General features: G+C 47.2%; 1 protein-coding gene across 1 annotated transcript; it reads left to right on the top strand.

Moving 5' to 3' along the window:
• Window positions 1-26866: 26866 nt before the first annotated feature.
• DOC2B (double C2 domain beta) lies at window positions 26867-87717 on the top strand. The gene is given in 11 exon segments (XM_036769260.1): window positions 26867-27124; window positions 27127-27167; window positions 27208-27257; window positions 51193-51272; window positions 67553-67627; window positions 73818-73927; window positions 75931-76057; window positions 79460-79617; window positions 84363-84444; window positions 86311-86407; window positions 87581-87717. Coding segments are annotated over 11 exon segments (1215 nt in total).
• Window positions 87718-104450: the final 16733 nt, after the last annotated feature.

Below are 104450 nucleotides of genomic sequence, written 5' to 3'. Positions count from 1 at the left end.
CACACACACACACATGAATGTAAGTCAGGGACCAGACCTTATTCATCTTTTGTATTTCCCCCAAGGCCCAGTACAGTATAATGTATACCATAGATGCTTTATAAATGTTGGCCATGGAAAACAGATCATAGAATTTCAGAGCTGAAAAGGAAACATAGAACACAGAACCTTAAATGTCAGAGTTGGGAGGGTCTTCAGAAGAAAGAATGTCAAAGTTGGGACAGAACATTGAACATAGAATGTCAGGGCTAGAAAGGACCTTAGAACATAGAATGTCAGAGCTGGAAGGAATTTTGGAACACGATGTCAGGACTAAGAGAGATCTTAAAATGCAGGTGAAACCTAGGAGAGGTCTTAGAACATAGACTGCCAGGACTTGGAGAGAATTTAGAATGTGGAATGGCAGAGCTGGGTAAGGACTGTGAACATAGAATATCAAGGCTGGAAAGGACTGAGAACATGGAATGCCAGGGCTGGAAAGGCCTTCTTTGGAGCACAGAGTGTCAGATAGAAATTCAGAGTTAGGAGGGACCTTAGAACTCAGAATGTCAGAGCTGGATAAGACCTTAGAACCCAGAATGAAAGCTGGGCAAGTCCTAAGAATGTCAGAGCTCAGAAGGACCTTAGACATCACCTAGTCCAATGACCGCATTTTACAGTCGAGGAAACTGAGACCAGGAGAAGAGAAGGGCCTTGCTCTGCTCAAGGCCACAGCAATAGCTAAGCAGAGCCTTAAACCCAGGTTTCTTTCCCTGACCTTCCACACCTTCTGCATGTGGGATGATTAGAATCCAAAGAGCTTATTTGTTGCCTTAGTTACTTAGAAACTGACCTTGACACCTGTGCAGTAGCTTACTTTTTATGTTAAGTTGTCAAAACACAAAACAAAAATAAACCCTCCCTCCCCACTTTTGCATGGTGGAGAAGATGGTGTGAGAAGCTGGGCCAACCCCAAGGGAACCTCCAGGCCCCCAGGGTGCTGAGCACCTTCTCCAGGAGGCCCCACCCAACCCCTCAAGGGTTGACTCTGACGTCAATTCCATCCTGGCAGAGGTGACCTTCCCCACACAGGGAAATCCTGTTTCTAGAGCCCACATCCAGGGTTGAAAGGACAGCCTGGTGGGATGGAATCCAGAAGCTTTGCCCTCTTCCGCCTTTGGTCATGCTTAGAAAGGACCTATTGTATTCTTGGACCCTGGCACAGAGCAGGTTGCTTTTGAAAAGTAACAGGCCCAGTCAGGACAAGCTCCCTCCCCTCCAACCCCACCCCTTATCCACCTCGCTAGATCCAGTCACTCCTAGGATTCTTATTTCCTGACTGACCCCACCCCCCACCCCACCAATAGTATAGCCAATGGCAAGGGAAGACTGAGATGAGAGGTCAAAGGTATATCTTGAAAAGTTGTTTGCCTCCCTGGGCCTCAGTTTCCCCATTTGTAAAATGAGGAAGTTAAACTTGGCAGACTCTGAGGTCCTTTCCAGCTCTAAATCTATCATCGTATGAGCCCCATGCTCCTTCACTTGGTCATTCTGTCCTTCAGTAAGTTTGTTTTATGTTGCCTTAATTACTGGTGAAGGTCTGGAAAAAACCCAGGCTCTATCTTGGCGGAGCTAAGGGACAAATGGGGGAGCAGCCACCCCAAGGCTAAAAGAACATGAAGGAGATGGGGATGCCCAAAGGCTGAGACCAGATTGCGGTCAATAAGAGAAAGAGAAAGGGCACACCAGGCATCAGGGTCCGCCTGTAGCAAATAGTTGGCTAGACCATCCAGTGCATGAAGGAGAGAGAGGACCATGTAATCAGTTGGGAAAGAGCCTGGAGCCTGGTTATGATGGGCTGTAAATGTCAAATGGCAGAGTTTGTTTGATCCTAGAGGTAAAGGGGAACATGAAAGCTTCTGGAGTTAGGGAGTTATATGGTCATGCCTGTAGGAAATCTCATCGGCTAGCAGCTATATGAGAATGGATTGGAGGAGAGAGAGAGAGACTTAGCATCATAGATCTAGCCCTTGAAGCAACTCCAGAGGCCATCTAGAACAACCCCTTACTTTACAAATGAGGAAACTGAGGCCCAGGGAAATTAAATGACCTGTCCAAGGCCACAGAGGCAGGAAATGTTGAAGGCAAGATTTGTACCCACATCTTCTGACTCCTGTGGAACATTTTATACCATTTTATATGATTTTTAATTTCAACCAGACCCAGAGCCTGAATTAATGAGTAACTGGAAGAAGATCCAGGACCTGGGCTTCTTTGTTCTCTAAAATTTGCTCAGGAAATACCCTTACCTCTGTCAACAAGGCCAAATCAGACTGACCTAGGGATATTCTTTCCCCTGTTAGCCATTAAAGGATGAGACCCTAACTCCAAGAGAGACTACCTTGCTTAATATTCTACGGGTATATACTATGTTATGGAATGTTAATGAGACACAGAGATGCTGGGCTGTACTTTTAACTGACCTTTGTCAACATTCTTTACAACCCTATTCCATTAAGGGAAATCCTTGTCTTGTGGTTAAACATACATGGGGATCATAAATTTGAGTAACACGCCGAATTGTGATTGTTCTAAAAAAATATAAAACCTGTTCATGTTTCTGTACAAGTCAGTCAGACTCTGTCTGGCTCAATCCATGATCATGTCTGTCTGCTATGTTTAACGGGAATGAATGGATAAATAAATAAATAATACGAATTTTTCTATCACCTAGCTCTGCTGTTTCCTCAACCAAATTTCCAGGTTTAACACTCCAAATCCAGAGAGCAGCGAGGAGACCGTTGCTATATTCCAGGTGAGGGTGGATGAATCTCGAATCCAGGGGAATCAGTGGCAGAGCAGGTATCTTCCCAGAATCCAAATCAGCTTCTCTTTCCACTGCCCCATGTTCCCTCACTGACCTCTGAGAGTTTGGGAAGCAGCTGGCCTGGAGGAGAGGCGGCCACGGAATAGGGGCTGGTTCTGGAGACAGAAGACCCAGATGGAATCTGGCTCTGCCATTACTAACTACAAGGAGAAGGTTTCTGAGCTCCCTTCCATCTCCAAATCCATGATCTGCATCATATAACTTCTCTGTAAAATGAATGAGTGGGGCTAGATGGCCTCTCAGGTCCATCCCTGTCTCTAAATCTACCATCAGTCCTATGCAATGTGGCTTCAGAGAGGTGGGCATAGATGGCCCAGCTGTGAGTATAACCCAAAGGATACACTGACCTTGAATTCCAGGGCCATTTTCCCCCTTCCCCCTAGAAAGGCTGAGTTCTAAGCAGTAGCTCAATGCCGTCTGGCTGGCCTCACACTTCACCCTGTCTCTTGTCCCAAAAGCTAAGCATGTGACAGGCAGAGGGGATCATCCTTCTGCCACTGCTAATTAGGAGGGGACCCACAATGATGCACCGTCTAAGCAATGGGCAATTGCCCAGCCTGTGACTTGGGGACCCCAGCCAGACAGGACCAGCGCTGAACCAAACTGCTGGGAGGTGGGAAGGGCCCCTGGGAGAGGTGGGCCCTGCTGACCCCTGCCCCAGAGGGACTCCAAGGGCCCAGAGGAGCTTGGTGGAGACGGCCCTTTCCCTCTGCCTGATCTCTTCAATACTGGGAGCAAGTAATGGCCAGAGGTAGTCTTAGAGTCTGGCAGCTCTCCTAAGACTACAGTGTGTAGAGTAGGTGCCAATCTCCATTGGTGGGAAGTTCCCTATATACCTATAAGAGAATAACCATACCTCTGGATTCTTTGAGCCTTGGTTTCTTCTTCCATAAAATGAAGGCACTAGACTATTTTAGTGCACAGTAGCAGATAGAGTGCTAGACTTGGGTCAGGACCTGGGTGCAAATCCTACGTAGTAGCTGTGTGACCTTGGGTAAGTCACCTTACCTCCCTGGGCCTCAGTGTTCCCATCAAGCAAGTTGAACCACATGGCCTCTGTCACTCTTCTAGCTCAAGATCTGTGCTATGACCCAAATCTAGGATGAAGCCCGCTGCATGATCGGCCCTGAAACTATCTGACCACAGAATGAAATGGCAATCTCTCATATTCACATCTGCTAGCTCATCCCACCCTCTGCCTGTGAGACGCACAGAGCAGGTATTATTTTCCCATTTTCTAGAGGGGGAAACTGAGATCCCAGAGACAGGATGTCGCCTGCCAAAAGTCCGAGCAGGGATTAGAAGTCTGTTGCCATGGGATTTAGAGCAGGAAGGGGCTTTTAGAGCTCAATCCTCTCATTTTACAGGTGAGGAAACTAAGACCCAGAGAGGGTAAGTACTTACCCAAGGTCCAAAATGAAGAGCTAAGATGTGAATCAGGGCCCCCCCCAGGCTGCTATCAGTTCCAGCGCACTTGCATCCTCCTAACTGCCAGCCTGGAGTTCCTTCCCAATCTTCTCCAGAATCAGGGGCTCGGTCCAGAGGGCTGGGTCAGAGGGCAGAGGACAGAGGAAGGTGTATTTGTTGTTAATGCCAACAAAAGCCTTCACATTTAGTGCTGTTTGCTGTCCTATTGGGCATCTTCTGAACAAACCACGAAGAGAGACCTCGGCCTGGGCCTCTATCCATGCGGCTTGGGTAGAGGTCTCTGGGCAGAGGCTCTGGGAACCAGCCAGGCCTGGATTAAGGGTTGAGCCAATGTGGACTTCACTAGAGTGCAAAACAGTGTTGGTCCCTACCCCCCCCACCCAGAGTTGTGGTGAAGCTCAGAGGAGACAGACACTTTGCAAACCTTTAGACTTGTTAAGACTTAAAGTGCCCTAAGACTTTGGGGACACCTTGTGTAACTATCAGTGGTGATGACGATGGGTTTTGTCCTGGACATGTGATCTCACTGGTGTGGGTAATTCCCAGTGTAGAACTCATTCCACAAATACCAATAGGTGATTCACAGCTTTAAAGCTTCCTAGAGGACCAAGAGGTTAAGGACTATGAGGCCTGCCGGCTGTAGGGCTGGCCCTCTGTCTACTACCCAAGGAGACCTTTCTCTATTAGGAGCTGCTGTGGACAAAATCGTCCATGACCCACTAGCCACCCTTGGGAGATCAATAGTGAAAAGGAACAATCCCTTACAATCCCTTGGCACATCACATACTCGTAGCAGGGTCAGCTAATAGGACTAACAAGGAGATAAATGATTCCAGGGAAAGAGGGATTTTCCTGATTTGTGTAAGGAAATTAAACCGAGTGATGGATGTATCCAAAGACAATAGGATGGTAGTGCTCAAAGGGACTTTAGAGGTCATAAGAGCATAGGGACCTTGGAAGACATCTAGTCCAACCCCAACATCTTGCAGATAAAGAACCTAAGACTCAGAGCATTGAAATGACTCAGCCAGGGTCATACAAGAAGCCAAGAGCAGATGTTATATTGGAATCCAGGTCCTCTGCCTCCAAACCCATCCATCTTTCCCTTTTCACTGCACCATGCTGCATAGTCGAAGTAACCCCCTCATCTTATAGAGGAGGACACTGAAATCCAGAAAGGAGCAGATCATCTGAGATCACAAAGCTCTTGGGAAGAGAATAGAAGCTGTGTTTCCAAAGTTCCACCTCCTTGCTTTTTCCAAGTTCGGCCTCAGGCAAAGAAGTGCTCTCTAGAAAAGAGAGGAACACTGTCCGCTGCCCTCCTGATCAGGGGCACCAACATTGGCATGGAGGAAGGAGAAGGACTGGGGAGAGACCCACCTTGTGGGAGGGCCCATCTTTCCCCCCGTCCCACCAGCAAACGGATTTCTGATCAGAATCCTCACAAGGGAGAGCAGCATTTGCTATTCAGCTCTGGCACTGTACTGACAAACTGAGAACTACACCAGTTTGGCGTGTCACATACTCGTAGCAGGGTCAGCTAATGGGACTAACAAGGAGATAAATGATTCCAGGGAAAGAGGGATTTTCCTGATTTGTGTAAGGAAATGTAGCAATCCTAGGAGACGTTCTCCATGTCTGAGTGGGTGTCATATGAGAAGAATGGGTCCATTATGTACGCTGTGCTTCCAAGATGGCACTTGGAGCCAAAGGAACCTGGGGCTCTGGCAGAGATGCAAGATTTGATTTCCTCATCTACACGGCCTCATGCACAGCAGGGCCTGCTGTTCTTCTTAGATGAAGGTCATGCTCCTGACCCACCATCAAAAGGAGGCTTCCTCTTTGAATTGCTTTGCCTTTCTAGCCATGGGAATGGACTATACTGAGCCAGTCTCTCTCTTGCTCTCTCTCTCTCTGTCTCTCTCTGTTTCTCTGTCTCTGTCTGCCTCTGTCTCTTTCTCTGTCTCATCTCATGTTCTTAATGACCGGCAATGTGAAATTTTGAGCAGACACGCTGAGAGAGAGGGTGTCAACGGTGGCTATGACTAATTGGCCCACAGGGTGATCCAGTTCATGACTTTGGCCTCACTGGCAACATATTCTACCCAAATGAGCTAACCTTAGACCTCTTAGAACAGTTCAGAGATAGACTCAGAATAGCATAGCATAATATAACCTAGTATGGAGAGGAGAGGGAATGGAGGAGATGAGAAGAGAGAGCAGAGGCCTGGGGAGAAGAGCAGAGGAGGGCAGCAGAAGGGAGGGAAGGGAAAGGGGGAGGCCAGGAGTACAGGAGAAGATAGGACAGGACTGGGGAGGACTAAAATTCAAGACCCTCTTTTTGTTTGTACTGCTAAATGAGTTTTATTGATGCCTTTGGTTTTTTCACCACACGCATGACTGTATACAGCCTTCCCCCCTGCTGCCACAAGCACACACACATACATACACACACACACACACACACACACACACACACACATACCCTCTTCTGTTTTTGTTTTTTGGAGGGGAGAAGGCAGGGCAATTGGGGTTAAGTGACTTGTCCAAGGTCACACAGCTAGTAAGTGTGTCACGTGTCTGAGGCCAGATTTGAACTCAGGTCCTCCTGACTCCTGGGCCAGTGCTCTACTCACTGTGCCACCTAGCCACCTAGCTGCCCCACATACCCTCTTCTATCTCTCTGCTAGAGCTGAACCTTTTCTTGTAACAAAAAAAAAGACTTAATCGAAGGCTAACTGCTAGAGTAGCCAGAGCTGATAAGGTGTACCACATTCTGTCTCTTCAGTCCCCCGTCTCTCTGCTTAAAAGACCATGATGCATTTCAGTATCCCTTCTCTGGGAGCAATAATGGTGATTACAGCTACTCAGAGTTTGGCTTGCTTTTGATGTTTGTGGACTGGACTGGGCTGGGTTGAACAGGGTAGGACTAGCTGGGCTGGGCTGGGCTGGGCTGGGCTGGGTTGGGCAGGGTAGGACTAGCTGGGCTGGGCTGGGCTGGGCTGGGCTGGGTTGGGCAGGGTAGGACTAGCTGGGCTGGGCTGGGCTGGGCTGGGTTGGGCAGGGTAGGACTAGCTGGGCTGGGCTGGGCTGGGCTGGGCTGGGTTGGGCAGGGTAGGACTAGCTGGGCTGGGCTGGGCTGGGCTGGGTTGGGCAGGGTAGGACTAGCTGGGCTGGGCTGGGCTGGACTGGGCTGGGTTGGGCAGGGTAGGACTAGCTGGGCTGGGCTGGGCTGGACTGGGCTGGGTTGGGCAGGGTAGGACTAGCTGGGCTGGGCTGGGCTGGGCTGGGTTGGGCAGGGTAGGACAGGGTAGGACTAGCTGGGCTGGGCTGGGTTGGGCTAGACTGGACTGGAATGGACTAGCTGGGCTGGGCTGGGCTGGGCTGGGTTGGGCAGGGTAGGACTAGCTGGGCTGGGCTGGGCTGGGCTGGGCTGGGTTGGGGCAGGGTAGGACTAGCTGGGCTGGGCTGGGCTGGGCTGGGCTGGGCTGGGCTGGGCTGGGTTGGACAGGGTAGGACTAGCTGGGCTGGGCTGGGTTGGGCTAGACTGGACTGGAATGGACTAGCTGGGCTGGGCTGGGCTGGGCTGGGCTGGACTGCTCCACAGCCTGAAATAGTTTTGTTTCATTCAAACCTCTAGAGATTGCAGTTAATCATATTTCCCATTTTATGTGACTTAATTTAGCACAGGCTATGAGGATGTTGAGTAGGGGAAGGGTTTGTGGGGCAGATAATACCCATGGCTCCAACCTCCCCCTCTTTCCTCAGTCTCCCCAGACGGTCTCATCCCATCTCCACCCCCTCCACACACAATCCTCCGCCCATGGGAGATTCCCCAACACCCAGCAGAAGGAGCCCAGGGCCACGAAGGAGCCAAGACTGGCTTGGCTTGCTCAAAGCCAGTCATCTCATGAATGCTCCAGGATGCCATTTGCTTCTCTTTGTGTAAGTATAAATGGAGCTCATCTTCTCCCACTTCTCTCCCCCTCCACATTAGACTGGTTAACTCCTTGAGGGCAGAGATCCAGGCTTCATCCATGCTGTGTCTCCTTCAGCTCCTGATATGGGGGTTCTCTAAATGCAATACAGTTTGTTCAGTGAATGGATGAGATCAGAATGTTTTTCCTTTCTCTATTATACTCATTTATTTTTTCCATTAATCAACAAATATTTCTTTACACACACATGATCAAGACCCTAAGTTAAGCCTTCTCTCCCCTCCCTCTCTCCTTTTCCCATCTCCTTCCTTTCTTTTCTCCTCTCCCTCTTGCCCTCTTTGGTGCCTTCCCCTTCTTGCGCTCCCAGAGAAGGAGTGGAGCTCAACTCCCCCACCCCTGCACCCCAGGAGGGCTCTTCAGATTTAAGGCTGGTAGGTAGCAAAGTGGATAAAGCAATTAGGCCAGGAGGCAGGAAAATCTGAATACAAATTTGGCCTTAGACATTTACTAATTGTGTGACCTTGGGCAAGTCACTTAAATGCTCCCTGCCTCAGTTTCTTCAACTGTAAAATGAAGATGACAATAATAGCACCTACCTGGAAGGGCTGTTGTGAGGATCAAATGAGATAATATTTGTAAAGCACTTAGCACAACCTGGCACATAGTAGGTGCTTATTAAATGCTTGATCCCCTAGAGGGGGATGTTTTTCAGAAAACCCTGTGAATCCATCCTTCCCCTCACTCCCATTATCATCACTTGGGAATATGTCTAGTTTGACAAACAGGAAATAGTAACTTTTAATTATTGGATCATTTGCCAGCTCCTCCCCACAATTCCCTTCCCTACACACACACACACACACACACACACACACACACACACACACACACGTCTCCTAGAACCATAGAATGTCGGAGATGGGAGCAATCTTAAAGCCCTTCTAGTCCAGTCTCTTCCTTTTTCGAAGAACTAGAGAGCCCTGGAGACAAAGTCTGACATCTCTCCTCCCTATCACAGGCAAACTCCTAAAAAAACTCTGGCCAGACTTGTTGCCCACACTTTCTCATCTGCCACTCCCTTCTCAACTCCTTGAAAGTTGGCTTCTGATCTCATTAGTCAACTGAAACTGCACTCTCCATTGTTGGCCATGATCTATCTCACTGTTGCCAATTTCAATGGCCTGACTAGTCCCTACTTCTACACTCTCTCCTTGCCTGGTTTTCATGACCATCTCCTGCTTCTCCTCCTCCTGTCTGCCTCCTTCTCAGTCTCCTTGGCTATATCATCTTCCAGGCTGCCTCTCATGTTGTTATCGAATCATTTCAGTCATGTCTGAGTCTCCATGACCCCATTTGGGGTTTTCTTGGCAAAGGCACTGGAATGGTTTGCCATTTCCTTCTCCAGCTCATTTTACAGATGTGGAACTAAAGTCAACAGGGCTAAGTGACTTGCCTAGTTCACACAGGTAGTATGTGTCTGAAGCTGGATTGGAACTCAGGTCCTCCTGACTCCAGGACCAATACTCTATCCACTGTGCAACTTAGCTGCCTTCCTCCTCCTTATATGCGGATGTAACTCAGAGCTCCTCCTGGAGTGTTCAGGGAGAACTAGCACCTCTGGGGTGAGGGTTTGCTGCTTATCCATCTTTGGGGTCCCCCTTTGGTCTTCCCTTCCTGTGACTCCAAGAAGCTGTAGCATGAGCAGTGGCCACCCCCTGTAAAACCATCTTGGCAGATAGACTATACCAGGTTAAGGGAAACCAATAGACTTCAAACCCATCAATGAGTCAGGAGACTGTCTACCCCAAGCCTGTGAAGACTTCCCCCAGCAGAACGGATGGATGGGAACAGTTTGTTCCAACATCCATGAAGGAGGCTGAAGCAGGAACCCCTAGAGCTTGGTCCCACATCAAAGACACCAAGGTCATCTGCTGCACCCTGAGCCATTGCTCCACATCTGGACTTTTGTTCTACCACTGGACTTTGATGATTCTGGAAGAGAGTGAGGTTGGTGACTTTGTGCAACTCTGCCCCACCTAAATCCAATCCAAAGCAAGTTAAGACATCGCCCATGATGTCACTGGTCCTCTTCAAAAATGAAGGACCAACTGTAACAGTGTTTTCTCCCTTCAGCTCCTCAGCTCTCTTGGGTTCAATTAGCATTGCTACGTAGATGACTCTCAGATCTGTCCATCCCAAACCTTGTTCCTGAAGACGAATGCCATGTCACCAATAGCCTACCAGACAATTGTCCTCTCCATGTCCCTTAGGCATCTTAAACTCAAATTATTCAAAACAGAACTAATTGGTTTTCCCCAACCCCAAACCCAACTTCCTTATCTCTGTCCAAGGTAGCACTAACCTCCCAGTCACCCACATTGGCAATCATCCCTGACTCTTCCTTCTCCTTCACTCCTCTCTCCTTTAATCATTTGCCAGGTTTCATCTTTTCTCACATTCACCTCCTTCTCTCTCCTCTCACTATCACCCTAGTTCAAGCCTTCAGTCTTTTGCCTGAATAAAATCCTTCTAGTTGGACTCCCCTTCACGCAGCCTCTCTCCCCTTCAATCCATTTTCCAAAGAACTATCAGAGGGATTTTCCTCATGTGCAAATGTCACTCCTCTCCTCAAGAAGTTCTAATGGCTCCCTATTGCCTCTAGGAAAAATTACAAATTCCTCTATTTGATTTTCAAAGCCCTTTACAATCTGGCTCCAGCCCATCCTTCCAGACTTTTCACATTACCCTCTTCCATGTTCTCTGCATTCCAGCTGAACTGATGTACTTGATTTTTCCTATACACAACACATTCCATCCCTCATCCCCATGTTTGGAATATACATTCTCCTCACCTTTGCTTCTTAGAATCCCTCATTTTCTTCAAAGCTCAACTGAAACTCAAGTGGCATCTTTCAGGAAGTCTTTCCTGGATAGTGACCTCCCTACCCTACCAGAAATTAGTTTGTATCTACTTTGTATATAGTCTGTTTTTAATTGTATGTGAATGTTATCTTGCCCCAATGGAACGTGAGCTTTTTGAGGATAAGGGCTGTTTTGTTTTTGTCTCTGTATACCCAGAGCCTAGCTCAATGCCAGGCACATGGTAGGTGTTTAATAAATGCTTGTTGAATGAGTAAATGAATGAATGAATAATAGGGCATGACCACCCCCCATAATGTCTGTGGATAACTGATGCATCTCTTACCCTAGAGTGTTTGTTGTGATGAGAATCTATCGAACTTGGATAGAGTTCTGATTTACAGGGGGCCAGCCCAGCAAGGGCTCATTACAGTTATTAGGGTAAAATATTGTGTCCCTCAGTAAAATAGAAGGCCCTTACATAATCAAAGTCCTGTCCGAAGCCCCTCATTATTAGATCTACTTTCATTATAATATTCATTCTTTCACTAATTGTTAACTAATCAGAGTTGATTGCTGCCCGTTGGGAACACCCACTCTTCCAAGGGCATATAAATATCAAGAAGCATTTTGAGAGCTGCTAGCAATAATTAATAAAACAATGAATTACCCATTAAAAATATAAGACCCTTGAAGGCAGGGATTGTTTCAAGCACAAAAGACAACAACCAAAACCAAACCAAAACTATGTCATTCTTGATCTTGCACCCCAGCATCGAGCACAGTGCTTGGCACATGGTTAGAGGGAACATTTCTACAGCACCTTTATGTGCCAAGCCCATAGCCTTTGAGCACTTTACAAGGATTATCTCATCTGATCCTCACAACAGCCCTGAGAGGTAGGTGCTGTTACTATCCCCCTTTTATAGATATGGAAACTGAGGCAGGCAGAGATTAAATGACAAGATCCCACAGCTAGCAAGTGTCTGAGGCTGGAGTTGAACTCAGGGCTTCCTAACTACAGGTCTTGTATTCTATGGACTGCACCACCTAGCTTCCTCATAGTAAGCGAGTCACGTATTCTTGTTGAGTTGAATGAGAACAGCAGCCAGTTTTTTCTTCTTTTCTGTTTCCCTCAGTTCTAAGAGACAGCATTACATTAGGAATAGAGAGTCAGCCTTAGAATCAGAAAGACCTGGGTTTGAGTTGCGCCTCTGAGACTACTTAACCACTCAATGAACTGGATGACTCTCTAAGACTAGAAAGTATAGGAGACTATTCATCTGTATTAGAAAAAGATGTTTTCCCATCTGGGAATTCCCTAAATCAATGAAATCATGGGTCTGATCCAAAAAGAAATCCCTCATATATGTCTAGCATGCTGCCTGGTACTTTGTAGGTGCTTAATAATTGTTGAATTCAATTGGATTTGAACAGCTACTGAAGGCTCAGCTTCTCTCTGAGGAAGCCCCAGGGCCGAAGCTTTCCCGGATGTCAGGTCCAATGTTCTCCTAAACCGCTTCCCTGGGTGAGGGGCCCCCAGCAAATCAGGCAGCTCACTGATGCTCTGCCACCATCATCTCGATCTCCCAGATTCCCTGACGAGGTTCTGTGTGGGTTTGATTGATCACCAGCTTCTCTGCCTCTTAAATGTCAAAACTTGGAGAATGCAGCTGCTGCTAGTGCTGCTGCTGCTGCTGCTGCTGATAAAGAAGACAATCATGGGGAGGGGTTCCAAAGCATCCCCAGCCTCCACTTTCCTCACTAAGCTCTTCACCTCCTCCATTTTCCATCATCATTCTGAAGCCTGCTTATCATTTGCTCCTTTCTTTAAAGTCCAATTTTTTCCCCAAAAATAGTCCTTGCTGGGCTGGCTCACATGTCATGCAGTCCCCTGCCTCTCCCTGGCTCACATATTCATTCAAATTTGTCGCTGATTTTTTTTAAAAAATAAAACTTTAAAATTAAATGCAGAGCTGTAACGAGGAATCAGTCCCACAGTTAGGGTAAATTCCATTGGTGGTGGGGGTGGTATTGACAGCAGATTCTAGTACAGACATTCAATCCAAGGGTACACATATGATGGCTTGCCCCCTTCTTGTCCCAACGATGCCTGCTGATCCCTCGGCCCCCTTCTTTGCCCTCTCACCCAGAGCCTATATCCCCCTCATCTTCCTTCATGGAGGCATTATAAGCTATGGAGACATTCTCTGAACCACTGCAGAGAGGAAGCTTCCCACTGCATCCCACCCCACCCCCAGATGCCAGTGCCTGGTGAAAATCCCCAGTTGCCCTGTCCTAATTATCTTTCCTAGCTCTGATTAAGTACCTACTTTGACCCAGCCCTATCAAGAGACAATCACAAGAACATAGTCCTTGATCTCAGGGAGCATAGAATGTAGCCAACATTTATTAAGCACTTACTGTGTACAGAGCTAGGCCCTGGGAAGATACAAAGATGAAATAAGACAGTTCCTGCCCTCAGAGATGTTATAATCTAAATACTGGCAGTCCAAAAGAATAAATATTGAACACGAAGAGTATAGGATTCCTAACCCAAAGGTGACTGGACTATTTGCCACAGTGGAAACTGATAATAGTCCATGCTTATGTTGTGTTTTGTGAAGAAGGAAGAAGCATTAATTATGTCCTTACTGTTTGCCAAACGCTGCCATAAGTGCTAGGGATAGATATAGAGAGAGAAAACAAGCTCTCAGTTCTTTTACTCTGCTGGGGAAGGGGAAACTTATATTCGAGGCTTCAGCTACAGGGAGAATGGCAAAACCTAGGGGTTTTGCATTAATGTTTGCCCTACAGAGTAAGGGGGTGGGGCTAGAGGGTACCCTCCCATCATCATTGGAAAGAGGAAAAAAGAGGAAAAAGGTCCATGGGTGAAGAGGAGAAAGGATTCTGTCTTTCCTCTAGCAGGAATAGAGATGAGGGGGAAGGGGAAAGGAGATCAGCATCTGGCCAGGAGAGGGAAAGGGGAAGGGGGCATTGGCAGGAAAGCAGGGGTAGGGTGGGGATCCTGTTTGTAGTTTGCTTGGGCAGGGAGGATGGCCCTTCCGAGTGTGGTGGTGTGGTGTGGTGGGTTTGGTGAGTAGAGTCGTGGGACTTAGTCTCTATGCTTCAATATCTCCCTACCCTGTCCATACCCCTGAATTTGACTATTATAACTTCACTCCTTTGGATCTTCAGGAGTACTCAGTTATAATGCAAAACACCCCCCCACTCCAACCCCCAAAATGAGTAAAGCATTATGTCGGTAAAAGTGTGTTGGTAAAAATTGACACCTCAGCAGGATTCTGGCCCAGGTTAGCTGAAGGAAAGGGCCACAGGATAGAGGAGGAATCTAGGGGGTGAAGAAACAGTGTTAGTGGGAGGAATGGGAGCCAGTCAAAGAACCCCTTCCCCAATCTCGAAAGTTTCATTCTGGGGAAAGGAACAGCTTTTGTCAGCTTAACTAAGGTCCTATGCCTTCCTGAGGACTGCCATTGTGGGAAGGTATTGCTGAATGAGGCTGGGCTGCTATTTGGATGTGGAGGGAGGCGAGGTATGGACAGAAGTGATACCCACACTCACTCTCCCTCACTTATCATGGAATCATTATGAGGCCAGAAGGGCCCTCAGAGGCAGGCCCTGCCACAGTCAGCTAAGGACACCCGGCTTTAAACAAGGTGATGCTTTTAGCAGCCAGACAGATGAATAAACTTGACCCTGAGTAATGAATAATGCCAATAGCTTTGCTCTCTTCATAGCCTGTGGCTGCCTGTGGCCTGGTTTGAATGTCCGGGGTAGTACATTTTCTTTCTAGGGATTATATGGAGATCATCGGGTTGGGAAGGGCAAGGGTATTTAGAGACCCTGTGGTCCAATTCTCTCATTTTACAGGGGGAAACAAGCTCAGAGAGGTTAAGATACTTTTCCAAGGTCACACCACTACTTAGTAGCAGCAACTGAATTCAAACCCAATACCTCTGACTCCAAATCCAGTCCCCTTTCCCACTACATGATTTTTCTTCAACACGAGGGATCAAGAAACACCAAGTGAGGGAAAGCAGGAGCCTCTTTTTTGGTTAGTATTAGAAAGCCTCCCAGAAAAGGGGGAGATTCACGAGTTATTTAAATGATGGTAGATAGAACACATAGTGATTTGGGTGAATATGTGACTCAGAAAGAGAGACCTAGGGAGGATTTGATGATGGGGAGGCAGGAAAGGTTTTACAAAAAATAAGGTTCATACATGGTTTCTTTCCAGAGATCTTGAGATTAATGGGGTCATAGCTCCAAAGTCAGAAGAGCCCTTTGAGATTGAGTTTCACTCTTTCAATTTACAGGGAATGAAACCAGGCCTCAGACTGGGAAGTGACTTGCCCAAGGTCACACAGCTAGTTAGTGACAGAGCAGGGTCTAGAGCTCATCTCTCTCAGTACAGAGTTCTTTCTCTTTTTCAAAATGTTTTATTGATGCTTCAAAAAATATTGCTGTCTGTATCTACCTGTCTCTGTCTCTGTTTCGGTCTGTGTGTGTATGTCTTTCTCCGTCTCCATCTCTCTGTCTGTCTCTGTCTCTCTCTGTCTCTCTGTATGTGTCTGTCTCTATCTCTGTGTCTCTGTCTGTTTCTGTCTGTGTGTGTGTGTCTGTCTCCATCTCTCTGTCTGTCTGTCTCTCTCTTTCTCTCTGTGTCAAATAAACCAGAACTTTGTCCTTGCCAGATAACATATGCCCCATTCCACACCAACAGTCCACCACCTCTCTACCACATAGCAGCCACAAGCTTTACCATCTGGGAGGCAACATCAGATAGTAAGTAGATCGCTAGACTTTGGAGTCAAGAAAGTCTGGCTTCATGTCTTGCTTCACACACTTACTACTTATAAATGGGCAAACCACTTAATTTTCCATCTGTAAAATGGGGCCTCTGAGGTCCCTTCCAGCTCTAATCAAGGCCTCTGGGCCTCTCCAAAGTCTCCGCTGGTGGCTGCGTCGGTCAGAGTCCTGAGGCTTTTCCAGGCTACCTTCCTTTCTGTTAATGTGCTCATAGTGTCAATGATTCTCCTGCTTTGACTCACTGTGCTCAGCGTCAGTTCCTGCCGGTCTTCTCTAGGGCTCAGTCCAAAGTGCTGGGAGGAGGGAGGTGCTGCAGGGCCTGGGGGGAGCCTCTTGAGGGCACTTTGCACATGCTCAAAAGACGAGAAATAAATCTCTGCCATGCCATGGGATCGACAGATCTGGAGGTTTGTCCCGTGCTCACCCACACCAGTGAGTCACACTGCGTTAGCAGAAGGGGGCAAGGTTGCCTTTGTCTGATCCCCACTGAGGAAAGGGGCTGTGCCTCAGGCTTCACTTGGTCCCTTTTGCCCATACACCTCCACCTCTGTTATCATTGAGGGTCCTCATCTTCCCGCCTCCAGGTTATTTCTGGCTGCTTCCTTCCCTTGGGCTCAGCATCATCTGTTCCTAGCATCTGATCCACAGCGAGAGACAGGCTAATCCAGGGCTACATCGCTCCCTGGCAGGTAAAGATCTAACCTCAGCCTCTAAGCTGAGCACACAGCGGGGCTGATGGTGGTGGAGAGAACAAGAGGGGTTACACTCAGCTCCCAGTTATCCATAAAGATAAAGCAGGGGACCAGAGAACCAATAACCCCCAAACGGTGGGCTTTGTGGAGGGGGAGGGAAAAAAGCGCTTGCAATCAGCTCCCAGTTAGGATTCAGACAAAGCCCAAGGACCATGGAAGAGATCATCCAAAAGCCATTATGGTGGGTTTTATAAATGAGGGTGAGGGGAGAGTGGGGAGGGGACAACAAATTTGATTACCAGCCTCTGTGAACCCTAAAATGAAGCTCATCAATTTAGAGGTGGAAGGAATCTCAGAGATTATCTACTCCAACCCCTTCACTGGCCAGTATGAGACACAGAGGTTACGTGACTTACCCAGACTTACCCAGCATAAAAGGCGGGATTTGAACCCAGTTCTTTCTGACTCCAGCTTCAGTTTCCTCTCTACTATACTGCCTCTTGAGGTTCCCCTCATTCTAGTCCCCCTGTGGAAAGGGCCCTATCTACCTAACTCATCCCCTGATCTTTTGTCTCCGAAACAACTCCCCCAAACAAATATCCCTTTGGGTTCCTCAGGACTTGACTGCTAAGTAGGGTTTTTAAAAGGGAGAAAAACACAAAGTGACTCTTGCCTTCAGTGATACATATGAAGGACCACCCTGGGCTTCCTTAGCTCTTTTATTTCACTGACCCTGCTAGGGGAACCTTAGTCTTGGGAGTCAACCCCAACCTAGCAAGAGATTTAGCATCATTTGGCTAAGTCAAATCCTCTAGTCCTAAAAGAATCCTTAAAGATTTGGAACTGTAAGAGACCTCAGTGGCATCTAAGCAAATGCTCCTGTTTTACAGAGGGGGAACCTTACCCAAGATCACACCATCAGAAATAGCAACGGTAGAATTTGAATTCAGATCCTATGACTCCAAGTTGCCTCTTTCCTCTGAAGCAAGATGCCTTTCCTCTGGGTCTGCACTGGCACCTGGCTCCCAAATGGAGGGAAGATGAGTTGCCCAAAGTTCGAGAAAAATAGAACTTGAACTCAGGTCTTCTGAATCCAAGGTCAGCACTCTTTCTTTAAATTTTTTTAAAGTTTTATTAGTGATTCACATTGAATTTTTTACATCGTGGTCAACATTCCGATAATCTACTCACAAAACTTATCTTTCTTTTTTTAACAGATTTATTAGTTTATTTTTAGTTTCCAACATTGACTCCATAAGTTTTACATTTTCTCTGCCTCCCTCCCCAAGATGGCATGCAATCTGATATAGGCTTTACATATACATTCCTATTAAACATATTTTCACATTAGTCATGATGTAAAGAAGAATTAGAACATATGGGAGGAACCATGGGAAAGAAAAAATAAAACAAAACAAAATGAAAAAAGAGAGCAAATAGTCTGCTTTGCTCTGCATTCAGACTCCATGGTTCTTTGTCTGGATGTGGATGGCATTTTCCATCAGGAGTCTTTTGGAGTTGTTTTAGGTCTTTGCATTGCTGAGAAGAGCTAAGTTTATCAAAGTCAGTCATCACATAATGTGGCTGTTACTGTATGCAATGTTTTCCTGGTTCTGCTCACTTCACTCAGCATCAGTTCATGTAAGTCTTTCCAGGTTTTTCTGAAGTCCACCTGCTCATCATTTCTTACAGCACAATAATATTCCATTGCATACATATACCACAACTTGTTCAGTCACTCCCCAATTGATGGGCATTCCCTAAATTTCCAGTTCTTGGCCACTACAAAAAAAAGCTGCTATAAGTAGTTTTGTATATATGGGTCCTTTTGCCATTTTTATGATATCTTTGGGATACAGCCCTAGAAGTGGTATTTCTGGGTAAAAGGGTATGCACATTTTTATAGCCCTTTGGGCATAGTTCCAAATTGCTCTCTAGAATGGCTGGATCAGTTCACAACTCCACAAAACTTATCTTTCTAACAAACAGAAGCAGTTAAGCTAAGTAAAGCCAAAGATACATCAACCATGTCTGACAGTGTGTACAGCATTCCACCCCCATGGCCCATCACCTCTCTATTGAGAGGAAGGAAATCTCTTTCCTTCTCAGTTGTGGTGTTCTTTCCATACTGCACCCAGTCCCATTTTCCTTTCTTCCTGAGCCGATACTTCTTGATTCCCTTCAGCTAAGGAAGGAGGAGGGCCTCTGCTGGCTCTGTCCACCACCTCCCCCTTCAACTTTCATCTACATATAATCAATGACTGGAAATAGTCCATTGAGAATACAAAGGCCCAAGTGAATTTATTGAAAGTGCCAAGAATATTCCAGATGATGTCTGGTCTCAGTACCACTTCTATATCAATCCACCTCGGTGCTTTATTGATCACCTATGTCAATGCCATCTCTGTATCAGATCCACACAGCAACATCCAAGGTCTTCTGCACGCATCCGGAAAGGCCCACTTGCCTCAAATACTCTTCTCTCTACCTGACCTAGTAGATGAAATCCATTCTCATGATTGGTCACTTTCTCCTTTAGGTGATGACCCTGTGTCTCCAGAAGGCTCTTTTTGAGACATCCATATGTTACTGGCAAGATCATAGATTTAGGGTTGGAAGGAGTCTTTAACCCTTCACTTTACAGGGGAAGAAACTGAGGCCCATGAAGGTTATATGACTTGCAAAGAGGTAGTAACTGCCTGAGGTGGGATTTGAACATGGGTCCTCCGGCTCCAGAGCCAGGACACATTCCACTATGGCACATTGGTCCTAACAAAGACCAATAACATTTTAGCATGGATAAGGTTGTCAGATGAGGTCCTCTGTCACTTGGGAAAATGGAGAACAAAATGCTGGGAGAATGTAATACAGAATACAGCCAGGTATTGAAAGAATCCCCTGAAATGGTCCCATTATTAGAATTCACATTGCATATTTCCTTTGGGCCAGAACCAATTACCATCTTGTACATAATTATAACTTTGAATAGTGTGGATCTCAATATGCTAATTGGGACCTAACTGTAGATAAGCTAAAAGAGTAGGTCAGGAGCATGGGACATTGCCCAGGAAGGCACATGTCTGCGTGAGTCACCACAATGAAGGACCTTAGGTAGTTGGGATAAGGGTGAATGGGAAATGAGAAGATCTGATGACAGAAGGTCACTGTCAAATGGAGATTGTCACTGAAGATAAATCCTCAGCTTCAGCTTGAGGAAGACTGACCCAGCCACTGAACTCTTCTCCCATTTATTTTGAGCTTACTGTATTCCAGGCACTAGGAGGTATAAAGACCAAAACAGAGATGTTCTTGTCCTCTTGAGAAGTTCCCATTCCACTAGTTGGGCTACAACACTTATAAAATTCAGCGACTTTGAGGTCATCTGTGGATGTTAGAAAGGATACCGAAATTGTCTCATCAAAGGCAAAGAAAGACAGAGAGACAATAAACACTAATCATTGGCAAGTCCAGCCTTGTCTGGTCACTTGCAACAACATTCTCTCAATGATTGATGAGTCTAAGGATGCACTAGAAAGATCACTGATTTGTAGATAAGGGCCGTCCTTTGAACATTGACTCAGCCACTTGCTATCTGTGTGACCATGGACAGCTCTCTGAGCCTCAAAGGCTAGATGATCCAAGTAGAGATGAATGATGATGATGTCTTCTGACTTGTTCAGTGGGCTGGCCCTTCTCCTGCCACTGACTCTTGGCCATCTCTGAGCATGTTCCTTTGTTGAAAGTTGGGCTTCAAAGTAGCTCCTCAAGGTATTTCTTGGGCCAGTTCCACTGGAGAGTCCACTAGACCTTGCTCTGTCACTAATTAGCTAAGTGACCTTGGGCAGGTCACTTCCCAGTCTGAGGCATGGTTTCATCTTCTGAAAATCGAAGGGATGGAACTCAATCTCTAAGATTTCACTCCCTACATCCAGTTGTTGCTGCCCACCTATCTTTAGCTGCTCTCCACCCCAAAAAAAGCTAATTCAAAAGACTCATTTAGTCATAACAGAAACGTAAGTGCTTACGAATATTATTGATCAAGCTCCCAACACTCATGATCACAGAGAAACAAATGGGGCTGGGGGACAGTCACCCTTGTCTGCTCTGCCCTCCCACTTTCAGTGAGGATTTGGGGTGAAAAGCCAGGGTGATGATGGGGTAGGAAAGAGCAGCCAATCAGAAATCAGGAGGTGCAGGTTCTATTATGGTACAGTAGGTTCTATCCTATCTCTTATGCTTACTACCTATATGACCTTGGGCAAATCACTACATTTCCCTGGGCCCTATTTCCTCATCTGTAACTTAATGAGGCAATATGTGGTTGGTAGATTAAATGCTGGACCTGAGGTCAGGAAAACCCAAATTTAAATCCTGCCTCACACGTTTACTAGTTCTGTGACCCTGGACAAGTAACTTGACCTGTCTGGGCCTCTATTTTCTTATCTGTAAAATGAGAGGGTTATTCTCTTCCAGCTCTAAATCTATGGGCTTAAAGGTCATGCCTTCAAGGGGTTTACATTCTAGTCTGAGAAATGTGTGTAAATAAAATGAAGGAGAGGGAGGAGGAGAATTGGGAGAACCTGGGAAGGAGCAGGGAGGGAGGGTAGTCAGTTGCTGCTGAGAGGCCAAGAAGAATGAGGACTGAGAACCAGCCACGGGATCTGGTGACTGAGGATCATCGGTGACCTTGGAGAAATCCTTCTCAGAGGGACAGATGAGACAAGACTTGGTAAACAGCAAAGCACTTTACAAATGCTAGCTACTTTATAATTTATTATATTTATACATTTTCATTATGCTGAGCTGACATTACATAATAGATTTAGTGATACAGCCTCCTCTGTCATAGAAAAGTCATTTTTGTGACTATTTGAGAACTAATCTCCTTAAACATTCCTGGAAATGAGAAATCCAATTTTGTGAGTCTGGCCTGACCTGTGGGAGACTGCACTGCCCCTCCTTATCCCTCCCCACCCAAACCTCAGATCGTCCTTAGAAGGAGCTCAGTATCTCCCCCTTTCCCAACTCAATTCTCCTTAAATCTCTGGAACATGGAACATGGAAGCCACAATGCCCCCTTTGTCTGAAGAAGGCAAGTCTCCCTATTCTGCCCATCTTCCAACTCATCACAGCCCCAAGCCCTGAGGAGCTACTCCCCAAAGAAGATCGATAACCTGCTACCCACCCTCCAAAAAGAGGAAAGAACAGCTCAAGCCTTGGAGTTGGGAAGACCTCAGTTCAGGTCTTCCCCTCTGACATTTATTAGTTGTCAGTCTGAGTCAATCACTGCATCTTTGTACCTCAGTCTCCCCCTCTGTAAAATGGGGGTGGGGAGATAGTAGCATCTGCCTTCCAAGAGCTATTGGAGGACTCCAATGAGAAGCACTTGAAAACCATAAAGCATGACACAAAGATCAGTTATAACTGTAACAGTAAGTGCAATGCATACCCCACCTCCATCCTTTGCAGACTGGTGGGGGCTATGAGTTTGGAATACTGCATACATACACTGTTGGGTGTAAGGAAAGTTACTTAGTTATGGCAAACTGCTTTGATTTCATTTCCTTTTTATAGAGGACAGAGATGGGCCTGTTGGGAGATGAAGATGATTTTAAAGATAACAGTAAAAAGAAGCTGTTTTTAAGTGGTATGCAGAGGTAAGGGTAAGGAATGATAACGCGGGGATTGCCTGCTTTGGGGAAGTCAGTGGTGGACAGATAATATCACATATTAAAAATGTCTCCATGTGATGACTCTGGTCAATGATGACCCTTCCCTCCTCTGAGAGACAAAGGGATTTAGAGGAAGCGTCATGTCAGAGCAGAAGCACATAGTAGGAAGATCCAGGAGGCTTGAGCTCCAATCCTATTTCTGACATTAGCTAGAGATCCCCAGATTACATGTATGTGTGTGCATGTGTATATGTATGTATATATTATGTGTGTGGTCATATGTGTGTTACATACATGTATATATGTACTTATATCTCTATATAATGTAGTTAGATTGTTAAATGTGTAATATATTACATGTTATTGTTTATGTTATAGGCAGCTAGGTGGCACAATAGAAGATCTGAGTTCAAATCCAAGCTCAGACACTTACTAGCTGTGTGACCCTGGGTAAGTCACTTAACCTTATTTGCCTCAGTTTCCTCATCTGTCAAATGAACTAGAGAAGGAAATGGCAAATCACCCCAGGATCTTTGCCAAGAAAACCCCAAATAGGTTCATGAAGAGTCATACATGTCTGAAACAGTTGAACAACAAAAATGTGTTACATATCGCATGTGTGTATGTATGTATGTATGTATGTGTACATAGATAGCTATTTCTAGCTCTATTCTCTTTCCTGAGCTCCAGTCCCACACTGGATAAGTCCCTGTAGGGATTGTTTCATTCATTGTGTTGGTACCCCCAGCACCCAGCACAGTGCTTGGCACACAGTAGGTGCTTAATAAATGCTGATTGATGAATCACCAACTGCCTGCTGGATATTCCAAACTGGATATCCCATGTATAGGTGTCTAAGACATATCCAAAATGGAACTCATTATTTCCCCCCCCCAAAAAAAATCCACCCTTCTTCTTAACTTCCCTATTCCTGTCAAGGGCACTGAGCATCCTGCCAGTCCTTCAGAGCCACAATTTCAGTGTTAATCCTTAACTCCTCACTCTCACGCTGCACATCCAATCAGCTGGCAAATCTTGTCATTTCTACGTCCACAACATCTCACTGGTACATTCGCTCCTCTCTTCCTCGACAGCCTCCTCCTTGGCGGCTTAGAGGTCCTGATCACTTCTTGCTTGGTCTATTGCACTAGCTTGCTAACTGGACTCCCTGCCTTCATTCCTTCAATTCATCCTCCATGCAGTAACCAAAGAGATTCTCCTAGAGCATTGGTGTGACCATGTCACCCTCCCTAGTCAATAAACTCCGGTGGCTTCCCATTATCTGTACAATCAAATATATCAGCTCTGTTTTTCATTTAAAGTTCTATATAATCTGGCCCTTTCAAGTCTTCTCTCATGCATTATTCCCTTCCATGCACTCTATGCTCCAACCAGGCTGGCCTGTGCCTCTCACACGTGCCATTCCATCTCCCATCTGCCTTTGCACTGGCTGTCTAATGTACCTGAAATGCTCTCTGTTCTCACCTTGGTCTCGGAACTTCTGACTTCTTCAAGACTCAGCTCAAGAAACAGCTTCTGAAGGAGGCCTTCTCCCATCCCAACTCTGCTCAGTCCCATTCCTTCCCCATCCCAGTGTCCTCCCCCCAAGGTTACCTTGCATCTATTTTGTATGAATCACATATATGTGTCTATGTATCTATGGATGTGTGCGATTCATACAAAGTAGATGTACACATATGTGTGCATAATATATTTATACATGTATATATGTGTCGATAGATAGGCACACACATACATACCTTGTCCCTCCCACTAGAATGTACACATATATGTGTGTATATTTATACATGTATGTGAGTATGGATAGATACACACATACACACTTTGACCCTCTCACTAGGATGTACACATATATGTGTGTATATTTATACATGAATGTGTGTATGGATAGATAGACACACACATACACACCTTGCCCCTCCCACTAGAATGTCAGCTCTATTAGGGCAGGTATTGGTTTTGCTTTTTCTTTGAATCTTTAATAATTTGCACAATCCCTGGCACACAGCAAGTGCTTAATAAATACTTGTGATTGACAGCTGATAGACTTGATAGACTCTGCACCTCTCTGGGAATATCTCTCCATCCATAATATGAGAGCCATGGTACATGTACTACCCACCTGCAGGCCTGGTGGGGGCAGTAATCTAATTGTTTTATGGGTAGATGGAAAAGATCATTGCTTCTTCCAACCTCTGAGAGCAGATGATGACCCAGCTGTTAGCTTTCACTGACTACAGAATCCTTTTCCAGTATCCTCATGTCTCTTAGAGCAAGCCTGGACCCACAGCAGACATTGTACAACAAACACTTGTTGAGCTTAAGTGAAGGTTTCAGGTTGTATATCTCTCCCACCTTACCCCCAGTTGAATGAAAGCTCCATTGGGCTGCTAATTGGGGGAGGAGGGGAGAGAATTTAGGATGGGATGTGCTCCTCATGATCTGGTGCCAGGAGACAATCACCTTCACAAATCTGATGTGTGGAGGCTCTATAAGGATGACAAACTGATGACCAACTGTAAGACTCTGAACAAATGTAACTTCACAAGTCCAATAGCCAGGCCCCAGACTCCCAGCTACTGTGGAGCTGAGCCAACAATGCATTTGAAACACTGCATACTGAGTCTTTCTCTGGCTCTCCAGAGCAGCCAGATGTCATGAAGCCTGTAGAAGTGGCACCAACGAGCAAGCTATGAAGGAAGGGGCCAAGCCCCACTCCCGTAGTCACCTTCTAACAATACAAAATGTTGGTGTCAGACTGTTAGGAAAGAAAAGAAAGAAAGGGAGATATAGAAAGAGAGAGGAAGGAAGGAAGGAAGGAAGGAAGGATGGGAGAAAGGAAAGAAGGAGGAAAGGAAGGAAGGAAAAGGAAGGAAGGAGGGAGGGAGGAAGGAAGGAAGGAAGGAAGGAAGGAAGGGAGGGGGGAGGAAAGAAGGGAGGAAGGAAGGAAGGAAAGAAGGAAGGAAGGAAGGGAGGGAGGGAGGAAGGGAGAGAAAGAGGGAGGGGGGGAGGGAGAGAAGGACCAGTTTTTACTCCAGAGCTCTGACACACTCTCAGCAGAGAGGTAGGGAACTGTTAAGAACAAAATGACACATACTTTGTCAGACACGGCCACTACTTTGACTTGCGTTCCCATATTGTACTTTTCTGTTAGGAAGCAAGACCCATCATTATAGCTCTGCATATGCCTCGCCCAGAGGCCAGCCATGCCAACACACTCCGGGGAAGGATTCCCATTGGCCCTTGTCCTAGCCCACACTGGGTACAGCTGTGGGCTGGGTACCTATCCATCAGAGACTAGACAGTCGGGGCTGACTTTCTGCTTGTATGTACTTTTGGCCACCTGTGGTATTTGAAAGAAGAAAAGCCTGTGGGTCTCAGAAGAGTTTGAATCCACTTCCTGACCCAGGAAAAATCATCTCTCTAAACCTGTTTCCTTTCTTGTAAAATGGGGGTGGTTACTGTAATGATCAGATGAGACAATACATGTAAAGTGCTCTGCAAATCTTAAAGGGCCCCATAAATGCCAGCTATTAGTATTCTAACTTGGAGCTGAAGGGACACTTGAGAAACCATCTCACCGTGCCTCTCATTTGATGGGTAAGTAAACTGAGGCCCAGAGCAGGGAGATCTGTCTCCCAAGGTCACACAGGTAGTCGAGTCAGGATTGGAACCTGGGTCCTCCGACTCCAAGCCCAGAACCTTACACTCCGCTAGACTGCCTCAGAAGCACATATGCACAGGGGACCTTTAAGCAAGGATGTCTCCACTCAGGCCACCTCTATTCATGTTTCCTAGCAGCTGAAAAACAATCTCCTTTACCTTCGCTGAGGAGCTGGTGGCTCTGATCCTCAGTCCAAGTCCCCCAGACCCTTCCAGCTGCCATACAGTGAGTTTCTGGAGTGTGTGTTGGGGGGCAGTACATCTCTGCTGGGAGAACGCCAGCGTCTAAGTGTGTGCTTGCGTTCGGGCGGCTGCGATGGTGTGTGCAGGTTAGCCAGGGGGCCCGGGCCCGCTCCTTGGGTCCCTGTGCACCTGGCTCCTACGGCCTGGGCTGTGAGTGTGTGAGTGCCAGTGTTCATCTTCTGCAGCCCTCATTCCTTCGCTCCCTCCATCCTGCTTGGTTGCTACCCAGTGACGCCGGCAGGGCCCACCCCCTGCCTGTCAGTCCCTGTCGGCCTCGCACTTCTCCACCGGCTGAGTCCAGTGCGGCGCGCTCACTGCCCGCTCCTAGCAGGCTCCGGACCGTCTGGGGGCGCGGAACGCGGCGGTGGCGGCGGCGGGAAGGGGCACGGCGGCGGCGGCAGAGCCAGCGGCGGCGGCGGCGGCGGGCGCGATGCGCACGGTGGCCACGGAGGCGGAGGCAGCAGCGGCGGCGGCGGCGGCGGGAGCAGCAGCAGCAGGGGCTTTGGAGGAGGGCACCGGCGCGGCACCCGGCTCTTGGTGAAGCGCGCCCAGCTTCCCCGGCTCACTGCACCTCGCTGCCCGCGCCCTTTCGGGAGCTTCGTGCCCTGGCCCGGCTCGTTCTCCGAGGGGCTCGGGGGGGCCAGAGCTGCCTGCATGACACTCCGGCGGGGAGAAAAGACCACCATCAGCATTCAGGAGCATATGGCCATTGACGTGTGCCCGGGTCCCATCAAGCCCATCAAACAAATCTCCGACTACTTCCCCCGCTTCCCCCGGGGGCTCCCGACGGCAGTCAGCCGGAGCGGCTCCCAGCAGGCCGGAGCCAGCCAAGCCTCGGTCAGCCCCTCCGATCCCCCCAGGGACGACGAAGAGGATGTGGACCAGCTGTTTGGTGCCTATGGCCCCAGCCCTACCCGCCAGCGGCAGCCCCCGCCCCAGCCCCAGCCCCAGCCCGGTGGTAGCGGCGGCGGCGGCGGCGGCAGCGGCAGCAGCAGCAAGCCGGAGGAAGACATAGACGGGGAGGGCTACGAGTCGGACGACTGCAGTAAGTTCCCAAGTATTTGACTTTTCTTCTCCGCTTTCTCCTATCCACCGCCGCCGCCAAGACACACACACACACACACACACACACACACACACACACCACTCTCCCCCGTCCTCCCACCCTTACATACAACAAACCCACTTCCCTACCAGACAACACACACGACGCTCTTTGCTTGCTCCCAACACACCTCAAATGCTCTCCTCTTTCCCCCCATAACTTACACAACACACTCTCCTCTGCTCCCCACCCTCCCACCCCCAATGAACGCTCTGCTCCTGCTATCCACAACACAGGGAACGGACACTACCCCCCCCACCCCGTCCCTTACAACATACACACAACATTCAACGCAGAACCCTTTGCCCGGCCCCTCCCCACATACAACACACTCTCCCTTTCTCTTCACACACACATATTCCTCCTTTTCGCGCACACACACACACACACACACACACACACCACTCTTCCTTCACCCCCCCCCCCACATACACACTTCCCCTTTGCTCCTCACCACAAACAACCAGACACTCTCCCTTTTCCTCCCCAATACACATACCTCCTAAGCCCCCCTTCCCTTTGTTCCCCTCCCTCCCCTCCTAGTAACTGGGGGTGATCCAGCAGGCCCCCTTCCCTATCTATGTCTTCCTCCTTCTTGCCCCTGTGCTTAGGGACTCGGGGGCTGGAACTTCAGGAGGTATCCCCAAGGATTGGTTCCAGCTTCTAGATTATCCAGGACCCTTCCCCAAGCCGCTGGCCCGCGGCAGCAGAGCCTCTCCCTACACCTGGGCCCCAGCCTCCAGTTGCACGATGTCGGGCACGGACCAGACTGGCGATTTCTCCCCCTGGCAGGGCGGTGCTGCTATCCAGGGAGACACCAGTTGCTGAACACACCCGGCCCGGCTGCCCTGGGCAAGCTGAGCATTGTCCCTCCCAGACCTAGGGACTCAGTGGAGGGGGAAGGGGAGAGAAAAGCAGAGGGAGCTGCAGGGGGAAGGGAGGGGAACAGAGGAAGGGGGAAGAGGACCCTCGGCGATTTGGATCATTTTTCACTCGTGTAGCTAGCGGAGCAGGTCAGCTTGCCGATGCAGGCAGCAAGAAACGTGGGCGTATATGCCCTTTCAAAAACCCTTGGCTGTCCCCTCTCCCCCTTCTCTGGGGCCTCCCTTTCCCGGGAAAATGTCTGTGGGTTTGTCAGCCTCTTGTCCCTGCTGGCCCCTCCTCCTTCCTCTCCACCCCACCCCCCGTTCACCTGTTACGCCTTTGCTTCCAAAGGATGGAGAGCAGCTCTTCTTTTCCCCTTTTGCATCTCTCATGGAGACCCCCGCCCGGCACCCCCTGTTGGAAAAGGCAGAGATGGAGGCAGGGCTAGGCTGAAGGATTCACTCAGTGACCAGTACACAAGGTTGGGAATTAAGCCTTCTCGCAGCCTCAGAGGTTAGCAGAGAAGAGTGGGGGAGGGGGCAGGGGACCTCCTCCACCCTCACCCCAAGGGCTGATGGGTTCAATGGAGGCTAGGAGAAGACCTGGGCAAACTTGGTACAGATCCCAAGAAGCCCCTTCTGGCTTTACTTAGTTTGGGGAGCACTGGGGAAGTCACCCCCATGCTAGAAAAGTCTGTTTTTGTTATACTTGGAAGTCAGTGAGATTACTGACACCTGACCCTCAGTCCTGTGTGGAAGCGGATGGAGGAGGGAGGAAATAAATACCCTTTTCTCAGAATTTTACAAGAACAGGACAGCCCAGGCCTGGAGGCTGAGGCCTACTCTGGTACTGGGTAGTCCCTGGGGCCCCCAACCTCTGGAGGGGTGGCTGCTGTTCTGAATGGGAAGCAGTGCTTTTGCCTGGGGTGGGGGGGTGGGGAGGGGGCGCAGGTTGAAGTCCTAGATTTGGACTTCAAGGCCTTTGGTTCACATCCTGGATCTTGGCTGTGACTTTGGCAAATTGCTTAACCCTTCCGAGCCTTCATACTGACTGTGTGATGTTGGGTAGGCTCTCTAAGCCTTGGCACAAACTCTGTAAGAGGAGGCCATTGGACCGGATGGTTTCTCGGGTCCCTTCCAGACCTCCATCATTCCCATCCAGAGCCTTTACTAAAGAGAGCAATATGAATCTGGATCCTGAAGGAAGCCTGGGCCAGAACAGACCGAGCAGCTGTGATGCCATAGGAAGCATACCCCAGCAATTGCCAGTATCTTCCATTTTAAGGGGTGAAGCAGGAGGAAGGGGTATCATAGCATTGAAAGCTAGAAGGGACCATAGGGCTTATGTAGCCCAATCCCATCTTTCATAGATTTCCCTTAGAAGGCAGTAAATTTGCCTCAGGGAATTTAAAGGAATTCTTTCTATCTGCACTTCCTAGGCTCTCTCTAGGGCAAAAGAGGTCCTGGAATGATGAACTTTCTCTGGGTAGTCCAGAGCAAAGAACTGGGGGGTAATTATCCCAGTTCCTCAGATTCAGAATTTAGAGTTCAAAAGCACCCAAGGGGCCACCTAGTCAAGTCCTCTCATTTGACAGAGAAAAAAACTGAGGCACAGAGAGTGACATCACAAAGTCAGTAAGTATCAGAACTGGTATTCAGACCCCCATCCTTGGACTCCACAATCCAGAGTTTTCTTGGCTACTCCAGGATGCCTTTGTTACAGACCTGAAAAAGTCCAACCTGGTTAGTAGTTTTAGAGTCAGAGGGGCATGCATACTGGGCATGATGAGAACAGAATTGGCTTCCTTGCCCTGGCTGCCATTTTAACCAGTTTGGTCAATCCACTCGGGGACCCAGTCTGGGACAAGTCTACACTCACCACACATCCCTTCTCCAGCCAGAATTTGCAGTGGAATTGTCACCTCAGCCCCTGGGAGTCAATGGCACTGGTTCATAAGAAGTACCAGGTTCAGATCAATTGCCACCTCCTACATGAAACCTCTTCTGTGCCACCCCACCCACCAAGTTGTTAGTGCCCTGCCCCCCCCAACCCTGGAAGTTGTGTTTACTTTGGATATATTTTCCACTTACTTATCTAGATTCATGGAGTTTCCTTCCAAGAGAAAGTAAGCTTCTTGAGGGCAAGAATTATTTCTTTTTTCTTTGTCTTCCCAGCACTTTGGACAGTGCCTGGCACATAACAGCACTTCCTAAATACTTTTTGATTGATTGGTCAATCCTGGGAAAACTCAGAGCTCTCGGCGATGCCTAAAGGGGATGAGGGAGTATCGCGTTTCCCATTTCCAGCTCCATTCCTGCTCTGAGTCATGGAAGGACAGGGTGGGAACCAAAATACAAGAATAATAAGATTTCTTGCTTAGACCTGGACCTCCTTCCCAGTACCAGAAGCCAACCTTCTGAATACTGAGTCAAATGGCTAAAAGAATAGCTCTTTCCTGGAGAATTCAGGAAACCTCGGACTTGTTAACTTCTAAGTCCAGTACTATTTCCCTCAAACCCGATTCTCTTCTCAACTATATTCATTCATTCCTTCAGCAACACTTTCTCAGGAGCCTTACCATGTATCTTACACTGTGATAGGCATGAAGGGAGATGGTGTCAGAGAGGAAAAGCATGACTTCTAGCCTTGGTTCTGCAGCTATAAACTGTGCATCCCAACAGCAGTTTCCTGACAGTTCATAACTAGTCCAGTAGCAATGAGACTTTGCCCCAGGGCATCATGTGCCATAATTCTCCCTCCCCCCAGGGTCTATTCTCCCAGACTCTACTGCTCAAGCCTTCCTTTCCACCACTCCCCAAAGCCAGAAGACTCACTTCTCCCTGGTTCCCCCATCCAAACCTTCCTTTCCACCACTCCCCAGACCCAGAAGATTCTCTTCCCCCTGCTAGACAAGCTGCTGACCCAAGTCAAGTTGACTTCTCTGGTCCTGCAGCTCCTGGAGAGCTCCTCCCAGCTATTTTTGTCCTAGGTAAAATAATTCCCACTTACAACTCAGTTTCCTTATCTGTAAAAGGAGAGGATTAGGACAGATGATCTCTAAAGCCTGTTCCACCTCTAATGTTCTAAGACACAGTCTGTCAAGGACTAAGGAGCTGGAAGGGACCTCTGGAGGCCTCTGTCTATTCCATTTTGCAGAAGAGGAAGCTGTGACCCAGAGTGGTTGGGTGATTTGCCCAGAGTCACAGAGCTGGTAAGCACAATGCCCAGTACATAGTAAGGGTTTAATAAATGCTTGTTGATCGAGTAGCATCACTGAGATTTGGATGCTAGTCTTTTCCTTCCAGAGAGCTCACTATACCACAGACACAGGAAGCTTTCCTCAGCTGCACAATGGTGAGGGGATTTGGGTCCAGTGGCTTCTATACTGCAACAATACCAAAGATGTCCCAAGGCAGAATGTGCTGAAGCACAAGGGCTGCACACAGTCAGTGCTCAATCAATGTTTGTTGATTAGATTGAGAGATCAAATGAGTGACAATTAGAAATTTACCAAACCCAAACTGTGGGGTAACCATGGACCTCATGTCCCCCATCTATCCCCAGGCCAACTTGTCACAGGGACAGCTAAAATTCCACAACTCAGCAAACATTTATGGAGCACCTACTGTGTGCCAGGCACTGTGCCAGATGCTAATGATATAAAGACGGGAAAGAAACATTTCCAGCCCTCAAGAAAAGGCAACATTGTGCTGGCCAGACCTAAAGTCAGAAAGATTTGAGTCTGAATTCCAGCCCAGAGCCTTGTTAACTATGTGCCCCTGGGCAGGTCATGGAACCCTTTTATACATCAATTCCCTAGAAAAGACTAGCATCCCCAAAACAGGGATGATGACAATACCTTGAAGTTTTAAGGTTTAATTGTGAAGAAGTGGGAAGACCTAGATTTGAATCCCATCTCTGTCATTTCCTGTTTGTGTGACCTGGGACCAGTTCCTTAACTTTTTTGGGCCTCAGTTTCCTCAGCCATAAAAAGAGGAGTTTGGTCTAGCTGTCCTCTGTGGTTTCTACCAGCTCTAAATCTTTCATCCTCTGGGTGAAAATTGTTTTGTAATCCTTCCATAAAATGTCAGTTATCCTTATTTTTAATAAGTAGCTTAGCTTCTGTTTGGGTACAGGAGTGTTATGATGTGTAAACAGTTTTGGAAATACAAGATCATCTGAAGGGAGAAAGAGAATGCCCCAGTAACTGGAATCAGGAAGGGCTTCCTGTAGGAGGTGATACCTTGAGTTGAATCTTAAAGATAAAAAGATTTGTGATGGCAGGGCAGAGATGGGTCTGAGGATGCCTCCTGAGCCATCCCACAGGACCACTCACCCTCAGGGTGTACTTGTGCTCCAGGTGACCAGGGGAATGGCAAATTCTCCACATTGGTCTCCAGGAAACCTCAGCTTCTGCCCTGGCAAGCCAGGCTGAGTGAAATGCCTATTCCCATTGGATGTCCCACACTCAGGCCTGGCCTTACCTCATCTCTCCAACAACCAGTTTCTGGAGTCTAAGCTGGGATGATTCAGGCCAGATGGCTCATGGCAGCTTTAGCCAGATTTATGCTATTTGCTGCCCTAATTATTGGATTATCTTTGTTCTGATAAAAGAGAATTAGGGCGTCTGCTCTCTCTGAGACACAGGGTGAAGAAGTGAGGTCTATTTACATTCTTGTGTTTCTTATTTGATTTTTCTTTTCTAATTCCTGTTCTCGGGAATGGTCATCTCAAGTCACAAGTACAAGACACAAGAACTTATTGGAAATGAAAGAAAGCTAGAGTGATGGAAAGGAGAAAAAACTACTGTTAAAATCAGCCCCTACATAATTACCCCCAGTGATGGGCCTTAGCTGCCCTTCAGCCTCTGAATTACCAGGCATCTATAGTCCTCTCTGGTTGGAATTCTGGTTAGTCCGAGCATTCTTTCCCTGATGACATCACCATTTCACCCAAATCTCTCACTTATTTAGATCTCTTATTTCAATGAGATTGCTCTCTCCTCACAGAAACAGGTGAGCTAAAGAGCTTGGCAGTTTCCTCCTTGGCTCAATTCACACCCTGGCCTTAAGCCCAGGGATAACAAAGGTTTCTGTAAAGACCAGACATTATCCAGTTCTGGTTCAGGAGCAAAGGCTGGATGATGTTGACATCAGTCAGTGTCACCAGTGAACCATATAGTTGGGTACATGGAATTCGCTTAGAATTTAAGTGAAAAATAACCTCACGAATGGCTGGAAACCAAAGAATCAACACAAACACAACATCCCTGACCCACAACCCTCCCCACACCCCAAAAAAAGAGGATTTGATGCCAGGCATCCTCCTAGTACAGGAGAAGGAGATTTAGACCGAGATACAGATTTTAATTCCAGCTCTGAAGCTGACTTGCTATGTGACCCTGAGCAAGTGACATTCCCTCTTAGAGTTCACTTTGCTCCCCTCCAAGATGAGTAGTCAGGACTAGCTGAGCTCCAAGTGGCCTCCACACCCTTTGAATTTCAATTATTTGTGAAGCTAAAATTTTTCATGAAAATTCCAAACCAATCCCAAATGCAGGATGCTAAAATCCAAATCCTGGCTGACATCAACATTAGCCATTGTTTTTCTCTCTTAACCAGTCCAGGAGAACAATGAATCTTGCCTTTGGTACCTTTGTTCTCACTGGATGAACACCAGACTTCCATGATGGTCCTAGGCTCCATTTTTCACCAAACCCCTTTCACTCATCCTTTGAAAGACTGAAACATTAGTCAGACCTTGGTGTCGAACAGGACCATATGGGTTGAGTTATTTTGAGTCTAAGGGCACCATTTCTGTTGCTAAGACCAGGGTAATGCCATTCCCTTTCTAAATTCAATTCTAGTCTCGTTATTGAGGAGAGGGAGAATTATTTCTACTCTGCCTCAACGCAAGAGAGCAAATTACTAATGATCATTAATGTCATCATCTCCAACTGAGGCCAAAGGCAAACCCACAAACCGGCAAATAAACCAACTCAATAAAGGGTTTATTAAATACCTACTATATGCTGGGAATTGAAAAACAAAAAGAAATCAGGAAACATTCCCTGCCCTCAAGGAGATTACAATCTACTAGGGAAATCCATTATGCAGATAAACAAATACAATACAGTTTGAAGAAGAAGAAAGCATTAACAATTAGGGTTTCCCATAGAGGGTAACCCCTTAGTTGAACCTTGAAAAATGCTAAAGATTCTAAAAGACAGCAATGATGAGCGAGTACATTCCATGGATGGAGTTGGAAGATGAGATGTTATGCTGAATTTGAGGAATAGAAAGAAAGATAATAGGAAGGGGAATGATGTGATATGTCTGGAAAAATAGGTGGATGCAGGCTGTAAAGGGCTTTAAATGCCAAGCAGAGGAGTTTGCCTTTTATCCTAGAGACACTGCTAGTGAGCCATTGAGAATTCTTGAGCAGGGCTGTGATGTGGACAGACTTATGCCTGAGGAAGATTATTTTGGCAGCTGTGTGGAAAATGGATTGGAGAGGCTTTGACTTCTTTATCTGTAAAATGAGGGAATTGGACTAGATAATCTCTGAGGTTCCTTCCATCTCTAATATAGATCCTTTACCTCGGAAGGGGCCTCTGAGCAGCCAAAATAAACATTGCAAAGGTCAGGTACTAAAGCTCATGCACTTTATGATATAAGCAGCTGTTGTTCCTTTTGCTATGGCTTTATTCATAGGCGAGCTCCTCAGGTCCTGTTAACTCTTAGTTTAGACATATTTTTAATAATCATGGAAATCTGGTCTTCCTCAGTCTCTAGCAGATTAGAAGCAGCAAATTGGAAGTGGGGAAGAGTAGCTGCAGGAGTCAGTTACACTAAGAATAGCAAGAAATAACTGCAGACACCAAGGAAGGGAGATGGAAAAGCTACTTTAAAAAACAGACTTAAGAACTCAAAAAGCACAGTAACCTGGGGCCATTTTGTGGATGGTCAATCAGCCTGGTGTTCCTCAATAGACACTGAGGGCATCACTCTATTACAAACTAGGACAGTAATGTTCAAGATTCTGGCCCTTTGTATCCAGTAGCCCCAGTTCAAGAAAGAAGGGGTACCTGCAATACAGTTTAGAAGGATTTCTATCTGAAAACATTAAGATTTGAGGGTAACATTTGGGGCAAACCTCAGCTGTTTGGAAAGTTTGCTTGTGTCCCCAGCAATAAAGGGAACATGTTATTGGGAGGTACCAATTGGTCTCTTTGATGTTATTGTAGATGTTGAGTAAATCCACCCCTTCATGACCCCGTTTGGAGTTTTCTTGGCAAAGATGCTGGAGTGGTTCACCATTTCCTTTTCCAGCCCATTTTACAGATGACCAGTCAAGGTAAACAGGATAAGTGACTTGGCCAGGGTCACACAACTAGTAAGTGCCTGAGGTCAGAGAGGATGAGTTTTCCTGACTTCAGACCTGGTGCTCTATCTACCTCGCCACTTAGCTGCCTCCAAGGCATCAGTTAGAGAGAAATAAAAGGATTGCCTTGCTGTAATGGAGAGGCAGATTGAAACTCATGATCAGTAGGATTCCAACCTACCCAGGGAAACCCCAATGGATTTCTAGTCCATCACCTTAACTACTCAGACACAAGGAAGGCTGAATAACAATAACAGGCTGAAACTGGCTAACATGAATTTATAATGTGCCAAGTTAGGACAGTTGTAAGGACTTCCTCCAGCTGTGTGCAGTGGCTTTTGAACAGAAGGAGAGGAGGCTAATGTTGGGAATTATTCAGGGCTGAGATTTGGTAAGAGACGAGTGGAGATCGAACAGAGGGGCAAAGGTCCAAGCATGGAGGACAGCATAAGGCTGAAATGGCTGGGTTGAGGCTGGAGAGACAGGAAAGAGATGTGAGAACAGAGGTAATGATCCTAACAAACAGGTGATGGACAGAACTCGTGTTTGGACAGGGCTAATGTGGTCATTTGTTTTGGTTTACTCTGCATGTTTCTTATAAGGGTTGTTTTTCTTTTTTCCCCCAGTGGTGGGAAGAGAAAAATGCTTGTTTATTTACAAAAAAGTAATTAAAAAAAGAAAGTATTTAGGGATGTAGGAATTGGAGATCTCAGTGAGGATATCACCCCTCCTTACCATTAAGACTCTCCTTTCTAATGTGGGGTAGCTTCTTACCTAAGTGCAGAGTCAACTGAACTTAGATTCATTTTAAAATGATTGGTTTTTCCCTCTTAAAGTCCTGTTTTGACAGAGGCCTTTTAGGTCCATTTTGGCTCAAATTGTGGGTGTGCAAATGGGTGTTTATAGGCCTGCGTCAGGGATCCCCCATAATGCAATGGGAATGAATAAGAGCACAATGAGAAGATTCTGCAATCTAATGTCACACAGAACTTTTAAAAGACCCTACCCTACACCCCTATTTTCTTCACAAGCCCAGATCAGCGGAGTGGCCATTCACAAGTTTTAAACATGTCATTCTCACATATGAAAAGGGACCCCCTGACCACAGGGCTTTGAGTTCTTCTTCAGAAGGGGAGATGGTCCATGACAAGCCATCCACATTCTCCCAGCTGTCCCCTGGCAACCAATAGTCCAGAGATGCAGAGAGGCTGGTAAGGATAAAGGATGAAGTCTGTGGCCACAGGATAGACTCGAGTCAGTAGGGACCTCATGGTTCTCTGAACGTGCTATTACATTCCCATTCCTGAATCATTCATTCATCCATTCATTCAGTCAGGAAGCAAGAGAGCGTTTATTAAGGGCTTACTCTGGCCCTGCTTAGGACAGCTAGTGGCTCATCTTCTTGAGTTCCAGTCTGGCCTCTGACACTTACTAACTGTGTCACCCTGGGCAAGTCACTTAACCCTGCTTGCCTCAGCTTCCTCATCTGTCAAATGAGCCGACAAAGGAAATGGCAAACTACTCCAGTATCTTCGCCAAGAAAACCCCAAATGGGGTCACAGAGAGTCGGACATGATGGAAAACAACTGAATGACAACTCTCTGGGCCATGCATGGCACTACATGATAGGGATGCAAAGACAAAAGGTAAAGAGGCCTTGTCCTCGAGGAGTTTACATTATATTCAAATGGATAAATAATGACAAAAAAGAATAAATGAAAAAGCATCTTTAAGTGCCTTTTATGTACAAAAAACTGTTAGGAAACCTCATGGTCACAGATAAGTACATTGAAATATGCCTATACATTATATATTTATATATATTCATATCTATTTATCAACACAGATAAGCAAATAAAATATATATGATCATATATAATCCTATTCATGTATATGCCTATTATGTTTCAGGGGTATGTGTGTGTGTGTGTGTGCGTGCGTGCACATGTGTGTGCAGCTAGCTGGGGCAGTAGATAGAGCATTGGGAGCTTGGAATCAAGAAGACTCATCTTCATGAGTTCAAATCCAGCCTCAGACACTTACCACCTATGTGACCCTGGGCAAGTCACTTAGCCCTGTTTGCCTCGATTTCCTCAATTGTAAAATGAACTGGAGAAAGAAACAGAAAAGCACTCAGGTATCTCTGCCAAGGAAACCCCAAATGGAATCACAGAGAGTCACACATAACTGAAAAGAGACTTAGCAACAGCATCAACAACATATATACATACACACATGTATGTATGTATGTATGTATGTATGTATATGTATATGCATCAAGATATATCTCATTAGATATATAATGTCTTAAAATAGATATATATATAATGTATAATACCAGTTCTTTCCCTCTGTTAATTATTTCCTATTTATCCTGTATAGAGCTTGAATATATTTGCTTGTATGTTGTCTCCCTTATTCGACTGCAAACTCCCTGCAGGCAGGGACTGTCTTTTGCTTCTTTTTGTATCCCTAACACTTAGCCTAATGCCTGGCACGTGGTAGGCACTTAATGAATGTGGATTGATTATGGATTGATAATGATTTCCAGAGTGCAGAGGACATTAGCAGCAGGAAGGAATAGAAGAGGCCCCATAGATGAGATGGGACTTGGATGGAGCTTTGAAGGATGCTCAAATTTCTAAGAAAAAGAGTGACTAGCATTACTGGGGGCCTTCTGAGTTATAAAGCATTTTATGCATGGTTTTTTGTTCGATCCTCACAGTGACCCTGAGAAGTAGCAGAAGTGGAAACTGAGGCTGGGAGAGCTAAGTGACTTGTCCAGGATCCCACGACTAGTGTCTGAGGGAGGATTGAGCTCCAAGTCCAGCACCCTCTCCAAGGCAAAGTGAAGAGGCGGGGCGTTCCAGGCATGGGGGGCAGCACGGTGACCGAAGGTGGAATGCAGGGTACAGCAGACAGCAAACAGTTAGACTAGTCCAGCCAGAATGTAAACTGTATGAAGGGAAGTGATGTACAACAACAAGCCCGGAAAGGTAGATCGGAGCCAGACTGTGGACGGCAAACAGCAATCTATATTTTATCCTAGATATAATTAAGAACATATGAAACTTCTGAAACAAGCATGACCCGACAATTCCTGTGCTTTAGGAACATTCATTGAGCAGCTGTTAAACCCTGAGCAAGTCACTTCACCTGCCTGCCTCAGTGTCCCCATCTGTAAAATGGGCATAATAACAGCACCTATCTCCCAGGGTTGTCATGAGGACAAAAATAAGATGATATTTGGAAAGTGTTTGGCAAACCCTACAGTGCTGTCCACATGCTGGTTACTATTAGGGAAAAGACTGTGAGGAGAGAGTCAATAGTCTAGGGCAAGAGGTGATGAGGGCTTGAACTAGGGCAGTGGCTCTTTGAGTAAAGAGAAGGGAATGGACACAAGACACATGAGGGGTAGAATCAGCAAGATCAATGGGAGGCCAAGGGGGAAAGAAGAGCCTGGAAGGACTACACATTTTTGAACCTTACTAGAAAGTGCCGGTGTCCTGAACAGCATGGGGAAACGTGGAAGAAGGGAGAATTGGGGCATAGTGAATCCTGTTCTGGACTCATTGAGTTTTGGGTGCCTGGGGAGCATCCAGTTGGGAAAATCCACTAGACAACTGGCGATCCATGACTAGTGCTCAAGAGAAATACTAGAGCCGGGAAAATCGATCTGGGAGTCATCAGCATAGAGATGAGAGTAGAATCCATGGGAGCTGACGAGTGATCTCATCGCAAAAGTGAGAAGAAACCCAAGAACAGAGCCATGGACCCTGGGCTAAACCCACCCAGAGCAAATGGGACATGGATGATGATGCAGCAAGAGAGACCAAGAAGGAACCACCTGACAAGGAGTAGCAAACCCAGGAGAGCAGGGTCACAAAAAGCCAGAAAGACAATCGTGTCCAGGAGGAGAAGGTAGCCACCAGTGCCAGATGCTGCAGAGAGGTCAAGAAGGATGAGGTCTGAGAAGAGGCCACTAGATTTAGCAATATGCAGTGAAGTAACTCTAGGTGGGCACAATGCCCGAAACAGAACACAACAAGGGCAATTTTATCAACACACTTTACTATATACTTCTTTGAATGGACTTTGGACATGGTAAGCCCTCAACAAATGTCCATTGGATTCAAATGAATGGATGCCATCTTTGGTGCTATTAACTCATCTAATTTCCATCAAGACATGACTGTGATTCCTGTGCTCAAGAAGCTTCAATGGCTCCCTATCACCTCTAGGTTCAAATACCAATTGCCCTGTTTGGCATTTAAAGCCCTTTACAAGCTTAGTCTATCTAACATTTCCAGGCTTGTCACATATTATTCCCCCTCATTCACTTTTCTTTCCAGCCACTGACCTATTGCTGTTTCCTGCATACAACATTCTATGTCTTTCCTCAGCACTTTTACATAGACTGTCCCCACACCCCTAATGCCTGGAATTCCTCTTTTTCACTTCCATACCTTGGTACCCTTAACTCCCATCAAGATAAAGTCAAGTGCCTCCTCCTTAAAGACACAGTAGCCTAGCCCTAATTCCCTGAGTTGCTGGTGCCCCCCCCAAATGAATGTGCATTCATTTTGCATATATTTGTATCTATGGGCATGGCATACCACCCACAATAGAATGTAAGCTCCTTGATGGCAAGGACTATTTTTTTGTATCTGTATCTCTCGCACCTAAAACATAGTAGATGGTTAATATATGTTTGTTGAAATGAATTGAATCTTTAGTGAACTTTGTTCTCTTTCTTACTCAAAACCCACTTAATCTTCACCCAACCTTTCTCCAGGATTCCAATTTCCAGAGTATGAGTTGGCCCTTTTCCTCATGAAAGCCAACCCCTACACTTATGCCATCAATTTCATCTTCTTTAGGAATTAGTCCTAACAATCAGTCCCATTGTTTCATCTTCAATCTCTCCCTTTCTACTGATTGCTTCCCTACTGCCTACAAATGTATCCAGGTGCTCCCCATCTCCCCCCAAAATTTTTTAAAAACATATAAACATGAAGCCTGTCATTCGACCCTGTCATCCCTCTGTCTATCATCCTATTGCTCTCTTTCCTTTCTAAGTCAAACACCAAGAAAAACTGTCTACATTTGCTGCCTTCACTCCCTTGCCTCCCATTCATTTCTCAACCAATCCTCAATCTGGCCTCCAAACCAACAGAACTGCCTTTTTAAATGAGGTATCACTTGCTAAATCAGTTGCCCTTTTCTCAAGGCTCATTTTCTCATCCTCTACCTTACAATATCATTAACCAATTTCTCTTCATAGGCATTCTTCCTTCCCACATTTTCCATGACACTTTAACCCTGGTGTTCCTCCCTTTGTGACCGACCGCTCCTCATTGTCCTCTCCTCAGAGTCTGTAAGTCCATCCTGTGCACTCTTCTTGTCTTTTCTCTCTCTATCCTCTCCCCCAGTGATCTCATCTGCTTCCAGAGGCTCAAGTGTCATGTCTCAGCTGATGTCTCAAATGCTTCCAGATTCAGCCTGAACTTCTCCCTGAGCTCCAGCCTCACATCTCCACCTGGATGTCTCCTGGCACTACAAAATCACATGTTACACACTGAACTCATTCTCTTTCTCCCTCTTCCAAACTTCCCTATTTCTGTTGAGGGCATTGCCATCCTTCCAGGGATTCAGACTTGAAGAAAGAACTTTGGATTTGAAGTCAAGAGATCTGGGTTCCAATCCTGTACTGCCATGTCTGCCCATGTGACCTCCAGCAAGTCACTCTGCTCCCTGGGAATCAGTTCCTTCCTCCATAAAATGAAGGCTGACCAATCAAGTCCCTTTCATTTCTAAGGTTATTTGACTCTTCTTCCCTTTCCTGTCCTTCCTATGTCAAATCCTTTGCCAAGTTCTGTCCATCCCAGATCTATAATCTCTTGGTAGCATTCCATCCCCTCCATTCAACTTACTACCACCTTAATTCAAGCTCTTAACACAGATTTAAATCTAAAAGGGGCCTTAGATGTCATAAAGTTTAACCTTCTTCATTTTACAGATGGGAAACTGAGGCTGAGAGAGGTTAAGTGACTTGCCCAGGATCACACAATTCACAAGCATCTGAAGCAGGATTTGAATCCAAGGCTTCTTGACTGACTAGGTTTAGCACTCTACCCATTATACCTTGCTGCCTCTCACTTCTTATCTGTATTGGAATAATGTCCTAAATCAGAGATGAGGAACTTGTGGCCTTGAAGCCACATGTAGCCTTCTAGGTCCTCAAGTGAGGCCCTTTGACTGCATTCAAACTTTTTGTGAAGTTTGGATTCAGTCAAAGGGCTGCACTCGAGGACCTAGAAGACCACATGTGACCTCTAGGCCACAGGTTCCCTACCCCTGTTAAATGAACCTCTTAAATGCAGTTTCTCCCCTCTCTAATCCATCAATCTTCTTGAGATACAACTCATCCCCTGATCAAAAACCTTCAAGGGCTCCCTATTGTTCATAGGATAAAATACAAAATCCTCAGCCTAGCCTTTAAGGGCCATCACAGTCCACCTGCAGTCTGCCTTTCCAGCCTTATGTCATGCTCCTCTTCTTCCTTCACCAGAGAATCTGCCAAATTGGAATACTACGGGTCTCCCTATTCCATCCTGAATTCCCAGGTCTCTGTGCATTCATACATATCAGCCCCCATGCCTGCAATTACTCAGTCACAATCATGTTCCACCCCCTATGTGTGGGTTGACCCCAGGGTTCTATCCTGGGCCCTCTTCATTTTTCTCTCCACACTCTCTCCTTTGGTTGTCTTCACAGCATTCAATGACTCAACTCTCATCTCTATTCAGATGACTCCCAGATCCCTATATCCTGCCCTAACCTCTCTCCTAAGCTGTAATCCCAAATGCCTATTGGACATTTTGAAATGGTTAATCCCATAGACATCTCATACTCACCATACTCACCATATTCATTCTCTTCCCACACACACAACCTTCCCCTCTTCTGAGTCTCTGTCTCTGTCCAAGGTACCACGATCCTCCCCAAACCTTCACAGCCACACCTTTCCTTCCAGCGGAGTTCAGCCCAATCACTGCCTTCTCTATTGCCTTTCCTATTCCTCGGCTTTGTGCCTCTCACATAGTAGGTGCTTCATAAACCCTTGTTGATTTGAATGGAATTGAAGAAACCATTCCCACCCCACCAGCTCCAAGTATTCTCTTCTTCCTCAACCTTAGCACTGTGTATTATACTCTCTCCCCACCCCCAATAGAATGTAAGCTCCTGAAGGGAAAAAAAATTATGTCATCTTAAAAATCTTTGTATTCCTAGTGCCTATCACAGTGTCTGGCACATAGTAGGTGCTTAATAGATGTTTGTTTATTGAATTGAATCGAACCTCCCCAATTAGGCCATAGTAAAGCACAAATACCAACCCAGCTTGAGAAGAGAGGAGACTGGAGCAGAAATTTAGAGTTAGGGATAGGGAGATTTAGAAGTCATCAAATCAAATCTTGTTTTACAAATAAGGAAACTGAAGCACAGAGAGGTTAAGTGACTTGTCTAAGATCATCCACCCCTGAATTAGGATTTGGACTCAAAGGTCTCTGACTCTAACAAACTCTCTATCCACCATCCTACATTGCCCAGGTTCAAATCCCAGCTCTGCTCCTTACTGTGTGACCTTGAGCAAACTGCTTAACTACCCTGGGCCTATAAAATAGGAGGGTAGGCTATGACCTCTAAGGTCCCTTCCAGTCCTAAAGCTATGATCATAAGTCATTTAGCCTCTCAGGCCTCATTTTTCCTCATCTACAAAGTAAAGGGTTAAATTAGAGGCAGCTGGGTGGTACAGTGGATAGAGCGCTGGGCCTGTGGTCAGGAAGACCTGAATTCAAATCCAGCCTCAGACACTTGCTAGCTCTGTGACCCTGGGCAAGTCACTTAACCTCTATCTGCCTCAGTTTCCTGAACTGTAAATGAAGATGATCATGGAATCTACATCGCAGGATTGTTGAGCGGATCAAATGAGATAATAATTGTAAAGCACTTTGTAAATCTTAGTGCCTAATAAATATGTGTTTGTAAATCTTAGTGCCTAATAAATGCATCTCCTTCCTTTCTACCTCTTACTCTATGATCTGAAAGGTGGTGTGGTACAAGGGATAGAGTGATGGACTTGGAGAGAGGAAGACCTGGGTTCGGATCCTGCCTTCAACACTCACTAGCTGGGTGACTCTAAGCAAGTCACCTCTTAGCCTCAGTTTCTTTATCTGTAAAATGGAGATGATGATGGCTCCCACCTCAAAGGGCTCTTGTGGGGATCAAATGATCTAAAAGATCTCATGTATAATGGCTCTGGAATCAGAGAAGCCAGGTCCACATCCTACTTCCGACACCACATTTGTGTTCTTGGATGAGTAATTTCACTTCCCTGGGCCTCAGTTTCCTTATCTGTAAAATAAGGGGATTGGACCAGATGACCTTTGAGGTCCCTTGCAGCTCTAGATCTATTTCCAGTTCTGCAAACCTTACAAAGCATCATGTAGATGTTAGCTAGTATCATCTATTAACCTATGATTCAAATTCCTTTGGGAAGCAAAGCCCCAGGGAACAGGGAGTAGGGATCAGAATAGATTCCATTATCTCTCTGAAGTTTCTTTGGGCTGTTGTTACCTAGGCCCCCTACCTTCTTTCTTCTCTCCACTTCCCCACCCTGGCTCTGTGGGCCTGGGTTCTAGGCAACCCAGTTCCACTGAGTCCACCCCTCCCCCAACCAGCAGTAGGGACCCAATGGAAGGCTCAACCTCGTGCCTTCCCTTCCTACAGAGAGTCATGCAGACCCTTTTGTGGATCAGCTGCCTTCTTGTGAGAGAGAAAGAAGCCTACTATAGCAATCTCCCCGAGGCTGAGCCAAGAGCCATGAAGAGCCTCAGAAGCCAGCCACCCAATGGGGCAATTTTCTCCCACTAATTAGGAGAGAGGACAGAAGCAGCCAGTGTTTTTTCCTGGTGGTGTGGGCGGGCAGGTGGGTAAATGGGCCAGGCCTAAAGCTTAATAACCGTCCTTCACCATTTGCAAGAAGGTTTTTTTTTCATCCTCTCTCCAAGCACTGCCTTCTCTGTCTTCATATTCCAATCTCATAACTCCCATTGAAGCAGAGAAGAGGGCAGGGCTCATTGCCTATGTTTGGATGGAGCCATTATGGAAAAGCATCTTACAAAAGTCTGTACTGTTATGTGGTGGCACAATCTGGACTCAAAGCCTGCCATCTTACCCTTCTTCCCAAGCTATAAGCAACATGCCCTCCCTAACGCTTTCTGGGCATGAGGGTGGGGGATCACTGAAGTACCACAGAACTCCAAGGGGTCCTGGGGAGTCTCCTCATGGCCTTAAGGCAGAGCTGTCTCTAGTCTATGATAAATCAGAGCAATAACCCTGTGCCCCATGCTTTAAAACAGATATATAACCTCCCTCCCTTCTTTGCATAAAGAGAGAGACCTATGGATGTGAAGAGTTTTATATGCTGCAGAATATAATTGGTGCATTGATTTCACAAAACATTTTTTCTTTTTCTTTTTAAAATTCTTTGTTAAAAGACATGGATTTCTGGTTGGGGAGAGGGGAAGGAGATATTAAGAAATGAAGATGATGCAAATACAAAAGAGATGATACAATTAAAAAAGACCAAAAGAGGCATAACTAAGGCAAGGTGAACAGACCTTTGTTCCTGGGTGCTGATATCTTGGGAAATGGGATACCTACATGGTTCCCCATCATGGTTCCTCCCTGCCTACTGTCTTCATACCTTGAGGTATAACCACCTCCACTCTTCCAATCCTGAACCACTAGCCTTAGCACCCCCAAAGTCCCATCACTATGGTGCCTCTAACCTAGATCTTTCCTAACTACCACACCCTCATTCTTGCACTGAAGAAAAATTCATCAGAAGGTGGGGGGAAGGGGGAGTTGTACAGAGGAGAGCCGACCTCTATAAGATAGATAGATGACAGATAATAGATAGATAGATAGATAGATAGATAGATAGATAATAGATGATAGACAGACAGATAGACGACAGATGATAGGTAGATAGATGACAGATAGATAGATAGATAGATAGATAGATAGATAGATAGATAGATGATAGATGATAGACAGACAGACAGACAGATAGATGACAGATGATAGATAGATAGATAGATGACAGATGATAGATAGATAGATAGATAGATAGATAGATAGATAGATAGATAGATAGATGATGGATGATAGATATATGACAGATAATAGATAGATAGATGGATAGATAGATAGATGATAGACAGACAGATAGATGACAGATAGATAGATAGATGATAGATGATAGACAGACAGACAGACAGATAGAAGGATGGATCTTGATCGTGTGATAAGTTGGCACCTAGACTTTTTCACTGACTGGAGATGTTTTCAGCAGCTGGATTATGAGTGCCTTTTTTTTCCCTGTTTTCCATTGTTGGAATGGGTAATCGAAATCCGGCTGTTTGGATTCATGGCATGACTCCCTCTGCTGGAGAACAGGCTCAGCTGGTGTTTGGTTTATTAATCCTCCTGCAACTGAATCTGCCCTGGGCACAAGAATTCGTAGTCAAGACCCTGCTTCAGAATGAAAGAAAATTAGGGCTGGAAAGGCCCTACCTTCTCCTCATCCATCATGTGTGTAATAAGCATCTAATGAATGTTTGCTGAGTGAAAGAATTGATTTGACAGATGAAGGGACAGGGTCTCAGAGAGGGAAAGCAACTTGTCCAGGTGTGCACAGCTCAATAGTGACAGGATTGGGACTAGGTTCAAGGTCTCTCAGGCCATTGAACCATCCAATGCACCAGGTAGCGCCTCCTTTGGGGGAGGAAGCCACTCCTGTGGCTGCTGCTACAGTAGGTTGGGCAGTGACTTTGGTAATAAACAGGATTGGAGGGGGTGCCTCCTACTCCAGGTGCTAAACACACACATACACACCCCTGAGGCTTCTGTGGATAAAATAAGCTAGTAAACTTCCCAACTGGCACCAACTCAAATAATAACTGTAATGCTAATAATGATACTTGGCATGAATATAGCACTTTATGCTTGCGTATGTTATCTTGAGCCTCATAGTAATCCTGTAAAGTAGGTGCTATTATCATCCCAATTTTACAGTTAGGAAACTGAGGCAAACAGAGGTTAAGTGACTTGCCCAGGGTAATGCAGCTAATGTGTCTGAGGTAGAATTCAAACTGAGGTTTTCCTGACTCTAAATTCAGTTTTATTGACTGCACTACCTAGATCAAGATAGAGGAAGGGGGATTTAGGAGGGGGAGTATAATGAATCTATTTTGAACATGTTGAGTTTGAGATGCCAATGAGGCACCTATCCACATGTCGCTTACCAGCTATGTGGTCTTAGGCAAATCACTTGATTTCTTTGGGACTCGATTTTCTTATCTGTAAAATGAGGGGGTTAGACTGGGTGGCCTCTAAGTGTCCTTTCCCCTCTAAATCTACAACCCTAAGGATCTGGGCAGCAGCTGCTGAGGAGATGGAACTCAGGAGAGACATATCAATTTGTGAGCATCTGGGTAGAAAAGAAAATTGAAGCCTTGGGATCTGCTGAGATCCTTCAGAGTGTAGAGAAAGGAGAGGATGGGGAGATGGGCCAGTGTCCCAGCCAAGGAGATGGAGGAGAGGTTGAACAAGCAGAACAAGGAAGGAGGGCTCCCAGAGCCAAGGGAAGCCAGAACAGAAGGGAGTTTCTGGGAGGAGGAGGTGGTAGTCACTAGAGTCAAAATCAACAGGTTGTGGGGTTTAAGAGCTAAGGGATCACTGGTAAACTTGGAAAGGACAGTTTCAGGCAAGCAGTAGGAGTCAGGAGCCAGACTGCAAAGGAGAGAAGGAGGGAGTAGAGACTGTAAATGTAGATAACTTTTACTGAGAATTTGTCCATGAAAGGACGAAGAAATATAGGACAATAACGCAATGGACTGGCAGACCAAATGGAGGCATTTTAAGGGTTGTTGTAAGGATCCAGTAAGATGCCATGTATAAAAAACTTCGCAACCTTTAAAGTAACGTATAAATGTGTACCATTAGCATTAACCTGTCTAAGCCTCAGTTCCCGCATCTATAAAATGGGAATGAAAATAACTATGCTACCTATGATATTTTTATGGGAAAAAAATAAAGGCAAACTAGAAGGGCTGGTGGTTATGATCAGAGAAAGGAATTTTAGAATTCAAAGTCATCGAGATGATAGTTACAGGTAATGGTGAGAAAGATGGGCTGACCATCCCTGTGTGTGGCAGAAGTAGAGTGAGGATTGGGAAGGGAAAGGAATAATCATTTGTAAAGTGCCTACCATGTGCCAGGTACTGTGCTAATATCTCACTGCAAATACAAACAATAAATATAAATACATATTGCAAATATCTCATTTGTTGCTCACAACAACCCTATGAGGCAAATACTTTTATCATCTCTATTTTAAATTGAGGAAACTGTAGCAGAGGTTAAGTGACTCTCCCAGGATCATACAGCTAGTAAATGTGTGAGGCTGGATTTGAACCCAGGTCTTCCTGACTCTAAAGCTGGGTCTCTCTCCACTATGCCATGCTGTGTCTCCTCAAATAATTAGATAATAAAAGTTAGCATTTCCATATTGGTTTAAAGTTCCTGGCGCATAGTAGGTGCTTAGTAAATACTTGTTGATTGATTGATTAATAAGATTTGTCAAGAACTTATGTATACTCTGTCCTCACAGCAACTCTGTGAGGTGCTGTGATTAATCTCATGTTACAGATGAGGCAATTGAGGCTCATAGAAATTAAGTGACTTGCTCAGAGTCATACAACTAGTCAGTGCCTGAGATAGGATTTGAACCGAGGTCTTCTTGACTCCTGGTCCACTACTCTGTCCACCTTGCCTCATCCAAGGGTTTTGAGGAGAGGTTTGTGACATGCTCAAATCTGTGCCCCAGGAGGATTCACCAGCCTGGCTGGAGAGAGGAGAGGGCAAGGATGAGGGTAAGAGGGAAGATGGAGTGGGAGACTGTTGTGGTTGTCCTGGCAGCCCATGACAAGGGCCAGAATTCATTATCTACCCTACAGCCCCACATAATGACCGATATTCACAATGATGAACCCAAATCATCAAGAAAAAGTGAAACTCTGCTTCAGTTTTCTCTATTTAAGGAAGCTAGAAAGCTTATTCTATATTTATATTAGTAAGATTTCTGCCCCAAATGGAAATAAAAACCATTGTAGCACTCAAGAGAGCTAAGGTGCAGCTCTCTGGGATACTTGGCTACTCAAAATGATTCATTCTCCAAGGATTCTGTCTAGTTAGACTTGGAATCAAGGAAGACCACTTTCTAGCTGCATGAATAGAGGAAGTCATTGAAACTCTCTGAGCCTTGGTTTCCTCATCTATAACATAAGGGGGTTGGACCTCTGAGGTACCCTCCACCTCTAAAGCTAGGGTCTGTGAACTCAGGATTATATCAGAGATTCATGGAGAGAAGTGGAGGTATAGGGTCAACCACCCTCAGGCCAGGCTGAGTTATGGTTGATGCAGTTGGTGATGAGGAGGCATGGGAGAGAAGTGATGTGACAGAAATGACCAAAAGAGGTGACCATGGAGGCAGCTTTAAGGATGAAGTGAAGCAGAGGGTCAAAGGGCAGAGTCGGAAGGGAAGGACGGACCAATGAGGAGATTGTGGCAGTCATCCAGGTGGGAGGCGATGAGGTAGGGCCTGGTTGCCATGGGAATACTGGAGGGTTGCCTCTGAGAGTGACTCTACTATTAACACCTGAGGGGGAAGAGAGAAGGCTATGCTAGGCTTTAGGAGAGATACCAAGCTGCTGGAGGGACTGAGAGATCTCCAATGCAAAAGGAAACAGACCAACTATACCGAAAGCAATAGGGCTTTATTCAGCTGATCTTGATTCCCTAAAGGAAGGTGCTTCACTTGGAGACACCCATTAGGAGGGGGCCAAAGGAAGAGCAGGGAGCAAAGGACCTCCAAGCCCCAACTGACCCCCCAATTTCTCTACCCCGAGTGAGCATTTAATCATGCCTTTAGTCTGATGCAGGCGCACCTGGGTTGTTCCACTTTACCTGCAGAAAAGGACCAGGTATTTCATAGGGAGTGATGGAATCTCTCTCCTTTGTGCCAGATTGGTTTCCAGCCTCCCATGTCATAGGCACGTAGGCATGTCCAGTGAGCTAGGAAGCAGGAAGTTTGTTCCAGAGAAGGGGCAAGCCCAAGAGAAGGGGACGTGTCTAGAATTGAGACAGCCAATACCTTCCATTCTAAGCTGACCTTCCATCTACTCTATGGGGTACCTAGTTATTTACTTATCTTTTTCCCTATTAGAATGGAATCTCCTTGAGGGCAGGGCCTGGTTTTGCCTTTATTTATATCCCTAACACGTAGCATAGTGCCAGAATGTGCTAAGGGCTTAATAAATGTCTGTTAATTGGTTAATTGCCAGGATTGCTAGGCCATTCTTGGGTTTTCAAGATTATGCCAGATGTAGTCCCTGCCTTCAGTCTAGTAGGGAGAGAAAATACAAACACAGAGGCCAGAATACACAGTCTTGTTGGATGAGGTTCTAGATCTTTCATGGCACTCTCTGAATATTAGAAAAACCACCTCTCCTCGTCTGAGTCCAGGGACCACATTACTTGGAATTATGACAGCCTTGTAATAGAATAGAAGCTCCCTAAAGATAGGGGCTGTTTTTGTTCCCAGTGCTTGGCACATTTTTTAATAGACCTGTGACTTCATTGGTGTGCCATGTCCATCGGCCCCTGCTCTGAAATTTATAATGTTAGGGACTTTGCTAAGGTGCTAAGAGATTTGATGATTTGCCAAGGATCATACAACCAGTATGTGTTGAATGAGGAACTTGAACCCGGCTCTTCCTGACCCTGAGACTGGCTCTCAAAACACTCTACGGAGCTACCTCTCACCTTGACTATGAGAACTTCATAGATACTTGATGAATGGCCTGGAAGGGAATACAGTTATCCCTTCCACATTGAGACTTTTCCATCTCGGTTTTGATATATCTCGGGGCATAAGAAATTAAAAGGGAATTTGGGGGGAGTTTTGAGGAAGCTACAGATAGTAGGCAAAGGCCAGCAGACAGCACACAAAAAGTTCAGAAACTCATAAATGCATGAAATATATGTATAGATTATATAATATCAACCCAAATTTTATAATAAGGTACTGTAAACACCCCAGAAAAGAAAAAAAAATCGGACTTCTTCTCTGGTACGAAGGGAGAGCCAAAAAGTTTTAGGCAGATTTTTCAGATCCAAATCCAGATTTATTTGCAGGGGCACCACACCCTGTCCCCCCTCCCCCACCAGGATGTGGCAGGGATAACTGTATCTTGTTTGAAGCTCTTGTCCTCTTGGCAATCCTGTCTACATGGCAGTGATCGTGTTATCGGGTCTGTCTCAGGCTATGTGCTCACCCAGAACAGTGCCCTTCTCTGTGTGGGTCTCCCAGTACAGGGCCCACCCCAGATAAATTAGGAAGACTTCGGGCTGCAATGCTGATGTTTATTCCTGCTCAGAAGAGCAGTATTGTCCCCTGTGTGCCCTGCCTGGAGTTAATAATGCTCTTGTCTATTTGCAGCTGCCTTGGGGACCTTAGACTTCAGTTTGCTCTACGACCAGGAAAACAACGCCCTTCACTGCACCATCAGTAAAGCCAAGGTATGTGTGCGTGTGCGTGTGTGTGTGTGTGTGTGTGTGTGTGTGTGTGTGTGCCCTCCCGGGGCACCAGCTGCTTCCTGCTCAATGAACCTGCTCATAAACTGAGATGGGAAAGGTTGGGGAGAGGAGAAGAGGGAGCCCCCTAAGGAGCAGAACCCCACAACACCTGTGCCAGATGTAGAACTACCAGGGCCATGTCTTGTTCAGTTCTGGACAAGACAGCCAGGCTTCTGCGGGGAGTGGGAGGCTTGTTAGACTCTTCCTTCAATCCAGGGGTGATGGAGGAACTCAGGGAGACTTTCCAGTATCGCTTATACTCCCTCCCTTTCACTATTCCTGCCAGCCCAATGGATAAAGTGACAGACTTGGAATCCAAAAATCCTGGGTTCAAATCCCATCTCAGACATTCACCAGCTGTGTGATCCTGGGCAAGTTACTTTAACCTCCGTCTGCCTCAGTTTCCTCATCTGTAAAATGAGGATAATAATAATAACCGCTACCTCCCAGAGTTGTTGGGAGGATCAAATGTTTCAAGTGCTTCACAAACATTAAGGCACTAAAAACAAACAAACATTAAGGCACAATTACACACCATTGTTAATACTATTATTAACCAGCCCCTGGCTAAATGTGGAAAGGAAGAGTTGAGGACTTAAGCTGGAGTTACCATCAGTATGCTTTTTAGGGCCCCAAGGGATAGGGTCATAAGCTCCTAAATAGAGAGCTGGAAGGACCTTAGAATCAACGAATAAGTAAATATTTAGTAAGCATCTACAATGTGCCAGGGACTACCCGAAGCAGTGGGGATACAAAAAGGAGGCAGCCCCTGCCCTCCGGGAGTTTACAATCTAATGGCGAGGCAATTTACAAACAAATATATACAAAGCAAGCTAAGTAGAGGATAAATAGGAAATAATTAACTGAGGGAAGGTACTGGAATTAAGTGAGGTTGGGGAAGGCTTCCTATGGAAGGCGGGGTTTTAGTTAAGACTTAAAGAAAACCAGGGAGGTCAATAGTCAAAGCAGAGGAGAGAAGGCATTCCAGGGTGATAGCCAGAGAAAATGCCCAGAGCCAAGATGTGGCATGTCTTGTTCATGGAACAGCCAGGAGGTCAGTGTCACTAGATCAAAAAGTACCAGTTGGAGAGTAAGGTGTAAGAAGACTGGAAAGGCAGGAAGGGATTAGGCAATGAAGGGCTTTGAATGCCAAATCAAGCATTTTGCATTTGCTCCTGGAGGCAATAGGGAACCACTGGTATCTATTGAGTAGGGGAGAGGGGTGACGTGATCAGACCCATGCTTTAGGAAACTCACTAATAGATTGAAATGGGGATAGACTTGAGGCAGGCCAGCCCACCACCAGGCTATAGCAATAGTCTAGGTGTGAAGTGATGAGCCTTACAGCAAGGCAGTGGCCATGACAGAGGAGAGAAGACGGAATATTCAGGAGATGTTGCAAAGATGAAATCAACAGACTTTGACAATAGCCTGTAAAGGGAGGTGAGGGAGTGGGGCGAGGTAGTGAGAGATAGTGTGGAATCCAAGATGATTGCTAGACTTTGAGCCTGAGGGACTAGGAGGATGATATTGCTGTCTACAGTAATTCAGGAGGGGAGAGGGGAAGGGTGTAAGGGGAAAGAGAGTGAGTTCCATTTCGGCCATGTTGAGTTCTAAGATGTCTACTGAACATCCAGCTCAATATGTCTGAAAGGTAGTTGGAGATGCAATATTGGAGGTCAGAGAGAGATTGAGGCAAGAAAACGAAATTTGAGAATTCTCCATATAGCTTACTTTGCATATATTTGTTTCTTTGTTTCCTCTGCCATTAGATGGTAAGCCGCTGGAGGGCAGAGACTGTCTTTTGCCTCTTTTTGTAGCCCCACTGCTTAGCACAGTGCCTGGCACATCGTAGGTGCTTCATAAATGTTTACTGCATAGAGATGGTGATTGAATCCATGGGAGCTGACCTTAAAATCCATCTAGTCCACCCCCACATTTTACAGATGAGAGAAATGAGGTCCAGGGTGTCAACCTGAAAGTTTGGTTAAAGGAGGCAAACAAGCTAGGTGATATGTAAATTCATATTGTTTATTCCCTTAAAGCTAGCCAACTTGTACATACATAGAGAAGGCTTAAATACTCTTTAGAACAGTCCCAACTCAACATGTTTGTGTAACTCAAAGTTATGATCTCTATGTATGTTTAACCATGATGCAAGAAAAGGATTTTTCTTAATTAAATTGACAAAGTATCAATTGAAATTATAACCCAGGATAGAATCTCTGTGTTTAATTTACCATTAACATGCCATAACATAGTATATGTCCATAAAATATTAAGATAAGAAAAAGTCACATTATTCAAGAAAGTGTCTCCAGTTAAGGGTCTCATCCTTAATGCCATAGACAGAGGAAAGAATGCTCTTAAGGCAGCCCCATCTGGGCTTGTTGACATAGGAAGAGGTATCCTCTGAGTAAACTCCAAGAACAAAGAAGCTGTTAGATCCAGGCTCTCCTTCTGGTTGATTAGTTCAGGCTCTGGCCCTCATTGAGGTTATTAAATTGATATTAAATGATTATCAAGGGGAATTAAGTGACTTGCCCAAAGTCACACAGGGTGTAAACGGCAGAGGTGGGATTCCAACCCAGGTCCTGGGATTCCAAACCCAACACTCTTTGCATTGAACCATAGGAAGGAGGGTGAGAATCTCAACGGTAGTGATCAGGGTCCCAGGCAGTAGAATCTTGGGCCAGGTTGTAGATGGAGAGGAAGCAAAGGCAACTAGCTCCCACCAAAGCCATCCCAAATCCTTTCCCCCACCTCCCACCCCCACAAGCACTAAAGATTGGGATATAAAATAAATTGAGCAGGAAGGGGGAGAAAGAGGAATGGAAAAAAGAAATTAAGGTATGTCCCCTAGCCTAAGGGGATCAGGGGAGGGGGGAAAGGGGACCTCAGAGTCAGGCTTGAATTGGACAGAGAGGACAGAGTAGGTTCAGTCTAACTTGGTGAAAATGTGATGAGATTTACTACCCACCTGTGATTCTCCCTGGTATCTCCCAGAGCACTTCCCAGGGATGAAGGGCAGAGCATAGAAAAGGCACATATGGGACGCAGAGCTGGGACAGGACTGGGGCAAGCAGCATAACAGACATTCTCCATTGTGGTGGTCAATGTCCACTCTTTACAGACTTGGGCAAAGTTGAGCCCCCAGCCATAACTAGGCAGAACAATCTGGGCTTCCCTCAGGGGTCTAGATTTCATTCGTGTAGAACAACAAATCTTAGTACCTAGTTAGAAAGAACATTTAGTTAAAATAGGAAGCTACCAGATGGCATGATAAAGAGGGGTAGTTCTCTATGATCCCACCTGATGTCCACAGGGCAACATTCTGTTCCTCCCCTCTCCCCACCTCAACTGAAGGCACATTTTATATTGCCAACCCTGGGTGCTCTCTGTGGTAGCTGTCCTGGGTGCAAAAATACCTAGTTATACCAGGCTATGCCTGAGGAAAGATTTTGTTTTCCTGAATTTAATCTCCTGGCCCAGCTCTAAATCTCAACTCACCCCATCCCCCCAAACACAACCTTCAAAGACTTGGAACTGACCTTCCATATCCCAGCATTCACTCTCCATCCCCCAGGGTTTGGAGCATTTTAAAAGCTTTTAGTGGAGACTGATTTGCACAATGACTTTCCCACTGGGTATGACAACAACCCAGCTCTGGGGCTGGCCCACACCCTGCTGCCCCCTGGGTTCCTATGGCTGCCCAGAATGTGTGATGGTCAATTTCCAGTATTGTTTTTCAATCTGTTCTCATTTCCTCTTGCTCTCCTGTCCCAATCCTCTGCCACCCATTCATTCCCATCCCCCTCCTCTGGCACTCACTTTTGGAAAGGAAGATGCCAAAGTTTGTCTATAGAAAGGTAAGTGCTGCAAGTAGATCCCGTGCAGTAGATCCCATGGTAGCACAGTCCAATTTCTGCTGGCCCTCTCAGTAGTTTCTCCCAAATAAAGGCCACGTTTGGATGGCTGAAGTAGGACAGGAAAGCTAGCCAGCTTTCCTGAAGTTCCACATTCCTTTTCTTGTTCTCTAGCGAGCATGGAACACCTGAGTTTCCATGACTGAAAGGGGCCAAGCAAGGGTCCTCCCCTTGCAAGGTGATTATTCAGAACTTCACCCATCAGCAAGGGAGCCCTTAGAAATATTTCCCCAATAGGGGGTTTGAGGTCTATGGAGTCATCCACACCGTCTCTACACCGCTCAGATTCTCTGGTAACCAAATGCCTGAGAATGGGGTGAATTAGGGGGCCCGGATGGGAGTTCCTATATGCAAAAGCGCAACCCTCAGCCTTAGGTTTATATCAGGCCCACGTTCCAGCCAACTACCAGGGTATACAAAATAGATAATGTCACCCAATCAAACCTGTGGATGGCGGGAGCAGAACAGAGCAGGCTAGAGACAAGAGTTAGGAATTGAACAGAAGTTTAATTTCAAAGCTAGGGAAATGGCTTGCAAGAAAGGAGAAATCTAGACACATGTGCCGGTACAGGGACCCACCCCTGGTGGGGGGGACCCGAGACAGTATGGGGACATCTCAGTACTTACACCCATGGCCCTGACAATAAGGGGTAACAGCAACAGCATGACAAGTTTGATTCATAGCCAGGCTTCATGACCAAAACATGGCTACTTGTCCGATCTCAGAGAGCACCTGGTGCTGCTCAAAGCAGTATGATAATTGCGTGATTTTGCCGGAGGGTGAGATCATCCAGAGGGTGAGTGCAAAAGATTGTTGTTATGCCAAGCTCAGGGCAACGCCTGCTTGGTGGGCCTTAGCTCTGGAAAACAGAGTGTCTCCTAACATCTTAACAACAGATACATCTGCACAGCTGCCTGGGGCTACATCATAACCAATATCCTAGCCAATAAAAGAGACTCCTGGGTACAAAAGGAAGACACGGACAGGCCAACCAGAGTGCTGGATTTAACTCTCCAACTCAGCTGCAGGTGCCTTCCAAGGCACAGAGGGGCAATGTGGCACAATGGAAAGACCCCCGGATTTGGAGTCAGAGGCGCAAATCCTGCCTCAGGTGTTTACTACCTTTACAACTTCTGGCAAGTCCCTAAAGCTGGGAGGGAGCTGGACTAAGTCTCTGATCCTTCTAGAGGACCAGGGAATGTCCCCCTGGGCCAAAGGATCAAGTCTTTGGACTAAAAGCTGAACTTGGCCTTGGTTATGACCCTTTCAGAGCTCATAGATCTAGCACCAGAAGGTGTCTGGTTAGAGTTCCTGCCCTCACAGAGGTTACAATCTGGGGGAAGAGGGGTGGGTCCAAGGCCCAGGAAGTTCGAATGACTTGCCCATGGTCACATAAGGAGTAAGCATCAGAGGAAAGATTTGAACTTGAACCTCAAATCCACTCTTTCCACTTAGCCTTCTCACGCTTTCACATGCCTCATGCTTAACTGTTGTCTTTGACAAGTTAGGAATCCCTGCAGCACCCAGGAGGGTTCTTTGTGGCCAGATTGGGGTTGGGGTGGGAGATAAAATGAAATGGCCATTGGTCTTTGCTTAGACTTAGCACCTCTCCTTCTCCGTTAGCATAGTTATTGGAGAGTTGGTGAAATGACCAAACGTACTTATGCCACTATAGATGGGAAATTACCACAGGGGGATAGGTGCAGGAGCAAGTTTTGGATGACTCAGATCCTGCCCCAATAGACTCTTAGCCTGTTCTTCCTTCCCTTTACCTTTACTTTCCCTTTACTAGATCTCTAGTTTCTGGTTCCTTCTTCCACTAATTGTCTGTCCCTCTCAGCTTTGGTAAATGTTTTCCCCCCGGGAAATGTGGGTGGGAGGGAAAGAATTGCAGAGAAGAGTGGGGGGGTGGTATTGTTGTTCAGTTGTTTCAACCATGTTTGACTCTTTGTGACCCCATTTGGAGTTTTCTTAGCAAAGATACTGGAGTGGTTTTGCCATTTTCTTGTCTAGCTCATTTAACATATGAGGAAGCTGAGGCAAACAGGGTTAAGGGACTTACTTGCCCAGGGTCACACAGCTAGCAAGTTTCTAAGGTCAAATGTGAACTGACATCTTCAAGACTCCAGGCCTTATGCTCTATCCACTGGACTGCCCAAACCCTAGCTGCCCCCAGGGAGTGGGACATGATGAGGAATGAGGGAACTTGATTCCTTAAGGGAAGAGCTAAGAGGCTGGTTGGCAGTACTCAGCCCTCTCTTCCACTATTCCCTCATCTCTTTGCTGGTGGTGCCCTAGAGTCCTAAGGGCTAAAACCAAGGACCAAATGGTTTCATCCTCTCCTGACCAGAGGGTGAGCCTCTTTTCTCTTTCCTCTCTTGGCCTCCTTCTCCCTTTCTTTTCCATGGTTATATCCTAATAAAAGAGAGACTCCCTAGTGGGAGCTGCATTTGTGGGTCTGGAGTGAGGGAAGGGACACATCCCCCTTTTGACCTTTTTTTGGTGAAAGGGAGGAGGTGGCAGTGGCCTGGGCCCTGTGGGAGACCCCACATAGGCAGCTTGGGGGTGCAGTGGAGAGAATGCTGAACTTGAGATTGGGAAGACCTGAGTCTGACACTTAATAACTGTGTGACCCTGGTTATTTCACTTCAACTCATTCAACCTCAATTTGTCTGTGAAATGGAGATAACCATAGTACCCACCACATGGGGTTAAGAGGATCAGATGAAATAATACATGTAAAGTACCTTGTAGCCCTTAAAGGGCTGTATACATGTTAGCTATTATTACTCTGGCCTCTGGCCTAATTTCCCTGGAATTGTGATCTAGAACATGGGCCTCACACTTCAAACAGCACATCAGATGATTGGGAGGGGGAGATACATGAAAGAAATAAAAGACTGGAACCTTCTTCAACACATCCACTTTCTTATGGAAGCTGTTCTATGGGAGGGGGGTGTGGCTTCAGGGCAGGTGCTAGGGCTGGGAGACATAGGATTGGGGTGGGGGACAGCCTGAGTCTGATCAAGGACCAGGCCAGAAGGGTCAGGGAAGTCTTAGGGCTGGGGGGGGGGGTGACAGTAGCTGTGAGAGGTGAAGGAAGGAGGAAGTAGAACTGTTTGTGGGGGCCATGGGACAGCCCTCTGGTTCTTTCTGTCTATCTCTGTATCTGTGTGTGTGTCTCCATCTCTCTCTCTGTCTCTCTGTCTCTCTCCCTCTCTGTCTCTGTCTCTCTCCCTCTCTATCTCTGTCTCTGTCTCTCTCTGTCTCTCTCCATCTCTCTCTCTGTCTCTCTGTCTGTCTCTCTGTCTCTGTCTCTCTCTGTCTCTGTCTCTCTCTGTCTCTCTGTCTCTGTGTCCCTCTGTCTCTCTCTGTCTGTGTCTCTCTCTGTGTCTCTCTGTGTCTCTCTCTCTGTGTCTCTCTGTCTCTCCCTCCCTCCCTCCTCCACTCTCTATCCCTTAGGGCTGGGTAGGTATCAGTGGCTATTGAAATATATGAAGGCTCGGCAAAAGCCTAGGGAGCCTTGAGAGGCTGATGTTGAAAGCCACCATAGCTCAGGCAGGCTGGTGGATAGAAAATCAATCATCGAACATTTGCTAAGGACCAGCTCTGTACCAGGCACTGTTCTCAGTGCTGGGGATATCAATATAAAGGTAAAACAGCCCCTCCCCCTCAGGGAGCTTTCAGTCTAGCTGGGGGCAGTGGTGTCAGTTTCCTCCTGTCAAGTGGGGATAATAATCCTCACCCAGCATCCTTTGAGAGATGGTTTTGAGGAGAGAATGGTTCAGACCTCTAAGGGCACTCCAAGAAATGGGAGCCGTTGTGATCATGGCATGACCAAGCCTCATAAGTGTTTGGTTCTTAAACAATAGGGCAATGGACATAGAGGCCTTGGCTCGGGACTATGGGATGGAAAGAAAGAAGTGGGTATCTCGAAGAGAGCTGTTTCATTACCAAGATTCTCAGGTTTCTCAGTGGGCAGGAGGTCAGGCTCTTCTGTCCATTCTCCCTCCCTCTTAAAGGTAAAAACACACACATGAACAAACAAACAAACACACACACAGCCAATTTGGACAAAGGCAGACAAAACCCAGGCTGCCAAGTGATGGCCCTTTCCTGCCCCCTGGGTCACTGCCTTTCCTCTGCCTTTGAATTAGCTAGAGCCCTCCTTCTCCTCCTCCCAAGGCACCCAGCAGCTCTGTGAGGGCAGTGAGAAACCTATGAAAAAGGAAGGGAAAGGGGCCAGCCTAATTATCAAGCCCTCTTTGTGTAAGAAAGCAAAGCAGAACAATTCAGTCCTGGGCCTTTTGCCCCCTTCCCTGCCCTCTGGTGCCCACAGCTAAGCTGTCCAAACCAGGCTAGCTTCACAAGATTCAGAAGACAATCGGATTCCACTCCATGAGCAAGACAGCTTTGAGTCTGGGCCTTAGCAGGTGTTAGAGAAGGAGCTGTCCAAATGAGGGGTAACTGCAACAGACATTGATTGGGTTGGTTTATTTGTTTTTGCAGGAGGGAGAGCCTTGGGCTAGGGAAAGGGTGGTGGCCAAAATCAGGCTGATATATAGGACCGAAGTCTAGCATCTTCAGGACCTCGGGACTCAGAACTGGGACTGAATTAAGAAATGACTGCAAGCGTTTATCAAGAGTCTATTCTGTGCCCTTAATGGGCACAGGAGATACAGGTGCAAAGGCGAGGTAGATATCCCCTGACTTCAAAGAGTTTCCGTTCTAATGACGGGAAACAATACCTGTAGGTGACTGGCAGGTCAGGGGAGTCTCAGGAATGGTGAGTGGAACCACAGGACAATTGGCTGTCATGTCCTTTCCAGAAGCAATAGGAGAATTGATTTGTTCCCGGAGTGATAGATGGGATGTGTTAAGGGCAAATGTAGGGTTTGAGCACTCAGTAGCAAGGCAGATGGCAAGCTGTCTAGATATGAAGCATGCTCTGAAGACTATGGGCTAGGTAAGTTTACAGTCACTCCTTCACCAGCCAGAACTGTTCAGCCCTAGGAAGGAAGTTCCAAAATTGAATGCATTCATTTAGAGGTCTGGAAGGTGAGGAGCAGCTCCAAGATATGAGGAAAGGCTTGGCTTCAGAGGTCCAATCTGGAGGGAACTTCCCAGGTGGGGAAGAAGGGATGAGTCCACACATGTGCATTATAACATATATGTTCAACTCAATTCAATGAAACATTAATTAGGCACCTACTAGGTACCAGAATGATGCTAGGTGCTGGGGACACAATTACAAAAAGTGAAAGAATCCTTGCCTTCAAAGAGCTTCCTGGGCGGGGTGGGGAGGATGTAATAGCAAGCAAAGTGGGACTTTTTGCTCTTTTTTCTTTTGGAGTGCTTCTCAGCCCTGAGCAATCAAGTGCCTTTGATTGAATCAAGAGTCTTTGATGACCTGTTTAAGTCACAAGAAAGCCTAAGTCACATGAGTTTGAGTCACATGGTTGTGATGCCCTCTGACCCTGAAGAAGTGTGTGTATATATACTTGGAGGTTAGCATTTTGCTTTTGGGGCTCACTCACTGGGAGAACATTCCTGTGATTTGGCCAGACAAGACTCTGGGTAGCCATTAAGGAGCACCCCATGTTTGAAAACCCAGATGTTAGTGCTCCTCTCTCTGGAAACTATGTATATATGTATTGCTATGGACAGATAGAAGCTCTGTCTGCTATTGTGTTATTTGCTCTGTTTATGTAATTTCTGTTTGTGTCTTCTCTGAAGTTCAGGGTGCTGACATTTTCCCCTGAACTAAGTGAATGATGTATATATGTTTAATTAAAATGAGATTGTTAACCCCTTAAAGTTACTTTTCTTAGAAAAGCCGATCAAAGAACCTGTGCTAGCAGCCCTCTTGTGTGCTGGTGTTGTTGGCCTTCTACAGCCACGGTAGCTGCAAGTAATATTCTTGTTACAGAGGGATACAACATGTACATAGATAAGTATCATACAATGTTGGCCAAAGTGGTTTCAAGGGACAGAGAATACAGTGGGGGGAGGGGGAAATAAAGAAGGGCCTCACCTAGGCACCTGAGCTGGGCACTGAAGGAGACACGAATGAGATTTCTTGGCTCTGTCTGTAGACAATGTCAGGAGGGTCACACTGCACACACCAAAAGATATGATTAGGATCATGAGATAACATGAGATAACATACTAACGAGCTTTGCAAACCTTTAAAAACTACATGTGTGTTAGCTGTTACTATTTTTACTTGGGCTCTAATTAAGATTGGGATTCCAGAGGCCTGGGTGCAAGCACCAGGTCTGCCATTCACTGTGTGGTGTTAGGCAAGCACTCCAACCTTTCTTGCCTCAGTTTCCTCCCCTGTAAAATGAAGAAGTTGGACTAGATAAACTCTAAGGTTCCTTTCATCGCTGTCATTCAACAGGCCTGTAATTTACCTGATTATCCACCAATGACAATCTCTAGAACCCTTTCTCCTTCTCTTTGGAAAACAGAAGATGGCATTGCCTGAGACCTTGCCCGGTCATGGGGCAAGAGGGCACATACTTTGGGCTGTGTTGGGCACATTATGCATTCCTCTGTAAGAGACCTGGATCCCAGGCCTCGATTTGTCATTGCTTAATGCCCTTTGGTGGGGAGAGATCCTAGATAGGAGCCAAGCCAGGACTCTGAGCTAGGGGTGTAAAGATTAGGGACTTTGGGCTCCCTCTGGTTCTCAGTTTTCTTCTCTATAAAATGAAAGTACTGGGTTAAATAACTTCTTACTCAGCCAATCAACAAATATTTATTAAGTACCCACTGTGCCCCTGGTACTATGCTCCATGTTGATGTTACAGAGACCAAAAAAAGAAAGAGTTCCTGCTTTCAAGAAGTCTACATTCTATCAATGAAAACAAAATGACACATAGCAGATACAAAATACATGCAATGTACCAACTGGCCTGGGTCTAGGTGAGTCTGGGGTGGTGCTCGTCTTCTACCCCTCAGGGTTACCTTCAGCTCTGGGCTTGAGCTTAAGGATCAGATTCAGTCCCGGCCTCTACAGAGGGCTCAGGCTCTTTACACCCCTGGTGTGACTCCTCTCTAGGGTCTTCCTAGAGTAATAGGTATAGGACAGCTATTTATTCACACACACACACACACATACACACAAAATGCTAAACACAAAAAAACTCACAACTACACACTGATAGAAACAAGCAGGGTAACTTATAACTAGGACCCCCACCATACATACACACACACACACACACACACACACATATAATGCTAAACACAAAAGATTCACAAATATACACTGATAGAAACAAGCAGGGTAACTTATAACTAGGACCCCCACCATACACACACACACACACACACACACACACACACACATACAATGCTAAACACAAAAGACTCACAAGTACACGCTGATAGAAACAAGCAGGGTAACTTATAACCAGGACCTCCACCATACACACACACACACACACACACACACACACACACACACAATGCTAAACACAAAAGATTCACAAATACACACTGATAGAAACAAGCAGGGTAACTTATAACTAGGACCCCCACCATACACACACACACACACACACACACACACACACATACAATGCTAAACACAAAAGACTCACAAGTACACGCTGATAGAAACAAGCAGGGTAACTTATAACTAGGACCCCCACCATATACATACATACACACACACACACACACACACACACACAATGCTAAACACAAAAGATTCACAAATACACACTGATAGAAACAAGCAGGGTAACTTATAACTAGGACCCCCACCATATACATACATACACACACACACACACACACACACACACACACACACACACACTTGCAAATGCACACACATGCACGCACCCACTTAATTTGGCCCAGGAAAGCTCCTACAGAAGATAGCAATTGAGCTGGGATTTAATGGAAATGAGGAATTCTAAAAGGCAGAGGAGGGAGGGAAAGGCATTCCCGGCATGGGGGCAGCCTGGGCAAAGTGGTGGAAGATGAGATGTCATGTACAGGGAACAGCAATTAGGGTGGTTTGGCTGGACTGTGTTGTTCATGACTGAGTAATATCTAATAAGATTAGAAAGGTAGGTTGGGGCCAGATTGGGAAGAGCTTTAAACGCTTTGTAAATTGTAAAGTAATGTATAAATGCACATTTCAATATTCATCTTACTAACCTTACTGACAGAAAGGAATACTTACCAAGTTTTTGAAATACCAACAGCATCTAGCAGGAATCATCACAAACTACTCACAACAATGATCCAAATCTCCCGGAAATACCCAGCTCACCATGGAGGATCATAGATTTGCTTTTGTGTCCCCCTGGCACATAGTAACAGCTTAATAAATACTCTGTATCCATTTATCGATCATCTATCAACTCAGATAAGTCACTTTCCTCTCTCTTTCTGGGCCTCAATTTACCCTTCTGTAAAAGGTCGGCACAAGACAAAATGAAGGATCCAATTTTGGAGGAGTTTTTTTTTATTTTTTTCCTCCCACAATACGAGGCTACATAATCAGAAATCCATATGAGTGTGGGCCATGGGGACTTTTAAAATTGATTACAGTGGTGAGCAATCTTGAATATGCCTGTAAGCTATTCTGAAATATGGATTCGTAAGCAGTAATACCAAAGTCATAAAAAACCCCAACAGTTTAATCAACTTCCCTCATATAAAAAATGGGATTTCGGATCTAGTGCTAGTCTTCGAACCATTTCAACACAGTCAATGAGAAAATCCTCGTACTTGCAGATGGGACCCTCCTCAAGCATAAATTCCATTTCCCTTTCTGCAGTTTCATGAAAGAGATTTTTTCTCAGAGTCAGGGGGACCCAAATGTGAGGATCCTAGGATCCTAAGTCTAGAACTGGTAGGAACCTCAGAGGCCATCTAGGCTAATCCCTTCACTTGACAGACAAGGAAACTGAGGTTATATGACTTGTCCAAGGTCACACAGGTAATAAATGTCTCAGGTGGGATCTGAACTCAACTCTTCTGACTCTAATATCAATGAAGCAGGCTTCGAACCCAGGTCCTCAGACCCCATAGCCGGTGCACTTTCCACTCTAACATGCTGCCTCTGATGGCCTCTTCTAGAACTAGCATCCTTCGGATCATAGGATCTGTCAGTCAGTTAACAAGCATTTATTAAGTGCTTCCTGTATTCTCGGCGTAGATTTAGAGCTTGAAAGGGCCTCCAAGGTCATCAAGTGTACTCTCTTCATTTTCAGATGAGGAAACTGAGGCCCAGAGAGGGGATGTAGATGACTTGACCAGCATCAGTATCCAGGGAGGGAAGGGAGTCCACACACTTCACAACCACTGGAAGAAGGAGCCTCTGAATGGCAGAGCATTTAAACAAATTACTAAGCTCCCAAACATTGCCCATGGAAAACATTACAGGGTGGTTCCATTTTCTTTGCATACAAGGAAGGCCGCCAATGCATCTTATTGGACTTGGTGAATCCTCAGCAAAGATGTGAAATCGACAAGTAGTCAGGGACAAAATCAGAATCTGAATTCAGGCTCCTGGACTCCAAGTCCATTGGAAGATAGGCAGACATAGAAAGAAAAGAGGGAAAGGAGGAGGGAGGAAGGAGGGAAGGAAAGAAGGGAGGGAGGGAGGGAGGGAGGAAGGAAGGAAGGAAGGAAGGAAGGAAGGAAGGAAGGAAGGAAGGAAGGAAGGAAGGAAGGGAGGGAAAGAGGGAAGGAAGGGAGGGAGGGAGAAGAGGGAAGGAAAGAAAGGAAAAGGAGGGAAGGAAGGATAAAGGAAGGAAGGGAAGGAGAGAAGGAGAATGGGTGGAAAGAAGGAAGGAAGGAAAGAAGGAAGGAAGGAAGGAAAGGAGGGAGGAAGGAAGGAAGGAAGGGAGGGAGGGAGAAGAGGGAAGGAAAGAAAGGAAAAGGAGGGAAGGAAGGATAAAGGAAGGAAGGGAAGGAGAGAAGGAGAATGGGTGGAAAGAAGGAAGGAAGGAAAGAAGGAAGGAAGGAGGAGGGAGGAAGGAAGGAAGGGAGGGAGGGAGGGAGAAGAGGGAAGGAAAGAAAGGAAAAGGAGGGAAGGAAGGATAAAGGAAAGAAGGGAAGGAGAGAGGGAGAATGGGTGGAAAGAAGGAAGGAAGGGAGGGATTTATTTAAGACTTACTATGTGCCAAGTATTTTGCTAAACTCTGATATGAATACAAAAGCGAAGACAGCTCCTGCCCTCAAAAGATGGTGAGTGGGATAGATTGACACAGCCCATCCAGGACCAATGAAAAGCAAAGTTGATTTGATCATGGCTCCATAACTGAAGGAAAGAGAAGGGAGAGGCAGTTCCCATCCAAGAGTGGGACGCTGAGCCCAGGCTTGTTCTCTGGTGTGGTGGGGGAGCTGGTTGTGAAGGAAGCTGTAGAGGTGGTGGCCATAGAGAAGGGTGGGGCGGGGAGGTAATGCATCCCAGGCTGGGGGAATGCCAGCTCAAATTCATGGTGGCACAGAAAGGCAAAACAAGATAAGGAAAGCTAGTAGTTAGGTTTGGCTGTAGTGGAGTATGTGAGAAGGAATAATGCTTGCTGACTAATAGAGGTAACATGCAGCCAGGCTGGAGCCAGATTCTGGAGGGTCTTAAATGTCAGGCTGTCACTTCTGTACTTTCTCCCATAGGCAAGAGGGCTTTGAGCAAAGCAAATGATATGGTCAGACCTGTCCCTCAAGAAGATTATTTTGGCTGCTTGGTGGAATCTAGATTGTCCTGCACTGACTATCTCCAGTGTATCTTGTCTCTCTCTTGTTTGTACATAATTGTTCGCATGTCTGTCTCCCCAGTTAGACCACGAGCTTCTTGAGAGCAGGGGCTGTCTTTTGACTCTTTGTATCCTCAGTGCTTGGCACATAGTAGGTACTTAATAAATGCATATTGACCAACAGCTCATTGATCGACTGAATGAACATCTGTTGGAGATTACTGAAGAGTTAAGGCATCTCCTTAACTTAACATCTCTTTTCACTGGCTATCCTCCTGTGCCTGGAACACTCTCCCTCCTTCCCTCTGCCTCCTGGCTTCCTTTGAGACCCAGCTGAAATCCCACCTTCTGCAGGAGGTCTTTTCTGCCTTCCCCATCCCCCCAGTTCAAATTATACTATATATCGAGTATGTACACAGTTTTTTGCACATTGCTCCCACCTCCCCCCACCATTCTCAAGCATAAAAGCAGGGTTCTTGTTTTTGCCTTCCTTTTTATGCCCTGCACTTAGCACAGTACCTGGCATACAGTAAGAGCTTAATAAATGCCTATTTGACTGGCTAACTAGATTGGAGAGGAGAGAGGCTGGAGGGAAGGAGACCAATTAGGAAGCTTTTAGAATAGTTCAAGTGAAAGTAGATGAGAACCCGAACCCAGCAATCAAGCAATCAATAGCATTTATTAAACATCTACTGTGTGCCAGGCACTGTACTAAGTGCTGGATGAGGGTGGTGACCATACTAGTCATCAGAAGAGGGTGGAAGTGGAGACCAAGGAGGGAAGATCAATAGGCTTGGCAGCGGCCCAAACATGGGGAGTGAGCAAGATGGAACAGGAAGGGTGGAGAGCAGACAGGAAGCTTCCTCCAGGGGAGGAAGGGCATAGTGGATTGATCTACTCTCACTCTAATTTAATTCAACAAACATCTATTATGCGCCAACTATGCCCTTTGTTACGTGGTGTTCGTCCTTCATTCTAGAAGAGGATGATGCCTGGACTCACTCGTGAATTGGATTTAAGGGAGTCAGAGCCACACCAAGTCCTTTGTACACCATGCTCAATCAATGAATAAACATTTACTAAGCCTCTCCTGTGTGCCTAGAGCTGTGCTAAGTGCTGGGAACACAAAGGAAGGCACTTCTGACCCAGTGGTGGTAGGACGGGCTTTGAGTCTTTTTCCACAAGGGGGATCACCATGCACCAATCCATCCACTCCCATGCTGTCTTTGTTGGGAGATGGCCCAGGTAAGGGCGTGGCTGGTGGTCACACAGAGAACAGAGCAAGACTGAGTGGCCCTGTTGGGGCCTCCTGACCATCTGGACAGCTTTCCCTGACTGCCTCAGGGAACCAGCAACAGAGGACACTGTCCAGACCTCCTGGGTCCAGGTAGTTTGATGAGCCATCATGGAAACCAGAGGGGTGGGGCAGAAACATATGTCCTGAGTGTGGAAATGGATTTCAGTGGGAGTCGGTTTTCATGATGTCTGCTTAGCCAGATGCCCAGGTGGCCATGGGCTGTTCTTTGTCAGAATCAATTCAACGGCCTTTGTTTTTCTCTTTTTATTAAGGGACTGAAGCCAATGGACCATAATGGGCTGGCAGATCCATACGTCAAGCTGCATTTGCTCCCGGGAGCAAGTAAGGTGAGAGCCGCCTCTTCTCTCTCCTGCCACAGGCAGCCAATCCTTGAGCAGCCTCCAGGCACTTGAGTATCCCCTGATTCCAGAACCCCAGCCTGAAGTGTGGCAAGGTAGACAGATCAGCCCGGTGGGCTAGATAGAGCTTAAGAGCCAGGAAGACTTGAGTTCAAATCTCACCGAACACACCAGCTACATGACTGGGTTAATCACTCTGAGCATCACGATATTTCTTCATCCATTGAGAGAGCATGATCATCACAATACTATTATAATCACAGGGTTGTGAAGATCGACTGAGATAATTTTTGTAAAACCTTCTGAAACGCAAGCCTTTAGAGCACAGTATAGGGAATCCTGGCGAGGAAAGCCCCTCTACCAACATAGATCGACACCTCCTCTGTAATACCCAGCCTCGGAGAGTTTCCTGAGGTATTGAAAGCATAGGTGACTCGGCCAGGATCACACCACCAGGAGGTGTCCAGGCAGGACTTGAACCCAGGCCTTCCTGATGATGAGGCCTGCTCTCTACCCATGACTATAGGCCACTTGCCATTGCTATTCTCATTCTGAGACTCTCGGTACATGCCAGAGAGCACCAACTTCCCAATGTGACCCAGGATCCTCCCTCAGAAGCTGGAAGGGCCCTCAGAGCCCCCTCGTTAACAGGGGAGGAAACTGGGACCTGGCACAGTTGACAGACTTGATCACGGGCACACAATGAGTAAATGTCACAGGTGGGATTCGAACCCAGGTCTTGAGTGTCTAGAGTCATGCTTTGTCTACCATACCAGACCTCTAGAGTTCCAGCAGAAGCCACAACAGGCCAAGTAACGAGACAGAATGGGGCATAATGGAAAGAGCTTGGGGATCACTCAGCCAAACCTCTTGAGTTTACGGAGGAGAAGACAGAAGCCCAGAGACAGGGAGTGGCTTGGCCAGTGTCACACAGTGGGTGTCATAGTAAGTTAGGACCAAGTCAGACTTTGGGGCCACCCTGGAGAAGAAGCCTGCCTTCAAACAAGAGACAACAAACTTAAGGAACTCATTACTTTGGTAGGTGGTATGGGCAAGAAAAGAAAATGGCCACATAAAAGGTTTGCCCAGACTGATGAAGGGCAAAGCCCCCAGTGGTCCTTGAGAACAGCCCCTACCCTTTCTTCTCTCTCCTCTGCTGGCTGTTCTCATGGTCCAGTAGGGAAAGCCCTGGCTCTGGAGTTCAGCACCTACTACTCGGGAACTCGGGTTCGAATCTCCTCTGGATTGCTTGCGATCTGGGGCTTGGGCCTCAATTTCCCTAGCTGTCAAATGAGGAGAAGGGTGAATTCGATAGCCTTTATGGTCGCTTTCAGCTCTAAATCTATGATTTATGTGTCTACTCGTTCTCTTTCCTAAAATGCTAATAATCCCTAAGGCTCTGACTTCATCCCTCTCCTCTCCCTATGCAGAGAAAAAAGGACTGAATTTGGAACTTAGGACCTTGGTGCAAATCCCACCACTGATGTTTAATATTTATGTAACCCTGAGCAAATTACTTCCCCCCCCGAACCCCAGTTTCCTCTTTGATCCCCCCTCCCCCTACCTCCACAATCTCATCCTCTTTTAGTCAACTCTGCTCTTCATACTAACTTCTGTCCTTGAGAGATTGGTAAGTGAATCAAATATCATTCCTTTTCTGTCTTAGCGTTCTTGAAGCGTTTCCATGGCTGGAGTAGTCACCGAGGCTGGTCCTCACAAAAGAGACATTCATCCCCACAACCCTTCCCACTTTACTTTTCAAGCGAATCACTGTGGGTCCCCATCTCTAGCCCCAACCCACATTCCCAGCAGCTTTCTGGCCACATAAGACATGTCCACAAAGAAGTGGGAATCATAGGAGAGCTAGGAAAAGCCGAGGAGGTCATCTCGCCCAATCCCCTTGTTTTACAAATGAGGAGAATGAGAAGTTAAGCAATTTGCTCAAGGGTGACATAATTTGTAAATGCAAGAGGTAGGTTGGGAGGTAAGATGGGGCAGGAGAACCAGGAGGGCATCCCACCAGCATCCCTCACTCAACACGTTCAGAACTGAGCCATTCTCTTCCCCCTGAAACTTGTTCATCTTCCTAGCTTCCCTCTCTGTCAATGATACGCTCACTCTCCGAACTACAGAAGCTTTGGCTTCACCCTCTCCTTCTCCCTTCTCCACCCCACCCCATCTAATCTGTTGTCCAAAAGAGCTCCTGCTACGTCTACCTTGGAATATCTCTCCAGGCTGTCTCAACGTTTCAATTCCCACACAACCCTTCTAGCTCAGGGCCTCGTCATCTATTGTCAAAGCTATTGAAATGGCCTCTTCACTGGATCCCCCACCTCCAGCCTCTGCCAACTGCCAAAAAAAAAGATACCACTTCGTCTTCCTGGTGCACAGCTCTGAGGTCTTTGTTCTTCTGCTTAGAAATACTCAGCATCTCCCACTGCCAACAGAATCAGAGAATCACAGCTCTAGAGCTGAAGGGTTTCTCAGAGGAAACCTCTCAGGGGAACCTGAGGTACAGGGAGAGAAACTGAAGTATTGGATCATAGATCTAGAGTTGGATGGGACCTCAGACGCCAGAGGGTCCAAGCCCCTCATTGTACAGAGGGGGAAACTGAGGCCCAGGGATGGGAGGTGGTCACACAGGTAGTAAGCACTTGAATCTGGGTCCTCAGACACCAGACCCAGTGCTCTTTAAATCAATCAACAAGCATTTATTAAGCACTTCCTGTGCTTAATTTTATAAGTATTTATTAAACACTTCCAGGAATTGTACAGTGCTGAGGATCCGAAGAAAGGCAAGAACAGTCCCTGCCCTCAAGGAGTTTATATTTTAGCAGGAGAGACAAAATGTAAATAATTAGTTATATACAAGGTATGTGCAGAGGAGCTGAGCAGCTCCTCCAGAAGGTGGCATTTGAGCTGAGTCTGGAAGGAAGCTGAGGATCCCAAAAAGTCCCGGTGAGGGGGCAGAGCATTCTAGGGATGAGAGACAGCCAGGGCAAAAACCTGGAGGTGGGAGATGGAATATCATATGGGAGGAACAGCAGTAGAGCTAAGCCCGTTAGGGGTCAGCACTAGGATGGGAAGCCCCTGAGAGTGGAGCTCAGGCTCCCTTAAGGAGCTGACCAAGGTTGGAAACTTGATCAGGGTCAGACTGGGTTCCTGAGTGGATCCAGCCTGGCAAAAGAGAGGGAGACTCAGTCTCAAAAACAAACAAACTCTGTAAACATTAAAGCACTATATAAACATTAACTAAATTATTAAATTATGTGCGGATGAGGAAACTGAGGTCCAGAGAGAGAAAGTGAGTTTGCATCTGGGATAATTTAGATTCCTTTGGAGCCCTCAGTAGCACAATTGGAAGCTTTTGAAAATAGCTCCAATCTCCCCCCACCCCCAGGACCAAAAGGCAGTCAAGGAGGGTGAGGGGTGGAACTCTGCTGGATGAAGGCTGAGCAGCAGAGGGGCTGGTGAGCGCCTGGGGGATAAACAGGCCAAGCTGACTGATGCTGTCCAGACTCTGTGCTAGGTCAGAATGTCCCAGTCCTGTTCTGCAGGCCAGCCTTGAAAATGGGGCTCGGGTGTCCTGGTTTCTCTCTCCTCCTCCTAATTGAGTTACCTTCCCAGCCTCCCCCAAACTCCTGAAGTAATCAGGCCCAGGGCACCATTGGCAAGGTGCTGGGAATTTCTGCCTCCAGCTCTCCTTCGGTCCCAGCAGGGTGCAATGCTGGAGGGGGTGGGGATGGACAGAGATTGGGATGGAAAGGAGAGAAAGGGACAAGGGAAAGGGAAGGATCACAGGATCATAGATTTAGAATTGAAAGGGAAGCCCAAGGCCAACTATTCCAACCCCTTTATTTTACAGGTGAGGAAACTGAGGCCCAGAGGCCATCCATCCCAACCCCCCTATTTTACAGATGAAGAGACTAAAATGAAATATAGGAGCCTCACCCTAGAGCTCATTTTACAAATGAGGAAACTGAGACCCAGGGAGTAGGTGTAGGGGATAGATTGTGGGACCTGGAATGACACCTGAGTCTGGACCTGCCTCAGATACTTACTTACTCCTACACAGGCAGGTCTCTTCACTTCTCTCACTTTCCTTACCTGTAAAACAGGGAGGCGCCCTCCCCCTGCCCCATGCCAATGAAATCATAGCTCTAAAATAATCGCAAAAGTAAAAGGTCTGATTATCATAGAGTCCATTTTGGGACAGTGGCAGTGTGGCCGTGGACAGGTTGCTTACATTCTCTTTGACAACATCCTTTGAATGTGGATCATTTCCCTCTGAGCCTGTTTCCTCACCTGCTCCACCTACCTCACAGAGTTGGGGGAGGGGTGGCGTGGAGCAAACAGGTGTGAGCAAGATAGAAAGCCCTGACTATCATTGAGATGGGACCTGAATGGCCCAAGCTCCACGCCTGGTTTCCCAGACTCCTTTGCCCTCAGGCCTTTGGTTTCCTCCTGGTTCACAAGGGAAGATGTGATCTTCTGGGTTCCCTGGGGGTTCCAAGTTCTGCTCCAAAGCTCTCGAAGGTACATGCACAATGCGTCTTCTATGTTTGACATCAGCTCTGACAGCAGGAAGCAGAGATTCAAAGGGTCAAGAGTACAGGCTGCCAATGGCCCCCAGCTCTGGAGACCTGGAGAGTAGTCAAAGGGCAGCCATAACCACCCCTGCTCATGGAGCGCCCAGAGGTCACGAGTTTTCTTATTTGAAGCCATGATGGGGCAGTCCTTTGAAAACAGGCTCTGACTCACACACAGGATCGGGCTTTTTGGAAATTTGGTACCAACATTTTAGATCCAAGGGAAGCAGCTCCTTCTGCCAACCCCATTCCTTCATTTGTCTGCCAGTCTGAGTGACTTCTCTTTAGCAAGGCCCGCATTGACCTACCCTCTCTATAATGGCCCCATTTTATGCCTGTAGTTTCCTCTGACCACACTGTGTATACCTGTACAACTCACTTATACCTCTCTGCAAAATGAAGGGGCCAGACCACAAGACCCCTAGAGGTCCTTCCAAGTTCTGAGAGGTAACTGAATACACAAGTGATGCTGAGGATCTGGGCAGGGCTCATTGAGGAATGCCTCCTTCTCCTGCTTCCTAAGATCTGAAATTTCTCAGGATGGTGCTGGTCAGATTTCTGGATTTCAAGGGTAAAGACTTCACACTAACTTTTCAAACCTGAGGTTTACTGATTGTATAGAAGCTGGTTTAGCAAACATACCCACTTATACCAAAAGCTTACGCTCTCCAACCCACCGCCATCCTGAGGTCCCCATTTTTGCCGAGTACAGGGGAATGGAGGTCTTGCTACAAGAAGAAGGATTTGTTAAGCCCCTACTACGTGCCAGGCACTGTGATAAGTGCTGGAGATTCAAAAATAAAAATGGAACAATAGTACCTGCCTTCAAGGAGACTCCTTTCTATTGGGAGAGACAAAATTTACACACCTAAGTGTAAACACAATAAATTCAGGAGAAGGCTCTGATCGCTGGGAGAATCTATATGACTTCAAGTTTAATCTCTGCTCAAGGAAACAAGGCAGCTGAATACCAGGGATCTAGCTGCATCGAGGTTCTAGGTGACCCACAGATGTTAGGGTCTGTGTGGTTTTTCTGCTGGGGTAACAAAGGGAGCTTGGACACTGGAGCCTCTTGGAAAAAGGTAAAGCAGAATTCCACTGTACTCATGGGTCATTCTTGCTGGCTCTATCAGCATGGCCCTTCTCCTTCCCAGGATGAAGGGGACCTGGTCTAATACCCTGCATCAAGGACCAAACTTTTCATTCAACAAACAAACCAGGATTAGAAGATTTGATTTCCCCCGGGAGAAGAAACCAGCAGGTGATTCAAATTTGCCTAGATTGTAAATGACAGTCCCCCTCCGGAGAGCAGATAAGAGCCAAGGACAATCCCTGCACCCCACACACTATGGGAGTGGGAAGCTTGGGTGCTCCAGGGCAGAGTCTGCTGACTCCCCAGTCCTGCTTCCCTGGGGCCCTGCAGTGGGGAGCACAGAGAGGACCAGCTTGCCCTGAGGCCCCAGGGCATAGAAAGCAGCTGATACCTCTGGCTGTTTTATCCCAGAGGTGCTCCTTGGGCCATCCCCTGGCCCTTCTCCAGGCTATAACAATCTCCTCTACCTTTTTTTCTTTTTTTTTCCTTCTTCTAGGCAAATAAACTAAGAACAAAAACTCTTCGAAATACCCTAAACCCCACCTGGAACGAGACCCTCACCTACTACGGAATCACAGATGAAGATATGATCCGGAAGACACTAAGGTGAGGAGCCCACTGGGCTGGCTTCTGGTTCCCCTCCCTCCCTGGATCCCCCAGGCAGGGCTGAGCTAAAAAGAGCTGATGCAGTCTTAGCTTCAAGAACCATTTTCTTCCTAATGAGTTGTCTCTATTTTCCATGTCTATGTAAAATTGTAAAGTGCAGCCAGGCAGGAGCGCCAGGTGGGAGTGCCAGGCAGCAGCTTTCTCGATCCAAACACAGTGGAGGCTGCTGGGAGAAATGGCTCCTCTGGTAGGGAGGGAGCCCTGACCCAAGAGAGCCTGGGCAGCAAATATGCACCGGATGGTCAGCCTGTGCCCAGGCTGGGCATTAGGGCACTAGATGGGGCCCCCAGATGTAACATCATCCCCACCAGCACTGTTGGGCAGTCCTTATCATTACTGTCACTGACACTAGGATGGTGAGTGGCATTTATCCAGTGTTACGAAGACTTTATATTCAATTCTGACCCTGCTCAGGAAACCTCAGTGGCTCCCTCTTATGTCACACTTTGGGGAAAGGCACTGGCTTTGGAGTCTGTAGACCTAACTTCAGATCTGGGCCTCAGTTTCCTAATCTGTAAGGGGCCTGGCCTTCCAGCTCTTGGGATAGGATCCTCTGCCTTTGGAGGAAACACAGGCTTCTCCGTTTGGTCTTTGAAGCCCTTCGCCGCCTCACTCTGGTCTCCCTTTCCAGGCTCCATGCACACTTCCCTTCTTCCCAAGCGGTGCCTTCTGGGCTAGGTGCTGTTCTCTGTCCACAATGCTCCCCCTCCATCTTTCTGCCTTTGCACAGGCTCTGCTTCACCCCACACTGGCCCCTCTCTCCTCCCCTCTTCTCCCCCTCATCAAATCCCCAATTCCTTCGGAGCTCAGCCAAAGCACCACCTCCTTCAGGAAGTCTAACCCGATGCCCACGGTTGGTGATGCCTTCCCCCCACCCCAAATCACTCATTTCTATTTTGTGTTTAGAATGCCCATCCCCCACCCCACACCCCTAGAATGTAAACTCCTGGAGTGCAAGAAAGACTTTGTTCTTGTATCCCCAGATTCTAACACATAGTAAGTCCTTAATAAACGTTTGCCCAATAAGTTAATTTGAATGAATAAACATTGATTAAGCTCTTACTCTCAGCTAGGCACCAGGGAGGCACAGACAGAATGGTTTAGTCTAGTTTCTGTCCTACTGGATATATAAACATCTGCACAGATCCACAAGTACTGGTTACTGCCACTTCACCTGGGAGCATCCAGAGGGGCTGCATGGAGGTGGCGAATAAGCTAAGCCTTGAAAGAAGCCGGGGATTCCAGGAGGAGACGCAGAGGGAATGAGAAGCCGCCTGTGCAGTGGAGGGGCACGAATGAGGGGGTGGGAATAGGGGGCAAACAGCGATTCCTAATGAAAGTGTTACATCTACTTTACAGATGATAAAAAGTGTTACCACACCCATTTTACAGGTGCATTTTACATTGCATTCCAACCCGTAGGAGACATCACTGCCATACAGAAGCAGAGAAGGGGATTTAAGATAAGGGGCAGAATCAAGGTGAGGTTAATGCAGGAAGGGCACTTGTAGGAGGTGAGCTTTAAGGGATAGGGACCAGATTTCACAGGCATAGGGAAGTCCCAGAGGAAGAAACTCCCTTTGCCAAGACAGGAGGCAACGTCTCTGTGCCTTTATGGTCTTGGGGAGTTGCTGAAAAGTTAAGTAACTTGGTCAGAATCACACCATGCTGGATTTGAATGCAAGTCTTCCTTAGTTCTAAGGCCCAATTTCTATTCACTGACTTCAGCGACTCACAGATGAATACTAAGGTAAAATGGTGTTAACACAGATTCCTTAACTCAGGGTCCCCCGCCTGCTCCTCCCTTGGCTCTGCTTAGAGAACAGAATGTCAGCAGGCTCCCCTCTCCGGGGCAGGTTCCTCCTGCCCCCACCTCAGTCCCCATCCTCTGTTCACTGATCCTGGACACGCTTGGCCCTGCTCTAACCTGTCTCCCTCTCCAGGATTTCTGTCTGTGATGAGGACAAATTCCGCCACAATGAGTTCATCGGGGAGACCCGGATCCCCCTGAAAAAACTGAAACCCAACCAAACCAAGACCTTTAGCATCTGTTTGGAGAAACAGCTGCCGGTGAGTGATGCCGCAGAATAAACCAACCTAATTCTGATGCGGGAGGTGATGTTGTGAGGAGATGGTTCTAAAATGAGGTTGTTGTTCAGTCATTTTCAGTCATCTCTGACTCTTTGTGAGCCCATTTAGGGTTTTCTTGGCAAAGATCTTGGAGTGGTTTACCATTTCCTTCTTCAGCTCATTTGACAGATGAGGAAACTGAGGCAAACAGGGTTAGTGACTTGCCCAGGGTCACACAGCTAGGAAGTGCCTGAAGCTAGCTTTGAATTTAGGAAGATGAGTCTTCCTGACTCCAGGCCCAGTGCTCTAACCACTACACCAGCCAGCTGCCCTCAGAATGAGAGGATCTGGGTTCCAATTCCACCTCTGTGCTCCCTAACTCTATGACTTTGGGCAAGGCCCTGGGCCTCAGTTTCCTCCTCCGTAAATTGAGGGGCTGGACCAGAGGCCCTTTCCAGCTCCAGATCTGTGATCCTACAGCTCTGAGGGATGCCCTCATATGCTCCTAGTAGCCAATTACAGAGTGTTCATGGAGTGGAGTGTGGATAGCTTACTGCCCTCTCAGTGAGTGGGTTTATTGTGACCCCCTCGTGTCCCTAGAGCAGAGCACATAGGAAGATCCTAGGGGATTATCAGGCATGGTCTCTGTCCTCAAGAAAGCTCACAGTCTAACTAGAGAGACAAGACTCTCTACGGCATCTCAAAGGGCAGTGTGGGAACTCCCGCTACCAATCAATCGTTACGCATTTATTAAGTGCCTAGAGGTGGCTAGGTGGTGCCGTGCCTAGAGCGTCAGGACCTCCTGATGATGATCAGTTATCCGTTACACCACCGAGCTGCCTATCACTAAAAGGTGTTGGTCATACTGAGGAAATTCTAACCCGCAGATAAAGATAGAAAACCTTGTTCATCAAAATGAGAACCAGTTCAGGACATTCGCATGAAGAACCGAAAGCAGGCCGAGAAGACACAGAGAGATGGGAGAGGAACAGGGATGAGACTTGAGGGAAAGACAAGACAAGACAGAAGTAGATTGGCAGTGACAGAATGCTGCAGGGATGGCTGTGGCTACAGGAAGGCCCAAGATGGGACACAGCAATAGGGGGATCCTTCCCAGCCTTGGAGCTTCTGGTCTGGTCAAGGGAGAGAAGTTCTGAGCCTCTCAGCCCTCAGAAAAAGAGTGTGTGTGTGTGTGTGTGTGTGTGTGTGTGTGTGTGTGAGAGAGAGAGAGAGAGAGAGAGAGAGAGAGAGAGAGAGAGAGGGAGACAGAGACAGAGGGAGGGACAGAGAAAGGGAGGGAGAGACAAAGAGAGATCGAGAAAGGGGGGAGACGTGGGGAGAAGAGAAAACAGGGAGAGAGAAAAATTTAGTCCCAGAGTTGGTAGTTCATCCATTTTGTCTTCATACTAACCAAGGGGTACTCAAAGTAACACAATCAGGTCTGTGGTCAGGCAGGTAGGGGGCTGTCCCTCTCAATAATGAGGCCCCCACCTTTGTGAAACTCCCCCCATCCCACCTGGTTCTCCAGTATATCCCACTGGTCCTTATATATCCATCCTGTACAGGTGGCACAGTGGATAGCGTTCTGGACCTGGAGTCTGGAAGACCTGAGTTCAAATCTAGATTGAGACACTTAGTTGAGTGACCCTGAGTGAGTCACTTCATTGCTATCTGCCTTAGTTTCCTCATCTATAAGATGGGAAAATGATGCACCTGCTTCCCAGGGTTGCTGAGAAGATCCAGTGGGATAATATCTGTGTGCCAACAGAGTGATGGAGCGGGTCCCACTGCGTAGTGAGGCTCCAAGTGTGGTGAGGATGCTGTCCTTGCCTGTGGCTCTAAGGGAGGCAGAAGAGAGATCCCAACTGTTCTCCAACCAGGGGACTCTCATCCCTGCCAGGAGGGGATGTAGGAGGCTGGGGCTGGAGGCCACGCTGCTCTCCCTGGAGAAAAGGGGTACTAGGCTAGAGGTGTATTTATCTGCTCCCTTAAATATTGTTCATTGTTCTAGGGAACGTGACTGGGTTCCATCTGCTTCTGACCACTTTGGGAGAAGGAGGAACCTAAGGCTGACTCCTTTCCCACCTAATACCAATTCCACAATGAACATACATAGAGAATAGCAAAGAAGCCCATTTATCTAAATCCTAGCCTAACACAAGTCAGAGAAGGTAGGCAGAGAAAATCTACACCAGACAGGACAGAGGGAAGGAGCTCACCCATTGGGAGTGAGATAACTCAGCTCTACCAAGAGAGGAAGACTTGGATCTCACCCAAGGGGAGTAGCAAGCTGGAGACCCGCCAGCTCCCCTCACGTCATCCCAGTCATTTCGTTCAGCAGCCTGAAGTGGGCTCGGCCTCTCCCATCTTCTCTCTCGACGCTTGAAGAACACTCTCACTTGGAGAGTCCCCAAAGGGAGATGGGCAAAGGCCAGAGCTCTCTGGACTCCCAGGCAGGAGAGGACCTCCATCTCTACAGTAGGAGAGTCCCATACGAGGGGTTGGAAGACAGGGCTCACGTTGGTAAAGTGCTTTGCAAAGCTCCAAGCTGTATAGATGCTGGCTGTTATGGCTCTTCAGTGTCGGGACACGTAACTCAGAATTATTATCATGGCTTTAGTTTGTCTTTTCTAAGAGTCAGCATGGCGGGATCGATACAGAGCCGGCTTCAGAGCCAGGAAGTCCTCAGTTCAGGTGCCACCTGTTCTGAGGGACTCTGGGTAGTCACCTAACCTCGGGGTAGTGCTCTAGGCCAGAGAAGACAAACTCGCACCCTCAGGCCATGGCACTGAGCCACACTCCAGAGTGTGGACCAGAACCAGACTAAAATGGAGTTTAAGAAAATGTTTAAAAATACCACAGAGATGTTTAATGTGTGGTTTTCTAAGTGCAGGGATACTTTGCAATCTGAGCCTGACCCCGCTGCTCTAGGCAGTTCTCAAGGCCTCTAAGTTGCAGGAGGCCCACCCTGGGGCCTGCATGGGTAGGGGGAGCTTCCTTTACCAGCGTCTCCCCATGTCAATGAAATTAGGGATCAGGATTTGTTGGTCATTCATTTCAGTCACATCCAACTCTTCGTGACTCTATTTGGGGTTCTCTTGGCAGAGATACTGGAGTGGTTAGCCATTTCCTTCTCTATCTCACTATACAGATGGAGAAACTGAGGCAAACAGAGTTTGCCCAGAGTCACACAACTAATAAGTGTCTGAGGCTGGATTTGAACTCGTGTCTTCCTGACTCCAAGTCAGCACTCCATCCCCTGCACCACCACTAGTTCTAGTGGGGCTGAATGCGGTGGTCTCATTAGTCTGAGTAGGCCACTCGAGCTGGTCCATGGTGCAGTGGGGATGGTGGGGTTGGGGGCCATCTTTGCTACCATCCTTGCTGTGCCCCCTCCCACAGGTGGATAAGACGGAAGACAAGTCGCTGGAAGAGCGAGGGCGGATCCTGATATCCCTGAAGTACAGCTCCCAGAAGCAGGGCCTGGTGGTGGGCATCGTGAGGTGCGCACATCTGGCAGCCATGGATGCCAATGGATACTCCGACCCCTATGTGAAAATGTAAGTGAGGGGAGGGGGAGCCGGGGGGCAGCCCTCTCTCCTCCATCCTTAGAGGGTCCGAGATGTAGAAGGACCTTGAGGGCTGGCTGACTGACCCCCTCCTTTAGTAGATGAGGAAGCTTGGGTCTAGGGAAAGTAAGCTCACCATCACCCAGGCAACAGTGCCTCTAGGTGGCGCCATCGTGCGCAGAGCTCCAGGCCTGGAGTCAAGAAGACATCTTCTTGGGTTCAGATCCAGCCTCGGACACAGACTACATCACCCTGGGCAAGTCACTTCACCCTGCTTACCTCAGTTTCCCCATCTGTCAAATGAGCTAGAGAAGGAAGTGGCAAATGACTCCAGGCTCTCTGCCAAGAAAACCCCAGATGGGGTCCCGGGGAGTCAGACCCGACTGAAATGATCAAACAGAACAACTACACAGGTAATGAGTGCCAGAGGCATGATGCGGCCCCGATCCCCCAACAGCAGAGCCCGTGTTCTTCCCAACATACTATCCCTTGAGACGGGTGGCGGTGATGTACGTAGAGCCCTGGGCCAGGGGTCAAATCCAGCCTCCGACATTGATGATCTGGGTGGCATTGGGCAAATCCCTCAAATTCTCTGGACCTCAGTCTCCCCATGTGTGAAATGCAGGTAATAGTAGCCCTTCCCTCACAGGGCTGTTGCAAGAATTGAATGAGGTAAGAGTTGTAAATCGTGCTTAGCACAGAGCCCCGCAGAGTTGTTCAGCCCCGTCCGACTCTGCGTGACTCCATTCATCACGGGGTTTTCTCGGCAGAGACACTGGACTGGTCTGCCATTTCCTTCTCTGGCTCATTTGACAGATGAGGAAACTGAGGCAAGCAGGGTGAAGTGACTGGCCCAGGGCATATAGTAGGTGCCAAATAAATGCTTAGCCCCTTCTCCTTCACCCCTTCGAGCCACAGCAGGCAGCAGGCTTGGGGTGATGGCACCACGGGGACCAGGTCTGGCTGAGCCAGGGAGCTCAGGTCCACGGGAGCCACCCCATCAGAAGCAGCAGAGCTCAGGAGAATCTCAGGGGGAAATTTAACAAGAGCTCACTGAGCCCCAGCTTTGCCCCCAGTCCTGTGCTCAGTACTGCAGAGGGGTGGCTACAAGAGAAGTCTGGGAACATTGACTGAGAGCTAGAAGGTCATCGGGTCCATTGTTCTCACTTTGCAGAGAAGGAAACTGAGGCCGGGAGAGGTTAGATGACTTTCCCAAGGTGACTATGACCGACACAAGTAGGATCCGACCCCCTGTCCTCTGGCTCCTGCCCTCTGGCTGCTTCCAATCTCCCCCAGAGGAAAATGTGACAATAGTGTGGCACACTTTAGGTTCCCAGTGTCCAAGAGGGAGGGGGGTGAGCTCAAGAGCCTTCCCCAGCATGGCCACACCTGCCTCTATCCCCCTCACCCTCTCCCCAGCCATCAGCTGCCATGCTTAGCTATGAGCCTGGGCCTCTTCCGCCTGGGCCATGGGCTCCTCAGGGAGGCAGCACCTTCCCCATAACCCCTCTCCACCCCTTCCCTGCACCCCCATCATTTCATGCCTCCAACAGCAGCAGATGCCCCTGGAGAACATGTTCTGTTCAGCATCTGTGACTGATAAGACACCATCCTCTTCTTCTTCTCCTCCCCCAAGTCTTGGGTTAGGCAGAGTAAGTCACAGAGAATATAATTTATGAATATACATAGTGGGGGAGGGAGATATGTTCAAACATTTTTTGCCAATACAGGATCAAAACTGTTTTTGGAGACCGGCTATAGCAGGTAAGCTCAGGCAGCTGGGTGGAGCAGTGGTTAGAGCACTGGGCCTCAGGAAGACCTGAGTTCAGATCCAGCCTCAGACACTTACTAGCTATGTGACCCTGGGCAAGTCACTTAACCTGCTTGCCTCAGTTTCCTCATCTGTCAAATGACCTGGAGAAGGAAATAGCAGAAACTCCAGATCTTTGCTAAGAAAACCCCAATTAGGGTCACAGAGAGTCAGACACGCCTGAAACAAGTGAACAACCATATATCGTGGGTAAAGGACTGAACTTGGAGCCAGGGTGACCTGGGTTCAGACTCCACCTGGGCTGCTTGATAGCTGTACAAGGCTGGACAAATTATGTCACATTTTGTGCCTCGATCCCTTCATCTATCAAACACGGCTTCAACTGTGCCTGCTGGGAGGCTCCTGGCTGCAAAAAGCCCCCTTTGCAAATTGTCAAACACTAGACGACCATCAGCCTGGATTCTTCTATTCCACTGCTCAAGGCTTGGGGGTCCCGGGATCTCCAATCTCCATTAGTTAGAAAAGTGGCTTCAAAGGCAGAGGCCTAGAGACGCTCTTCGAGTGGAGCCTCAGCGCCGCCTTGTGTTCATAAAGCACATTGCGGCTTACAGCATAGCTGCATCCCTACACGAGTGCTAGGCTAGGAATTCCAGGAATCCCTGAGTTCAAATCCCACCTGTGACTCTTACAAAATGGCTGAGGCTAGGCAAGTCACTGCTCCTCTGGGACCTCAATCTCCTTGCCAGGAAATTGGGCTCTCTCCACATGATTTGGCAACTTTATGCCTGGGTCCGGAAATAAAATTTCTGGAAAATGAGTTTGTAAGATAATTGGTCCAGATCAGGAAGGGACCTCAGAGGCCAAATTGTCCAGCCCTCTCCTTCTTCAGATGAAGAACCAGATGCCCCAGTGAACACAGTGACTTGTGAGAGGCCTGAAAGGCAGTGTGTGATACTGGCTGGGGAGCCAGCCTCAAAGCCAGGGAGACCGGACTTTGAATCCTGCCCCCCTCTGACACATACTGGATGTGTGAGTGGCTAAGTCACTTCGTTTCTGCCTTCCTCAGTTTCCTAATCTGTAAACTGAGCATGATAGCCCTTCCCTCTCGGTTTTGTTGTAAGGATAAAATGAGATGACATTTGCAAAGCACTTTGCCAACCTCAAGGTACTCTATTATTATTATTAATATCCCCTCCAATATCCAACCTTTTGCCAAGGCCTATTGCTTTTACTTTTGTAATGCCTTCTCTCCTCTGGCGGTGTCCCTCCCACGGTACAGGCCTTCATCACCTCATATCTGGACTATTGCAGTGGCTGCTGGGGGGTCTGCCTGTCTAAAGTCTCTGCACATTCTAACACAGTGGTGCAGAACCTGCAGACTCAAGGCCACATGTGGCCCTCTAGGTCCTCAAGTACAGCCACACTTCTGCAACCATCCCCCATTCAACCTCTAAAGTGAGTTTCCTAAAGCACAGCATACCACTCCCCTACTCAATAAACTCCTGTGGCTCCCCATCACCTCAAGGATCAAATATAAAATCTGTGTTCAGTATCCAAAGCCCTTCTGGTCTCCTTACGCCTAGTGTCACCCCATGTATCTACAGTCCAGTGACATCGCTGTTCCCCCATCTCCTACCTCCGGCCATTTTCACTGGCTGTCCTAAAGCCTGGAATGTTCTCTTCTCTGCATCCTGGCTTCCTTCAAATCCCAGCTAAAATCCCACATCCAATAAGAAGCCTTTCCTGATTCCCCATAATCCTACAGCCTTCCCTCCACTGGTTATTTCTAATTTTTCCTAAACAGATCTTGCCCATGTGTAGTTCTTGGCATGTTAACTGGCAGCTCCTCAAGGTGAGGATCTGGTTGTATTCTGCCTTTCTCTGTATCCCCGGTGCTTAGCACAGTGCCTGGCACATAGCAGGCTCTTTATTAAGAGCCTTTATTAATGAGAACATGGGAGGAGCCAGAATCATAGGTTCTTAGATCTGGAGCTGGAAGGACCTCAAAGGCCACCGTAGCTATCCTTCTTATTTTATAGATGGGAAAACCAAACTTCTTTGTCTAGGGTCACATAGGTAGAGTAAATGACGCAGGTGGCATCTGAACCCAGAACCAGGTCAGCTGACTCCAGCGTTGGTGTTCTTACCACTGAACTATCCATCCTCTCTAAGAAATCTTCACTGTTAGAGGGTTAATGTCCACAGCAAAAAAGACCATTTAGCAAATTTGTGAACTGTGTTTCTATTCCTATAGCCATCCATTCTTGAGATGCCCCTCCTTCTTAGTCAGCCTTCATCAGTGGGGTTAACATATCAAAGTATTTGCTGGGACCAATTCCCAAGAGAGAAGGAAAATCTGGGAAATCGAAACCTATCTGGAAATGCAAACACACTTTCATTTTCCCAGTGGAAAAAGCTTTACACTATCTATTGTTGTGGTTGTTCAGTCATTTCATTTGTGTCCAACTCGCCATGATCCCATTCGGGGTTTTCTTGGCAAAGATACTGGGGTGGTTTTGCCATTTCCTTCTCCAGCTCATTTTACAGATAAGGAAACTGAGGCAAACAGGGTTAAGTGACTTGCCCAGGGTCACACAGCTAGTAAGTGTCTGAGGCCCGAACAAGTCTTCCTGACTCCAGGCTCGGCCACTCTATCCACTGCACCACCCAGATGCCCTTTGTGTTCTTTCTTGGGACTTATTAATAAATAGCCTTGGGAACAGAATTCTAAATGAAAACACACTTCATTAATTTACCAATGGCTCCTCTCTGAAGATGATATGGACCTTCTATCATGGCATAGCTAACATTGAATTAAATGGGATTTCAGTGGGAAATTTTCAAGGGAAAATTTCAAGGGAAATCCCTGAAAACATTTCCTCAGATGTAGGAAGTTCCCATCCAGGAAGCTCGGCCCAATCTCCTGATACTTCCAAATCCTGATCTGTTTCTTGGTTCTAATTAGATACCTGAAACCCGATGTGGACAAGAAATCCAAACACAAGACAGCTGTGAAGAAGAAAACCCTGAATCCGGAATTCAATGAGGTACTGGACGAGAGGGGTGACAGAACGAGGGCAGCCCAAGATCGGGCAGAATGACATAGGCCTGAGCACAAGAGGCCGATTACTGAGCAAACATGCAAATTCCCAGAATTCCCATGGTGCTGGACCAAGCCCTGGGCAGTTTCTAGGGCTGCCTGGCTTCTCACCATGAAAGAGTAGGTCCAATTCATTCATCTAGCCCACACATTTATTCAGTCCCTGCCACATAGTGGGCCTTATTCTGAACACAAGACCAAAAGAGACAGTCCCTGCTCTCCAGGGGTTTCCATTCTAAGATGGGGAGGGGATGGAGAAGTACATGCACCTAGATCATTAAAATACAAAATATATAAAACATATTTGTGAAATAATGTGGGGGCAGTACAGTAGCAAAAAGCAGGGTGAGTGCTCCATGCATGGGAGAAAGCTGAGGTACAAAGAAAGGGGTGGAAATGCTGTATGGAGGAACCACAGGTAGGCTGAGCTGACTAGTAGAAGGCAGAAAGCAGGGGAGGGAAGGGAATAAGCATTTATTAAGCACCTACTGTGTGCCAGGTGCTGTGCTAAGCACTTTATAAATATTATCTCATTTGAAAAAGGAGAGCCTGGAAAGGCAAGCTTAGACCCAGCTAAATATGGCAATAAACCCCAAACAGAGAAGTCTGTGTTTCATCCTAGAGGCAGGAGGAGGGAGGGGGCACATGGTTACAGCCGTGATTTAGGAGACGCTATGATTACCCTCACTTTACAGATGAGGAAACTGAGGCTGAAAATGGTTCAGAGACTCGACATGGGTCACCTAGCCAGTTAAGGGTAGAAGGCCAGCATTTTAAACCCAGCCCACCATCTGGTCATTTCCTAGTTTAATCACTCTTGGGCGTTAGGTTCTGTTGTCTCTTTGTTGCTAAGGGACCTTGAATGCCACCTCACTGTCCCTGAGCCAAAGCCCCAGGCACCCTTAACTAGTTTTCTGCCCCCTCTTTCCACCCTGGGGTAACTGAGGTTCTAGTAAGAAGCCAGACTTTAAGGTATCTTCTGATTAACACAGTTTACATCCTCCTGTCCTGCCTGAGTTACGCACCCCCACCCTGCTGATCTTAGCTTGACCCCTCCCTGGCAGCAGCACATGCCCGAGGTCCCTACTACATAGAGGCAGGTCCCAAAGCCCCCTGGGGTGATCAGCTCCCCTGTGTATGAAAGGACGGGTCTGGAGACAGCACGGACGTCTCATCAGCTACATCCGTCAGCGTCTTCTAGTCCCTGATTCTGGGTCTCCAAGATTTGAGGTGTGGTCACATGAAGAGGGATTAATTAGTTCTGCTTGGCCCCAGAAGACAGACCAGGGAGTGAGGGGTGGGGGCTGCAGAGAGGCCAACTAAGGCTTGGTGCCAGGAACAATGAAATGGACAGCCTTGGTAGGTGTTAGGCCCCCCCTCGCTTTAAGCAGAGATTCGTTGAAGTTGAGAATCAAAGGACTTGGATTCCAGTCTTACCTCTGATAATTCCTTCTTCGATACCTCTCTGACCCTTAATGATGGGTCATTTAAAAAGCTTCAGCTTTCTTAACCAAAAAGGGGAAAGGGTGAGGGGCCAGCGAGGGGCAACTGGACCACTTGACCTCTGAGTTCTCTTCCAGCTCGAGATCACTGATCCTACGATCTCCTCATTTTACGGATGAGGAAACAGAGGCCCGTCAAACTCAAGGCATTTCCCCAGGGTCCCTTAGGTAGTAGCCCGGGCAGGATCCATCCCCTGCCCCTCAGCCTCAAAATTCCAGCTTCTCCCAATGACACCCACACCTGGCAGGGAGCGGGGCCTATCTGCCTCATACAACCTGTGCTGATGGCTTTGATATTTTTCGGACATTAGGAGTTCTGCTATGAAATAAAGCATGGGGACCTGGCTAAGAAGACCCTGGAGGTCACTGTCTGGGATTACGATATCGGCAAATCCAATGATTTCATCGGTAAGAAGAGAGAGTGGCCCCAAGTGGGATCCTCCTTTTCACCCCCAGACACCCAGGGGAGGAGGGCGCTAGAAGAGAAGGTTCCTGAGATTTGGGAAGTTGCTGAGAAGTGGGGGGGAGGGAGGGGACCCCAACCTGCGGTCAGCACATAGCTTCCTCTGTGAGTACCGGTTATCTATCATCCCAAGCCTTGGACAGAGAAGCCCACAGAGTCAGAGCTGTGGGGGGACACTGGAGTCATTTCATCCAGCATTGCCTGAATGCTGTCCCATGGAACCTTGGTATTGCCTCTGATAGGAATAGGATTTCTAAAGAAAATACCCATGCTACCCCCAAACCAACAGGGGGTCCACCTGGCCCAAGGGGGATGGGCCAAGCAATCAGGCAACAGGCATTTATTTCAAATCTACTAGGTGCCAAGCACTGAGATAAACATACAAAGAATGAAATAATCCCTCCTCTCAAAGAGTTTACATTCTAACAGGGAGACAAAGGGTGCATAGACGTATGTACAGAAAAAATGTAGGGAGAGTAATTCAAGGGAGTCAGGGAGAGGGAACCAGCAGGGGTGGGGAGAAATCAGGAAAGGCTTCATGGAGAACGTGGTGTCTGAGCTGTCTTGACAGAGATTCTATTTTAGGAACCGGGAACCTGCAGCCTCGAGGCCCCAAGTGGCCCACTAGGTCCTTGGGTGCGGCCTTTTGCCTGAGTCCAAATCCCTTTTATTAAAGGGATTTGTTCTGTGAAATTTGGATTCAGTCAAAGGGCCACACTTGAGGACCTAGCCCTATCCTGCTCACCCCCTCTCACCCAAGGGTCCATCCTGGCTGGAGAAGGGGCTGTCTCTAGGCTGGCCAGAGCACCAGGCCTTGAGTGTGCCTGGGCCCCAAGAACAAAGCAGGTTCTCACCTGGAGAGCCCCAGACATGCATCCACGGCACCGCCCTCTTTGGTAGCAAGTCTCTGTGTATATGTAACCTCTTCCCTGGGTTCATGGGACTGTAGCATCTAGAGCCAGGGAGACCAGAGAGAACCTCTCAATATCATACCCTCAATGTACAGACAAGGAACAGAAGGGTCGCCTGACTTGCCCACAATCACACAGTAGGCATCTAGGTTCTCAGTTAATGAAGACACCCCATTTTTCTTTACCTGAGCCCCTTTTGTTTCTCAGGAGGAGTCGTGTTGGGCATCAACGCCAAGGGTGAACGCCTTAAGCATTGGTTTGACTGCCTGAAAAACAAAGACAAGAAAATCGAGCGCTGGCACACGCTGACCAACGAGCTGCCCGGAGCTGTCCTCAGTGACTGACCTCTGCCCCCTGCCCCCACGCCAGCAACAATTCAGGGTCTGTTTACTCAGCAACATAAAAAGGCTCCTGAACCACCGCGTACACAAAACCACCACCTCATCTGTCCACTCTGGACACCGGCAGTGGTGCCAGGCTGGGCTGCAGAGGGAGGAAGACACGGGTACCAAGAGCCAGATGTCCCCCATTGTTGAAAGCCTGAGGTGGGCCCAGGTCCATCTGCCTCCGGTACCTGTGCCCCCTTCTCTCTCTGCCTCTGAAGGGGCCACAGGGGTTGGGAGAGGGGGTCGTGGGGGCTCAGGGTGTGTAGAAGGGGAGGATGCCTAGTTCCTGCCCTGACCCCAGTTGGTTCCATATCAGGGAGGCAGGAAGGACAGGCAGGAATAGATGCAGGACTGAGCCAAGCATAAAGCCAGAGTAGATTGACCATCAAGCTAGAGGAGAGTGCCAAGCTGAGGGGCTGGAGTCAGGTGCCTGCGCCTAACACCGGAGCAGTAAATGAAGCTAAGTGAGAGGCTGTGGAAAGGGATAGGCTGGAATTCCAGGTCACAATGACACAATGATGCTGAGACTTTCCTCCCTGGCATTCCTGGGAGGGGAGTGAAAACTAGCCTGAGAGCCAGCAGCTGGTCAGAGATTCCAGGAGGCCACTAAGCACAGAGGAGAGATCTCTGCTCCTGAGGCTCCTGGCCACCGGCTCCAGGGAAGATCTATCTCTACCTTAGTCAACACTCTGTAGGGCCCAGTAAGGGTCTTTAAGGAGGAACCAAGTGGGCAGTGAGTGACACCTGGTGGCCACAAGCCCACAGGGCAACCAGACAGATGTGAGACCAGAAGGGAGGCCTTAAGGCTCCATCAGAAAAAGGCAAACCAAACCACCCACAAGACACCCCGGGCTTCCAGCTGATCCTGTAAGAGGCTGAATCCTCCCTTGCCTCCAGGCTGGCTTCTCTCCCAGGGGCCAAAGGCCAGGTAGGCGTGAAGGGAGTAAAGCAGCTGATTCTCCTCCTCTTGCCCCTCCTCAAAGCAATGCTGTCACTGTATCGCTGTCCCTCATTGTACAGATGGAGAAACTGAGGTTCTCAGGGTTGCCCAGGGTCTGAGGTGGGATTTAATGCCAGATTTCCCGGCTCCAAGATGCAAGCTCTAACCACTGGGCCACACTGTCTCTCCTCCACATGAGGCACAGCGCTGAGTGCTAGGGGATGTAGAGGTGTGTGTCTCTTCCACAGTCAGTCCCCTCTGCCCTGAGCCCATCCTGACCTGGCTGGGCACCAGGGAGGTTCTCCTCACTCCTCCCTAAATAGCCAACTGTCTAATTGCCAAGGAATACCACGGCCTGGACTGCCGCTGAATGACAGGATTTAGAGGCGTCATTCACGCCATGGCACAGAGAAGCGAAGGGGCAGGTCACCCAGGGAATAAGAGGCAGCTGCTGAACCACATGCCTTTTAACAAACAGACGGACAGATGGAAAAGGACACACGACTATGGATCTAAATGTGGGGGTTGTTGAGTGCTTTCAGGCATGTCTGATTCTTTGTGACCCCATTCAGGGTTTTCTTGGCAAAGACACTGGAGTGGTTTGCCATTTCCTTCTGCAGCTCATTTTAGAGATGAGGAAACTGGGGCAAACAGGGGCAAGTGACTTGCCTAGGGTCATGCAGCTAGTACGTATCTGAAGCTGGATTTGAACTCAGGAAGATGAGTCTCAGAGATTCCAGTCCCAGTGCTCTATGCACTATGGTGCCTCCTAGAGGCCCTGGTCTGATGTGGACACCCTATAGAAGTCACAGTAAAGTTATATTAAAGGTGGGAGCCCAGCAAAAGCATTTCACTGGAGTGGAGACTAAGGCAAGGGGCTCTCTGGGTCCAGAGGTACAGGAAAGGAAAGGGGGAGAGTTGCCTGATCCTTCTGATCAATCCGGGAAGGCTAGGGATCATAGGACCAAAGGATGTCAGAGCTAGAAGAGGCCTTAGTGTCGACTAAAAGCCCTTTTACAGAGAGGGAAACTGAGTCATGTGAAGCAAATCTGCCTCTCAGTGTGAGCTGGCTTGAATGGCGAGGCTGGGATGACCAGGCCTGTAGACCTTCCAGGTCTCAGTGAACTGGACAAGAGGGGAATGGGTTTTGAGCATACAGCAGACACCCAAGCTGACTGTATGTCCAGCTCTACCCTCGGCCTTCCTTCCCCCTCATCCCCCATCCCTCACTGTTGCTCTGAAAGATTTTTCCCATTTCCCTCCCAGTCAGGCCCATGGCAGTAGAACTAAACAGACCATCTGGGAACCATCTGAGACAGTAAGGGAAGGGGAAAGGCTTCCAGCTGGCTAATCTTCCTGTAAAGTGGAAACCCACTTGGAAGTGGGGGGCTCATAGCACTCCCAGGACAGCAGGTGGTACTTCCAGGAGAAAGGGCAGGGAGAGGGAGGGGAGGCTTGGAATCAGAGGCTCTGCAATATGGGTGACCTTGGCCTAATTAACCACTTCCTCTTCCTAGTCTTCAGCTTTCACATCTGTAAAATAAGGGGGTTGGACTGAATGATCTTTGAGATCCAGCTCTAGGGCCTCAGAGAGTGCCCAGCAATGCCACAATGCCTGGTCTGTGTCCTACCCGCCGCCACCCCGCCCCCTCCCCCTCCTCCTCCTCCCTCCTCCCTGCCCTCCTCTCCCTCCTCCCCCCTCCCCCTCCCCCTCCCCCTTTTGCTCCTTCCCCTCTTCCCCCTCCTCTCCCTCCTCCCCCTCTTCCCCCTCCTCTCCCTCCTCCTCCTCCTCCTTCTCCTCCTTCCCCTCCTCCTCCTCCTTCCCCTCCTCCTCCTCCTCCTCCAATGGCTTCCCTTCCCACCAGGACCTGGCTGGAGCAGCCCCCCAACCCTGAGGAACCAACCAAAGGTGCTACTTCCTGCAAAATCCCGCTGCCTTGGGGAGAGAAGATTCCCTTTGCCTCCCCCTGGGGTCAGGCGCTTACAAATGTAATGTTTGGGGTCGACATACTGATCCTGGCATTGTCCCTCTACTCGTCCATCCCAGCCTATAAAGTGACCTTCGGGGGAAGGCTCCCTGAGGGAAGGGTCAAGGTCAGTGCCCAGTGGGGAAGAGAGACACTTGCCCAATAATCGAGGGTTGGGGAGCAATCCCAAGGAGAGACATACATACCTTAACTTTCAGTTTTTTGGAAAGTCAGAGAGAAAGTAGGAACTAAGTGGCCAGGGAGGAGCCAAGAACGGGCAGCCAGCTCACCTCGTGAGGGGGCGCTATCGGAACCAAACTGACCCCACAACTGAATGAGCCACTTGGGCCAACCTGCCATCAGACACAAGCATGGACACGAGTCAACATCGTCTCAGAGAAAACTGATGCCCCAGGAGAAGCTGTCCAAAATCACAGAGAACAGACCGCAGAAAGAAGAGTGGCCCCCAACTCCCCACTCAGTGTGTCTCCCTCCTTCCAGGCTGTAGGACTATGGGAGGCCCCCTAAAGACGACAAGGCAGGTGTCTCCTAAAGTACTTACCCAGCCGGGCTGGGTGAAGATGGCGTCATCAGCCAGCAAGATGTGACTTGATACCGCCCCACCATCGATCACCTGCCCACACCAGCTCTTCGGGGCCTGCAGTTCCCACCATGACATCAAGAATGAGTAAGGCAAGAGGCAGGGAGGGGGTGATGTCTCCAGAAGGCTACCTTAAAATACACCCACCCTCCAGACCCCCCTTCCCAAGCTCTCCCATTAATGTCCATGCCCACGTTAGTTTATGAGCTCTGTTGGCCAGCACCTTGAGGGGCATGGTCCTGGGCAGGGCCCAGGAGAATGTGCTGAGGACCAGCAGCCAACTTCCCAGCCTTGCCCAGGGCCAGCCCTTTTTACAGAAAGACTCTACTCGTATGAACAGTATCTCCTAGACATGGGAAAACACAGAAGCTACTCAGCTCTCTCCCTGATGCTCAATCTGCAAAGGCTCTGAGCTTCGTCCATTATTAGTCATGGAGAGTACCAGCGGCAAGCATTGGGTCAAAGGTCAGGTGACCCGGATTCGAATCTTGACTGCCCATACCTTGTAGTGTGACCAAGGGCAGATGCTGCATGGAGAGCTGGAAAGGATCCAGCATCGAGGTCAACCCCTCATTTTACAGAGGCTTCCTCTCTGGCCCTCAGTTTCTTCCCCTGTAAAATGAGAGGACTGAAATAAATGATCTCAGATGCACCTTCCAGCCCCGACATTCCCACCACCACCACCCCCCACCCCAGCCCTCACTGTCTCTGTGGCAAACCTGCAATTACATAAACAAATGCATACAAGAACATATACATGCAGACCTATCGCAAAGAGAAAGAACTTCTGGAATCGCTCATCTTGCTGTCTTTTCTCCCTTTTTCCCAATTATTGGAGAGGCTCTAATAGGGGCCTGGTTTCTCCGCTCAGTATCCTGGGGCTCCACCATCTACTTTGCCTTACCCCCATGGTCCTTGTGGCAGCCTGGCTCTCGCCCTTCTTTTTTGTGAAATGGTGGAGTTGATAGGCCTGTTTGGGATCTTCACTGAAGGCCTCTGTGGTCCTGCCCGCTCCCCGGGCTCATGCCACTCGGCCGCCCCAGCCTCCCAACCCAACAAGCAGAGGCAGGCAGGGTCTGTGTCTGCATAGGATGTTTCCCACCTGTCCCCTCCAGACTCGGGAGGTCCAAGGCCTCAGAGGAGCAGGGACCTCAGCAGGTGACGTCCTGGCAGTGATGCAGGCGGAGCATCCTGGTAACGGGCTTTCTAGTCCTTTCCTCCACACCCCCGTTGGGAAGTGTTTCCAGTGTCTGACTCTAAAGGCTCTGAACCACAGAATATCAGGGGCTGGCTCATCCAAACTCCTTTACAGAGGAGACCGAAGCCCAGAGAGGGAAAGCCCTTTGCTCAGAGTCACAGAGCTGAGGAGAATGGCCTTGAGCAACCCCAGCCATCCCCAAAGCCCAAGCAGCCAAGTCTAGGCTGGTCCCCAACTACACATACTTACAGATGGCAGGGAGGTACCTCGGATTACCTCTGTGACCCTGGGAAAGTCACTCTACTTTATGGGCCTCAGTTTCCACATCTTTAAAATGTTGGACTAGATGACCTAAGGCTTTCCTTATATCTCTGTGATTATAATCCAACCCCCTTCATTTAACAGATGAGGAAACAAAGGCTGAGAGACAAGATGGCTTGTACAGTACACAGGCAGTAGCAAAGGCGGGATTCAAACCCACATCATCTGGCTCCAGTCCAGTACTTCTTCCATTATATTACACTGACAAAATGAGAGTCAAGAAAGCACCCGCTCTACATAGAACTCCAGGATGGGGAAGGGAGGCCCAAAACGTACCTGAAAGAGGGGCGGCCCTGGTGCAGAGAAGAGGGGTCAGCATGTGGCAGCCCAGCACAGGGGAAGAGGGAAAGCAGAAAGGTCTGGAGGAGGAGAGGCAGTGAGCAGTTCCCCAGCTCGCATCCCTCTGAGCCCAGGCCTGCCTCATCCCCATCCCAGGAGTCAAGAAAAGGCTCAGAAAAGCAGCCTCGATGCCTCTCCACCCCTACAGCATCATAAGCCAACTCCTGAAGCTTCTAAGATGTCATTTCCCCCAGCAAATTACCCAGACCAAGTTCTAAATCTCAAACTGCCCTCCCTGGATGGCCTGACATTTTGGTTTATACAATCCAGGAACGACGCCACCTAAGTGACACTGGACAAGCTACTTCGTCTCTCTGGTCTCCTTATCTGTAAAATGAGGAGGCTGACCTCTAAGGTCCTTTCCAGCTCTAAACAGGTCATCCGAAGACGCCTGTAGCTATCGCCTTCTCCCAGTCACCGACCGAGCTTCACCCAGTCTTCCACAACTGTCCCCTACTGACCTCCACGTAGGAGCTCTGGGCTCCTAGCAGAGGAACCTGGGGGGATGGGCCGAGGGGAGGCCACAGGGGGCCCTGGGGTAAATGGGCCTGGACAGGAGGAAAGGTGCATGTCATTTGCATCCTTCATAACTTTTCTAACTGAGCGTATAAACAAATGCATGGACTCTCCCTGTTGTCAACTCAAGCCCTCCATGTTTGATACGGTTTTGCTACAATGTGAGGGTCGCAGAAATCATCCTTAAACTGCCACCCACAAAATTGATTTTGTACTTCACTGCGATCTTCCCCAACAGCGTGCTTTTCAGGTATGATTTGTTAATATTTATAATGATATGTAATCCCAAGTAAAATGAAAAGGCCAATGAGAGTCTGCCCTGGCTGCTTCTGTTTTAAAAGGTTCAGAGGGGTGATGGAAGGGGAGAGGGATGGAAGAGGAGGGAAATTATTCACCCTGCTCTAGGTTCTTAAGTTTACAAAATGTTCTCCTGACAAAACCTGGGACGGAGATAGTAAAGGTATTCTTGTTCCCATTATACAGATAGGGAAGCGGACTGACTGATTGCAATCACACAATTGCTGATAATTGTCGAAAAGAGCATTTGAACCCAAGACTCCTGACTTTCATACAAAGGGTTTGCTGTTCCTTCCTTAGTTTTGTGTCTTTTACAAATCTGATAAGTCTACCTCCGAGTCATTAATAAAAATGCTGATCATCCCAGGGCCAACTAGATCTCTGTGGCACTCTCCTGGTGACTTCTCCAAGCTGACACTGTCATTAATCTGCCCTTTGGGTCTATCAAGATCTCTTCAGATACTGTCTCTGTCATCCAGTGGGTAAACTATCCCTCCCTCCTTGGTTTCACTTATGTTTTTAACAAAGACTAAAAAGAAATGTTAAATGGCAAAGAGCCAAGCTCAGATCCTTGAGCCCCTCAAGAGAGAGACATCTTTCCACACCAACGTGGAACCATTAGTTGGCACTCTGGCCATTTAACCAGAACGACCTCTTCATTAAGAACACCAGAGGTGTTATCAAATGCTGTGACAAAATGTAGGTGAATGAAGGGGGGCCCACTCATTGACTGGGGATTGGTTGAATGAATTACGGAAGAGGATGGGAGGGAGCACTGTCTAGGCAGAAGGAATGATGGAAGGGAATTCCAGAGAAAAACACAGGAAGATTTCTATGAACTGATGCAGAACCAAGAAAGCTAGCAGATACACTAGACTACTACCACCTGGACCTTGCCACCCCTACCAGGTGTCCACTTCCATGACCATGCTCCTCCAGCCTTCCACAGTCTTCCATCAGATTCCACCTCTCACCCTTTGCTTTATACTTGGAACCCATTTTTTCATATTCACTGTGGCCGTCAATCTCTCACCCCTAGGTATTATCACTTGAGCTATTCACCTCCCTTCCCAATTAGTGAACCTCTTCAACAATACCCTGGAGTCCCTCACCCCCTTCTCTTATCACCACTCGCCCCTTGCCAGAACCCAGCGCTGGGCTGCTCCCAGAGCTCACTGCCGCTTGCATACACTACAGATTTATGATCTTTAATCTCACCTGGACCCACACTTAAGCAGGGCGATCCTTTTACTCCTCCCTAATTCTCTCTCCCCCTCATCACAACGGTTGTTCTAAACTTTCCCTTCTCAGGGCATCCCTTCCTCCCCCCACCGCTTTCAGCCAAGGACCTTGCCTCACACATCACATAATTAAGGGCATCTGCAGAAAGCTCTCTGCTGCCCCATCTCAACCACCTCTGAGGACATCCCCTACCATGTCCTCTTTTACTCCAGCCTCTTAAGAGGTTGCCAAGGCAACATGAATAGTGCAAGAAGGAGGACCTAAGTCCAGCTCCTAGCCCTGTCATTTATCATGTGCCCTAGGGTAGGCCACCTAACCCAGCTGCTTCTCAATAGCCTTACCTGTAAAAGGTGAGGGGTTGGACCAGGTCACATTTAAGTTCTCTTCCAGCTCTACAGCTAAGATTCTATTATTTTTTCTCCTTGCTGAGGTCAACTCCACTCAGATGAAACCTTGATCCCCCTCCCTCCAGTCTTCTCCAGCAGATCGTTCTAACTATCCTCCCCTCCTCCTCTACTCTTTAATCTCGGCCTACTCACCAGTCTCTCTTCTGCGGCCTACAAACGCATTCAGGGCTCCCCTATTTCCTTCAGAAAAGTCTCCCCGCTGCTGTCACTCCTGCTAGCCATCCCTGTAAGATCTCTCCTGCCTTTCTCAGTCAAACTCCACAGAAAAGTGACCTACTTTCTTTGGATGCCTCCTCTTCCAAACTACCTTCGACCTGGCTTCCAACTTCCATCCTCAACTGAAGCGGCTTCTCTCCAGCAAGCTTTTAATCACCTAATGAAAAATGCCATCCACCTTCAGAGAAAGACGTGATGGAATCTGGATGCACACTGAAGCAGACTTTTTTATTTTATTTTTCTTGAGTGGGGTTTGTTTTGGTCTGTTTTCTTTGGCAACATGGCTAATATGAAAATATGTTTTGTGTGACTACACATGTATGTTATTATGCATATGTTCAGTCATGTTCAATTCTTCATGACCCCATGGACCACAGCATGCTATCTTGGCAAAGAAACTGGAGCGGTTTGCCATTTCCTTCTCTGGTGGATTAAGGCAAACAGAGGTTAAGTGACTTACCCAGGGTCACACAGCTAGTAAATGTCTAAGATCACGTTTGAACTCAGGTCTTCCTCACCCCAGGCCCAGAGCTCTACTCACTGAGCCAGCTAACTACTTCCATTATATGTATAATATACCTTCTCAAAGAGGGGAAAGGGGGAAGAGGGAGAGAATTTGGAACTTAATTCTTTAAAAAAATGAATGATAAAAAATGTTTTTACATGTAATTGGAAAAAATATATAAAAATTTAAAAAGAAAAAGTCTATCACCTTTAGCGATGTGATAAAGTTTGTACTCACATGAATCCCCAGAAAAGTGGCTAGCAAGTCATGTAGTCTACAAGGCTTTAGGAGTTCACTGGCATATCTTGGATAATAACTGTCATCATCATGATCACTGGCACTTACATGGTACTTGGAGGTTTGCGAAGCACTTTACGTATGTTGCTTTATTTTTATAAATGCCCCAAGAATATGGAATTTTGAATTTGAATTTCCCCAGAATGATAGCAGGGGGTGTATAGAGAAGAAGACCATTAACCATAGATAAAGCTAATGGGAAAAGTTGGGGAAAGGACTTGGAAACCAAGATATAACAGTTAATGGTACAAGAGATCACAGAGGGATGGGGGTCGGAGGGGAGAGGGGAGAGAAGAATGTTTTGAAGGTACAAGACAAGTTGCCCAGCCTCACTCCTAACTCTGAAAGGGGAGTGGGGATGAAAGGGAAAAAGGAGAAGAAAGGCCACCACTAGATAGGGATACAAGGGTACCCTCTGGGAAGTCAGGTTTCAATGAATACAAGTAGGTGGAAAGAATGTTGTTTGAAAAGTTGGAGGATATGGGAAGGTTGTTGACCTTGAAAGCATACCATGGAATGGACTCCACAAGATGAAGTGAATCAGAATGGGCCTGAACCAATGTAAAATGAAATTGGAAGAAACAGGAGAATGACATGCAATGACCACAACCTTGTGGAGGAAAACCACCAAGAGCTCAGATTAATGCAGCAATCCACCATGATTTCAGAAGACTGATGACAAAGCAAGCATCCCACCCCTTGACAGAGAGGTGATGGGCCATAAATGTAACATCCATTTTCAAACATGGCTGTTAAGTGGATTCTTAGAAAAAGAATATCAGGAAAGTATTTTTAGACAAATGTACAAAGATGATTTGTAAAAAAAAAAAGAAAAGAAAAGAAAAGAAATCCTTAGAAGAGAACAGAAAACGGTTCAGCAGGCAGCACGGACAAGCACTACAGCTTGGGAATTGATGTGCTGAATTAGCACATGCTTAAAAATTAAGTGGAACATAACGAGATCTATATAGTCTTCTTTTGTTCTATGTGTGTGGAAATATTCAGAAAGTTTAAAACTTTAAAAAACATCCAAATTCCTTAAAAGCAGAGACCATCTCCACCTTTATTGCTATAAACTCAGTGCCCAACACATAGTAGGCCCTTAATATATTCATCCATTCATTCACTTATTTATTATTCACATCATCCCACTTCAGGCCAACTCACAAGGCCTACCATATTTCAACACAAAAGGAGGCGAGCTACCAATGAATAGATTGTAAAAGAGGGAGGGAGTGTTTTGTGTGAGGAAGGATTTATTCCGAGGTCATCCAAAGAGGCTATGTTGGGAACCAGGCTGGAGGGCAAGCTGACCTTGAACCCAGCAGCATTCCTAGAGCAAAAGTGGGCTCCCATCACATAAGACCTAGAGACCTTTCCTTCCAACCCAGGTTACTTACTTCAACATTTCCAGGATTTGTGATTCCATGGGTGTTTATATTCCCTTCACTGATGCAGGCCACAACCCTTCCATGATGATTTATTTTCTGCAGCCAAAAAAACATGATTTAGTAACCAACCTGGGTCACCAGTCCCTCTGAACAGAACCAATGATGCCAGGCTTCTGCTGCTGGTCTGTCACCAGCCCCACACTGATCTTTCCATCTCGGTGGGACTTGTCAGAGCCAGCACTGTGCTGGCTGGGCACAAGTGTTCAGAATCACTTTTTACCCTGGCATTGTCTTCAGCATCTGCCTCAAGGTAGGTGATCACACTTTCCCACCTGTGGCTCTTCAGGTGGGTCACCATTGGCCAGTCACAATGGCACCTAAGAGGAGTTTCCAAACCCTTCTAAAATTGAAGAGTGACAGAGGGAGGGTTGACAAAACAAGACAGGAAAGGATCCCCGGGAGCAGGAGGAGTGGGTGTCACCCCTGCTCTCCACAACTAATTTCCCTTAATCAGGCAGTGATGCCTAAATACCCAGAGTCCAAGGAATTAACTAATGGCACCAAGTTCTCATTCACAACTCATAACACCCAGGCTGCAGAGATTCTCCAGGCTCCTGTTTCTGCCAAAGGGAGAAGGGGATTCCTTGCTTTCTCCCATGCAAGTCCTTCAGTTTAACCCCGGCCTACCTTTCCAGCCGTTTCACGTCACTCACCCCCACTGCTGCCTTCTACAATCTGCACTGTCTCTCATGCCTCTGAGCTCTGCCTGTACCTGGGATACCCTTCTTCCCTATTTCTGCCTTTTAGAATCACTGGTTTCCTTCAGGCTCTCCTAAGGAAAACTCTTCCTGATCCCTAAGGAGTCATTCATTGGTGCTCACTCTTTCCTGTCTAGAATACCATTTAAATGTTGTATCTCCCTCTCTTCCACCCCTATAGAACATAAGTAGCTTAAGGGCACAGATGGTTTCATTTGTCTTTGAATCCCCTCCCCCCAACACGTTACATACACAGTAGGCTCTTTGTTGAATGGGATTTCACATTGTTGATCGGAAGAGCATAAAAATGACCCAAGATGAATCACAAAGTGACTGCTGCCCTTCTCCCCACTCCTCTCCCCAGTATGTTGTATATAACAGGAAATCTCAACATAGAAATTGTCCCCCTAAAGGACCTTGGCCATGACTAACTTACTTCTGCCCAGGGAGATGAGATGCAAGAGAGGGGCCTTGGAGAAATTGGGAAGGGAGTGGGGAATGGAGAACACTTGGGGCTCAAGCGTGAAGCTGCCAAGAAGCAGGGGATTAGAGAAGACCACCTCAAGGGACCCTTCCCAGCCAAGGGAGCTCTCACCCACCCTTCAGCTTCAGGTCTTCATCCTCACCCCTGGCCTGGTGACGCTTCAGGGCAGTGCTGACTACTGCTGTGGCCTCTGCTTGCACACAAGCTTAGGAGGGCTGACAAGGACTTGGTCACCTGCCCCAGAGATCCTTGAGTAGATGCAGATGGCTCTTTCCAGGCTTCCCTTTTCTCTCACTGAATAAAGAAACAAAAGACCAGAGTGGGGGTGACTGGTGAGAAAGGGAATGGCCCTGGGGTTTGGGGTAGCTTCTACCTCTGACCTCATCAGAGAGAGCCAGAAATTCACAAGCCAGTCTATAGCAAAGCAGGGGGAAGCAACATGACTGGTATCCATCCTTAGCCGTAGGGATGATCCTGGGATCAAAGAGGAAAGGAAAGGGGGATTCTTGGAATTCCTGTGGTAACAGGATGGGGCAGGGAAGAACAGCAAACAACGAAGAGGAAGGAAAGGCAGAGAAGATGCTGGAAGGGATACAGTTGAGAGGTATAACAGGCTTAGGATCAGAACGGCCTGGGTTCAAATCTCACCTCTGACCCATACTAGCTGTAGGACCATGGGAAAGATGCTCAACCTGAGTTGCTTCATCTGCAAAGTGGATATTTTCGCTAGACCTACTTCAAGAGGTTGTTTTGAGGCTGAATGTAGACAAAGCCCTCTGCTAATTGCTGCCAATTTATCAATGGTTATTATTACTAAGTCTGGAAATCCAGATGTTTCACATTAACCAGAGTGAAGCCCGAATGGAAGGTCAGTTTTTGGTTGGGGCCTTTCCAGCCATGGTGCCAATCCCAACCCCAGACTTCCTACGTGCCTCATTGGGTGCTCCCAAGATATGTTGTTCTAAGACTGGTGGAGTCTACAACCCTTTCCCAAGGGGCTTTTGTAGCCAAAGAACAGGCATCTGTCATCAACAGCCTGGGCCTACCCAACACTTAGAACATTCTGAAGAGCTGACATGTCTGTGTCCCTTTTCTTATCACCACAATATCACCCTCATTTTAAAGAAGAGGAAATGAAGGCAGAGAGAGTATACAGAATAATTATCGATTGATTGATTCTCCTCTCCAAGACTCAGGTTTCTGGTCCTTTTAATCTGTAAAATGAAGAGACTGGATTAGATAATACCAACTCAATCCAGCATTTTAAGTTTTATATCAAACTGGCCTCCTCACAACCCTGCCATTAACACTTCACAAACGGGGAAACAGGATAAAGGAGGTTAAGTCGTTTGTTTAAGGTCACATAGGCCATCATGGAAGTCATAACTCGATTCCAGCGTGATTGACTCTACTCTGGGCTCTCTCCAGTGGACCACAGTACCACTAAATGACCCAAAAAGACCTTTCCATTTGAAGCCTCCTGATATCCTGCAATGCTGCTCCCAAAGCAATTTCCACCAAGGATGCTCAAAGTTTGGATACAAAATTCTCTGACCCAGATGTCTTTCACCGTATCTTCCTTGTGAGACCAGAAAACGTAACGTGCACACACTGAAAAGCATTTGTGGAAAGTGAAAGCAAGTTCTCAGCACAGTAGCCTCCAGACACAACGGGGAGGTCTGGAAGGAGGGAGCTGTCCCCTAATGTAAGAGGTTCAAGAAAGGTTCAAGATTGAGGCTGCTGCATTTAGGGAAAGGGGGCAGACTCATGCCCCAGTTGTGACAACCTGTCCAAGCTGAAGGGGCTTGGAAGCGGGGCAACATTCACTAAGAGTGAACAATCCTATCTACAGACACAGCAAAACAATGACTGGCATATTCTAGATGTCCCAATGTCCACTCCAAATTTTCCCGGTCAAATTTATGCTAACCTTCTAAGAGTATATAGATTTTAAAATGGAATTAGTTCATAAGCTCCTAACTCAAGAACAGGGAGGGAGATACCATCTTACCCAACTCCTTTATTTTAGAGGATGAAAGTAAGGCCCAGGAAGCTTAAGTGACTTAAAAGCCCATTGAGTTAGAAGTGGGACACCACCCCCTTCCAATGCCATTAATCCAACCCCCTCATTTTCCAAATTTAAAAAACAGGCCCAAGAGATGTACAATTGCATGCCCAAAGTTATACAGATAGTAAGACATCAAAGGAAGGACTTGAGGGGCAGCTAGGTGGCACAGTGAGTAAAGCACAAGCCCTGGAGTCAGGAGGACCTGAGTTCAAATCAAGCCTCAGACACTTGACACACTTACTAGCTGTGTGACCTTGGGCAAGTCACTTAACCCCAGTTGCTCTGCCTTCCCCCCTCCAAAAAAGAAAAGAAGGTTCTCTGACTTCAAGGCCAATTTACCACCCTCTGCATGGAATTAATCCAATTCCTTTTAAATTATGAGTCACCTGAAGCTGCTGAACCCTTACTATAGTGCTAAATGAAAGCTAAGTTAAACATTTCAGAAGGTGAAAGAAATGAGAAGTGGCCCAAACTCTAGTTCCATGCCGATTTTTTTTACCAAACAGGGTTTTTTACAAAAAAAAAAAACACTTTCTGAAATAACAGTGTATCTGGTCATTGAAGAGCCAGCATCAATCAGAAGGTTAGCTGTACCAAGTGGAAGGGGTCAGCAAACTGTCCTGAGCAGTAATCCTCTGAGAAGGCTCAGATACTTGCCTGCTTCTCCACTGACAGGTTTCAGTGAATCAACTGCTCGATTAGAGATAACAGACAAGACAGGCTAAACTGGCCTGGACCAATGCTGCCAAAGACTAGTGTCATTGGAAAAGGTCCCCCTTGCAGCACTTCCAAAGACACCACAGCTGTTGCTTATGGTGATAAGATACAGCTGGGCAAAGCAATCTTTTCATTCATGTGTTCATCTTTTTTGTGTCTTCAGCACAAAACCAGTTCAAAATTAAAGGTTTACAAAGATATATATAAACATAAAGCAAAGATATTCTACAGCTAGACAACTGCAGGGCTCACCCGGAGGAAGCATGCATTCTTACAACCTTCCTGACCCTGCCTAGTCACCTCACTGATTCAACATAAGGGCAATGATAAAAATATTACTGAAAAGATTCCACAAGAAAACTGAGTATGTAGGGATCATATAGGGCTTCTAGATGGATTACAGTATTAAAAACTGCCTCTTTTACACTGCTTATGACTGGAATTCAATTCAAAGTCATACATTCAGAACCTGGATAAATGCTGTTGGTTGTAGTATTACCAGATGAATAATTTGCAGGCTGTTGGGTAAACAAATTCCCCAAGTACAAGTCCTTAAAATGAGAGGTTGTTTCTTTACCTGAGCAACAAAAGGTCTGAAAGTAAAATGAGTTGAAATCTGATGAGGTGACCATAGTGACTGTTCAGAAAAACAGCCACATTCCACTGCCCTGGAGGCCAGAAGGCTGTATATAACACATCTTCGACTTCACTAACATGAGGTTAACAGGGAAATTAAAAAAAAAAAAAAGGAAGCCAATAACCTTTCAAAGAAAACGAGCTCCATATCATCTCCACTACCCATTTAGTCTAGTCTGCAGCTAGGTGGTGGAGTGGATAGGCCATCAAGGCTGGAGTCAGTAAGACCAGAGTTGTGTGATCCTGGGCAAGTCACTCAACCCTGTTTGCCCCAGTTTCCCCATCTGTAAAATGAGCTGAAAAACTGCAAATCACTCCAGTAGCTCTGCCAAGAAAAACCCCAACTGGGGCACAAAGTCAGACACACCTGAAAAGACTAAACAAATCCATTTAGTCCCCCGCCTATCTATACCGTATTGCACACTACCACAGAAGCTCAGATGACTAGTAAAAGGTTAAATTAACTTCAGTGTGCTTAAGGTAGACAAAGATTTCCAGGAAAAAAAAAAAACTTAGAAAGCAACAAGCATGTATTGAGCACCCACTCCTATGCACCAGACACTACTACCTTGAGACACAAGTTCAAAGAATGAAATCATCTTAAGGATGAGATTTTAGTAATGTGGAAAACTATTAGAACAGCTCACGCCCTATGAGAGCTGGAGGGCGGAGGTATTGACTGGCCAACAGGCATGCTGGCACAGGTCAAAGAGATGTCACTACGAATCGTGACTCGATGGAGCTGGCTCCAAGCCACGTTTTCAAGGGTGCTCCGTTTCCCTTAAAAAGCATCTTGAATTCCAACTCAGATTGCTACTCCAGAGGTATTTTAAGAGCCAATCTATCAAATCTGAAGACCAAGCAGTAAGCTTCCCTCATATTTCCTCTTTAAATCTGTTGAGTTTCTTTGTTCTTTTGCAAAGGTCATTTTCAGAAATGAAGAACAGAGTACCCCAATCTTTTAATAAAGTACAGCTGAAAATTTTAAAGGAGTGCTGCAAATTGTCCAAAAAAAAAAAAAAAGCCATCTTTTAGTTGACAACCATAGCTACTTTGCATCCCATCATTAGCTTCTATTAAAGTAGCTACTCCACCTGATTGCTCAAAACTCAGCATTCAATAGCACAACTACAACACTTTTCCAGTATCTCAGTCTAGCTGCATGACTTGAAATCATTTTCACATCCCCCATATACTCTTTTATTCACCAGTTTAGGGGGGGGGCCTCCTTCGAAAGTATGCCACGCTTGGGCAATCAAGTCTCCCATATACTATATTCCTCCCCAGTAGAATTTATAACAATCTTTATTCCAGTTCTAGTAACTACCCACCGAACCCCCCCCAACCCACCCTGCTTCTGTCATTCAGCTTAAGTACACAGCTACAAATTTGTTAGGCCTCACTTAGCCTGATGTGGGACTTAATAATATCACATTGAAAACTACTATCCCCCGCTTCAGCCTCCTAAAAGGGAGGCTAGCTAAAAACCAGTATCTTAGGAGGTAAAAGCTTACATTAGTCCAACCCTGAAAGCAAGGAGTACAAATCTCCTTCCATTTACTCATGTTTCTAATCAGCTACCATGGCATCTGTTACCCAGGTTATCAGTGTTATAAGTGACAAGCTGATGATCAAAGTGGTCATCTCCATTTTCTCCTTCTGCTCTAAGGTCAGTAGGTCTGTTATCATGTCCATGAAAATCTGCACTGTAATAAAGTCACACTGTGTTTCTGAGAGCACATGGCTGCTGAGGCATCCACTTCTCCAGCCAACGGAAAAGAAAAGGTTCTC

This window comes from Trichosurus vulpecula, chromosome 7, assembly GCF_011100635.1.
Source record: "Trichosurus vulpecula isolate mTriVul1 chromosome 7, mTriVul1.pri, whole genome shotgun sequence".
Classification (NCBI taxonomy): Eukaryota; Metazoa; Chordata; class Mammalia; order Diprotodontia; family Phalangeridae; genus Trichosurus; species Trichosurus vulpecula.
This window is presented reverse-complemented; position numbering and strand designations above follow the sequence as displayed.